Source organism: Balaenoptera physalus (genome assembly GCF_965194825.1).
Source record: "Balaenoptera physalus genome assembly, chromosome: 18".
Classification (NCBI taxonomy): Eukaryota; Metazoa; Chordata; class Mammalia; order Artiodactyla; family Balaenopteridae; genus Balaenoptera; species Balaenoptera physalus.
In genome coordinates, this window is record NC_138899.1 from 28,384,333 (window position 1) to 28,506,228 (window position 121,896).

At 37.5% G+C, this 121,896-nt stretch overlaps 1 protein-coding gene across 1 annotated transcript; it reads right to left on the bottom strand.

The window, feature by feature from the left end:
- Positions 1-9,165: 9,165 nt before the first annotated feature.
- On the bottom strand, positions 9,166-121,652 carry LOC309647473 (uncharacterized protein). The gene is made up of 4 exons (XM_082434907.1): positions 121,238-121,652; positions 69,251-69,380; positions 43,338-43,442; positions 9,166-9,918 (listed from the first exon to the last, which is right to left on the bottom strand). The coding sequence occupies exons 1-4, from the start codon at positions 121,338-121,340 to the stop codon at positions 9,888-9,890; spliced, it is 369 nt and encodes a 122-aa protein (XP_082291033.1). The 5' UTR covers positions 121,341-121,652; the 3' UTR covers positions 9,166-9,887.
- Positions 121,653-121,896: the final 244 nt, after the last annotated feature.

The window sequence follows — 121,896 nt, forward strand, 5'->3', positions numbered from 1 at the left end:
AGAGCCGGGGAGGGGAATCATTAGTGCTTGCCTAGAGCTGGGGTAGGAAGATCTGGAGGTGATGGTTCAGGAGTGTGGGATTTTTTCTTAGGGTGATGCAACTGTTCTCAAGTTGATTGTGGTCATGGTGGCACACCTCTGAAAACATTAAAAGCCATGGGTGGATTGTATGATACGTGAATTATATTTCAATACAGATGTTTGTAAAAAGACTAACAGTACTTTTTAGGCATGGGAGGTGACAGTCCCCCCCTCAAATACTCTGAAGTTATTTAGACAGCCAAGGGAAAGAAATATTTTTCAGCCAAAGCAAAAATTGTAAACTTGCCTGGATTTATTCAAATTGTTTGGCAGTGGACCTGTGGGAATTGGGTTCTGGGCTGATGTTCAGCCAGCATTTCTAGTGACCAGTAGCAATGATGTCAGAGTGGCATGTCATTTGTCATGTTTGTCACCGGCTGAAATAAACACTCCTGCCTGTGGGCCATGCACATAACATCTTCCCAAGCAGGCTGTGTTACGAACTCTACGATCCTGTGTATTTTATCACTAATCTCACATTGACCTTATGCTGTGAGCGTCAGGCTACTAAGGAAAGCGAAAGATTTTAGATAAGTGAATCTAATTAGAAACATTTACCTCCATGTCCTTCTGTTTGTTTAAAAAGCTTACAATTTTCAGGTGATGCTCAGTTTTTGATCACGAATTTTGAGTTTGATAACTAGACACTTTCTTTAACTCCTCATTGATTTGCTTCCTCAAAATGGAAACCTCTTGTCTGACTCCTAACTTTGACATGGCTAAGTCAAATGGCCTTGGTGACATTCATTCTAACTTGAATAGGAGTTTTTTCGTAGTCAGTCCCTATTACTTATTTAGCATTGACTGAGGAAAGCCATTCCTCTGCAAAGAAGGTTATATTATGTGACTTTCGGTGTGGCATGGGGAGAATATTTAGGAGGAAAAGGTTGTCAACTTAGCCAAATCATTAACAATCATTCATTCAGTCATCCAACTCACTAATCCAACATGTGCCAGGCACACTGCTCAGCCTTAGGGACATGGCAGTGCCTAAAACAGACATGGTACCCACCCTCAGGAAGTGCACCATCCAGTGGCGTTGCCCCTGTGGTTGACTCAAACTGTCAACCGAGATGCCTGTGTTACAGACCATTGATTCTTTTCCTATGCAGTTTGCATTTCTTTCCCTCAACTAAAGGGAAAGAATATCACAAGTTTTTGTATTCAGAGGAATGTTAATCCTCCTTTCTCTGTATGTCTGTCCAAAAGAGGCTAGAAAAATGAAGTAATGGATTAGAGGTGTTTACACAATCATGACAAATAGCATACATTCTGATGCAAAATTACCAACAGTTTTGCTATCCTTAAGCTTCTGTTATATGTGAAATTGAAATATACTTACAAAACATTTTCCTTATATATCACTTTCAAATTCTCAAAATACTTTTACAGTTTCTCATTACAAAGTAAATTGAATTGTCATATTTAAAAATTATTGACAAGATGTGGTAATTTTTAAAAGAATTCCAGGAAGACAAAAGTTTCGGAGTAATGTGTAGATCACAGCAAAGGAATAGGGAAAAAAATATTTAAGTGAGGTGGAAGGAGGCAAACCTGGATCTTACTGACAGGGTATTAAGATTAATAATGTATGGATTTCTCTTTACATTACACTTCTTAAACTGATTCTTGTGAAAAACAGTATATCAAAAATTATCAATATCACTCTAGAGACATCCAAACTATCAAAAACTGGAGGCGAATAAAAAAACAAAAGGAACACTGTTGTTGGAAGTTCAAGTGGCAGAGGGCACCCCTTGCTCCCTTTCACTCATTATGGACTCACTTTTTAGGAAGAGCTTTGGTGAAGGCCTCCAGGCCCTACTGATGTCACTTCAGATTCTCCTGGAGTTTGTCTCCCTCTCCAGGTTCTGCCTAGTCCCCAGCTTTAAAAGATCTTATGGATTTGTTGCTCTATTTTTTAATATTGAAAAAAATTTTTTTCTTTAATACTATTTTCCATTTTTTAAATCCATGTAATACTTTCCCTCAATTTTTAAAATGTTTATGTAGTACTGAGAAGCATATATAACTCAGTCCAGCTCAACAGAGGCTTATGATATACATGGCCATATTAAGGATTTATTCATCAATTCTAACTTTATTGAGTGCTTTTGTTTTTAAACATGATAGGTGTTGAATTTTGTCCAATGCCTTTCTTGCATCTATGAAGAACAGAAATGCCCGTAAGATTTTTTTAAAATCATAACTCTGTTAATGTGTTAGGTTTTATTAATGGATTTTCTAATACTTAACCACTCTTCAATTCTTAGAATAAATCTTACTTGGTAAGAATGTTTAAGTTTTTAATGCATTGTTGAATTTTATTTGCTAGTAATTGATCTAAGATTTTTACTCAGATAGTAATAGATGGGCTTGGTCTGCAGTTTTCTCTTTTTGGTGAAATCTGTCAAGTTTTGGGAAAAAAATCTTTTACTAACTTTTAGATAAACTTAAAATTTTACCTCTTTTTCCCTGCAATCAAATAATTAAGGAACATTGAGATTATATGATTTTTAAAGTGTACTTTTGAGGATGAAGCAAGTCTTGCATTAAGCCATCAAGGTCACTTGCTTTTTAACTACTTTCCCTTTTATTCTGTGGCAACTGGTCTCTTTAGGCATTCTCTCTACTGGGGTCAATTTGAGTCGCGAGTATTTTTTAATAAAATTATCCATCTTATCTAAGCTTTAAAAGAAGTCTGCCTGGAGTTTTTTATTTAATCATCCTCTAAACAACACTGATCATGGACACAAGTCTTACTCTTAATATTTTAGCAGTACCACCAGGGCTGTGATAATCTCAGCATAGCTGCTATTTTTTTTTTTAATTATTAGTTTTATATTCTTAGCTTTAAAATATCGCACTTTAAATTTTACTACTTTACATATAGCTAAATTTGATTGTAAACTTTACATTAATTGGCAGATTGCCAGCTTACAGCTGGATATGCATTCTACTTCTGAACATTTTTCATTGTAAAGAGATCCTATAAAATACCTGCTAGAAATCTTTTCCACCTTTTTCAATGAAGTGTACTTTGGCATATGAAATGAGAGAAGACTTGGGTAGCCAAACAAAATTTAGCATCTCTCTCTTCTAATTCCAAGTTGCACTGAAACGTTGCTTTCCAGACCTTGATAAGTCTTTGCGACAGTGCCTACAGAGTTTATACTCCCGGTGTTTCTCTCCTCCTTTATGAGTCTCTGAACCTTCATACCTTCATCTCTTTTTCTCTTCCATCTGAAAATGGCCTGCCTTTGTTGTCTACTAGGGAAAGATTCCCAACATTTTCAATTGAAAGTTTCTCTCTCTCTCTTCCATATACCTCAAGTTTCAAACATTTGTTCTAACAAAAGATGCTATATTTATTGAATATTAAAGTTGCATTTTTTTTATACATGCTGTCAGTGTTTTCATGATTGTAGATCTAAGGAAAGACTCCTTTAGGAAAGCTCACAACACATATTACATTTCCATTTCATTTGTTGATATTTTTTAAATGTTCCTTTATAATTTGAAGACTCCAGGTCCAGGGATTCTATACTGGAATCAACATGGTAAAACACCCCCTTTCCAAGTCATCTCAACAAGAGGAACACAGAAACTTGAAGAAGCACTTTCCAGAGGATGTGGAAATAGCATATTTCATTACATAAATAGATTTTTCCTGCACTGGTCTGCCTTATGACCAGACATCTGCTAATTATACCAGAGGGCAAGACTACAAAGGCCAATTTACATTCTGTTTGTGGTGTCCTTGATTTGTTTCTAAGAACCAAAACAAGATAAAGGGTTACAAATGATTTAATTATGAACAGTCACTGCCTTGCCTTCACCCAGCGGGTATCAGGGTCTGTGGCTCCATTTGCCTCGCAGCAAAGTACTGGCCACCCTGGGGAAGACTTTCAAGATTCCCTTAGCACAGACTCAGGATCCCTTTAGCACAGACTCAGGGCTTGGGTCTCTTCCTTAGCCACAGATGGACATTGTGCTCAATATACTGAGAAATAAAATGAAACAAGCTGGTGGACTCCTTTGGATTAACTGCTTCCTCCTTGTGCTATGTCCACTTCTTTGGCCATGTTTAAATAACGACTTCTCTTCTTTGAAGTTCGTTCTTAGTGAGATTATTTTCCTTGCTTATCCAAAGTTCTCTCTCACATTTTGTGTGTGTGTGACTTATACACAGACTTAATTAAAACTCAGTTTTCAAGGGGCAGGGGGTTGCATCCTGGAGCAGGAGCCAGGGGACCTGAACTCTGTTTCTAAATTTGGTTCTTATTGGCTGATTGGCTTTGAACAACCTCTTTTGTTGTCTCATATTCAAAAAATAAGGTTAACAATGGTTATTTTACAGGAATATTGTAATTAATAGTATACACGAAAATATTCATTAAAAAACTAAAAAAAAATATGTGAAGGTAAAATGCAATTATCTTTGTAGCTCTTATTTATTTAAAACTTATATATATGTGCCAGGCACCTTATGTATATTTTAAGCATATTAAAACTTTTAATATTTACCAGTCCTTGAAATAAGTACTATTGTCTTCATTTTATATATAAGAAAATGAAGCACAGAGAGGTTAAATAACTTGCTGAAGGTCACAAAACAGGTCTGTCTACAGAACCTGTGCTCCCTTATATACATACAGTGCCTTGGTCATAGCAGACCCTCAAAAAGGAGAAAAGAGTAATAATTAAACACGGACAATTATATTTAGTGAAAGATACTTATTTAAAAGATTTCAGTATTGTTCTTTGACAAATCCAGCATCCTTGGCCATTAAAATAAGCTCACCAAATTTCCAATTAACAGAGTCTAAATCTTACTAGTTATTTCATATTTATTCTTGGGACACCCCTTGTGGTGCAGTGGATAAGACTCCACGTTCCCAATGCAGGGGGCCCTGGTTCGAACTCTGGTCAGGGAACTAGATCCCACGTGCATGCCGCAACTAAGAGTTCGCATGCCACAACTAAGGAGTCCATGAGCCACAACTAAGGAGCCCACATGCCGCAACTAAGAAGCCCTGGAGCCACAACTAAGGAGCCCACCTGCTGCAACTAAGACCTGGTACAACTAAATAAATAAATAATTTTTTAAATAAAAGACTTTTTAAAAAAAAGTATTTATTTTCAAAATTATTTATGAATGACAGGCAACTGTGAGCTTTTTGTGGATACTTTTTGTAGCTGCACATTTGGCATGCTTTGGTTTTTTGTGGGTTTTTTTTTTTTAGGTTGTGCCCTGCCCCCTTCCCCCCTGTTTCACTATGGATATGAGTGCACATGTATCTCTTTTAGACCTTGTTTTCAATTGTTTTGGGTATATAACCAGAAGCGGAATTTTGCTGGATCAGATGGTAATTCTAATTTTTATTTTTTGAATTTTATTTTATTTTCTATACAGCAGGTTATTAGTTATCTATTTTGTACATATTAGTGTACACATGTCAATCCCAATCTCCCAATTCATCACACCACCACCCCAAGCTGCCCCCCCCCCGCTTTGTTTTCTGGGTTTTTTTTTTTTGGACCTTATTTTTCATTGCAGATTTATTTGGCAATGTACAGTAAATTTTGTAAACTTGCATCAAGTTTATGAATAAAGAAACATTTCAGATTTAAGACAAACAAAAATTTCATGCAAGCAGTCAAGAATACTGATAATTTTTTTAAATCTATATTTATTAGAAAGTTAGTTCATTGGTTATCTCAGAGTTATCTCATGTCTAATGTAAAAACCTTTATTTCTGGGTTACCAAATTTATTTTGAAACCTTTCCCATTTAGGCAGGAGAACACTTTGATTTCCATCTGGTCCCAATTTAAACAATATTATCCCATTCTTACCTCCAAAAAAAGTCTATTAGATATTTCTCTCACATTTTTGGTTGTGTTTGGTGCATCTGAATACTTATAAAACTGGCTTATTGCTTTTTACGTCAACCTTACCTCTTATAGCAATTTAGGACTAGGACACCCTACATCTGCTCATTTGCACTGGTGGTGACGCACACAGCCTGTGGCTTGACCTACTCTGTTTCAATCTTCCCAAGATCATATTTCAGATGCCCCAAGTTCGGACATCTTTCTCTTGTCTTGTTTCATAGACTGGCTGAAACGTTTAACTTGTCCATACAGGCTTTTTGCATTTTCTTATCACTCAGTGAGTGAGACTGAAGGACAGCTTATGGGACAAAGTATACTCTTTTTTTTCAGGCTCGGTTGTGTTTACAGCTAGTAGCACCTGGTGGCATTAGATGGGGGAAGAAAGTGAGGGATCTGTAATCTCCAACTGCCTCCCTCCCCACAATCTTTGATATGGATAATTGATGCTTTTCTATATTGAATGAAAAAAGTGTTATACAGAAATAGCTTTAAGCCCTTCTTTTCAGAAACTGTGGCGCAGTCACTGTGTTTAGGAGGCCTGGAATCTCAGGTTCCCTTTTCCTGACTCCTCTGTCCCCCGGTCTGACAACTCTCCCCTGATTAACAGTGTATGTGGGGAGCTATGAGCATGTTTGGACTTTCCTCATCGTCTTCTTTTATGAGCATCTAAAGTTTGGGCTTATTGAATAAGAGAAAATCTCCTAATTTAACTCAATCTCAATTTTGGTCAATCTTGCCTCTCCTATTTTATACCCATGAAATACTTTTTTCCCATGGTTTTGTTGCTAAAAATTCTGTACAATAATGAGAGCTGTTTAACAGTTTGAATTTTTGTTTAAAGATGGCTTACATGCTATGTAAAATGGTAACTGTCAACTTCAGAGAAACAGGAAATGTTCTACAATGAAGTTGCTCTGGGTGGAGGGTGTTTGCAACCATTCTACTTTTCATCCCCCTTTGGAGAGCAATCCAATCCACGATCTTTAGTTTTCCATTACAAACATGTCCTCAAACCTGCTATTCTCACATGAGGAGCTTAAGGACAACCACTCCCATTGCATTTATTGCAATGCTATTACTCCCAGCAGAAAAGCAAAGTAAACCTTAAAATATGTAAAAATCTCTATAATCCTGGGACCAACTTACTACAATAATCATTGTCTGACAATAATGAAAACCTTTTCTTCCTAACGAAAGAACACTCTGCACATTATCCAGGGGTGGGGCATGGGAAATGGGTCCTGAGGTTAAGTTATCTCTGGTTCCCGGACATCTATAATTCCTTTTCTGACAAGTTCATTTGTAACGTACAATGCACATGGATAAGCTATCGGTCACGTGAACATTTGAAGGAAGACCAAAAAAAAACCTGTTGAATGAAAGATCATTAATCTTTTATAACAAGGTTCCAAAGCATACTCAAAGCATATTTGGTCCTGCTCCCTGAATGTTACATTGAGAACATCTAGTCTTTGGGAGGGAATGAAATATTAAGCCCAGGTCTCCAATAAATAAAATGAAATAGAATGCCATGAACCTCAGCAGACAAATATTTGCATTGAACAGGGTATATACAATACACCATGTATTTCAAAAAGTAACTAGACTGTCCTATTTTTATTTTGTGGAGGAATTACACCAAACTCTATTTCATTGCCTATCCAAGTGCCACAGAACCACTTGCCTGAATAAGAGCAGCTGTGATATTCAGAATGAAAAAGTATAATTAAATATCTCTGCCATTTCCATCTTATCAAAAAATGAGCAGTGTTAATTAAGTTCACAAATTCATACCCATTTCCCATATGAATTTTAATTGAAACAAAGTAAAAGAAACTGGAAAGTCAAAACCACTCTCAAAGACAAGATGTACAATTTCTTGGTCATAAATGGAAAAGAAATACAAAGCAGTAGGTGGGATTTGCTGGTTCCAAAACTGGAAACACGTAGAGACTGCTGACAGTTTTGGCTCTGGTAATAAAAATGAAAAGTGCCACATACAAGATGAGACTATGCCAGAACGCACAGCCTAAAACTTGGAGCTTCAGTGAGTTCTCCCTGCCGTGAGCTGAAGCTCAGAACAGGGGTACTCACAATCTATGTGAACCGATGATGGTTAGAGCTTTTATAAAACTGTATCACTAGAGAAACAAGAGGAAGTGAGTAGGGCCTAGAAATCAGGGCAGAGACTATACCACCCACGAGTCTGGCATCTGGATTTGCACTATTTACAATATCACCGTGAGACAGAGGTCCTAAGACACACTACAGAACATGACAGACTTCCAGTCAAGATGAACCTGGAAACCAATATTCCAAAATTCATGATGAAAACCAATGTAGGAACAACAGCCATGAGAGGAATTCAATCTAATAAAATGGAAAAATAATTGAGCAATATGAAAATCAATTTAAAGTATGTATGTTAAGGATCTTCAAAGAGATATAAGAAGGCGTAAGTCCACTGGACAAAAAGGAAAAATATAGGATAAGAACAAAAAGAACAGAAAATGAAAAATAGTGAAGTAAAAATAGTACAAATAAATAATACAGTAATTGAAATTTTTAAAAACACCAAAAATCTCTACACTGGACCCAGAAATAGAGAAAATTAGTGAACAAGGAAAAAATACTGAGATGTTCTTCCAGGGCATTGCAACAGGATAGAGGTTAAAAATATAAAAGCATAGTTAATAGTGATGGAAAATGGTGTGAGAGGATTCAAACATGTATTCAATGGGACTCCAGAAAAAGAGAATAGAGGGAATAGCAGAAAACACAATATTTAGAGAGCAAGTAGCTAATAATTTTAAACATTTTTATAAAGATATGAGTATTCAGACCATGAATACTGAGTGCCAAGCAGGTCAAATAAAAATAAAGCCATGTTGGGCTTCCCTGGTGGCGCAGGGGTTGAGAATCTGCCTGCCAATGCAGGGCACACGGGTTCGAGCCCTGGTCTGGGAAGATCCCACATGCCGCGGAGCAACTAGGCCCGTGAGCCACAATTACTGAGCCTGCGCGTCTGGAGCCTGTGCTCCGCAACAAGAGAGGCCGCGATAGTGAGAGGCCCGCACACGGCGATGAAGAGTGGCCCCCACTTGCCACAACTAGAGAAAGCCCTCGCACAGAAACGAAGACCCAACACAGCCATAAATAAATAAATAAATTAATTAATTAAAAAAAAAAATAAAGCCATGTTTAAACTCACCATGGTGAAAATGCAAGTTACCAAAGATGAAGAGAGAAATCTCATAAAGTAATAGAGATTGATTACATTCAAAGGTACACCAATCAGATGCAGGTGGATAGGGAACAGGAGGGAGATTCAATTTAGTACCTTGTCTCATACAAGAAGAAGCAAGAGATAGAGAAAAACTTTTGAGTTAGAGAAAGTTATAGTCAAGTATGTATGTGAAAATAGAGTAGAAATATAATCTATAGCTTTCAAATTAGCAAGGGGAAAAAAATTATCAGTCCAATAGAAAGCAGAAAGAAGAGGGGAAACGTCAAACAAAAACAAGCAAAAAAAGAAGACAATGAGAAAAGGGAAAAATTAGAAGGTAGATAGGATTCCAAATAAATGAATAACCACAATAAAAATTGGTGGATTAAATTTTCTGACTAAAAGATATCTGACCAGACTATTAAAAAATGAAAACACTTCTAAAATGAAATGACTCAAAAAGTTAAAGAAAGAGAAAAAAAAGAACACACCTGACAAATACCAAGAAACAAAAATTGAATTATCAATATTAATATCACAGACAGCATCTAGGATATTTCCTTCTAACAATGGAATACTAATTTTCTACATCCAATTATAGATGCTGATTTAATGGTGTTTTCTTCACCACCAATTGACATGTGTGGCTTTGAGATGAACAGTTAATTTCACAGGAGATAAGATTAACTCTTGATGTGCATTTCAGTGGGACTTCTGAAAAAGAAAAGGAACAAAGACATTTATGATGACAGGGATATATAAAAACGATGGTTACAACATTCAAAGTATTTTAAAATTTGATAGAAAATGTCTTTTATATCAGCATAGGTTAGATTTATTTTCTTCATACTGTCAAGCTTTTACTTACTCAATCAAGCTATATATGGGATGTGTGTGTGTTTTAGCAGTAAAGGCTCTGGTTCTTCATTTTTCTGTATCCATGCCCTATTACAAGAGATTTTGTAGTCTGACAAAAGAGGACTATGTGGTTTCACCTCGGACTGTGGGTTCAGTCACATGACTTACAATGGAATGGCATTGGGTGTCATGTGACCAAAGACTTGGAAAGTGCTTGCCTTCTTGAGCTAGCTCTTTTGCACCTTTGCCATCACCTTGAGAAGAACATGTCTAGTTGAGCAGAGTTCAACCACCACATCCACACACAGCCTAGATCAGTTAACCTCTAGCTGAACCCTAGACACAAAAGCCAGCCCAGCTGAGATTAACAGAGCCACTCAGCTGAGCCCATAGATCAGTGAACCTACAAATTTATGAGAATAGATGATGATTGCTTTAAGTCCCTGAGTCTGGGGGGTAGCTGCCTGTGCAGCATTTTTGTGCCAATAGCTAACCAACATACATTGCACTATTTTTTTTATAGATTTTTTTTTTAATTACTAGCATCTTTAATTATTATTTATTTATTTATTTATTTATTTGGCTGTGTTGGGTCTTCGTTTCTGTGCGAGGGCTTCCTCTAGCTGCGGCAAGCAGGGACCACTCTTCATCACGGTGCGCGGGCCTCTCTCTATTGTGGCCTGTCTTGTTGCGGAGCACGGGCTCCAGACGCGCAGGCTCAGTAGTTGTGACTCACGGGCCTAGTTGCTCCGCGGCATGTGGGATCTTCCCAGACCAGGGCTCGAACCCGTGTCCCCTGCATCGGCAGGCAGACTCTCAACCACTGCGCCACCAGGGAAGCCCCCATTGCACTGTTTTCAACAATCTTTTATTCTGCCAAAGCTTTTCACTGATGAGTGCTAATTAGAGGCTCTCAGTCTTTGGTTTCAACCATGATTTAACATCCAAATAGAATTTAACAAAATCAAAACCTGAATCAAGGAACATAAAATTTATAATTTCTGTATTAAAGAAAATGGGATTTATAATTTTCTCTTTCCATAGCATTCAACTCAATACCAGAAAAATAACAACAGAATAAAGCCAAAGGAAGTAGAACCAAAATTATAAAATAAGTGTAGAAGTAAAAGAAATGGAAAGCAAAAAAAAAAGACTATTGAGATGTTAACTAAAAGTTGATTATTTGAATAAATTAATAAAATAAAAACAACTAGCATAACTGATTGAGGGAGAAAAAAGGGAATTCATCAAAAACGTACAGCAAAGAACAGAAGAATATGAATGCAGGTAAAGAAAAATAAATTATTACAATAGGGGTAAGAATGATTCAGTTAGTGGGTTAAGCATTTATTATACAATATTCTCCACCTTCTTATCTTGACATTTACATCCTCCCCCCCCCAAGTAACATCCCTTATGCATCAATGACTGTATATATTCTGATAGTTGTAAAATTTTTATTTGTCAAACATACTCCTAAGATTTAGATCTATAATTCTGATTGCCTCTCACTGGGAAACTATAACTGGGCAACAGTATCTCAAAAGCAACATATTATTCCTTCTCTACTCTTTTTTCCAGCAATCATATCTTGAACTTTCAATCTGAGTTTCAGTCTGGGTTAATGAAATGGCCACCTGCCCAGATACCAACAGATGAAACCTTAATTAACTCCTTCTCTCACTCCCACTCTGCCAACTTGGCAATTTGGTTCTGTAGATTCTTCCATTAGCTATCATCAAGAAAAAATACTTAGTACTTAAGAAACCATATGGCACAAAGTGTGTACTGACAATATAAGAAGTTTCTTAATGATGGCCTAAAATTTCTTCATGTTTTAGTAGATAGACTAGATAGATAGATTTGATATGGTTTTTATTTTGCAAAAATGCATCATTTTGTTTTCAAAGAGATTAATGGTATATTAAAAACTAAACAATGCCAAGTCTATGCCTTACTGACTTAACTTAAAAATTTGCAATTATCCCTGGATAGATTATTCCTAACATTAAATATCCCTCCTATGTTGTCAGGATATGGTAATTGAAAAAGAATATTGAACCACTTTAAACACATTTTGAGAAGCAGTATATTTAAGGAGAAAAAGATTTAATATTGCCCATTTATTAATAGATTTTTTTCTATTCAGAGTCCGTGAATATTATGCTTTAGGTATTAACTTAATAGAGATTACATTTGTGAGGTAATAGAAAAAAATACATATATATATATATCTGCCCCCAGTTCTTGGCATAGAGCTCCTAAAACTCTTGTAATTTCCTAAGTGATAAGAACACTAGGAACATCTTTTGTTCTAATATTTGGTCTTTGATCCTGATTCCTGACACTGAGCTCCCAAATCCCTTGGAATTTCCTGGGTGATAGGAGTGTGTTTTGTTCTAACGAGGAGACTCTTGGTGGGCATCTGGATAGGGGCCTGTCACCAAGAAGACCGAGCCATGATCAGAAGTTTGGAACATTCAACACCTGCTCTCTTCTCCAGATCAGGGCTTAGAAACTGAATTAGTGACTGAGCACATCTATGTGATGAAATACCCATAAAAATCCCCAAGGCATTGGGGAAAAGGGTTCAGAGAGCTTCCAAGTCGGTGAACACGCGGAGCTGTGGAGAGAGCAGCAAGCTCAGAGAGGGCATGGAAGCTTCGTGCCCCTTACCACATCCCTTGCCCTATGAGTCTCTTCCATCTGGCTGGTCCTGACTTAAATCCTTTTATAATAAACCGGTAATCTAGTAAGTAAACTGTTTTCCTGACTTCTGAAGGCAGCTCCAGCAAACTAATCAAAACTGAGGAGGGGGTCAGTGGGAACCTCCAAATCACAGCCAGTTGTCATAAGCCCAGGTGACAACCTTGACTTGCAACCAGTGTCTGATGTAGGTGGGGAGGGGGTGGCAGTCTTGTAGGGCTGAGCCCTTAACCTATGGGATCCGACCTTAAGTGGCAGAATCAAGTTGAACTGTAGGACACATGTTAGGGTTACAGAGAATTGCTTGGTTTGGGAAAACCCCACACACATTTGGTGATCAGAAGTGTCTGAAGTGAAGTGTTCTGGGTGAGTAGCAAAGGAGAGACACACAGACGTTAAGTTTTTTTCTATTCAACATCTTAGTGCTAGGAGACAGACAAATATACAAGCATGTGTATCAATACAATATATCTGGTGAGGGTAAGTGCAATGAACCTAAATGAAAGAGGGTAAGAAGGAGAATTTTGAAGTACTACATATAGGGTGGTTTGGGAGGCCTTTCTCATCAGGAGAGATTTTAAGCAAAGGCTTGAAGGGAGTGAGGGAGCCAGCCATATGTATACTGTAGGATAGAGCATCCCAGATAGTGAGAATAGCAATTGCAAAGGCCCGGCATGTTTGGCTTGTTTGAGGAAAAGCAAGGCAGTCATTGTAACCAAGAAAAAGGAGTAAGGGTACGAGGTAGAAGCTAAGACTGGTCAGACAATGGGTAACAGGTAGGCTGGAATGTCTAGGTTGGTCATGTGACATTGCCTTTTTCACTGAGTTAGAGGGGAAGCTATCCAGAGCTAGATGTAATTATTTAAGGCATGCTGTAGTGAATTATCAGAAGGAAACCAGATCACCAGATATTTAAACACTCTTGGTATTTAGTGTTTCATACATAAATTTAAAATTACATCTATTGACTATAAAAAACTAGAAAAAGTACTTCTACAATGCAAATGTAACTTTCAAAACAACAAACTATTGCAGGTGTTCCTAATGATCTCAAGAAAGTGCTGAAAAAACGTCCTGATTTAGGGTAGCCAGCCTATTAAAGCCACCAAATATTTCTTTCCCAAAAGGAACACGCATTTTATGAGAAAGATAAAAGCTGAACAAAACCATGAATATTTATGAAAAGAAAAATTTTAATGATATAGTGTGTCTATACATTGCCTCACGTTAGAGAAGCTCATATAAATTCAAAATAACACAGTTGGCCATAGTGATCTGCACTGATTGTACAGTAATACTTAAGTTAACCACACAGCAAAGAAGCTGAGTTATCACAATGTAGCCCCAGAGAATGAGCAAGAAGACTTGCATAAAAGTTATATCATAACACAATAATAATACTTTTTACTTAAAAATATAAAATATTTCTCAACATACTTCCCACACATTTCAAATGCTGGTGGATCCAATTCAAAATCAGGTACTGGGAAACTCTACTCTTAAATAATTCTTGAATTGATTTGTTTCTTATCAACCACTTTCTTACCTATTTTATTTCAATAATCTCTTTGACCATCCCTGATCACCCACACTTCACTAGAATTTACTCAGAAGCAATGAAATGTAGTGGTTAGGAGTGAGGGAGCTTAGTTCAAACTGCCCTGGTTTGAATCCCTGCTTTTTCACTTAATAGATGAGTGACCTTAGACAAGTTCCCTAATCATTTATTTGTGAAATGTGGAAAATAATAATATTTCATTCACACTGTGATTTTCAGGATTAACCATAATAATGTATTTAAAGCAAGCAGTCAGTAACTCCATGATGATGATTGCCAAAATGATCTTTGAAAATATGAATCTAGTTTTGCCCCTTCCTTGCTTAAAAAAAATCCTTCAAAGTCCATCCGTCACCAAGAGATGAACAAATCCCAAAGCAGGCAGAGCCCCTCATGATTGACTGGTATCTTCTTTTTGAGCCCCATGTCCGTTGCTCCCCCCTATTAATTACATATTCCAGCCATACTGAACTACAATGATTGTACCTCATCACTCTGTACTACTTTTGGACATAGCACTCCCTCTTTTGGAATACCTTCTCCTCACTCTGCCTTTTCTACATGGCAAACCCAGCTTTAAAAATTTAGCTCAAGATGTTGAATATGGTTGCCCATGCTACATAGTAGGCCTTTTTTTGTTTATATATACGTGTGTGTGTGTGTGTATCTGGGGTTTTTTTGTTTTTGTTTTTTACGTGAATGGCCATTCTGCCAACATATATTTAAACATTTCCAGTAGTTACCTATGGGTGTGTGGAAATTCAGGTGCAAGTTTTCTTACATTTGCTTTTCTGTTTTGGGTACTAAACATGCAACCTTTTTGTAATAATAACTAAAATAAATGTCTAAATATTAAACTTAAAGTCTGTGCATCAGAACATATTTATATTAACAGAAACTAGACATCTGTGGCCAAGAATTAAACAAGGTCAAATAAATTAGCATACACTCATTACTAGATTACTATGTAGTCTATACAAATGTTGTATATTTAAGGGCAGTACCACTCTTAATCCCAGGCAATCCTTGCCTGCACCTCAGTGGGTCAGGTGGGCCGAAGCAGTCTTCCAAACTTCCAAAACCCCAGATACATTCTTCCATACACACACACACACACACACACACACACACATATACAAAAAAGTCCTCCTGTGTAGCACGGAGAACCATATTCAACATCTTGAGCTAAATTTTTAAAACTTCTGCTAGTGCCTGGGAACTACCGAGGCGGCAGTGCCGAACATTTCAAGAACAGCGTGGCCCTCATCCCGTTTCTCACCTTTCAGAAAGCCAAGCTTCAACTCTTAAACCCACACCACTTCGGCTGGGGGTGATCCAGATGCCAGGAGGAGTCCCAGGGCTGTCTCCTCTGGGGTCATCCATAGACCCAGTGTTCTGACCAGATTCCGTGAGGACGACCTAGCTAGGGGATTATCTTTTCCTGACCAGTGCGGTATTTCTTTTAAGTGATTTCTTGAGTTGGAGCCACCGGAATGATGCTGACATGCTGATGTGGGGTCACTCGAAAGAGCTCGGCCCTCCTACACACAGTCACACACTTTTGGAGCTATGTTTAAAGATTGAGGCTATTCATGTTACTGACCAGTCCCGGGCAGATTCTAAAGCGGTGGTGCACGCTCTCCCGTTTGCGGCCAGAAGGATCCGGGTTGGACCGCTCTGGGAAGACAGAAGAGTCTTGTGACATCCAGCTCACCAATCAGAAGCGAGGATTCGACCAGAGTCCGCCCCGCTTCCTCGCTCCGCTAACCCGGGCTCCACTTGAGCCGGCATTAGCCGCGAAGTGTGTTTCTGAGAAGCTGGCGTCATGGCCACCTAGTCCGGCTGGGAGGAGGAGAGAAGCAGCAGCAGTCTGAATTCTTGCAGGGTGAGGCGGCCGGTGGGCGTAAGAACGAGGTTACCCCTGCTGCTATGGATACCGGCAGGACTGGCACCCCTGGTCCTGTTGCCCAGATTTCGCCAGTCTCGAGTGACCCGGCCCCACTGAGCTTCTCAGCAGCACGAAAGCTTCCTCCACCGCAGCCTCCATTTTCATCATCCCTGGGGACACTGACCTGCCCTCTGTAAACGGTGTGCAAGTGAAGAGGCTCTGACCTCGGAGGTAGCCGGGGTTCCCGCTCAGACCTCGGAGGATGGTGGCCCAGAAGGGCCAAAATTGATGCCGTGCACCCGGGAGCAAGGCCGCCACGGGACTCACGAGATGCACTGGCCCAGTCAGCGGACGAACTCAGACCGTGGTTCTGGGGGAAAACGTGCCAAGAAGTAGCCCCACCAGGAAGAGGCTGCCCAGACCCAGAATGCTCCAACGTGCCATCTGCTTCCTAGAGCTTCCAGGACTCAGAGGTCTGAACTTTTGCTGCCATTTACTCCAGAGTCTCGGCCCAGCAGCAGACACCATTCTCAGGCTTCTGTCGAGTCCAGCATCCCGGCCAGGCGCTGCTCTTCACAGCCACGACCCCACACCAGGCTGGATCCTCCTGAGCTGCCACACAGGTAAGAACCGCACTTTGCTGCCGCCGTTTTCCACCCCAGGCCGGCTGGCCTGAGTCCTGCTTCTCCCCCTATACTGACCTTAGGAAGTCTTGTCTTCCGCTGTGCCCTGCCTCCCAGCCGGGTAGTAATGCCATCTGCATTAGTGCCTCCTCATCCTGGTCTCTTGGCACACTCTCCTTTCATTTTGCTGGGCAGTGTGTTGAGAGCATCTCCTCCTTCAGCTCTCTTGGCCTGAGCCCCTCTCCTCTCCCATTGGGTTTTCTGTCCTGAGCGTCTCCCTACTACCATGATGATGATTATTATTTGTTTTTCAGTAATGTGTATCTGCTAATCCCAAACTCCTAATTTATCCCAACCCCCTTTCTTTGGTGACCATAAGTTTGTTTTCTATGTCTGTAAGAATCTGAAAAAGAAATATATTCATATATACATATATATTTGGATCATCTTGCTGTTCACCAGAACGTGAGACAGCATTGTAAATCAACTATACTTCAATAAAATAAAAAATAAAAAGTTTTGGAAGAATCAATATTGTGAAAATGACTATACTACCCAAAGCAATCTACAGATTCAGTGCAATCCCTATCAGATTACCAATGGCATTTTTTACAGAACTAGAACAAAAAAATCTTAAAATTTGTATAGAGACACAAAAGACCCCGAATAGCCAAAGCAGTCTTGAGGGAAAAAAACAGAGCTGGAGGAATCAGACTCCCTGACTTCAGACTATACTACAAAGCTACAGTAATCAAGACAATATGGTACGGGCACAAAAACAGAAATACAGATCAGTGGAACAGGATAGAAAGCCCAGAGATAAACCCACACACCTATGGTCAACTAATCTATGACAAAGGAAGCAAGGATATACAATGGAGAAAAGACAGTCTCTTCAATAAATGGTGCTGGGAAAACTGGACAGCTACATGTAAAAGAATGAAATTAGAACACTCCCTAACACCGTAGACAAAAATACACTCAAAATGAATTAGAGACCTAAATGTAAGACCGGACACTATAAAACTCTTAGAGTAAGTGTAGGAAGAACACTCTTTGACATAAATCACAGCAAGATCCTTTTTGATCCACCTCCTAGAGTAATGGAAATAAAAACAAAAATAAACAAATGGGACCTAATGAAACTTAAAAGCTTTTGCAAAGCAAAGGAAACTACAAACAAGATGAAAAGACAACCCTTAGAATGGGAAAAAATATTTGCAAACGAATCAACGGACAAAGGATTAATCTCCAAAATATATAAACAACTCATGCAGCTCAATATCAAAAAAAACAAACAACCCAATCAAAATATGGGCAGTAGACCTAAATAGACATTTCTCCAAAGAAGACATACAGATGGCCAAGAAGCACATGAAAGCTGCTCAACATCACTAATTATTAGAGAAATGCAAATCAAAACTACAATGAGGTATCACCTCACACCAGTTAGAATGGGCATCATCAGAAAATCTACAAACAACAAATGCTGGAGACGGTGTGGAGCAAAGGGAACCCTCTTGCACTGTTGGTGACAATGTAAATTGATACAGCCACTACGGAGAACAGTATGGAGGTTCCTTAAAAAACTAAAAATAGAATTACCATATGACCCAGCAATCCCACTACTGGGCATGTACCCAGAGAAAACCATAATTCAAAAAGACACATGCACCCCAATGTTCATTGCTGTGCTATTTACAATAGCCAGGTCATGTAAGCAACCTAAATGCCCATCGACAGACGAATGGATAAAGAAGCTGTGGTACATATATACAATGGAATATTACTCAGCCGTAAAGAGGAACGAAATTGGGTTATTTGCAGAGACATGGATGGATCTAGAGACTGTCACACAGAGTGAAGTAAGTCAGAAAGAGAAAAACAAATATCGTAAATTAACTCATATATGTGAGACCTAGAAAATTAGTACAGATGAACTGGTTTGCAGCGCAGAAATAGAGACACAGATGTAGAGAACAAACGTATGGACACCAAGGGGGGAAAGCGGCGGGGCGGGGGTGGTGGTGGTGGTGGTGGTGGTGGTGGTGATGTGATGAATTGGGAGATTGGGATTGACACGTATACACTGATGTGTATAAAATTGATGACTAGTAAGAACCTCCTGTATAAAAAAAAATTTTTTTTAATTTTTAAAAAATTGTTTTTTAAATTTAGCTCAATCTATTACATCCTTTTTCATTGAGGAGCTTTCCCCTGAATAGAGATTCCACCCTACCCCACTCTCTCTACCCCTCTCTGTCTGTCTCTGTCTCTCTGTTTTCTCTCTGGGTCCCCATGGATCTTTGTACGTATCTCTAATTATGACATTTATTTACTTTGATGTTAACTGTTGACTTCTCTGATCCCTTTCACTGTCATCACCACCACCAGAGGGTGACCCTCCGGCCCATGAGGACTTTGTGTTTCTCATTTCTGCATTCTCATTGCCTAGTAGAGAGCCAAGCATACACTACACCCCTGATTATTGTCTGTTGGATGAATTTAGGCTTCAAACACGACTTTTTTTTTGAAGGGAAGTTTCTCCTACAAACTGCTATTAGAACAATTTTAAAGGTGTGTTAAGTTTCACTACCCACTGTGATACCTATGATGATAGAAGCAATAAAACAATGACAAACATACTTATTCTAAGAACTTTGACAAATAATTGGCAGGTTCTATATAGGCCTGTTTTTAAGCAATAACCATTGCTCAAACAAAAGTTGGTAAAAAAAAATTCTTAAACATTGTTATGGTTTTAATGAGAATATAAAAACAAAACATAAATTGACGGACAGAATAATATGCAAAATTAAATGGTATAGCCACGATTACTATTTTTATTGCAGTATACTTAATATATATTATGTGAGTATTAAGACTCTATTCAAAGTTCTCATCGAGCAATCAAAATACAAGTAACAGACATGGAGTGTGCTCTGGGTTGGGACTATGTATAAGTGCATACTCTGACAGATCCCTCTTTTCTTTTAATGTTTTAGGTAAGTGTTCTAGAAAATGTCTTCATTGAATGGGAACGTAACCACAGGCACAGTCTAGACATAAACATCTGCCTTCGTATACAGTTTACAAAATAAAATCTATTCATAGTCCTCAGATAAACAACGTCTCTTCATAAACAATTCTGTCAGCATTTCTTGGAACTCACAGTCTGTCATCATCAAAATTCTCTATATGTTCTGTCTCTCTTCCCGATGTTTCTCTTGACCTTCCTGCTCTGAGGGAGCCCTGGCCGTCCCCAAAGATCCTCTTCCCTGGAAGCCCTCTCCAGCAGAGCTTTTTTCTGCACAGTCTTCTTGTCTTTGGATCTGGAGATGATTAAGTGCATGTCATACTCCTCATTGGCACTTCCAGATGCTTGCCCTTCCTTACTTCCTGAAAAAGCCTCATTTTTGAAGCTCTTGTCATCATATTAGAAGATTGGTCACTGTACTTTTGTTAAACATATCTACAAATCCCAGGGCTATTCATGTCAGTCCTTAAAAGTTTTGTGTGTGTGTGTGTGTGTGTGTGCTTTAAGCAGACGTCTGTCACGCTATCCTATACAATTGTCGTCATTCTTAACGATTTCAATATCTAACTGTTTACCATTTTAAGAGGCTGCCAAAATGTTTTCCAGTATAGTTGTGTTCCAGTTCCTCCACATCCTTGCAAATGCTTGGTATGGTCAACCTCTTTAGATTTTAGTGATTCTTCTAGGTGTGTAGTGGTATGTCATTGTGGTTTTAAGTCGCATTTACTTAATGATTAAAGTTGAGCATCTTTACATGTGTTTATCTATCATCTGTATAGTTTTATGCTTTATGTTTAGTTCATGACTCATATTTAGTTAAGTTTTGTATATGGTGTGAGATATGGATTAAAGTTCTTTCTTTTCTTCCCTCCTTCCTTCCTTCCTTCCTCCCTCTGTCCCTCCCTCCCTTCCTTCCTTCTTTTCTTTCTTGTTTGCACATGAATGTCCAACTGTTATAACGCCACTTGTTAAAGGGATTGTTCTTTCTCCCCTGAGTTGCCTTTGCACCTTCATCAGAATCCATTTTCCATATATGTGTGGGTCTGTTTCTGGACTCTATATCATGTTCTATAGGTCTGTTTTTCTATCTTGATACAATGCTGTCCTGACTTGAGTAGATTTATAACTCTTGAAATCGGGTAGTGTTAGTCCTTCTTTTTCAAAATCATTTAGGCCCTTCTAGATTCTTTGCATTTCCATATTAATTTTTAAATAATTTTGTCAATTTCTACAAAATAGCCTGTTAGGAATTCTATTTGGATTGTATTAAATGTAGAGATCGGTTTAGGGAGAATTAACATTAACCATATTCAGTTTCGGACTCATGACCATGATGTATCTCTGCATTTACTTAGTGACTATCAGTATGAATAGTTTCAGATCTTTCTTCCTCTTAAGTGTTTTCTATTTGTCCCAATCTGTTCTTTGTTCTCTTTTCTCTTTTTCTACCTTCTTTTAGATTAAACATCTTAAATGATTTGATTTATCTTCTCTTGGTTTTTGTTGTTTTAGTGTTTCTTTAGACTATACATTTTTTAGTCTCCAGTTTATCTGTAAGTAATATTATGCCACTGAACATATAAGAAACGTGCAATAGTATTGTCAGTTTTTTCCTTACTGACCTCTGTGCTTTTTACGCATGATGTAAAGCCCATACAACATTGTCATTATCTTGTCTAATCTGTCAATTATCTTTTAAAGAGATTTAAATAATAAGAAAGATTGGATGTATGTTTAACTATGTAGCTCCCATTTCCATTGCTCTTCACTCCTTTGTGTAGAACTACAGATCCTTGTGGTATCATTTTCCTTTTGTCTTAAGAACTCTTCTTTTCTTTATTTTTGTTGTAACTTTATATTGTGATGATCAATGCTTTATTAACTAAATGATACTTTATTGCATAAAGTGCTTATTTACATATATATACATACATATACACACACATACATTATACACACAAATTGTATATTATATACAAATATAGCTGTGTTGAAAATATTGACAGTGATAATACTTTGAAAAACACAAAAGTGTGAAAATCATTCAGTAAAACATTATTTTATGACAGATGCTAATTAATACAATGGAAGTTGGTGGCTTCAATTAAAATAAATGTTAAAAATTGATACTATACTAATATTTTTTAAATGTCAGTTAATATGCTGATGGTTATTCTTTGTTTGAGACATTAATTCAAAGCTTGTGATAATTGATGTCAAGACTTTTTGTAATCTAAAAATTGGTACTTTAGTTCAAAGTCAATTTTTGATGATTTCAATAACTTAAAAATTTTTAGAATGCGGCATTTCTTTTTTTTGAATTTTATTTAATTTATTTTTTGGTACAGCAGGTTCTTATTAGTTATCCATTTTATGCACATCAGTGTATACATGTCAATCCCAATCTCCCAATTCATCACACCACCCCCCCCACCCCCAACTGCTTTCCCCCACTGGTGTCCATACATTTGTTCTCTACATCTGTGTCTCAATTTCTGCCCTGCAAAACAGTTCGTCTGTACCGTTTTTCTAGGTTCCACATATATGCATTAATATACGATATTTGTTTTTCTCTTTCTGACTTACTTCACTCTGTGTAACAGTCTCTGGATCCATCCATGTCTCTACAAATGACCCAATTTCGTTCCTCTTTACGGCTGAGTAATATTCCATTGTATATATGTACCACAGCTTCTTTATCCATTCGTCTGTCGATGGGCATTTCGGTTGCTTCCATGACCTGGCTATTGTAAATAGCACAGCAGTGAACATTGGGGTGCATGTGTCTTTTTGAATTATGGTTTTCTCTGGGTACATGCCCAGTAGTGGGATTGCTGGGTCATATGGTAATTCTATTTTTAGTTTTTTAAGGAACCTCCATACTGTTCTCCATAGTGGCTGTATGAACTTACATTCCCACCAACAGTGCAGGAGGGTTCCCTTTTCTCCACACCGTCTCCAGCATTTGTTGTTTGTAGATTTTCTGATGATGCCCATTCTAACTGGTGTGAGGTGATACCTCATTGTAGTTTTGATTTGCATTTCTCTAATAATTAGTGATGTTGAGCAGCTTTTCATGTGCTTCTTGGCCATCTGTATGTCTTCTTTGGAGAAATGTGTATTTAGGTCTTCTGCCCATTTTTGATTGGGTTGTTTGTTTCTTTAATATTGAGCTGCATGAACTGTTTATATATTTTGGAGATTAATCCTTTGTCCGTTGATTCGTTTGCAAATATTTTCTCCCATTCTGAGGGTTGTTTTTTCGTCTTGTTTATGGTTTCCTTTGCTGTGCAAAAGCTTTGAAGTTTCATTAGGTCCCATTTGTTTATTTTTGTTTTTATTTCCATTACTCTAGGAGGTGGATCAAAAAAGATCTTGCTGTGATTTATGTCAAAGAGTGTTCTTCCTATACTTTCTCTAAGAGTTTTATAGTGTCCGGTCTTACATTTAGGTCTCTAATCCATTTTGAGTTTATTTTTGTCTATGGTGTTAGGGAGTGTTCTAGTTTCATTCTTTTATATGTAGCTGTCCAGTTTTCCCAGCACGACTTATTGAAGAGACTGTCTTTTCTCCATTGTATACCCTTGCTTCCTTTGTCATAGGTTAGTTGACAGTAAGTGTGTGGGTTTATCTCTGGGCTTTCAATCTTGTTCCATTGATATATGTTTCTGTTTTTGTGCCAGTACCATATTGTCTTCATTACTGTAGCTTTGTAGTATAGTCTGAAGTCAGGGAGTCTGATTCCTCCAGCTCTGTTTTTTTCCCTCAAGACTGCTTTGGCTATTCGGGGTCTTTTGTGTCTCCATACAAATTTTAAGATTTTTTGTTCTAGTTCTGCAAAAAATGCCATTGGTAATTTGATAGGGATTGCATTGAATCTGTAGATTGCTTTGGGTAGTATAGTCATTTTCACAATATTGATTCTTCCAATCCAAGAACATGGTATATCTCTCCATCTGTTGGTATCATCTTTAATTTCTTTCATCAGTGTCTTATAGTTTTCTGCATACAGGTCTTTTGTCTCCCTAGGTAGGTTTATTCCTAGGTATTTTATTCTTTTTGTTGCAGTGGTAAATGAGAGTGTTTCCTTAATTTCTCTTTCAAATTTTTCATCATTAGTGTATAGGAATGCAAGAGATTTCTGTGCATTAATTTGTATCCTGCAACTTTACCAAATTCACTGATTAGCTCTAGTAGTTTTCTGGTGGCATTTTTAAGATTCTCTATGTATAGTTTCATGTTATCTGCAAACAGTGACAGTTTTACTTCTTCTTTTCCTATTTGTATTCCTTTTATTTCTTTTTCTTCTCTGATTGCCATGGCTAACACTTCCAAAACTATGTTGAATAATAGTGGTGAGAGTGGACATCCTTGTCTTGTTCCTGATCTTAGAGGAAATGCTTTCAGGTTTTCATCATTGGGAATGATGTTTGCTGTGGGTTTGTCGTATATGGCCTTTATTATGTTGACGTACTTTCCCTCTATGCCCACTTTCTGGAGAGCTTTTATCATAAATGGGTGTGGAATTTTGTCAAAAGCTTTTTCTGCATCTATTGAGATGATCATATGGTTTTTATTCACTAATTTGATAATATGGTGTATCACATTGATTGATTTGCATATATTGAAGAATCCTTGCATCCCTGGAATAAATCCCACTTGATCATGGTGTATGATCCTTTTAATGTGTTGTTGGATTCTTTTTGCTGGTATTTTGTTGAGGATTTTCGCATCTATATTCATCAGTGATATTGGTGTGTAATTTTCTTTTTTTGTAGTATCTTTGTCTGGTTTTGGTGTCAGGGTGATGGTGACCTCATAGAATGAGTTTGGGAGTGTTCCTTCCTCTGCAATTTTTTGGAAAAGTTTGAAAAGGATGGTGTTAGCTCTTCTCTAAATGTTTGATAGAATTCACCTGGGAAGCCATCTGGTCCTGGACTTTTGTTTGTTGGAAGATTTTTAAACACAGTTTCAATTTTATTCCTTGTGATTGGTCTGTTCATATTTTCTATTTTTTCCTGGTTCAGTCTTGGAAGGTTATACCTTTCTAAGAATTTGTCCATTTCTTCCATGTTGTCCATTTTATTGGCATAGAGTAGCTTGTAGTAGTCTCTTAGGACGCTTTGTATTTCTGTGGTGTCTGTTGTAACTTCTCCTGTTTCATTTCTAATTTTATTAATTTGAGTCCTCTCCCTCTTTTTCTTGATGAGTCTGGCTAATGGTTTATCAATTTTGTTTATCTTCTCAAAGAACCAGCTTTTAGTTTTATTGATCTTTGCTATTGTTTTCTTTGTTTCTATTTCATGTACTTCCACTCTGATCTTTATGATTTCTTTCCTTCTGCTAACTTTGGCTTTTGTTTGTTTTTCTTTCTCTAGTTCCTTTAGGTGTAAGGTTAGATTGTTTATTTGAGATTTTTCTTGTTTCTTGAGGTAGGCTTGTATAGCTATAAACTTCCCTCTTAGAACTGCTTATGCTGCATCCCATAGGTTTTGGATCGTTGTGTTTTCATTGTCATTTGTTTCTAGGTATTTTTTGATTTCCTCTTTGATTTCTTCAGTGATCTCTTGGTTATTTAGTAACGTATTGTTTAGCCTCCACGTGTTTGTGTTTTTTACGTTTTTTCCCCTGTAATTCATTTCTACTCTCATAGCATTGTGGTCAGAAAAGATGCTTGATATGATTTCAATTTTCTTAAATTTACTGAGGCTTGATTTGTGACCCAAGATGTGATGTATCCTGGAGAATGTTCCGTGCACACTTGAGAAGAAAGTGTAATCTGCTGTTTTTGGATGGAATGACCTATAAAGATCAATTAAATCTATCTGGTCTATTGTGTCATTTAAAGCTTCTGTTTCCTTATTTATCTTCATTTTGGATGATCTGTCCATTGGTGTAAGTGAGGTGTTAAAGTCCCCCACTATTATTGTGTTACTGTCGATTTCCTGTTTTATAGCTGTTAGCAGTTGCCTTATGTATTGAGGTGCTCCTATGTTGGGTGCATATATATTTATAATTGTTATATCTTCTTCTTGGATTGATCCCTTGATCATTATGTAGTGTCCTTCCTTGTCTCTTGTAACATTCCTTATTTTAAAGTCTATTTTACCTGATATGAGTATTGCTACTCCAGCTTTCTTTTGATTTCAATTTGCATGGAATATCTTTTCCATCCCCTCACTTTCAGTCTGTATGTGTCCCTAGGTCTGAAATGGGTCTCTTGTGGACAGCATATATATGGGTCTTATTTTTGTATCCATTCAGCAAGCTTGCGTCTTTTGGTTGGAGCATTTAATCCATTCACGTTTAAGGTAATTATTGATATGTATGTTCCTATGACCATTTTCTTAATTGTTTTGGGTTTGTTTTTGTAGGTCCTTTTCTTCTCTTGTGTTTCCCACTTAGAGAAGTTCCTTTAACATTTTTTGTAGAGCTGGTTTGGTGGTGCTGAATTCTCTTAGCTTTTCCTTGTCTGTAAAGCTTTTGATTTCTCCATCAAATCTGAATGAGATATTTGCCGGGTAGAGTAATCTTGGTTGTATGTTATTCCCTTTCATCACTTTAAGTATGTCATGCCACTCCCTTCTGGTTTGTAGAGTTTCTGCTGAGAAATCAGCTGTTAATCTTATGGGAGTTCCCTTGTATATTTTTTGTCTTTTTTCCCTTGCTGCTTTCAATAATTTTTCTTTGTCTTTAATTTTTGCCAGTTTGATTACCATGTGTCTCAGCGTGTTTCTCCTTGGATTTATCCTGTATGGGACTCTCTGCGCTTCCTGGACTTGGGTGGCTATTTCCTTTCCCATGTTAGGGACGTTTTCGACTATAATCTCTTCAAATATTTTCTCCGGTCCTTTCTCTCTTCTCCTTCTGGGACCCCCATAATGCGAATATTGTTGTGTTTAATGTTGTCCCAGAAGTCTCTTAGGCTGTCTTCATTTCTTTTTATTCTTTTTTCTTTTTTCTGTTCCACAGCAGTGAATTCCACCATTCTGTCTTCCAGGTCACTTATCCGTTCTTCTGCCTCAGTTATTCTGCTATTGAGTCCTTCTAGTGTAGTTTTCATTTCAGTTATTGTATTGGTCATCTCTGTTTGTTTGTTCTTTAATTCTTTTAGGTCTTTGTTAAACATTTCTTGCATCTTCTTGATCTTTGCCTCCATTCTTTTTCTGAGGTCCTGGATCATCTTCACTATTATTATTCTGAATTCTTTTTCTGGAAGCTTTGCCTATCTCCACTTCATTTAGTTGTTTTTCTGAGGTTTTATCTTGTTCCTTCATCTTGTACATAACCCTCTGCCTTTTCATCTTGTCTATCTTTCTGTGAATGTGGTTTTTGTTCCACAGGCTGCAGGACTGTAGTTCTTCTTGCTTCTGCTGTCTGCCCTCTGGTGGATGAGGCTATCTAAGGGGCTTGTGCAAGTTTCCTGCTAGTGTTGGAGGGTCTCCTGCAGAGGCGGGGGTTGGCTGTGTGTTGTCTTGAGGACAAGGATACTGGCAGCAGAAGTTCTGGGAAGTGCTCCTTGGCGTGAGCCCTCCCAGAGTCCGCCATTAGCTCCACCAAAAAGAGAACTCTTCTTAATATTTATTGTGGTGAGACTCTGTTGGCAGTGAGTTCTCTCACCTTTTTATATCTGAAAAAGAATTTTTTTTTATCTTCATTTTTGAAAATTATTTTGATTTGGTATAGAAATCTAGGCTTACAGGTTTGTTTGTTTTTTTTTTCCTGTCAGTATTTTAATTATTATTCCACTGTCATTGACATTGTTTCTAGCTACAGTGTGCTTATCTTTGTTTCTCTACATGTAATATGTGTGTTTCTCTCTGCCTACTTTTAAGACTTTTCTGTATGACTGCTTTTGAGCAATTTTATTATGATGTGCATTGATGTAGTTTTCTTTATGTTTCTTATGCCTGGGCTTCATTGTGATCCTTTCATCTATAAATTTATAATTATCATCAAGTTTGGGAAACTTTTGGCCATTACTTCTTCAAATATTTTTTCTGTCTCCTGCTCTGTACTCTTCTTAAGGGATTCCAATTATGTGTATATTAAGCCACTTGAAGTTGTCCTATAGTTCACTAAGGCTCTGTTTGTTTTTTTGTTGTTTTGTACTAATTCTCTCTTCTCTCTGGTTTTCATTTTGGATAGTTTATGTTGGTATGTCTTCAAGTTTACTCATATTTTTTTTCCTAGTGTCTAATAGTTATTAATCCCATCCAATATAATTTTTGCTTAACACATATAAGTTTCATCTCTGGAAGTTTGATTTAGGTCCCTTTTATGTCTCTACACAACTTTTTGAACATATGGAACACAGTTATAATAATTGTTTTGAAGTTTTTGTTTGCTAGATCAAGCATCTGTGTCATTTCTGGGTTAGTTTCAACTGATTGATTTATCTCCGCATTATGAATGGAATTTTCCTGCTTTTTTGCATGCCTGGTAAATTTTTTATTTGATTCAGGGCACTTTGAATTTTGCTTTATTGAATGCTGGGCATTTTGTGTACCCAAAAACAGTTATGAGCTCTATCTGGGATCTAATTAGGTTACTTGGAAACAGTTTGATCACTTTGGTCTCATTTTAAAAATTTGTTGGGTAAAACTGAAGCAGTGCTCAGTCTAGGGCTCTTTATTCCGAATCACTGAGGCAAGATTCTTCTCTATACTTTACCAAATGTCCTTTAAATTTTGGGACTTTTCACTTAGCTTAGTGGGACAGACACTATTCTCAGCCCTCTATAAGCGTCAGGCACTGTTACTTCTAATCCTTCTGAGTGGTTCAAGAACTCCAGCCTCCAGTAGTTTCCCCACATGCATAGGCAGAATTCTGCTGAATACTCGAGGGGTTCCTCTGCAGAACTCCAGAGTTCTGTCTGTACAGCTCTCTCCTTTCAGGTTGTCTATCCTGCAGTGTCTAGCTACCTTGGTCACCCAGGACTATCAGTTCCATCTCCTGAACTCAGGGAGCCTGCTGGGTTCTGCTTGGGTTACCCCTCCCTGCACCATAGCTTGGAAACTCTCTCAAGGCAGTAATCTCAGACAACCATAGGATTCACCTTATTTGTTTCTTGTCTCACATATATCAGTGTCCCTTGATATCTGATATCTAGTGTCTTGAAAACCATTGTTTCTTATATTTTGTTCATTTTTTAAAGTTGGTTCAGGTGGGATGTTAAATATAGTCCCTGTTATTCCACCTTGGCTGAAAAGTGGAAGTCTAGTGTTCTCACTAAATTTTTCATTTCAGTTATAACTTTTTCTCCTAGAATACCTATTGGCTAATTTTCAAATAATCCTGATTCTTTTTTTTCTTCATCTTTTCTTATTTCTTGATCACTTTAATATTTGCTCATTAAACATTTCAAACACTCTAATTTTATATTCTAATAAATCATTTATTTGATATTACTAAGGTGCTGTTTCTCTTTTAGCTGTTCCCGTTGACTCCCCTTTATGGTAGCTTCTTTCTTTATGTGTTTTGTAATTTTTAAAAAATTAATCAACTTTATTTTTTAGACTTATAAAAAAAAAATGAGAAGTACAGTGAATTCCCATATGCCTCCTCCCCTGCCCACACACACAGTTTCCCCTGTTATTCACATTATACATATTAGTGTGGTGCATTTGCTATAATTGATTAAAAACAATGTTGTTACATTATTATTAACTAAAATCCATAGTTTACATTAGGGTGCACTCTGTATTACGCAGTTCTATGGATTTTGATAAACGTATAATGTCATATATCCATCATTTCAGTATTACACAGAATAGTTTCACTGTCTTAAAAATCCTCTGGGGCTTCCCTGGTGGCGCAGTGGTTGAGAATCTGCCTGCTAACGTAGGGGACGCGGGTTCGGGCCCTGGTCTGGGAGGATCCCACATGCCGCGGAGCGACTGGGCCCGTGGGCCATGGCTACTGAGCCTGCACGTCTGGAGCCTGTGCCCCGCAACGGGAGGGGCCGCGATAGTGAAAGGCCCGCGCACTGCGATGAAGAGCGGCCCCCGCTTGCCGCAGCTAGAGAGAGCCCTCGCACAAAGCGAAGACCCAACACAGCCAAAAATAAATAAATAAATAAATAAATAAATCCTCTGTGCTCCACCACTCATCACTCCTCCTCCCTCCCCCTGAACCTCTATCACTAATGTTTTACTATCTCTTTTGCACTTGTCTTTTCCAGAATGTTACATTGTTGAAATTATCAATATATACTAGTGCATAGACTTTTCAGTCTGGCCTCTTTCGTTTACAGTATGCTTTTTAAAACTTTTTTGGATTTTTTAAAATTTTACTGAAGTACATGTATTCTTTTAAGATTTCTCCATGTCTCTTAATGGATCAATAGCTCATTTCTTTTCATCACTGAATACTCTATTGTAGAAATGTATCACAGTTTGTTTATCCATTTTGGTTGCTTCCAAGTTTTGGCAATGACAATTCAAGCTGCTATAAACATCTGTATGCAGGTTTTTGTGTGAATATAAGTTTTCAACCCATTTGGGTAAATACCTAGGAATGTCATTGCTGGATCATATGGTATGACTATGTTAAGCTTTGTATGAAACTCCCAAACTGTCTTGCAAAGTTTCTAAACCATTTTGCATTCCCACCAACTATGAATGAGAATCCCTGTTGCTCCACATTCTCCTCATCATTTGGTGTTGTCAATGTTTGGATTTTTGCCAATATAATAGGTGTGTAGTGGTATCTCGTTGTTTTAATTTGCAGTTCCCTAGTGACATATGATATGGAGCATCTCTTCATAGCTATTATATTTGACATCCATGTATTTTCTTTGATGAGGTGCCTATTCAGATCTTTTGCCCATTTTTAATTGCATTAGTTGTTCTCTTAGTGTTGAATTTTAACAGTTCTTTGTATATTTTAGATATGAATACTAATTTTTTATTATAACCTGATGATTTCTATGTAGGGATGCTGTGAGGTCTAGGCTAAACATGTATCACTGTTGACTGGAACTGTGTTTGCTTCGTTTATACTGCATAGGGCACTAGTAATCCCTGGTCACATCAAATTAATTTCTTAGCTTAATGTTATCTAGATATGTCTGTTATAGTAAATTCAAATACTAAACTTGAATGAGGGCAGTCAGTACTTGCAGGTTCTTGGCGAAACTTTTTGTCTTATCCTGAGCTGACGTGGACACTGATACAATATCCCTGCCATTTCTCTATTGCGACAGATGAGCTTTCTGGTCTACCCTGTCACTAAGGATACAACTTTTCAAGACCTTCAACTTTATGCTGGGAACTCAATTTTGATGTCCTTCTTGCTTGAGCTCAAGGCCTTATTTCCTAAGCCCACTGAGCTATTAAAACCCAAACCTCAAGAAGTAACAAAAAAAAACCCCAAACCTCTAAGTAAGGTAAACCTAAAATTTTACCAGGATAACTGCAGCCTCATGTTCAACTTGAGTTATCACTTTTGTTTTCAAACCCTCTTAGTTTTTTGGCTTTGAGAATTTCTCCAACTTCATCCGGAGTTCAGCTATGAAATTCAAAGAATAGTTTTGTTATGTGTATTCTTCATCTCTAGATTTTTTGAGTTTTAAAATTATGTTTGATCTCTATATTGCCAAAAACAGAAGCTCACATTGTTTTTTTCTTTAAAAATATAATTCTCTTATAGGTAAGAAAGATTCTTGTTTAATCTTTTTTTAAATATAGATTTATTTATTTATTTATGACTGTGTTGGGTCTTCATTGCTGCACGCGGTGTTTCTCTAGTTGCGGCGAGTGGGGGCTACTCTTAATTGCGGTGCGCAGGCTTCTTATTGTGGTGGCTTCTCTTGTTGTGGAGCACAGGCTCTAGGTGCATGGCCTTCAGTAGTTGCAGCACGCAGGCTCAGTAGTTGTGGCACATGGGCTCTAGAGTGCAGGCTCAGTAGTTGTGGCACATGGGTTTAGTTGCTCCACGCATGTGGAATCTTCCTGGACCAGAGCTTGGACCCATGTCCCCTGCATTGGCAAGTGGATTCTTAACCACTGCGCCACCAGGGAAGCCCTCACATTGTGTTTTAACAGCATGATTTCAACAAAATCATGTTTGATTTTTTACAAAGCAAATGGCCTATCCAAATATCAGCTGGTTGTCTCTAAGAAGGGATTAATTGGGCTCTATTTAAGACAATAATATTTTTCTTGTTAATCTCTCTTGAGGGTGGGACCTAGATCTGATTTCTCTGTGTATACCTCCACAATCCTTACACAGAGTAGGCATTCAATACAGGTTGGTTGAATACAGATTTTCTAAAATTGAATGATGAAATAAATGAATGATGTGGCTGACCATTCATATAGCTAAGTGTAATATACCCTCATGAAAAGATTCACTTCTAAGCCGAGAGGTTGAATTTTTAGTAATAATTAAAAATGCAGCCTTCAAATACAGCTGAGCATTTCTATTTGGGGAAGGGCTTGTAAGGCTCAGGAACAACGTTATATATTAATTTTCTGGAAAGGATTGGTATACAACTACCATACAGGTGTTTCCTGTTGAGATTCCAAGTTCCCATGCAAGAACTCAGAGGACAGCTGAGAACAAAACTTAGCCCACTTAATTACATTTGCCCAGTATGCTGCATGAAAAGTCATTGACCAAAAATAACATGTTTAAGTAATGTTCAAGTTGAGATACAAACCAGCAGCCGTCCGGAAATTCAAAATTAAATCTGATCTCCACCCTTCACTTGTCTCATTGTGCCCAGGCAGCACCAAGGTCAGAAATTAACTGGAGACACTACAAGACACACAGCCTGCAATATTTCAGCTAAGTGAGGTCACAAGGAAAACTTAGTTAGGCCTTATTAGAGGAGTTTACAGGAGAACATTACTGTGAATATGAAATTAGAAACTTGCCTTGATGGATGTATCACCTACCCAAGGTAGTTTGTTGGGAATAATTTGAAAATGTAAGTGAACATAATTAAGCTTCTGTTTTATGGTGTCTGGTCATTTGTCTCCAGGTGCACTTGTCTCTGTAGATTTGACACTGCAAAGGCCCAAAATACAATGAGACACATTTCAGTCACTCAGTTTTAAGTTACTATTTGGGCATCTGTGAATTAAAAGAGGCCCTTAGAATTGACAGTACAGATGCAATGAACACTTTTATCCATATGTTTTTCTTTGGTAGAACCATAGATGTATGATAAAACTTCAATGGTAATATCACCATGAAAATCAGTTGTATACTGCATGTTCCATATTCCATACCACAGTGAAGCCCTTGGACATGCCTCCCCCCCAAAAAAAGAAGTCACACTCAGCTGGGATTATAAATGCCTACCTGCTTGCTAAAATATGCAGGCGAAAGTATTCTTTTGATTTTAGACTATCCTTTAGGTATTTGTATTTGTACTTTCCTTTTAAGAGTCTCTCTAATTCCAGGACAAACTCATTAATTTCTTTCAATTTTACTAGAGACACTTTTGCTTAGTGTTAATTAAGCTATTTTCTTTAATTAAAGAAAATATATCTTTTTTGAGATTAAGGAAAACAATAAAAGAGAAACGGCTATAGAAAGTCAGATAGTACCAGGAATTTGAGATTTTTCATTTAATGCTTAACCATCTATGGTATACTAATTGAAGAATATAATTTAATTTATACTAAAGATTCCAATCATATGCATCAAGATTGGAACCAAAGATAAATATATCATTAACTTAGAATAGCTAAGATTTCCTCAGTTATAATTTATTTTTGTTTCATTACAGAATTTAAACTAGAAATAAATTATTTTGAATTTAAACTATATTTATTTACATTTAATTACTATATCCCACATTGTTCCAAAAATAGATTTATGGAACTTTTAAAAAGGACATACTACTAATTGATAGTCATAGTTACAATGTGTCTTTCAAAGCGACATTAAACATTTCCAACCCATTCTGCTCCAATTTGCAACTATTCAAGGGTATTGCCACTGCCTATATTTCTTGGTATGGAAAAGGTGAAGCTAACCAGAAAAAAAGTACAGTAAATTAAATAGTCCATTAAGACTGATATTATGTAAGAAAATATGTTTTATCACTCTACAAGATTTTAAAAAATAAATCTAAACTTCTTTTGGCATCAGTCTGTTGTTTTACTTTTTACATTACATGTATGGGTTTGAATTCCTGGATCACTGTGTTTGTTCTTTTCTCATGAGATCTGGGAGAAGGACGCATTATGAGGCTCTGCTGTGTTGCCAGGCACATGGGTTCAGTATTCAGACATTCCAGTTCAGTTCTCCAACTTTTCTATTAAATTTTTGTCAATTGCCTTCTATGCGTCCAAACAGCATACAAGTACATAGTGATAAACTCTACTGAAATGACTATCCCTCACTACCAGGGAATTGCATAAGAACAATTCTGTATTCATCATTTTCAGGCACAAACGAGGAACAAAAGCCCACCCCAAAAGTGACCTGCTGCACAAAATACCTTTTGTTATCAATTTAAGTGGTCTTCTGAATCCTCAAACCACTCATTGATAGATTTTCTTTTTCCCACATACATAATTTATGTCATCTAATTAATTTTTCATAAGTTAAACAACTGTTAATATTAGTTCCTGGCCATCGTGAATGGCAAAAATTAATTTTTTTCTCCAAATCCACTTGAGAGGCAGTCTTTCCTTTCTTCAATACTGTACAGAGCAGAGACTTAAAATCTCTGTAGCCTTCAGTGCAGGAGCAGTCGTCAGGGTCCTTGTGCAGACAAAAGCTTCCACACTGCGAGCAAGTCTTAGCAGAAGATTGCTTAAGGGGAAATCCTAACTCACATGATATATCACTGACCTTTCTCCTCTGTCCTTGTTACACAGAGAACAGAACCCCTCCTCTGTCTCCATTTATAAAGTATCTGACAGTGACTGATAGTTTTATTTTTTCATAGCTGTCATTGCATTAAAATGTGGTTGCTGTTACACGGAGTATTGGAGAACACAGCGCGAGTCTGAAAGGAGCGGGAAGAGATTTACACAAAACCTTCATCTGTTGGGATGCGTTAAAATCCGCTATCTCAAATTATGAATAACTTTTATTTTTATTTTTTTAATTCATCTTTATTGGAGTATAATTGCTTCACAATACTGTGTTAGTTTCTGTTGTACAACAAAGTGAATCCGCCACATGCATACATGTATCCCCATATCCCCTCCCTCTTGAGCCTCCCTCCCACCCTCCCTATCCCACCCCTCTAGGTCATCATGAGTAACTTTTAAACTCGTAATACATAACAAGAATGAGGAACAATCATACACTAAAACAAACAGATATCTGAAATGCAAACTTGGGCTGCTCTGGCCCATAGATGGAAGAGGGAGATTAGACGTGGGACAGCACCAAGAGGCTTGGATGACTTTTCTCTTTACATGTAGGTCAGAGATAGGACTAGAATCCCCAGTTTGGGATCAGATGAGGGGCTAGCATGAAAAAAAGGGCCTGGTCTCAAAAGAGTGGAATAGAAACCCACTCAGTCTTAAAATATGTGATTATAAAGTATAATACAAAAAGACTTCCACTCCCACCTCTTTTTCTAAAGTCACAAAATCCAATTGACGCCCTTTTTATGTCTCTAGAATCTGTCCACTTCTTCCACATCCACAGCCAGTACCCTAGCTTGGCCATCAGTATGTCTTCCTGGATTCCTTCCACCACTGGTAATGGGACAGCCCACCTCCACTTTCCCTACGTACAGCAGGAGTCACCTTCCTACCACACAAACCAAACGTGTTGCTTTCCTGCTTAAAATCCTTTCTTAGCTCCCCATTGCTCCTAGGATGAAGTCTAAAGTTCTTAACAAGGCATGTAAGGTCCATGGCTTATAAGGTACCTGGCTTGTGCTTACAGCTCCAGCTCCAATGCCCTGCACTGTACCTGCAACCCCTGCTGTACTCTCGTCTGGAAAACATCCTGAACTCTGCTTGGCCAGCTGTTCAGCAGCACTGGGGCTCCGACATAGACAGGTTTTTGGAGAGGCTTTCTCACCTCCTCAGTCTGGGTTGGCTGCGTCTGCCATCTGTTTCCTTATCATCCTTTTTGCTCTCTATCTTAGTGTACAGCGCCCTGCATTATAAATGTCACTTAAGTTGCTACTTGTCTGTTTTACTCACTAGACCTAATGTTCTTTGTGGTCAGGGATCGTGTTCACAGTACAGTGCCTGAGCTTTGAACAGCGCCTGACCCATAGTCGGTTCTCATCAAATATGGACGGAGGGGAGGAGGGGACAAAGGAGAGAGTGAGTCTGGCAGACCAGCCTGGAGAAATCAAAACGAAATCATGTTAAGGTGATACCTACCCTTTCAGAGAAGGCTCAATCTATCAGGAAATAAAACCCAAAGGAAAAGCAAATAATAGTATCACATTGTTATTATCAATTCTTATCATTAACATGCTTATCTAATAAAGTATATTTGAATTTATCAGACCATCATACCTCACTTTTCCTGATTCTTAAATTCCTTTTACAATAATATACAATCTTATGCTATATTCAGTATCCTGTAATAAATCATAATGGAAATGAATGTGAAAAAGAATGTATATGTATATATTTGAATGACTTTGCTATATACCTGAAACTAACACAATATTGTAAATCAACTATACTTCAATAAAATAAAGTTTTAAAACATATGTATATAATCTTGTGAATTCTTGTAAAAGTTTTTTAAGTCATTCAATATTTTTGTGTGGTATATGGGAAAGAGGTGGCCTTTAGTAAGAAAACATTTCATTTTAGGTTAGTTTACTATTAAATATTTATTACAGAGTTTATTTATAACCTTTCATAATACCCATTACTGTATAATTAAAGAAAATTATTTTTTACATTTAAGTGAGTTTGCTTATTGATTTACTTTCAATTAATTATGTAAAGAGAAAATATTACCTGTTGACTACAGATTTCGTTTATACTTGTTACATCATGTTTGTTTTGGGGGATCAAGTAATTATTAAAGTGGATGGAAATTTAGCTATGTGTTACGGGGTCAACAACAAATAAAAACTGCTTAATAAACTTGGAAATTCTTTACTTAGAGCTAAAAATTATATCGTTACTATTTTTATAACAAAATAAAGGGGTGCAAAGAGTGATCTGAAAATGACACGTTATAAGTAAAGATATACTTTATTTCTGCAAAATAAAAAGCCAAGTTGCATGTAATTTTTATATGTTTTCTTTTTATAACATGGATTTGAAGTACTAGTGACATCTTGATGTCCTATAAGAGGATTTTGATCAGATATGTGAAACTTTCAGACTATAAAGATCAAAGTTTGCAGAATTGTTACCATTTATTTTTTACACACACACACATACACACACACACTTCTTAGTTTAACACAGTGAAATTTATTTGACACGTAATAGTCCATTGTAGGTGTCCCTGATCAGCCTGCAATCTTCCATGTCGTGATACAGGGGCTCAGGTTGTCTCTACCTTGTGGCCCACCATCCGCTCACGTTCATATTTGTACAGAGAAGAGAACACCAGAATACTGTATCTGGATGATAGTGTACTTATTCTGTGCTTTTAGTAGATTTTGGATACTTCTTAAAATAACGATTTTGAGCAAATGTTAATATTGTTCATCTTACAACAGTCCGGCTTAAGTCAATGATTCTATATCAATACAGACAAGTTGAAGTGCTGTGTGTCAGTTCATCATGTAACTTCCAAGTGTGTGTTGTTTCAGTGAAGGGGAAGAACAGAAGAAAGAACGAGGTCTGTGGCTGCTTGTTTCCACACAGAAGAGAAGAGCTGCTTGGACTCTTAAGACGCAATCTAGTTCCACCTCCTCTGTTTCCGTAAATGAATGACTGAACCATCCTAGGCCTGCACCCTGAAAGCAGGATTCATGCACAGTTATCGTTGCATACCTTGTAGCAGTCTGTCACAGCGCCCAGCATAGCATAGGCATATTAGTTTTCTAAGAGAGAGAGAGAGAGAGGGAGGGAGACAGAGAGAGAGAGAGAGAGAGAGAGAAAAGACACATCAACCAAATGCACTATATGAACATGAGGACCTTGACTCAAACAAACTTTGAAAAAAAAATTCATAAGACAAAGAAATTTGAACACTGATAGGGACATCTGATAACATTAGGAATTAATTATTGTTCACATTTAGGTATAAATTAGTATTCTGTTCAAAATATAAACCCTTGTCTACTGGAGATTCATACTGTAATATTTATGGATGAAATGGCATACTATTTGCTGCAAGAAAATCTAAAGAAGTTGATGAGGTATAGAAGAAACAAAATTGGCAATGAGTTGATAATGGTTAACTGTGAGTCATGGATATATCAGATTTTACTTTACCATTTCCTCTAATTTTGTATCTATTTGAAATTTTCCATAATAATGAAGTCTTCAAACATTCGCTTGTTTCCAATTCCACTGCTCTGCCACCTAGTCAGTGCCACCATCATCTCTTACCTGGGAGGCGTGTGAGGCAGCTTCCTGATGACATTCCCAGCATCCAGTGTTGCCCCCTACAATCTACCCTCCTCATGGCAGCTACAGTGATCATTTAAAACTGGAATCATATCCTGTCTTCTTTACCTTGTTTTCTTTAATAACCTTCCCAAAGCTTCTCATTCAATCGGAATAAAATCTAAACCCCACACTTACAAGGTCCTTTGGAACCTGGACCCCGATGATCTCTTCAAACATCCTGTGCCACTCTCCCTGATACTCTAGCCACCCTGAGGTTCTTTTTTTTTTTTTTTTTTTTATTTATTTACTTATTTTTGGCTGTGTTGGGTCTTCGCTGCTGCGCGCGGGCTCTCTCTAGTTGTGGCGAGTGGGGGCTGTGCTTTGTTGCAGTGCATGGGCTTCTCATTGCAGTGGCTTCTCTTTGTTGCGGAGCACGGGCCCTAGAGTGCATGGGCTTCAGTAGTTGTGGCACATGGGCTCAGTAGTTGTGGCTCGCGGGCTCTAGAGCACAGGCTCAGTAGTTGTGGTGCACGGGGTTAGTTGTTCCGCGGCATGTGGGATTTTCCCGGACCAGGGCTCAAGCCCATGTCCCCTGCATTGGCAGGCAGATTGTTAACCACTGCGCCACCAGGGAAGTCCACCCTGAGGTTTTTTTTGTCCCTCAAATATGTCATGCTTGTCCCCATCTCATGGTCTTTGTCTCAGCAATCCCCTCTGCCTGAAAGGCTCTTTCTGTTGCCCTCTTTCACGCTGACTTCATTTTCTGGTTTTAGGAAGCCTTTCTCACTACCACTGAACAAAAGGAACCATTCCATCATTGCCTATCACATGACCTTGTTTTATTGCTATCACTGTATCACTGACATTTAGGTAGCTAGTTTGTTAATCCATTACCATTTTCATCCACTAAAAAGCTTTATTAGAAGAGGGACTTTTTCAATATGTGTCTAGAACAGCCACTCAACAAATTTTTGAATGAATCAATGAATTAATTTACATAGGATCTAAGTTCCCATTCCAATTCTACATTTGTATGAATCTTGCTTCAATGAGTTATGTAACTAGAAAGATTAAACATGAAAGAGTTAATCTCTCCCACTGTAAGTGAGTGACTTTGGAAATGAACCTCTCCAAGCCTCTATTATTCCTCTGTAAAATGCGGATCCTACTAGGTTGCGAGCACTGCGTAAATTATTATTCCCTCTCTTTCTCATGATGAGCCAAGCCACTGACTCCTTAACTAGTTTGCATATTCGTTCCAGCCCATTCTTCACACTGTAGCCAGGGTTATCATAAGAAAAATTAGATCATGTTATATCAGTACTTGAAAGCCTTCAACAGTTTCCTGTCATTCCTTGAGATACTCTGCTAGGTCCTGTGTGATCTGGCCTCTTTCCACATCCCCAGTCTTCTTTGTGGAATTCTTCCTGATACCTCACTGGCTCTCACATACTCCAAGAACTGTTCTCTGTCCAGAGTACCCATTCTCTCCTCTTTCTCTAGCTCTTTCCACTCATCATTCCAATTGCAACACTTTCTCAGAGCAAGTCAGGGCCCCAGGTCTCCTAGGTGTCCTTTTTTATTGTTAATAGCACTTATCACATCTTTTAATTATATGTATATTTATATTTATTTAGGTTATAGACACCGTATGATTAATATCTGTCTCACCCTTGCTATGAGATTGAGGACCATGTTGTTTTACTCACCATTGTATCCTAATACTATCACAGTACCAGGCACATTCTAGGCTCAATACATATTTATAGAATAAAAGAATGAATGAATAAATGAATCCCTATCCTATGTCCTGGCACATAGTAAGCCCTCATAAAGGAGACTTTCATTGTTATGATGGAGATATGTAATGGTGGTAGTTCTCTTAGCATTAACCAGAAGGATCAGGTGAAGGAGGTCGTACAACCAGATCTTTGGAATTGTCTGTGTCTCATACACCCCTGTTGCAGGCAGAGAACTGGACTGGGGCTTCCCACACACTCACTGTGACCCCTGGTGCTCACACCTCTGGTTTGACAGCCTGATTCTCATTTCCTCTGTCTCTGACCCTGCCGCGGCCATCTAACTCAGCCTGCCTTAGATTTCTTACTGCTCTCACTTCCCGTTTGCTTACTCAGTGTTATACCACATCCTGATTTCTCTGTTTGCACCTCAGCCTGGTAAACCTAAAAATGACTTTTCTCTGATGACCTGCTGGCTTTCTAAGGTTTAAAATGCTGCTCTAAACTCTGACTAAATGAGGTCACTACAGCTCCCTGACATGAATAATATAATGAAGTCATAGAAATGAAATACAATAGTCTCTTTTTGTAAAAACAGAATAGTAGGAATGCTTCCTGATGTCTAACACATTTACTCAATCCTGATATCACATCAGCATGTTTCATAAAAGTATTTTATTCACACCTCTTATTTAGTGCATTAACAACAAAATTTACTGGGCTATTTCCCCACCCCCATTATGTTTGTGTTTAAACTTTATTGTCCCCCATCCACCTTACTAAATGTCCTCTTTTTTAGATTAAACACTTTTTTCAAGGTCATGTTATATTTTATCCTGGCTTCTCAGACATTAACATTGTCACTTAGTTTAGTATTATCTGAAAACTCGATGAGCAAATTCTCAGTTATATTTTCTGTCAGATTTATTCATTGAAATTACCATGAGTTAGATCAGTATGTCTGTTTAAAGTTTTGAAAATATCAGTTATGTGAAATATTTCAAATATTTGAAAATGGGATTGAACGATCTTTCAGTAATATTAAAACATTCCTTCTCTAAAAATATATCTGAGTTTGCATCCCATCAGAGACTTAAATCCAGACTAGATGAAACATAAGAAATATTGTTTAAGGAATATTCTTTCATCACCTGTAAGATTAGGTTAACTGACATACGATGTGCTTTTTATTTTCTTACATCATGATTTTATGATCCTTTATTTACAGGATCTATAGGATTTTCAGTCTGAATACAATTCATTTGTTTGTGTCCAAGTTATTTTCCTATTTAGTACATAGCAGTTTCCATCCTAATGTAGCCTCCTGATTTAACTTTCTTTTTAAATATTATTTAAAAATCTTAACTGTATGAAGGAAAATAGATGTAATATTTTAATGCTGGCTATGTACAGATTCCGCTTGAAATTTATATGGAAAGCACAAGAAAATAGCTTCTTTCACTTCAGAATGGTTGTTATGTCTTTAATAAGAAAACAAGAAATCAAATGGCATCTTGGGATGTTGTGTCTTGAAAACAGTCCGTGTTTTCATGCAAAGAGTCATCTGCTGAGGCACACAGGCAGCTGCGGACCCGTCCCACGGCTGAGAAGAGACTTCCCGAGAATCCTGATGAGGTTGCTGCCTGCAGTCCGTGGGGTAATGGCTGACCTCTGACCCTGTCTGACAGCCAGCACTCTTGTCATCCTGCTGTGCAGCAAGTCAATGAGGCTATAATTACGTTGCAGACAACGGGCTGCAATTATACATTCAAGTCCCAGAGTCTGGAAGGAGGGAGAAGATTGTGGCTGGAAGGGGATGAGGAGAAGTCAAAAAGTCACAAGACAAACCGCTTTTTGATACTTTTTCTCTTAAAAAAGCATGACTGTAATGTGTGCTCCCTGAAGAAGAGGATCAAACCGCAGTGGGGAGCAACCATTCTCTGATTCAAAACACCATGAAAAGATGACTTTTAGCAGATGGATACACCGCAGGTTATATGACTGTCTGATAAATAAGAAGAAGGACAACTATGATTCCCAGAAGTTCCTGTGCAAATGCTGTTTACTGATTCTAATTCGTTTTAATTAAATAAACAAAAATAAATTAAGAAGAAGAAGGGACCAGACTGGGACTGGGAGAGATGTGGCACATAGTCATATTTTTCTTTTTTTTTTAATTTAATTAATTAATTAATTTATTTTTGGCTGCATTGGGTCTTTGTTGCTGCACGTGGGCTTTCTCTAGTTGCGGCGAGCAGGGGCTACTCTTCGTTGTGTGCACGGGCTTCTCATTGCAGTGGCTTCTTGTTGCGGAGCACAGGCTCTAGGTGTGCGGGATTCAGTAGCTGTGGCACGTGGGCTCAGTAGTTGTGGCTCACAGGCTCTAGAGCACAGGCTCAGTAGTTGTGGTGCATGGGCTTAGTTGCTCCGTGGCATGTGGGATCTTCCCGGACCAGGGCTTGAACCCGTGTCCCCTGCATTGGCAGGCGGATTCTTAACCACTGCGCCACCAAGGAAGTCCATATTTTTCTTTTTTTTTTAATGATTTTTTAAATTGAAGTATAGTTAATTTACAATGTTGTGTTAGTTTCAAGTATACAGCAAAGTGACTCAGATAGATAGATAGGTAGATAAATAGATAGGATATTCTCTTTTAGATTCTTTTCCATTATAGGTATTACAAGATATTGAGTATAGTTCCCTGTGCTCTACAGTATGTCCTTGTTGTTTACGTATTTTATATGTGGTAGTGTTTATATGTTAATCCCAAACTCCTAATTTATCTCCCCACATCCCCTTTGGTAACCACAAGTTTGTTTTCTATGTCTGTGAGTCTGTTTCTGTTTTGTAAATAAGTTCATTTGTATCATTTTTTAGATTCCACATATAAGTAATATCATATGATATATGGCACACAGCCATATTTTTCGATATGTTTTTTACCAGATTGACTACTTTGTTTTCTCCATTAAATTTCTATAAAGTCTAGGAACTCTTTATTAGAGCAAGCCACAGTTATTCTGGGCAAATATCTGTAAAGCCCTATTTTCAAATGTGCAAAATATTTTGCACCAGCAAATTAAGTAGGTTGAACAGCATAGAAATACCAATAGAAGTAGGTCTGCCCAGGCTGCCTTTGAGATTATCTGTAACATTATTTGGCATCTTCAGCCCTCTGTATCCAAAGTTATAGACTTACCACATAATTTAGAGTTCTCTTAGGAAGGAGATAATTTGTATTTGTTGATCAAAATTCTGACATTTGCTGTTTTGTGTCTGCTGGAATGCCTCTACGGCTAAATATCCACCTCCTAATGGGGCAGCCCGTGCCATCTTGAAATGGCACCATCAAAAATGTCTTCCTCCTGTTAAAACAAAAAACTGTTTTTGTTATCTTCCGTAGGCCCAAACCCTTTCCTTAGTATACCAGTATCGGGCCACATTCCACTTGGAAGATCTAATATTTAAAGATAGCTATAATGCTATTCTCCCCCACCAAAACATTCCTCATTTATTTTCTCTATGACAGGATTTCAGCCCTTTTAGCAATTTAGCAATGCACACATAGCCATATGCTTTATAGCACCTAGAACTAAAAATTCCAGAGGTGTTCAATGCAATCAGTGGAAGACAGTCTGGCACTGCCCCCTTCATTGTTCTATAAATACTCTTGGGGATTTTTTGGTTTGGTTTTGTTTTTTAATTTATTTTTGGCTGCGTTGGGTCTTCATTGTTGATTGCGGGCTTTCTCTAGTTGTGGTGAACGGGGGCTACTCTTCATTGTGTTGCATGGGCTTCTCATGGTGGTGGCTTCTCTTGTTGCAGAGCATGGGCTCTAGGCGTGTGGGCTTCAGTAGTTGTGGCACGCGGGCTCAGTAGTTGTGGCTCTTGTGGCGCTCAGGCTTAGTTGCTCCACGGCATGTGGGATCTTCCCAAACCAGGGATCGAACCCGTGTCCCCTGCATTGGCAGGCGGATTCTTAACCACTGCGCCACCAGGGAAGTCCCTCTATTAATACTCTTGTGATCACAGAAGTTCTCTGAGCTCCCACATCAAAGCGTTGCCTCTCTTGGAACTGACTATAAACCAAAACCCCAAAGTCTTTTTCACACATGCTCCAGTGTGTGTGGGGGTTTTTTCCACACCATCAAGCCATTAGCTCTGACCAAGTAATTAATTCTGACACTATCTACCTGGAGATAGCCTCAGGTCTCACAGGGTAAGGACTCAGTCCCACAAGACTGCCCCCACTTCTGGCTTCTGACTGGCTGTAAATCAGAGGTTCCCACAACCCCCTCTTCAGTTTGAATTAATTGCTAAAGTGATTCACAGAACTCAGAAAAAACACTACTTACTAGATCACAAGTTTATTGGATATCACTCCAGAACAGCCAGATGGAAAAGATGCATAGGGCAAGGTATGTAAGAAGGGGGTCTATGTCTCCATGCCCTCTCCCAGAAGTCTACTCTCCCAGAATCTCTGCATGTTCACCAGTTGGAAGCTCTACGGACTCCATTCTTTTGAGGTTTTATGAAGGTATCATTACATAGGCATGATTGATTAAATCACTGGCCACTGGCAATTGATTCAATCTCCAACCTCTCTCCCTCCCAGGAATTCAGAATAGGATTGAAAGTTCCAACCCTCTAATCACTTGCTTGGTTCTCCTGGCAACCATCTCGCCCCTCCGTAGGTTACCTAGGAGCTTACCAAAGTTACCTCGTTAACATAACAAAAGATACCTTGATTGCTGTCACTGCTTAAGAAATTCCAAGGGTTTTAGGAGCTCTGTGCCAGGGACAAAAAACAAATATATATTTTTATTATGAATCAGAGTCTCACATATGCTAAGCCACATACATTGTTTCTCTCAGGCGTTCTTACTTTGCTTTCTTGGACCCAAGAGCCAGTAGTTCTTACGTTTATGTTTGTTAAATTGTATCTTGTTCATTTCAACTTCATAATACCAATTTTCAATATCATTCTAGATCCTGATTCTGTCATTCAAAGCCTAAGTGCCCAATAAAATGTTATTAATGGAATAAATCAAGCAAAACTATAAGAAATAAAAATAAATGATTTATAGTTTAATATCAATAAAATGATATGATATTATAATTACATCACTGGGGTATGCCCTCCATATTTCATTCAAGGAGAATAATTCAACTGAACTAAACTAGGCTCTTCCACTAATATTATGTTAATCTGGTAGTAAGGAGTAAGGTCTTGGAGTCAAACAACTTACGTTCATATATTGGCATCCCTTTTTGCTTGTTGAGTAACTTTGGAAAAGTTTACTTACTCCCTAACCTGCAGTTTCCTCATCTGTAAAATCAGAATATATCTCTCGTAGGTTACATTAAATATCACATTAAATATTAAATGAGATAACAGATATATTTAGTACAATGCCTGGCACATAGTAAGTGCTCAGTAAATGATAGCTACAAGATTATTATTACTTGAACAATTTTGAATAAAATTATTCAACTCTTTTCAAATCTATTTAATTGTTTTAAATCTAGTCCATATTTTCCAATCTCTTTCACTAAAATCTCATAAGAAAACTTATCAAATGCTTTGCAAATGCCTCTAAGTGTTTGTCATCTGCCTGTTATATACTCTTGACTATTCAATAAGGTAAGCCCGTGAAAGAGGGACATGAGTTTAGTTGGATGTGACTTCTTCCAAATGTCTTAGGAAATTCATGTGATATCCTAGTAGTTATTCCTTAAATTTTCATAGTCCTTTAAATATCCAGTCAAGATTTTGCCTAGAATGAATGTCAAATTCATATCTTTGAAATAAATAAACTTTGAAGTTTAAGTTAGGTCAGACTTTTTTCTAAATATTTATTCTCACTTATTTTTCTTTAACCAAGAAAACTCACTTATAATGACAGAAAGCAGGAAAGGAAGAGTACATGCAAAATTCTCTAATCATACATGATTCAACTTTCACAAAATTATTTTTCAACCAGATTTCTTCTTCTAGAAACCAGAGTAAATACCCATTATGTATGAATATGCCAACTAGCAGAATTAATTTATAGATTGATTTCAGAGCAATGAATTCATCCCTAGAGGAACAAATTCCAAGACTGAAGGATATTTAATGTTATACACTCAGGTAAACATAGAAATATGTATACTAGTCATCACCAATAAACATCAAAAAATCTGAGGAAATGTTATTGTCATGTACCGGGGAAGGCATTGAGTCAGAAGATCTGGGTTTAGCCACTAACTTTCAGTTAATGTTATTTCATCATGAAGCCTTGTATTTCTCATGTACAAAATGAAATGAAATGTTTGAATAAGATGGAATTGAAACAAATATTAATATTCATGACAAAATGAATAATTATGATGTAATTCCTGAAGCTCTTCCAGCTCCAGAATTTTGTCTTTGATTTTGTGGTTTTCATGAAAAAAAATGACTCAGAACTCATTAAACACAAGTTAGCAGACAACTTTCATCTTGTCTAACATTGATATATCAACGTTAATGCCTGCTTAGCAAACATATCAATGGATAAAGATAGATGATTACAATAACTGTTTGAGAGCAGAGAAAAAGTGAAAAAAAATTGATTTCTTAATTGCAAAGTGTCCCTCCATTAATCTCCATTGCTCTTCTCCAGCAATTCTTTATATTTCAAGAAGTAAAATTCAATACTATCCCCTCTTGCCTTGACCTTGTCTACTTCCCTCCCCTTCCCTATGGCCACTATTTCCACCCCTAGGTGCAGAAAAATCACTATTTATGGAAAACAGTACAGTATGATTCAATGAAGATCAGGATCAAAGTAAAAATGGATGAACTGTCATGACCGTGATTTATTCAACTAAAAAGGAAAGGGGAGGGGGCATTCTGGTTGTTACTGACTGAATCCTCTATGGAAGATAATGGCCTCTTACTCTGAGAGAAAGAAAATCTCATCCATTCAGTTCATCTGACCTATAACAAACTCCAAATAAGGTATCTATGAAAACTTGCAAGGTAGGAAAAGGCCATGAACATTACAGTAGCCTAGAGGGTTCTTTGTTTTTCAGAACCCTTATAAATGTCTGGATTGAAAGTTAAATGAGAACACAGGCTCCCCCTCATGTGTGATTTAATGACATAAACACTTTAGAGCTAGGCTGGCACAAGTCAATTGTACAGTCTACAAATGTAAAGAAACAAGTAAAAAAATATGAAAACAATCCACTGGTATCAAGAATAATTGGGCAAATCACAAAATGGGTGGTGCAGATATACCAAATTTTCATTTAGGCCCCCCTTGTTCATTTAATTAAGCACAGCTTGGGGGAGCACTTACTCTATATTATGCACTGTGCTATGACCTATGAAGAATTGGTAAGATAAGGGCCCTGTCCTTCAAAGCATACAACCAAAGAGCTTAGTGTCTCCTACGGAATACCACTGGCAAAACTGGCACTTACACATTACTATAAATTAGAAAAAGGCTGTTGACTTAGGCAAAGATTTTTTGGTGGCAAGAAACAGAGATTCGCATAGTAAGTTAAGAAAAAGAGTGGAAAATACTATAAAGACTCAGTGTAACCTCTGAGACAGAGCAGTTCTCCAGAATTGAAAATCTAGCTATCTTTTTCCCATTGTCTCTAGTTATCCTGCTTCGTGCTGAAGATCAGTTCTTTCTGCTTATCTCTCAGTTCATGTTGTCCCAAAGTAATTGCCCTATGGCTGCCTTAGCTTCGGCCCCAGAACACTAAGTTTGCATGTCCTTCAATGTCTGGCACGCACAGTTGGCCCAAATTGCTGTGTTCCAACTCCAAAATCAGGGGAGAGAGAGTATAATTGGCCCAGCTGAGCACGTGTTTCCCTATAATCCAGTCATCTGTAGTGAGGGATAGAGTCACATATTTTTAAAATCTGTCTTCAGGGGCACACCCCTATGTGGATGACAGTTCTGGAGGAAATAAGAACTGGACAGGCACCAGAAATTGTCTGAGTATCATGTCTAATCTACAACTTCTAGCAGATATCTTCTTTGATAAATAACTGTTATTATATATGTAGTAGTATGCAGACTCAAGGTAGACTACACAGAATAAATCTAAGGTATAAATTATCTAAAATAAAGTATATTTAATTTCCTCATCATATAATTTTTCAGGCTACAGCTCAAACTTGAAGTCATCTAAAGATGAAATCTCATGCATTATAAGTTACTAATGGAAACAAACTTATTCTGAAAGATTAGATTATATTTAGAAATAAGATTAACAACTGATGAAGCAGATTATAGTGTTTGCATTCGTTTCAAACTCAAAATGTGTTTATGTGTTCTATAACAAAGAGATTTTTTTTTTCTATTCTTGAATGCTTTAATGACATATGCTGACATATTTTGTATCCCTGTGTTGACCTAAAACAAATAGAATGCCAGTTATTTCTCCAGTAAAAATGGGTTTATTCCTTATTCAGCAAGGAATTGCAATTCAGAATCTGCAACCTTGGCGGTCACATGCTTTTTTCCCTGCACAGCAAGGGAAGGAGAATGCTTTTACAGAGGAAAATAAAGTTGGGAGAGCCATCGTAAACAATGATTCCAGGGCTTTTCATTGGGTGAGTCCTTGCCAGTAAAGAAGGGGAGTCTTTCTTCTTCCTGTTGGGCTCTGCTATCGTAGCAGGGCATGAGAGCTTCTGGTTTCCCAACTCTATTTAATTGAGGTTTTTGTTATTAATTTTTTTTTTTAATTTTAATTTATTTATTTATTTATTTATTTATTTATTTATTATTTATGGCTGTGTTGGGTCTTCGTTTCTGTGCGAGGGCTTTCTGCAGTTGCGGCAAGTGGGGGCCACTCCTCATCGCGGTGCGCGGACCTCTCATCATCGCGGCCTCTCTTGTGGCGGAGCACAGGCTCCAGACGCGCACGCTCAGTAGTTGTGGCTCACGGGCCCAGCCGCTCCGCGGCACGCGGGATCCTCCCAGACCAGGGCTCGAACCCATGTCCTCTGCATTAGCAGGCAGACTCTCAACCACTGCGCCACCAGGGAAGCCCTGTTATTAATTTTTTACACATGTAACCACTAATTTGAACATATCTGAATACAGTAGTTATCACAGATTATCATAATATTGTAATAACTTTTGGGGGGGCAATGTATTTACATATCTTTCTCTCACTAGTCAGTAACCTTGAGAATAGTGCCTGTAACCTTTAAAAGCTCCGTGCTTTGTGACCACCTAGAGGGATGGGATAGGGAGGGTGGGAGGGAGACGCAAGAGGGAGGGGATATGGGGATATATGTATACGTATAGCTGATTCACTTTGTTATACAGCAGAAACTAACACACCATTGTAAAGCAATTATACTCCAATAAAGATGTTAAAAAAAAAGAATAAACACCTCCAGGTTAAAAAAATAAATAAATAAAATAAAATAAGCTACTATAGATAATTATGCTGGCTTATATAGACTTGTTCATTTTTTCCAAACTATGTGTTTTTCCTTATTTATCTAAAGGAGAAAGTATCCAGCAACTTCAATCATCCATGATAGCTATGATCCTAAAAGTCAGGGAGAAAAGCACACCTGCCAGTTTTGGTGACACAGAAAGTTAATAAAATACATAAATTCAATGAATTTTGTTTCACTGGAGATGAGTGGAGGTGTTTTCGGTAGCGAGAAGGACCTCAGTCCTTGTCTTCTTTGAAGGAAGAATTCCACAAAGAGACCGAGATTGCAAAGCAGGCACAGAATTTATCAGAAGCACAGTAAGTGTGGGAAAGCACACAAAGAAGCAGTTTATTTTGGCCAGAAGCAGGAGTTACACACTTGGAGAAAAAGAGTGTGGGCATTCTTGTGAGTGAAGAGTGTGTAATAGGGGCAGTTAGGTTGTTAATACGGGGTTAATCTTCTGGGGTTTAGATGAGGGTGACTCCCCTTTTCCTTCCCCTATAATCGTGTCATCTGCAATTCCTTATCTGGGCTTCCACCAAGCTCCTTTTTTGATCTTTCCCATGAACACCTAAGTGAAAACCACAGCGGGGTGTGTGAGGGAGGAGGTCAAAGTGGCAATGCTAATTATATTACAAGGATATTACAATGCGGCCAAGGTTACTAGAGGATAACGCGAGACCCCCTCTGTGCATATGTTGGGCTGGGAAATCTCCTTGACCACAAAAATCACGGAGCTGCGGGGCGGGGTGAGGAGGGCGGTGCTTTGTCTTTCACCCAATCAGAGCTCATAGTCCAACAGTAGTTTATCTCCAAGTCCGCGTGAAACAGGTTGCAGCAGGTCAACCCAAAGCCTATCTCCTACCTCAAAGCGCATGCTCCATAGTTTTCACGTTCAAGAGTTTCTTGCTCAGATGCTACAAAGTTTCTGTTTCACATGCCCTTCCTCAGATGCTACAAAGTTTCTGTTTTAGATGCCATTCCTCCATGCCTCATGACCTCATTAAGTGCAAAACAAGGAGGTGGCTTTGCCTTCTGCCTAATGCATATGCAGGAGACTGTCCTTGGGCCCGGACCTATCTTTCCTGCCTAAGAGGTATTTCTTCCCTGTTCTACTTATTCCACCGTAGTATTATGATTCAAATTATCAGCCTTTTCAGATATTTGAACTGTATTTAAACCTGTTCTGGGTTACAGCCAGGCACTGGGGAAATTAAAAGTGTAAGCAACAGCAATAAAGATGGGGACTTGAGAATCCATATTTAAAAGTTGATTTAGAACATCCAAATTAGATTTTTAAGTGTTAATCAGATTTCACATGTTAAAATAGTTGCTAACAAATAAAAATAGCTTTAATTTTGATATTTTATTCTCCAATATATCATAGCAACTATAAAATTTTAGTGATAAAAATAAATAATTTGAGAGTAGGTTTGTTGTGTAGGCATTTGAGTGAACAACTCACCTGTAAATTAGTTAATGAATAAGAGGCTAGTAACAACTTTCAACAGCAGTAACTTCTCTAAGGAGACAGGTAGTTTTCTTTTTTGAACTAATCCATTCTAAGTTTAGAAACTGGATATGGAAAATAGGAAGAGGAATACCAAGTTAAAGTAATCACTGAATATTTTAATTTTCTCATGTAGCGAACGACATACATTTTGTATTTGCAATACTGTTTACAATCTGATTATGTAGAATTGAGGGAAAAAAGCAAAGAATATAAATAACTAGAATGGAATTTTATTTTGTTCCATTCTTTTATAAGAAAAACACAAATTAAGTTAAGCTGACATCAGGATCATATTAAGAACCCATAGGAGAAGCAATAAATCACACACTATATTCCTTCTCTCCTCTGCCAGCAAAGGACTGTAAAATGACAAGTATTGTTCAAAGGGCATAGAAACCCCAAAAGTGTCTTTTAAATAAAAGACATTAAATTAAAATCAGTAGAGTTTTACTCTACACATTTATTTTTTCCAATATATTTATGAAAATATGGAAATAATACAGGAAAAATGGCTGAAAATGTATCCTTTAGTCTTACTACTTCCTATTGATTATGGTTAATTTTTTGGTGATATCTTTTCAATATGCTTTCTCTGTCTAGTCTTTGGGAAAAAAAGTACTAATTTTAAGGATCTTACATAAAGCATTTTGTGTCCTGCTTTCGTCGTGCTCCATTTTTTTCACTTAACATTATATCATGTGTTTTTCATGCTATTCAAAGGCATCACTTCTAATAGCCACATGTTATTTAAGTGTAGACAAATTTCTTAACTGTGCCTCTATATTTTGACTTACACTTTGTTTCCAATTGTTATTATAAATAATACGTGATGAACATCTTTAGACACAATGTTTTTTCTTTATTTCCTAATGATACGTTCTCAAAAGTGAAATTCCTAGGTCACAGAGATGTTTTAAGTGTTCATGTATTTAAAGTAACTCAGCATAGTAAAATGAACAGACGTCTTAACTGAAATCCAGAGATGTGAGTTCTAATCCCAGCATTTTTTCTAAGTTACTTGGTAACTTTGGTCAAATGAGTTCTTCTGCTGGTCTTGCTTGTAGCTCCTCAGGCAACTTCTGTCAAATAGTGGCTGCATATTCAGTTTCAAAGATGGAATGTCCACAATGGCTTCATTCATGTGCCTGGCACCTTGGCAGGGATAGCTAGGCTTAGGTGGGATACTGGGGCAGCTGGATTTCTTCCTCTCTCTCTGTCTCTCTCTCTCCCTCTCACTCTCTATCTTTTTTGGTCTCTATCTCTATTTCCATACAGACTCAGAGTGCCTTCTTTTCGTATATCCTTCCTATATAGTATCTTCACGAGGTCTCTCCTTCAGAACAATATGACCTGTTACGTGACTGCTCAGGCTTTCGGAAATGCAAACTCATTGTCACTTCTACCCCATTCTATTGGGAAAGCAAGTCACAGGATCAGCCCAGCTTCAATGTGAAGAGGGCAGTACAAGATCTTGAATATTGGGAGGCATGGTTCGTTAGAGGCGATCTTTGGTGAGTAGCTATCACATAGTATGTGACTAGAACGGTGTCTTCCAAGGTCTAGGATATTAATTGTGTGAAGATTGTCATCCATGTACAGCAAGTACTATGACAGTCTACGGGTAGCTTTAGGGACAGTGTGGTGAGTCTCTATTGTCAAAGATGTTCATTTCACCAGCACACTCAATTCTCAACCCTTCTGGGAGGAAAAAGTGCACTCTGTAATTTTCTCCAAATAATTACACTATGTTCTTTGTGTTGGTATGTGTTCTTGTGTTTACATGGCAGCCCTCAGCTGCCCAGAAGATATAAATAGATTGAAGCTCCCCATACCCTACCCTAAAGAGAGTACATGGGAGGAGATTCACCCTGTCTGAAAGTAACTGAGTTCCCTCATGTGGAGTTTAGAGGAAGGTGAATCTCACTGGATTTTACTGATTCTCCACATGATTGGGGAAATCAGAAAGAGATTAACCAAAAATGAGTCCCCAGAGTAATGGAAAATAAAACAGCTTTGCCTAGCCTCTCCTAATAAGATAAAAATCCTTTCAATAGATTAATTTTGTTACTTGATAGCTGAATATATACACTAAATTCAACAGAATTGAGACTGCCAGGCTGTGATAAAACCAAATAACAACAAACAGAAAACAAAGCCAGACTCAATAATATTTTATTAATCCTCAATGCCAAATTACACATGCTTGAGGAGAATATGCTTCTTCTCCCACGCTATGGAAAATGGCAGCATTTCATTAAGTCTATCTCTTAAAACTTAAACATTTGCTCTTTCCCCCACTGCTTAGCAGTGAGAGCTAAAGCGTCTGGAGCATTTTATTTATTTACATGGCATTTGCCTTGACATTTTCCAAGTAATACATAGTAACAGAGACATATGAGAGTTCTGTATCATCCTTTCCCTCAGGGCAAACCAGGCATGCATAGACCTCTAATGCAAAAATCCACTGAGCAGGACAATAAATAACAGGGCATAAAATGGGGAAAATAGTTTCCAGGTACAATCTTTAAAAAATGCAGAAGAGAACACTATTCTACCCAAAGTGAGGTAAGGGCTCTTCAACTTTCACATTTTATAGTAGGTTTTAGCCTCATTAGTGGATCCTTTCCCACTCACCAGGTTGCTTCTAAATCTGATATCACTTTTTTTTTTTTTTTTGGTTTCAAGAAATAGCAATGACTTCTACGGTGCTTTATTAATAAAATGGTACTTGTTCCTAAGTAGTAGCTGAAATATAGAGAGATTTTTAAACAACATAAAAATATGTTTATTCAAGCCATGCTTACTTCCTACTAAGCAATTAAGCATTTATTTATTTATTTATTTATTTATTTATTTATTTATTTATTTATTTTAAATAAATTTATTTTATTTTATTTATTTATTTTTGGCTGTGTTGGGTCTTCATTTCTGTGCGAGGGCTTTCTCTAGTTGCGGCGAGTGGGGGCCACTCTTCATCGCGGTGCGCGGGCCTCTCTCCGTCGCGTCCTGTCTTGTTGTGGAGCACAGGCTCCAAACACTCCCGTCGCGGCCTGTCTTGTTGTGGAGCACAGGTTCCAGACACGAAGGCTCAGCAGTTGTGGCTCACGGGCCCAGTTGCCACGCGGCCTGTGGGATCTTCCCAGACCAGGGCTCGAACCCGTGTCCCCTGCATTGACAGGCAGATTCTCAACCACTGCGCCACCAGGGAAGCCCCAATTAAGCATTTATTCAACAAATTCCTTGTGATTGCCAGCTCTGTGTAAGACACCACACTAGGCCATGGGGTTACATGAGGGAGGAAGATATGCTTTCTTCCTTGAGGAAACTTTAAAGGATGCAATAGACCACTAAGCAGGCTAGAGTCCAAAGAAGTAGCATCTAGTCAATCTAAAGGTTCAGGGAAGGATACTCAGAGATTATATCTAGGCTGAGATAGGAAAGATGCAGAGGAGTTGGTCAAGGAATGGGGAGCGGCGGTTGTATATTAGGATTCTACAGAGAAACAGGACATTATACATATATACATCTTCATGTATATAGAGAGATTTATTATAAGGAGCTGACTCATGTGATTGTAGAGGCTGAAGAGTTCCAAGATCTGAAGTTGGACAGCTGGAGACCCAAGAGCCAATAGTGTAGTTCCCGTCCATGTCTGAGGGCCTGAGAACCAGGAAAGCCGTTCCAGTTAGAAAGCTAGCATGCTCTAGGCCCAACAAGAACTGATATTTCTGTTTGAGTCTAAAAGTAGGAAAAGACTGAGGGTCCATCTCAACCAATCAGGCAGGAGGAGTGGCCTCTTACTTGAAAGAGGGCCAGTGTTTTGGTTCGATTCAGACCTTCGACTGATTGGATGAGGCCCACCCACAGTAGGGAAAGCAGTCTGCTTTACTCAATCGACAAACTCAGATGTTAATCTTACCCACAAACACCCTCCCAGACACACCTAGAATAGTATTTGACCAAATATTTGGGCACGCCATGACCCAGTCAGGTTGACACATAAAATGAACCATCACAGGATACAATGGTAGAGCAAAAAAAAAGGTGGCTGTGGAGGCGCTGGTCCTCAGGGAGGAGGTTTTTAAGCAAAGGAACAGCAAATCTAAAGACCCTGAGGGCCAAGGATGGCATTAGAAGGTCTCTAGACTTGTGGGATTCAGAAGCTAACACTTAACAGTTTATACTTCAGGATGTTCAGTTCTATGCTGAGACTGAGAAAAGAAATCACACATCCTGAAAAAGCCCTATACAGTTTACTCTTGTGCGCATATCCTTCAGCTTTTGTATCCTGTATGTGTAACTTGTGTTTCACCAGCTTTTCCCCCACCTGCTCCTGAAGGGCCTTTAGTTTTCCATAAAGTCCACCCAGTATAGTTATTTCTGAAAGTCCTTAGAGGAGAATGAAACTGTCCACATAGATCGGTGTTCCTCAACCAGGGATGCTTTTGTTCCCCAGGGGACGTTAGGCTACCAGCTAATAAGACATATTTAGTTTTCCCACCTGGAGGAGGTGCTACTAGCTTCTCTCCGGTAGAAACCAGGGATGCTGCTAAATTCTCTTCAATGCATAGGATGCCCCCATCACAGAGAATTATCTAATCCAAAAGATTCAATAGGCAAGTGCTGTCAGCCATCACTGGTACTTCTGGGGTGACCCAACAAGTCTAAACATGGAACCTCTTCTTATCTGATATCCCATGTCTGGGGTTTGTTTGGAGCTGCTCCACCAGAGCCCAGGACTACAGGCTTCCCCTCATTTGCTTTTGGGTGACTTTTACAGAAGAATTTCAGAAACGTTCATCACTGATACTTTATGCCATTGTGGTCTTCTTGCCTCTGACGTCCTCCTGTAGAGTCCATAGCCTTTGCTCGCAGAGGAGCTGCTTGGCCTGATTACCTGCAATTCCCACCAGCAATGTCTCCCAGTGTACACTGTTAAGATGTACAATAATTATTAGCCCTTCAAGGGCATGCATTCCTTAGCAGATTCTGTTCTAAATGTTTTACAGACATTATTTCATTAGGAAAACAGTGAGTGTTACTTATTTTACAAATAAAGCTATTAACACTGATAGAAGTCAAGTAGCTTTCCCAACTTGTACTGCTAATTAAAAAAACCAAAAAAACCAAAAAAAAACTGGAGTTTTAGGTTGGAACCAGTTCTGACCCCTAAACTGTGTTCTCAATCAATGAGCTAAACTGCATGAAACTCAGGTGACCAGACTCCATGGTTGACTGTGGCTTTGCCCTGTGTCCATAGTGAGACCCTTCTCACATTCCCTATTTTCTCACCCTAAAAGAGATCCAGCTTAACAAAACATGAGCAAATAATGCAAGTTTTGGGGAAAATAGGGAAAAAGTTTTCTGTGTAATACTTTAAAATATTTATTTAAACCACATTTGTTCTTTCCTCAAGGCCCCTTTCCAATCCAAGTATCTCTCCGTCTCCTTAACTCTATACCCATCTGCCAACAGACACACAATCCTTATCATTTCTTTTGTTGTACTGAACAATTCAGCTTTCACTCTCAGTTTGGAAACCCCAACAAGTAAAAAAAAAAAGGAAAGGAAAGAAAATCAGAAGTTAGCTGTTCCTTTCCACCTTAAAAAACATGTCATCTATTGTTTCCAAAGACTGCCTCTTGGGAGTTTCTGTGTCAGAACTTTTATGAAAGTCTTCATTCAAAAAAGAAAAAGAAAGAGAGAGAGAGAGAGAGAGAGAAGAGGAAGGAAGGAAGGAAGGGCGGGAGGAAGGGCGGGAGGAAGGGCGGGAGGAAGGAAGAAAATCCCTGCATAGGTTTGAGGGAATAGGGGGAGGTTCTATTGCTAAGAAAATAAAAATTCTCTGTCATTGGTAAGTACATAATTTAACCAGCCTCTGGGTTCGCTTTCAAGATTTGCTTTACTTGAGTGCAAGAGCCTTAAGTAATAATGGTAGTCATATGAGCTACTACTCATTATGTGCCAGGCATCAAGGTAGCTCATTCATTTAATAAAGGGGTTAGCAAACTACAGTCCAGAGGCCAAATCCGGTCCATTGCCTGTCTATGTATGGCGCACAAGCCATACATAAAAATAGCCTTTAAATTTTTAAATAGTTACATTTTAAATGGTATGCAGTTATTTACATACTATCCTCAGTTCTGCCTCTTGGCCAATCCCTGACTTAAATCAACCATTGTGCAAAGTAGAAACTGTCATTATCCCCATTTTATAGATGAGAATACTGAGGCTTAGAGTGGTTAAGTGATTTATCTAAGGGCACAGAAGTGGAAAGTGGCAAATCCAGGATTTCAACTTACATTTTCTCATTCCAAAGCCACCATTTCTAACCACCATAGTATCCAGTGATGTCCCTGTCCCCATGGCCTGGAGCCAAGAGCATGTATATTTTGATAAGGTGAAATATAGTTTGAAGCAAGAGGTGGGTTCTTGCTTCAACTCTGATCGGGCAACCCGCCATCATCCCGGTGCAGCACCACCAATGTGCTCCTCTGGAGGTGCGCACGGTGTGTGCTGCCGGACTCATCAGCATGTCACATAGGGTTCTGCACCCTGCGGAGAGAGAACCCCTTTCTCAGAAAGGTAGAAGAATCAAAGCAGCGCTCCTCGTGCCCTCAGGAGCACAAAGTCTCACAAAGTTCCTACTGAAACAGCCCCACAGCCCTCGCAGGATGCGGACATGACTCCATGAGCATCTGGGTTAGGAGATAAATGGATGAAGCCAAATCTCATGCTGTATTTGTAATTGTCCCTCTTTGCCGAGAGCTAAGGCTTTTTTTTTTTTTTTTAACTGGGTATCTTGTCTGCCTGTGAGAAGTCCTTTCTCAGGAAGTTCTCCAGTCTGTCATGCAACCTCCCCTCACCAGGTCCAGACACAACCACAGCACAGGGCTGGGCTGAAGGAGCTAAGCTTGGACCACTGTTTCCCTATAATGACTAGGGAAACATCAGGGCAATGTGACAAATGAACATGTATATCAAGAGAATATAATGATAGACTCCAGTGCTTTTTTTGTTTTTTTTTTTTGCTTTTTTCCTTTCCCTGTAGAGTTGAATAGAAAAATACATTTCCCACCAGAGGAAGCTCATTACAAAATAAGATTCATCCTCGAATATTCCTTTCTCCATAGTCACAAGGTTGTCCCAAAGAGGTGACCTAAAGTACTGCTCCTGATCTTGACTCTGGACTACCTGAGTTCAAACCCCAGCTCTGTGGCTCTGGAATAATTCAACCGTCTGTTTCCCTCCATGTAAAATGGGGACAGTAATAGTGCCTGCCTTATCCGTCATTGTACTGATCATAAATGTAAAGTGCTCAGAATCATGTACATATGGCACTAACTATGGTATTAAATGCATCCCACCCTCAAATACCTCACAGCTTCAATCTTTCAGGACAAAATAAGGCTTTCCCACAACTTTCACTTAGTGTTCAATTTCCATTATGTTCAATTATGTTTTTCTGAGACAGAAAAGTATACTAGGTTCTGTAAAATATATAGTAATAATCAATATGAGTTCTGAAAGAACATTACTTTAAAGCAAAAGTGTTTTAAAAAGAAATGTTTAGAAAGCATATTATGAAAAGAATCAGCTATTATAATGATATAAAGTTATATGCAATGCACTGTAATTTTTCATCTTTAGAAATTTCAAAGCAAGTTATATTTTGACATAAGCTCAATAAAGATCTCTCTCCTTTCCTCATGCTTTTTTCCAAATAATTATGGATTCTGGCTTCTTTTCTATTAGTGTAATTTTAAATATCAAGGTATAAAACATAAATAAAAAGATTGAGTTTCTTTGTTCTCTGGATTTTTGCTTTAAAGACAGAGAATAAGACTAAAGAGTTACAAGGATAGAATTTCACTTGCTACTACCTGGCTGAGAAAAGCCTGAACGTGCTGGTGTGATCGGGTGGTTCTACGGGCCACCCACTCAAACCAGACTAAAGAGAGCAAGAAGGGAAAGAAAAGAAGGAAAGAGACACTTGTCCTTTTGAGTCCCCCACTATCTACATGTTCTCTCTGTAGCCCTTCTCAATGGGCTAGGTCTTCTTCTTTTTTTTTTAAATTGAAGCATAGTTGATTTACAATGTTGTTGTTAGTTTCTGGTGTACAGCAAAGTGATTCACTTTTATAGATATATGTTCATTATATATTTCATTATATATATATTCATCATATACATATTCATTTTCATATTCTTTTCCATTATAGTTTATTACAAGATATTGAATATAGTTCCCTGTGCTATACAGTAGGTCTTTGTTGCTTATTTTATATATGGTAGTTTGTATCTGCTAATCCCAAACTCCTAGTTTATCCCTCTCCCGCTCTTTCCCCTTTGGTAACCATACGTTTGTTTTCTATGACTGTAAATTTGTTTCTGTTTTACAGATAAGTTCATTTGTATTATCTAGGTCTTCTTTTCCTTTACGTTTCAGCTCTATCTCCTAGCCAACTTAAAGTCCCTCTGTCTTATATTTTAGGACCTGAAGGTCTTATACTCTGAAAGATAAAAATGTTTAAATATAATTATTATAGCTCACTCTTGGAAACAGAGAGCCTTACCCACCCCCCAAATTAATCTCCAGTGGCAGAACTCTGGCGCGTGGCAGGCAGTGGGAAAGCTATTTTAGGGAAGGGGCACCCCTCAGATGACCGTGATGGCTTCCTTGGTCATCTATTCTGGTGAACACTGGGCTGGCTACAACCCCTGGGTTACTGAGAGGATGAAGCAATAGGAGAGAAAAAGAACTTTATTTTTTGCTTACCATACATAACGTGTTTCTTACTCCTCTAATGGGAGGTTTGAGAAGAGGGATGCTTCATCCAGGCAGTGACTGGGGATGAGCCAGAGCAGAGAGGGGGAGTTGATTATTACATAGCATGTATTTAGGTTCATTTTATTGTCAAGAACTTTGCGTCTATTGCATTAAAAAAGAAAAGAGAAACTTGCATCTTTTCTCTGTTTGCAGTTGTTGTATCTGGATAATGGTCATATAATTTTAAACTTATATTAAATTTTCATCTTTAATTTATTTTTCTATTTTATTTAACACAGTCAGATTTTTTTTTTAAATAAATTTACTTATTTATTTACTTTTGGCTGTGTTGGGTCTTCGTTTCTGTGCGAGGGCTCTCTCCAGTTGCGGTGAGCGGGGGCCACTCTTCATCACGGTGCGCAGGCCTCTCACTGTTGTGGCCTCTCCCGTTGCGGAGCACAGGCTCCAGATGCACGGGCTCAGTAGTTGTGGCTCACGGGCTCAGTCGCTCCGCGACATGTGGGATCTTCCCAGACCAGGGCTCGAACCCATGTCCCGTGCGTTGGCAGGCAGATTCTTAACCACTGAGCCACCAGGGAAGCCCCACAGTCAGATTTTTAAAAACAAAATCTGTAACCCATCACGTGCCCTTTCAAGGATTCTGCTTAAGGAAGAATACAAACCTTGATGTATTTTAAAAACTTTACTATACATTAAAATACAGATTTTTTTATAGAAGTATAGTTGCTTTACAATATTATGTCAGTTTATACTGTACAGCAAAGTGAATCAACTATACGTATACATATATCCCCTCTTTTTTGGATTTCCTTCTCATTTAGGTCACCACAGAGCACTGAGTAGAGTTCCCTGTGCTATACAGTAGGTTCTCATTAGTTATCTATTTTATGCATAGTATCAATAGTGTATATATGTTAATCCCAATCTCCCAATTCATCCTACCCCACCCTTTCCCCTTGGTATCCATACATTTGTTCTCTACGTTTGTGTCTCTATTTCTGCTTTGTAAATAAGATCGTCTATACCAATTTTTTCAGATTCCACATATATGCATTAATATACGATATTTGTTTTTCTCTTTCTGACTTACTTCACTCTGTATGATAGTCTCTAGGTCCATCCATGTCTCTACAAATGACCCAATTTCATTCCTTTTTATGGCTAAGTAATATTCCATTGTATATATGTACCACATCTTCTTTATCCATTCCTCTGTTGATGGACATTTAGGTTGCTTCCATGTCCTGGCTATTGTAAATAGTGCTGCAGTGAACATTAGGGTGCATGTGTCTTTTTGAATTATGTTTTTTTTCTGGGTATATGCCCAAGACCTGGCTCCACCCAACTGCCTGCAGGCTCCAGTGCTGAACGCCCCACACTAAACAACAAGCAAGACAGGAACACAAGCTTGCCCATCCACAGACAGGCTGCCTAAAGTCGTACTAAGCCCACAGACACCCCAAAACACACCACTTGATGCAGCCCTGCCCATCAGAAGGACAAGATCCAGCTCCACTCACCAGAACGCAGGCACCAGTCCCACCCACCAGGAAGCCTACACAAGCCACTGGACTAACCTCTCCCACTGGGGGCAGACACCAGAAGCAAGAGGAACTACAACCCTGCAGCCTGCGGAAAGGAGACCTCAAACACAGTAAGTTAGACAAAATGAAAAGACAGAGAAATATGTTGCAGACAAAGGAACAAGATAAAAACCCACAAGATCAAATAAATAAAGAAGAAATAAGCAAGCTACCTGAAAAAGAATTCAGAGTAATGATAGTAAAGATGATCCAAATCTTGGAAACAGAATGGAGAAAATACAAGAAATGTTTAACAAGGACCTAAAAGAACTAAAGAGCAAACAAACAATGAGGAACAACACAATAAATGAAATCAAAAATTCTCTAGAAGGAATCAATAGCAGAATAACTGAGGCAGACGAACAGATATGTGACCTGGAAGATAAAATAGTGGAAATAACTACTGCAGAGCAGAATAAAGAAAAAAGAATGAAAAGATTTGAGGACAGTCTCAGAGACCTCTGGGACAACGTTAAACGCACCAACATTCGAATTATAGGGGTCCCAGAAGAAGAAGAGAAAAAGAAAGGGTTTGAGAAAATATTTGAAGAGATTATAGTCGAAAATTTCCCTAACATGGGAAAGGAAATAGTCAATCAAGTCCAGGAAGCACAGAGAGTCCCATACAGGATAAACCTAAAATATAGATTTGTTTGAAAAGAATATAAAGCTGAAAGTGTGTCTATGATTAACAATGTTTTAGGGGGAAAAAAAAACTTATTTCAAGGCCATTAAACATTAAATACTTTTTTCTTGTAAATTCTTTAGGTACTCAACTTTCCCTCTTAACAAGAGAAATAAAAACAGAAATATTTTGTAAAAACACTGTGACATTATGAACCAAGGCATTCAATAGCCATAGTTAAATAGATAGCTCACAACTTTGACCCTTTTGAGCAAAATAAAGCTTTCAAAAAAATGTTATCTAGCGTCACATTAATTGCATTTTCCCTAAGATACAAAAATATGTGTGGTGTATAAAATACCTCACAATGCTAAATGTGAGCTCTGGGAAGATATTACTTTAAATCAATGTGGCAATCCAGAGTGTGGCTGCAGGACTAGCAACAGCTGGTCACAGCTGAAGATTCCGATCTTCCCAAAGCCAACGCCTGGAGAACTAGGAGGGCAGTCATCAGCAAGAGGGAGGTGTCTCAGAACAAGAGACCCAGCCTGTGTGGTGAGATTTGGGGATGCCGCCAGGACCTTTTTAGGTAGGAGTGAGTTTGGCAATAGCAAGGAGTGATCCTGCAGGTGGAGAGATGTACCAGGAATATTAGTAACAGGATTGGAATCTAATTTCCATAAATGGAAATTATGGTTCCCAGAAGGAGGCCAAAACCTAGTTTCCGATACTGGGTCAAAAAGTAATATTGGATGACAACAAGGATGACCTTGTAACCCAGACCCTCTGAAATTCTTCCTCAACAAGGTTAAGGTAAGTCTTAGAAATATGAGTGGAGTTGGATTGCAAGTAACAATTAGTGGCCTCAGTTACAAGAAGAGGCAGATGTCGTGTTGAAAACTTGTTAAAATCTGATGGTGAAAACTTAGATGAAAGTGTAATTCTAATTATCACTGGGGAATGGGAAAGCTGGTGTTGGGTGGGGAGTTTCTTAGAATGAGCAGAATTGAGATAAGAAAGGAAGGGAGGGAAAGGGCATTCCAGGTGGAATGACTAACATGTTAAGTTGCTGTTGAGGAAGAACAAGTTTCATTACGTGGTTTATAAGGGGTGAGAAGAGAGATGAGTAGAAGGAGCATGGGCCCAAATACTGATAGGCCTGGGGTACCATTTTGAGGAATTTGAGGAAGTTGTACTTGAGGAATGATGAGTAAGCAAAGGGTTGAGAGGAGAAATTTGTGGAATCAGAATGGGCCCAATAATGACATGTTTTGGATGCCATTTTGAGAAACTTAAACTTTATTCTATAGGCACTGGTTGGCATTAAATATTCAAGAGGGGACTAATTGGATTTAACTCTTTTTTGGAAGATAACTTTGGAGATGGTGTGAGGAATTTGCATTCTGCTACAGGCGAGAAATAATAAGCTCTCAAACTAGGGCTGCAGTAGCATGAATTATTTGAAGAAACACGGCTTTTAGAAAATATGCATCATTTGGTGAAAGTTTGAATATGGAGATAAATCAAAACAGTTAAAATTCAGGGAGAAAAACATCTGTTCGCAAATTCTGCCCCAGAATTTCCCAGGTGCTGTGATGTACCACTGAGACTGAGATTAGTAGCTCTTGGGAGGGACTTGAGCATGTCCATGTTGAACAATGGTTTAGGAACAGTAAGTACATACGTCTCTCAGGGTCTGACAAATCACGTAGATAGAAAAGACGTGGGGAGAAATTTCTTGACCTAGCTAGAGGTTACATTGCTGTGTTTTATTTGTGATATTACTGAAATGTTTACTTACTATTTATACACTTTTCTCTATGTATTTTTAGCTTCAGTTAAAGACGTAAAATGGGTAGAGTATTAAATAACAAAATAAGAATTTAAATTAATATTTAATTTAATGTAAGAATGTTAACAATATTTGATTCTATTAATGAAAGGAAAGATATTTATATGGAAAATGGTATCTTATGAATATTTAGAATTCATCTCCTTTTCAAGTATTGTTTGAATATTTTCAAACATTAATTTTATATAAGGCCATCGTGAAACTATCAATAAACTGCCTCTTTAATCCCCTCAAAAAAGAAAATATGAAAAACATATTCTTTCACTTCAATACAAAATGAAACTAGAAGTTAATAACAAAAATAAATGTATAATTTTAAATGGTTTTGTTTTTAAAAATGAAAAGTTAGTGAGTTAAGTATTCAATGCAAGAAGTTGCAAAAGGGAAAACAAAGATATGTTAAGGGGAAGACAGTTATCAGTGAATTTAGAAACAGAAAAAAGAAAAGGAAGAAAGATCTATGTAAATGAAATAGTGTTTTTATAGTTATCTGTTCCTGCATTAACATAAATGGCTTGGCAGAGTTTCACCAAATTAAAAAGTACGTAGTCTCCAAATAATATGCAACACCAAGAATTAACCCTATGTTAAAGTACAGACTTCGGGTGATGATGAGGTGTAAATGTAGGTTCCTCACTTGTAAAAGATGTATAAAAATTTAAAAGCATGTAGTTTACATGGCACTCACAAAATTAAATTGGGTGCCATATTGAGCACTTCACTGTGCCAGGCATTCACTCCTCAGAGCACTTGAGATACAATGGGGTGCAAGAGGCCCATGTGACTACAGATTAGAAAAGAAATGCTTTGAGTATTAAGGTACCATGGAAAGACACAGCAAATAGTGGTGCAGAGAGGCACAAGGGCACTTTTTGGTGGTGATAAAAATGTTCTATATCCTGATTGTGCTGGTGGTTACACAACTGCATACAGTTGTCAAAACTCCTCAAATTTGCACTTAAAATAGGTAAATCTTATTCAATATAAATTGTTCCTCAATAAAACCAATTTTTATGTGTCTACTTAAAAGGATAGTTTCTGTAACAATGGATTTTTTCCTATATGCCAAATAGCTAAATAAATTATGGTATATCTTTTAGTCACTGAAATTTTATCAGCCCAAACTGAGATTTTTTTTTTTTTGAAGAATTTTAGTTGGAAAGGTGAAAAAACAAACAAAATAATGCCTATAAAACATGGTCCCAGTTTTTAGGGAAAAAAGTCAAATATGTATATATAGATGTGTGTGTGTGTGTGTATTTGTATGTGTATGTATACATACATATACACACACACATATATATATATATATATATATATACACACATATTTGAAGGAAGGAAAAACAAAAGCAGCATTAATAGTTCTTGCCCAGTGTGACAGTATGAACGTTGATTATAATTTTTTTTATTTGTTTTTCTATGTCTTTCCAACTTTATATAATGTACTTGTAGTACTATGTTAAGCAGAAATAAATGAACACAATTGTTAAAAAGCTTTTCGAGAACATCTAGATTACAAAATGAAAATAAAATGCGTTAGAATGCTATACAATTCTCTCCACGCACCAGCCCTGACCTTTGGTCTCCCTCTCACTCCCTCAGAAATTGTGTCCCTTCTCTGTTGACTGGACTCTCTCTCAGGCTTCCAAGCCTTCATGTGTACTCTTTGCTTTTGTGGGGAAATGCTTGTTCTCACACCTTATCCATCTCAGGCTTTCCTGTCCCCCTTTAAGAGCCACCTCGAATGTTCCCTCTGTGCTTCCTCCACAGAATTTTCCACTTCCAACTCTTAGCCGCACTGTCACACTACACCAAAGAGGATCATGTGTGCCTTTTTCTGTATTAATTAGAATGGGCCAGGCTGCATGTGATAATAACAAATAACCCCCAAATCTCAGTGGTTCAACACAGCAAAATCTTGCATCTCCCACATGTTTCATGTCCCACGTGAATTTTCAGGAAGCTCTGCTATACAGTCTCTCAGGAACTCAGGATGGAAGTCCACCATCCTGTAGCTGTACCCAGTGGCACAGACAACACCAAAGACCCACAAGTGACCACAATCCAGAAGTGACACGTATCACTACTGCCCACATTTCATGACCTGTAAGGTGACTGGGAACTTTGGGAAAATACACGGTGAGCTTTACTGTCTCTACCACACCCCCATCACTCAATGAGTTCTCAAAAGATAGGGACTGTTCTGTGTTCAACTTTGTATTTCCTGCATAGAATGCAAGGCCTGGCTTTTGGCAGATTAGTAGATGCTTGATAACCCCTTGATGAATGAATATATGAATGAAGGAGTGCTGTGTGGTTTTAAAAACAATGTATAAGGACGTTTAGTGTCCCTGCCTGAGAGAAGCCTAAATCTGGCAAGAAATAGTAAACATTAGCACATAACTAAGCATTGATCTATATGGTACAGAACCCAACTTTAATAGATGGAGATCTACTGATCTATTGATTTAACTGTACACTTCAGAGAGAATAAGTAGAATTTGGACAAAGGGAAAAAGGGACGTTTTGAGGAAGGAGTAATTAAATAGGTAAAGAGAGAAAGGTAACAATGGTCATAGTAAACCTGTGTTTTGTTGGGAAATGACTATGGTATGCTGAATAATGACACCCCCTCCCCCAACAAAGATGTCCATTTTGTAACTCCCAGAATCTGTGAATGTGACCATGAATGGCAAAAGAGACTTTGCAGATGTGCAGATGTGTATAAGTTAAGGATCCTGAGATGGGGAGAGTATCCTGGTTTATACAGATGGGCCCAATGATGTCATCACAAGGGTCCTTGGAAAAGGAGGGCAGGATTTCAGAGTAAGTAGTAGATGGGACGACAGAAGCATGAGTTGGGAGTGACATAAGGAAGGGCCAAGGAACACAGGCAGCCTGTGGAAGCTGAAAAGGCAAAGCAGTGGATCACTCCACAAAGCCTCCAGAAGGAACAATCTGACTTTAGCTTAGTGAGACTGACTTCACAGACTTCTGACCTCCAGAACTGTAAGAAAATAAATCTGCATTGTTCTAAGCTACTAAGTGTGTGGTAATGTGTTATGGCAGCCACGGAAAATTAATTCACTGACCAATCTGGCTAGCTGATACAAGGTTGCTCCAAAAATAGAATTAAATTATATAGGTTGGATTAAGAAAGACCTGTACAAAGAACAAAACCAATGAGAACAGAAAGAAAAATAAGCATTGTGGCACACAAGTTGGCACTGGGTCCTTGGTGCACTCCCAGGTGTTCCTCTATTTAATTCTTCTACCAAGCTGCAGGGAGGGTGGCATCTCCATTTTGTAAATGAAAAGATGGAGGTTCTGAGAGGTTAGGTCACTTACCTAATGATCACATGAGTAATAAGTGGAGGATTCAAGATTTGAACTCAAGTCTGTCTGACTCAAGACAAGATAGAAAACAACAAGACTTTATATTCACATCAGTGTAATATAAATAAATATGGCGTATAAAATTATTTTCTAAGCACTATTTCAACTGATCATTATAATAATCCTGTGAGGGAGTCAGAGCAGGTTTTATTGATTTTGCAGATGATCAAACCAAGATTAAAGTTAATGAGTTGTGCAAGGTCACAGGCTGTAAAGTGGCCAAGCTCAGAGCCACTACTGTAAAGTGAAGGAGATCTGTATGCAGGTGCTAACTGTAACACACTGTGGCTGTAAGATTCTTGTTTCTGGAACAGCCAGCTAGTGTAACTTCTGAGTACAAGGTGATGGCAATTCTTTCAAGGAAGAATTGGTAGGACTTGGTGACAAAGCATAGTACAAAATGCTGGAGAACAGAATAAAGAGATCTCTCAACTGACACAAGAGAGAAGGTATTCTAGTTGAAATACATTTCAGGTATTGATCTTGACCTGACACATAAGAGGCACCTCATGAATATCTGTTGAATCAATTGAAATGTCCATTAAGAAGTTGCATAATCAGAATTTGGGAGGGAGAGGCAGGCTTGACCCATAGTTTTAAGAATCATAAGGATAGAAATGGAAGTTAATGTCATAAAGATGGATGAGCTTTCTGAGAGAGTAGCTATAGAAAAGACAGTCTGCCTCACCAGGTAGCATGATTCCCCGGGTTTGAAAAGTCCTGTGTGTTCTAGAGACCCCCTATTAAAATGTAGAGCAGCTGGTAAGCTGACAGGGCTTTAACCAGTATCAGCCAACACCTCAGAGAGACTTTGCTTCCCACTATAATAGGCTACTTAACAGTGTTAGGGTAGAGAAAGAAGCTTCTGGGAAGTTAGGGTGTGAGTTGTGAAAGAAACCTGAATGAGATGTGAATGTGAAGAAAACAAACCAAAGTAATTTCTCAGTTCTGCCTAGGACAGGCGTGCTCTTAAGTATAAGAATACCAAGTAATTTTATCAGAATTTTTATGATAACTACTATTCTGGTTTATTTTAGTCAGCATTCAGTTCTCCTCAGAGTGTCAACTATATCTTTAAAAAGGAATGACTTCCTTTTTATGGCTTAGTAATATTCCATTGTATATATGTGCCACATCTTCTTTATCCATTCATCCATCGATGGGCGTTTAGGTTGTTTCCATGACCTGGCTACTGTAAATAGTGCTGCAGTGAACATTGTGGTACATGACTCATTTTGAATTATGGTTTTCTCAGGGTATATGCCCAGTAGTGGGATTGCGGGTCATATGGTAGTTCTATTTTTAGTTCTTTAGGGAAACTCCATACTGTTTGTAGAGACATGGATAGACCTAGAGTCTGTCATACAGAGTAAAGTAAGTCAGAAAGAGAAAAACAACATATTAACGCATATATGTGGAATCTAGAAAAATGGTACAGATGAACCTATTTGCAGATCAGGAATAGAGATGCAGACGTAGAAAACGGACGTGTGGACACGGTTGTGGGGGAAGCAGGGGTGGGATGGACTGGGAGATTGGGATGGACATATATACACGACCATGTGTAAAACAGATGGCTAGTGGGAACCTGCTGTGTAGTGCGGGGAGCTCAGCTCGGTGCCCTGTGGTGACCTAGATGGGTGGGATGGGGGGGAGGGTGGGAGGGAGGCCCAAGAGGGAGGGGATACGTTTATATGTGTGGCTGATTCACTTCATTGTACAGCAGAAATTAACATTGGAAAACAATTATACCTCAATTAAAAAAAAAAAAAAAAAAGGAACGAATTCTTTAGCTCTTCAAGATGAACAGAGAATTTGAGTTCCTTCCATCTTGGAAGTGAATTCTGGGTCCAGCCTTGCCTACTGCTTGAAAATAAGAGAAGTCACCATGTGCCCGTTCATGTACCTTGTATACATCACTACAACTCTTGTTACAACCTGTCCTACATGCATGAAGACCATGCTTACTTACAAAGGCCAAGGCTCTGGTTGCACAACTGGTAGGGGTGAAGTCAGGACAAAGGTGTTGAATTCCAAAGTCCCAGGAATCCTCTCCCTGAAGGGTGTGGGCTTTTTATATTTTTTAATAAGTTGAGGTCCAGCTATAAAGAGAAAATGAGAGAAATAAGAGACTAGAATACATTTCTATACCCGCCAGCATCTGCTATCCAGCCTAGCACATCATAGGTGCCTATTTATTTGTTGAATTGAATAGGTAAACTTCTGGGCAACTTCAAGCCCTTCCAAACTCTGCTGTGATAATAACAGATCTACAAAAATGGTTTGGTTAATGAAATCTTGAGCACAAATTCTCATTCTGACAAAATCCACAAATGTATCACTCTGTAGTCCCTTTTGAATCGATTTATAAGAACACCTTGCCCTACAGATTATCTTGCAGCCTCAGTGGAATTTAAGGATTTGGTTATTATTTTTATTTATTTTCTGTAGAGTTCAGAAAATATGTATGTATTTAGTGTGAACAAAATATCTGCTCTTTGCTCTAAGCAGTTACAGCCTCAGCTAGGAAAAGAAAATATATCAGGCCCCAGATACAATACCCACAGGAGTGGCTAAATGTCAGAGGTGCAGGCCTAATTATTATTTATTTATTTTTCTGGCTCCGCTGTGGGAAACTTGGGTCTCAGTTCCTCCGAGTCTCAGAATCACAATCTTCAGGAAGAGATTCAGCCACGCCTCTCGTCCTAATCCCTAACTTAGCTCAGGAAACCAATAAGCTACAAAAGGACACGCCAGGATGTTTTCCTAACCCTCAGTAGAGACTCACAGGCAAGAGTGTTATTCACCCCTGTGTCCCTCCTTACATCCTCCCTGGGGTTAATACATCTGACAAGGTGTCAATATATCCCCAAATATGTTCTTCATTTTAATATAAAAATGATAATACTCTATCCCTGAATCAAAACAGAGATGTTTGAAACTCACTGATGCTGGGAAGGGTATTGTCGACAAAAGAGAAGAAACAAATTTTAAGGAGTCACAGCAGTTGAAAAGTGATTTTCTCTCAGGTAACATTTCTCAAGCAGGAAAAAAAAGGTTTAATTCCTATGCAGAATTCCAAAAAAGAATACAAAAAGAACACTTAAAAGCTTCCTAGCAATGATCTCAAAGCCATAAAAGAGACGTTGTGTACAAGACCCTAGGAAAAGAATAGAATTTATATTTCAATATTCGTCATTTAAAAGAGATGCTGTTTTTAAAATAATGAACCACTGACATTTGAATGTTGGCACAATGTGCTAAAAATGCACTCTGAATATTTGAGAGAAAAAGATGATTGGGAAGGCTACACTTTCCCCTTAATGCAAAAACGTATGTGCTTTTAAAATAAACTTGTATTTTAATTTTTAAAATTTATTTCTAGTTTGTCTAGATTTTGTTTTATGAGTCATTTCACTTTTGCAATATTTTGAAACCCTTCTTTTTAAAAACCAGGTGGTCAACTGTTTTAGAATGAAAAAATTCAAAGGAAAACTTTAAGCTTTAAACCTCAAATCTATAAAGTTCAGTAGACTTTTTTGCAACTCAAAGAGTGTGGCATTATATGATAGTCACCCTTCAAGTTCCTAACTTTAGGAAAACTGTATTATTATGTGATCCTATACGCTATCACACACACACACGCACACACACACACACACACACACAGCCATACACAGTTCCAACTTCTATTATAGTCTATGTATATATATATATGAATATATCCAACTACTCTTACCTGTAATCCAGATTTTCTTTCTGACAAATGTCTTTAATAAAGTCTTGGAAACTATATGTGGTAACAGGGATACTGAGCTGTGATAAAAGTAGTTTTAGTCAGAAGGAAATTACCCAAAATTATTTCTTTCCATTTGCATTACTAACCTGCAAATTTGCTATCTGTCTGTACATGATCAAGAAATCTAATTTTGGTCAGGTGATTATCAACCTGGTGTTAAATCAAAATTGCATATTTGGGAAGGGGGAGAGATGTTACAATTATGTTCAAGAACAATTATAATACAAGCTTTCTATGTATGGACAATCAGATTATACTTTGACCAAGGTTTTGCTTAACAGATTTTTAAAAACATTTCTTTACTTGTTTTTGTGTTCTATTTAAAAGAGAGAGACAGCATGTTGTTTTTATCCAAGATCTCACTGTACAAAGAAGTCAACAACTAACTTGGTCAATTGCTTAGGAAAAGAAATCAATGCAGCAAAGTAACACAAACTTCTATTTTTAGTCACTAGGGGCCACATCCAAAATGTAGACAGAAATAAACATGTAATTAAACATATTGATGTTGCAGTCACAAAATAAATTAAAAATTCCGGGAGGGCTTGGTCCATCTCTCAGTGTGTGTGATCATTTTTAGCAGAGGTACAAATGCTGTTGTATATTTGATGCAGAAGGAGAAACATGTGTTAGTATAATAATAACAGCTTTTCATTTCTCCTTTGTGAGAGAAAAATCTTAAGTGACTTCTCCCTGTTACTTTGGGTAATGAAGCAATCCTGGAATGTTCGGGGGGAGAATATAGCACAACATGTTAAGGAAATGTGGATGGCACTGATGTTCCGTCAGATGCGCTAAAAATAGCTCCGTACTAGGAATTCCTTTTTTATCAAACAACACGGGGGTCAGTTTCTCATCCTATGAACACCGGTGGACTCTGTGGGAAACAGCCTACCCTTTTTATTTTTAAAGCCGATTTTATGCCTTATCTGGAAATCTGAACAAAAAGTCCTGCTAAGTTAGGCGATACACAGCATCTTCTCTACTTGAAATAGAGAATATGGCTGTGATAAGTATGATCTAATATATTTTGAAGAAAACCAAATAGTCACATAGGAAAAGTTTATTTATAGTGTCCTGGAGGAAAGAGGAAATAATTTCAAAACTTAAATAATTTGCGGGAAAAACTAGTCACAAATCTTATCACAGATGATCTAGTAAAAATATTCCCTTTTTCTTGCACAGAGAAGATTATAATCATGACTTAGGTTAAAAGAAAATCGGGAGTTGTATCTGATAAAATAAGATGAAATCTGATAAAACCTGATTTTATCTGACAAAATCTCTAGGGCAGGAAACTGGCTGCCTTATCAATTCTAAATGAAAAAAATGGCTCTCAAGCTGTAGACCATAAAATTAAGCAAAAACATTTTGCATGTGAGAAGAGAATTTCTTAGACTTAGTCCAAAGGCAGATCTATTGTCACTCATAGATTTATCAGTGATGAAATTAGATATACTAGAATCTTTCTCCCACTGGTAACATTTGCAGTCAGCATGAATGGTTTTTGTCAGTGTAGAGTTTCCAACTGCTGGTATAATAGCTTCCTCCTATCAAATGATAGCACAAAACATAGAAAAGTATATTCTTCTTTGTGGGGAAGGGTTTTAATTCTGAAACATAGTTTATAATAATATTCTGAGCGATTACTAAATTTGGTTTTCAAATTGAAAAAGGAATTTATCATTCATTATTATTTAATGAACCTTTCAGAGACTAGAAATACAATTATTCTTCATTGTGGGTCAGTATTTATTTTAAAAATACTAGAAACTGAAGAATAGTAACAATAATTTAATTTCATCATATACTATTATATTCTAGGATCTTTTCTAAGTATTTCCTATTATTAACTCATCAAACCATGACAAAGTAGGTACAATGAGTATTGTCATTTTACAGAAAAGGAAACTGAGGTGACCTGTCCAAGCTTACAGGAAGAGTTCTGTGGCAAAGTCAAGCTTTGGAACCAGAAGGTTTGACTCTAACATCCATGCTCCTAACTATTGTACTGGTTTACCTATGACTTTTTAAAAAGATAATGAATTCCTCATTTTTCTACCTTGCTAGTGAGATCATATATTTGCTGCAAAGCAACAGTTGTCAATTTTCTTCTTCAAAATATTTCAATTGAGTGCATATCCTGTGTTCCTATTCTTTTATTTTATGACTCTGTGTTTTTTAATTGGACATGATTTTAAAAATTGTACTTTCTTTTTTTTTTGGCCACACTGTGCAGCTTGCAGGATCTTAGTTCCCTGACCAGGGATCGAACCCGGGGCCCTGGCAGTGAGAGTGCTGAGTTCTAACCACTGGACCGCCAGGGAATTCCCTAAAAAATTGTATTTTTTTAATCCAAAGAAAAAAAGTTACGGAGTGAATTACTGGGATCACTAATATTTGTATTATTTTCAATTTTTTGTAATGTGGTTGTCTTTCATAATAGGATTTTAAAGGTTGTAAGCCCAGAATTTTGTGCTAAAGAATGAGAAGAAAACTCAACTCCTTGCCATTTCCAGTTTCCACAAGTTTACTTCTTTTTATACCACTCATTCCTGTCCTAATCAGAATTTTTAAAGGACTTTTGATTACAAACGATTCACAAAGGGGACTCCTGCATTTTTCCTATTCCCTGAATAGATAAAGGATTTGTAGGTGGGGACAGACAGGAAAAAATACAGTCTGTGGAATCTTGCCTAGGCTTGCTGATGAGGAGGAGAAAGGGAGCTCTTACAGCTAAAACTAGTAACTGTGGTTTCTCCAAAAATGGAAGAACCTTCTGTCAATAATCACAGTGGGCAAGTATCTAGTTAGACCACCATGGAAGATGGACGTGGGGTAGTAACAAGTTAAATATAGAGACTTGATTTCAGCAGCATTTTGGGTACTTTGTAATCATTAAATTGTGCACAATTCAGCCATCTAAGTTAGAGCATAATCCAGTAAAAATTATACATGTCATTGTTGTCCTTTTCTGCTGCAAATTTGTGTGTGGGGGGGAGAGAGAGGGGAATATGTTTGTGTTACATTATGATGTAAAAAGTGTTGCAAACAGTTCCCATTTTCAATAGATAAGCTATAATTTTTTGGTGTTTGTTATTTAAATTCAGCAGACAATAGCTTTAGTAAGTGTATGAATAGACAGTGCCCTTTAGAGCATGATAGATATGACTAGTAGAGGTTTTTTCTCTCTGAGGCTAATCTGCAGCAACTGCAAAACAAGTTTTTCTGCATTCACTCCATTCGATAAATTTGAAAACATCCCATTCCCTTATTCACTGGTGCATGTCCCAAACTGTTGATACCAGTTTTGTTATCGTGCCACTTGGAGCAACCTTTCAGGTAGAATAAATGGCGAGGTCCTTAAAGGTACCTGTTTTGCCAGAGTCATGTGCACCCATTACTGGGATGTTCTGCTCATGTTCTGAGTCTCCCTCAAATGCTGGGAGTTTGGATCATGTAGCAAAATGACAGAAGAGCCCACTGTCCACTGTGGCCTTGAACAGACCTGTTCCATTCCCGGTAGTAGAGCATTCTTATTCAAGCCTGAGGGGATGGACCGGCGTCCAGTTGACACCCATCTCCCCCTGTCCTGCCTTGGCAGGGTTTGCAGTACACTAGTGGTTGCAGCCGGGGTTGCTAATTCCACTCCATGGACACCTGTCTCTGGCATACCATGGGAGTTTGATGGCTTTGGCAATTCCAATATGTGCCACAGTTGTTTCTAAGAGGAGAGGACTCTTCATCAACTTAGCAGAAGTGTTATGAAAGGGTGAACGATAGGCGTGTACAGTTATGGTAGCCTCTGTGGGGCATCCAGAGACAAATGATAAAAATGAAGAAAGATAAACCCTATGGTGGAAGTACATGGGAACCTTACTTTGGGATAGTTCACATACATTTTAATGATTCTAACTTTTAAATTTACTTTTCCAAGGCTGTCATTCTTCTCAAGGCTCAAAACTAACACTGAGAAGCAGGATTTGGGGACATTTCTTCAGGAAGCATGTATTAAGCTCTTCTGTGTGACAGGCACTGGAGTAAGGAAGGTAGAAAGACAGCTGCTGTCCAGGAAAGTACAGCCTAGTGAAATGTCAGAAAATTAAACTGACTTCAGGAGAGCAAATTAAGTTTCTCGCTTAACAGCCATGACAATAATGTATGGATAAATTTAATAATCAATAAGGGATATAATTTTAGGTAATTTTTCAAACCCAGCTAGAAGTAGAACATCACTGACCCAATACTGAAATGAAGCCAAAGGCTAACTGCAGAATCACTGATTTTTATTTTTTAATCAGCTAATACTTCAGGGTTACAGCTTTCTGATATTATTAAACAAGAGCCTAATCCTTAAAAACATGCTTTGTCTGAGAGTTAGTATTAGGCATGAATGAAAGGATGTTTTTAAAGAAAAAAATGAGAAATCAAAATATAGATTTATGATATATAATCATATAGATACACACAATCTAGGAATGTGTGTATGAATGTATGTGAGTACATACGCATTCCTTCATCATAAAGACGATGTTAGGGTCTAACAAGATAATAATAGACGAATTCCTAGTTAATATGATTACATTCATTTCTCAGACAACTCATGGAAATACTGTCTTTTAATTTAAAAAACATTATTTATGAATATGTAGATCGTTTTTGACGTTCAATTAAAAAATTACTTTTAGTTGTTAAAAAATAAATAACCATGTTTTACAATAGGCAGGCTTACCTACTCAGGGTTAAAATTCCACACACTTTCGTAAAGTACCACAAGCTCGATTTCTGAAGTTGGTCAGTATCTGGGAAGAAGTCTACTCACTGTCACACAATATGCACATGCAGGAGGGGGCGAGTGGGGGGAGAGTGAGGCTGCTCAAAGCACAGGCCAGGCACACTCATTTCTAGGTTCAGCCATAGGCGACCCCTCTGGGACACTCAGATCCAGTGGGGCAGTGCTCCAGCCCAGGTGAGCCTGCTGCCTCCGCCATAGCTGCCCCCAAAATCTGGCCTGGAAGTGCCCCCAAAGTGCTGTGAAAGCCCTTCTGGAAGTGGGTTGAGCTGGTGTCTGCCAAGCAACAGCTGTCAGGAGATTGGTGGTCTACCTGACTGGGATTTACATGGATCATATCCAAACTTCCCATGAGCATCCAAGGCCAAGGCTTGGTCTGTGCCCTGAAGCGCCCCAGAGGACCCAGAGCCGTGGCAATGACCTCCAGCGTGTGTTGGCGTGCCAGCTGTCATTGTGTGGTCTCCAAGTGGCTTGTGGTCTGATGTGCACAGTTTCACAGAGACTGAAGCCTTTGGGGCTGGAAACAGCTTAGGATCACACTGCAGAACCAGTGCAGGGGTTGCCCACGGCAAGATCTCTTTGTTCATCCCTCAGTTAACCAGGGAAAGAGACATCACTCCCTCTCCTCAAAGCACAGTTTCCATTGGGACCTGATGTGGTAACTCTTGTCCTGCACTTAGCATTTTACATTAAAATTGCTCAGTCCCATATAAAGGACAGCCTTCTGAATGGGAAAAAATATTTTGAAATGATATGACTGATAACGGGTTAATATTCCAACATATATAAACAGTTTATACAACTCAACAGCAAAAAACAAACAAGCCAATTAAAAAATGGGCAGAAGACCTGAATAGACATTTTTTCAAAGAAGACATTCAGATGGCCAACAGGGACATGAAAAGATGCTCGGCATCACTAATCATCAGGGAAATGCAAATCAAAACCACAATGAGATGTCACCTCACACCTGTCAGAATGGCCGTCATCAAAAAGACCACAAATAACAAATGCTGGAGAGGGTGTGGAGAAAAGGGAACCCTCATGCACTGTTGGTGGGAATGTAAATTGGTGCAGCCACTGTGGAGAACAGTATGGAGGTTTCTCAAAAAACTAAAAATAGAACTACCATATGATCCAGCAGTTCCACTCTTGGGTATATATCCAAAAAAATAAAAAAGTAAAAACACTAATTAGAAAAGATACATGCACCCCAAAGTTCATAGAAGCATTATTTACAATAGCCAAGATATGGAAGCAACCTAAGTGTCCATCGACAGATGAATGGAAAAAGAAGATGTGGTATATATACACAATGGAATGCTACTCAGCCATAGAAAAGAATGAAATTTTGCCATGGACTTGGAGGGTATTATGCTTAGTGAAATCAGTCAGACAGAGAAAGACAAATATTGTATGATATCACTTATATAGGGAATCTAAAAAATAAAACAAACAAATATATAGCAAAACAAAAACAGACTGACAGGTATGGAAAACAAAACTAGTGGTTACCAGTCGGGAGAGGGAAGTAAGGAGGGGCAAGATAGGGGTATGGGGTATGGGGTTAAGAGATACAAACTACTATGTATAAAATAGATAAGCAACAAGGTTATATTGTATAGCACAGGGAATTATAGCCATTATTTTGTAATAACTTTTAATGGAGTATAATCTGTAAAAATACTGAATCACTATGCTATACACTTGAAAATAATATAATATTGCAGATCAACTATACTTTAATAAAAAATAAATTTATAAAAAAGGATCCTTGATTGACAGAACGATTCAGATATTGTACTATGAGCTGAATGAGAATGCAGTCAGCCAGTCTCCTGAGGCTACACAGCAGGAACTCAACCATTATACGTGGTCCCAAATGAAACTGAAATGCTTCTGAGAACACAAATTACTTCTGCAGATCCACCACAATAACACCTCCCATTTTGTTAGCCTTTATCTTAGTGCTAAATTAAGAACAACAACAATAATAATAGTAAACACTTATCTAGTATTTATTATGTGCCATGCCCCTTCTAAGAGTTCTCATTTAATCCTCACAGTAACATAATAAGGTGTGGTTTCTTATTGTACCCATTTTATAGATAAGAAAACTGAGGCATGGAGAGGTCAACTAATTTGCCCATATGTGGTAAATGTTGTGCCAGGATAGGTTCTCTTAATCATGTGATTTGCTTGTTCTTATTTATATTTTAATTCTTAATGTGTTTGCTTATCTGCTTTATTTGCCCAGTGCAGATTAGCTGGGGAACTAGGATAACAGTGTTGGGAGTCAGGTGGAGGTAGGTTGTTAGAGACAAGACAGAGAAGTCATATTGAAACACAGGAGGCAAGAAAAAGAAAAGCCAGGACTGTATCACTACACAGTACAGTATACATGCTTGGTTTTTAAAATGACACCATATTTTCAAGATAAGTTTGTTTCATACTAAGTGAAGTAAGCCAGACAAAGACAAATATCATAGGATATCACTTATATGCGGAATCTAAAAAAAATTATACAAATGAACTTATGTACAAAACAGAAACAGACCCAGACATAGAAAACAAATTTATTGTTACCAATGGGGAAATGGGGGGGCGGGGGATAAATTAGGAGTTTGGGATTAACATATGTACACTACCATATATAAAATAGATAACAAACAAGGACCTACTGTATAGGGAATTATATTCAATATTTTGTAATAACCTATAAAGGAAAAGAATCTGAAAAAAATAGATATATACGTATGTATAACTGAATCACTTTTTTGTACACCTGAAACTAACACAACATTGTAAATCAACTAGACTTCAATAAAAAGAGACAGAAAGAAAGATGGAAAGAAAGAGAGAGAGAGAAAGAGGAAGGAAGGAAGGAAGGAAGGAAGGAAGGAAGGAAGGAAAGACGGGAGAAAGTTTGTTTCAATGATATCTTCTAGAAGACAGGGATTTGATTAAAATATCTTAGATAAATTTCCATCCTAAGGGATAAAGATGAAGAAAATAGATAACTGCTTAAACAGGTAAGAAGTGCACTCCCTTCTGGAAACAGAATAAAGACTGTTTATAATCAGTGTCATCTTTTTATATGTAAATTTCCCTAATAGAACATGCTTCAGGGGAGGAACGCAGCTTTCTTATTACTCATGAAGACCTTTTACCACTCTATCACTAAACTAGGAATAAAATAAACTCATAAGCAAATCTTTTTCTTGTTTCTACTTGGTCCTGAGTATTTCCTCTGCTTCTCCACACTTCCTCCCACTTAGCAACTCAGAATCTTTCATACCCGGGTGAACAGAATGAATGAGCAAACTTTGTTTTCACAATGTTGTATTTGAAGAGATCGGCACTCTTTGAACGCGCACGCCAGTATTGGAAAGTTGTCTCTTACATGGTCCAAGCAACTCAGCCTCCTTTTAAAAGTTTTCAGTAGAGCTTTATTCACTGGGCAAGACACGTCATGTCCTCTTGCGTAACGCCCCAAATTTCAAGACCTTTTCCCAAAAGTCCCTTTTTCTATGTCATAGCTCTCATCATTGTCTCTAGGGCATTTATCATAGCAGCATAAGCAAGAAGGCTACGCTCTGGTTCATTCCTAAAATCCCACAGGAAAAGTACAACATCGTTTTTGTTCAGACGACATACAAAAACGCACCTCTCTGAAGTGTTCCCAGGCCCCCTTTTCCTCCACTCCCTCACAGTTAAATTTAAACTCTTTATAGTCTCAGCTTCTATGGCATTTTATTTAAAGTTCTTTTATAGGATTTTAATATTGAATCATGTTAATTTCACTTTATAAATATTCACTAAGGATCTGCTCTGAGCTAGGCAATTAGATATACAATGAATGTGGACCAGACAGGTAAACACCCAAGTGCTCACAAATTACTTTGATCTAGTGGGCTAATCAGACAAATAATGGACAGTGCAACACAGTGAGAAATTTACTATAAAAGAATAAGAGCAGGGAGTGATAGCACCTTGTTTGGAACTGAGCATCCAGAAGAGGAATAAGGACAGATGTGGCTGAAAAATGTTGGGACCTGACTATGAACTCTTGCTTATCTTCCTTCTACCCAAGGAAGACAAGGACAAAGAGGACAGCATTCTTTCCTACTGACAACTAAAGGCAATGCTCAGAATCCTTTGCAACATGGCTCTTTGGTCAGCAGACCCCTGGAGTCCCTTGCTACACTTTCAGGGAGACTTCAAGGTCAAACTATTTTCATAAAAATAAAAAGACATCACTTTCCTTTTCACTGTATTGACATTTACACTGAAAAGGAAACTTCTGGCGCCTTAGCATAAATCAAAGCAGTGGAACCAAACTGTATTGTGATCATTGAATACTTGACCTCCATCATTCACAGAGGGGAAAATGAAAAGCCAATTAACTTAAGAATATCCTTGATGAAGCAGTAAAAGAATTAATTTTATTAAATCTCTGTCTTTGAATTCATGTCTTGAAGACGTCCATGTAATGAAATGGGAAGTACAAATAAAGCACTTCTGCTGCCTACAGAAGTATGATGGTCTCAGAGAAAAGCACTGGTGTGATTGTTTGAGTTGGAAGTTGAACTAGCTGCTTTTTTCATGAAACACCATTTTCACTTGAAAAACATTTAACAGGCAAACTATGGTTATTCAGACTTGGGTATTTGGCAGACATTGTCTCAAAATGAACCAAGTAAGACTGTTACTTGAAGAACAACTGGTAGTATTTGTTGCCTGTAACTGAATTCAAGCTTTCAAGTGAAAATTAGAATTTTGGAAGACTTGCATCTATAACCTTGAGTTAGACAGCATTATAATACTTAAAAGATTTCCTAATGAAATAGTGGTGATATTAACAAATATGATTTTTTAAATGTTATATAATAAAATGCACCAACATTTGGCAAATCTTTAAAGCAGACTAATAAATGATGTTACAGAATCATGCATGGGGAAAGAGCCATTCAAAGAGCAAGATGATCTAACGAATTTAATATAATGAGCAAGAAAAAATCATTGATATGGGTTCAGATTCCACATTGTACCCAGCCTTTAAAAGTTTTGAGTAAAAGAATATCCATAATTATCCAAAAAAAGCTATTAAAATACTCTTCTTTTTTCTAATACATATCTGCATGAGGCCTGATTTTCTTTATTTCAACCAAAACAACATATTTCAACAGATTGAATGCAGAAACAGATATGAGAATTCAGTCATCTTCATTAAACCAGACATGAAAGAGATATACAAAAATGTAAAATACTGCCAATAATGTCTTCTCCCCAAATGTGGTTTTGCTTTGGGAAAAAAATTGTTTGTAAGACGCAATTATTTTATACAAATATGTTATTTATGTTACCATGTAATGGGCTCATTTTACTTTAAATAAATAAATACTTTAAAAAATTATTCTGTGTTAATTCTTAATGCAGCATACACCAGAGATGTAACCCATGCAAACAAAAGCTCTCTGGGGTCCTCAATATTTTCAGAGTGTAAAGGGGTCCTGAGACATAAAAGTTTGAGAACTGGTGCTTTAGTGGTAGTCAATAAACGGTTGTTGTATGAGTTTAGTGATACAAGTAAAGTGATGTTAAACCACCATCTCTGATAGTATATAATACCTTATCATTGAGAAGAGCTCTCACATCAAATCACTTGAGATAGGTCAGGAAACTGAGAGTCAGAGAGGTTAATTAGCTTAAAAAGATAACACTGCTAGTAAAGCATGAGAACTGAGACTAGTTTTGATTCCTCGTTCAAAGCTCCTTCCACTATATCCATTTATCTCTGGTTTAGATTACACATATTTTCAGAACTCTCACGAGCTCAAAATCCTCACTGCTCAACGCTTTGCACTTTTATTTTCTTCCTTTCCTTGTTCTTACATTTGCTTAGATGTCTTGGCTTTGCCAACGTCATTGGGCAACATAACTACCCTTAGATAATGTGTAATATGGACACATATCCTAAATGAAACTAGACTTTATTCCTGTCTACTTAAAAAAAATTCAATGGTATCTTTTATACAAACGAATGGAGCAGAAGTTGTTTATAGTCCTTCTGGAAAACAAAAGGATCCATACTTCCTATATCAGCCTTATAAATAAATAATGGAGCTGGGTTGGTCTCAGTTCCCACCCCAGTGCTTTCCAGATAAATTCCAGATAAATCTCTGTCTTTGAATTCATATTCATTCAGGCCCTTTGTGGCTCCCACCTAGAGGAGGTCACTGGTTGTTAGGTTTATGGCTCCTATTCTTTGTAAATCCCTTAAATTTAGGCCATACTGATCGCACAGGATACCCAGGCTCCTACCTTCTGGGTGAACTTAAACACCAACTTGTATGATATGATTTTATGAGAAGTTTTAATAGTTTTTATTTTATTTGCCACAACTGAAAGTTCAGACATAATATTACCAAGTTATTCTCTTTCACACTATCCTTCACTTTGCTCAGATGTCCTAGTTTGCTTTTACTGTCCCCCTGTGAAGTGATTTAGCTATTTCTGATACTACTTCTCAATATGGTTGCTTTGATTATTCTGATAATCCTTCAATATTCTTCATTTCAAAGTAGTTTCATCTCTTCATTACTTCTATAATCCTTTGTTATTCCCTCTATACTCCTAGTATACAAGAAGCATGTATACGTATAGCTGATTCACTTTGTTATACAGCCGAAACTAACACAACAATGTAAAGCAATTATACTCTAATAAAGATGTTTAAAAAAAAAAGCGTGTATTTATTCAATAAACAAATTCATGAAGGCATGAATGAAGACTCTACTTGATTATATATCATTTGCCTAGATCATCTTTGGACCAATATTATTCAGAATTCCCAAAATACCCATATGTAGAGGTATGAATGGAAATGTTAAAACACTTGATTAATTTACAGTAACATTTTAAAAATCATAAAATATCTAGGAATAAATCTAATGAAAGATGTGTAAGACCCCTACAATGGAAACTATAAAAAATTACTGATAGAAATCAAAGATTTAAGTAAATAATGGGATGTACCGTGTTCATGAGTTGAAAGGCTCCATATTTTTAAAATATTTGTTCTTCCTAAATTGATCTATACATTCATTATAACCCGAACCAAAATCCTAGCAGATATTTTATGGAAATTGATAAGTTAATTCTAAAATGTGTTTAAAAATGTAAAGAGCCATGAATAGCCCTTGACAAAGAAGGTTGCTGTAAGAAGTCAAGCCTTATTATAAAGCTATAGTATTTGAGACAGTGTGATATTGGCTCAAGGATAAATACATAGCCAGTGAAAAAGAAGAGCACACCGAGAAATTGACCCGTAATTAGTACCATCACCTAATTTATGACAAAGGTGACAGTGCAATGCAGTAGGGGAAAATGGTCTCTATAAATAAATGGTTTGGGGTCAGTTGAATACCTATATGGAAGAAGGTCAATCATGACCCCAGCCCCAACCTCACAGAATACACAAAAATTAGTTTTAAATGTTAAGGAGTTCTAAATGTGAAAGGTAAACAATGAAACTGTTAAAAAGAAAATATCAAAATGAAGCTTCATGACCTGAAGCTAAGCAAAAACTACTAAAATGAGATACAAAATGCACTAGCCATAAAAGAAAAAAATTATTACTTAAACTCCTCTATTAAAATTAAGAACTTATGCTTATCAGAACATGATTAACACCTGGGAATTCCCTGGCTGTCCAATGGTTAGGACTCTGTGCTTCCACTGCAGGGGGCACAGGTTCAATCCCTGGTCTGGGAACTAAGATCCCTCAAACCACGCAGTGGGCAAAAAAAAACAAAACAAAACATGATTAACACCTGAAAAGGCTATACACAGAGTGGCATAAGATATTTGCTAGACATATATTCAACAAAGAACTGATTCTCAGGATAAGAACTCCTATGAATCAGTAAGAAAATGGCAGATAGTGAAACTTTAAAATGGTCAAAAGTCTTAGATATTTTACAAATGAGAATATCCAAGTGGTTGATAAACATATAAGAGATATCCAACTTCAGTAATCATCAAGGAAATTCTAATTAAACTATAATTACATATCATTTACATACCCACTAGAATAGCTAAAATGAAAAAGAAAACACTATACTTACTGAGATCACGAAACAACTGGAACCCTGGTATACTGCTGTTAGGGGTACAGATTAGTTCAACCAATTTGGAAAACTGTCAGTATCTACTAAACCTAAATATACTCATATCCAGTGACCTATCATTTACTCCTAAGTGTATAACCCACAGAAATGCTATTATAGACTGAATCATGGCCTCCCATATTCATAAGTTGAAGTCCTAATCACCAATGTGACCGTATTTAGAGATAGGGCCTCTGAGGAAGCAATTACTGTTAAACGCTGTCATAAGGGTGGGACCCTAATCCAATAGGACTGGTGTCCTTATAAGAAGAGGAAGAGACCCCAGAAGTGTCTGCACAGAGGAAAGACCATGTGAGAACATAGCAAGGAAGCAGTTGTCTGCAAGTTAAGGAGAGCGGCCACTGGAGAAACCAAAACCTACTAGCACCTTGATCTTGGACTTCCAATCTCCAGAACTGTGATAAAACTATTTCTGTTGTTTAAGCCACCCATTCCGTGCTATTTTGTTATGGTAGCTCTAGCAGACTAATACAAATATTGATATATTCAGATGTTAAACAAAAAAGACACGTACAAGAATGTTCCTAGCAATACTGTGAAGAATAACCAAAACCTAGAAACAGCCCAGATGTCCATCAAGTGTAGATTTTTTAAATTGTGGTCATGTATACAAGAGAATATAATTAGGCAGTGAAAACCAATAGATTACAGCTAGACACAACAACATGAATGAATCACATAAACATAAAGTTGACTGAAAGAAATCAAATAGAAAAGAATACATCTTGACTGATTCTATTCATAAAAGTTATGACAAATCAGTCAAAATGAATCTGTGGTGTTAAAAATCAGGAGAGTGGATAATCTTGGGAACAGTAACAGGAAGTGAGTGCCAAGGAGCTTTGTGAGATGCTCTTAGTATTCTGCTTCTCAGTCTCTGTGAGTGCTAGTTAAATGGATATGTCTCTTTTGTGAAAAGTCATTGAACTGTACCATTATTTACTCAGTTTTTTGAATGTATGTTATGCTTCAATAACAGCTAGAAAGTGGTAGGTCTCGTATTCAAACTCTGGCTACCTGACTCCAAATCTCTTAATATTCCATTACCTTGTTAAGTGGTTTTATATTCTGATCCTGTCAGTTAGTCTTAGATATCTGTGTTTATTTTCCCATTATCTATACCAACAACTCATATCATTAAAGATCTTCTACAACTTTTCCCCTGACTAAATAGCTCCCTGTAATAACGGTTCTCTTCACTGAAACCCCTCTTATTTTCTTTCAGAACATTTTTGTTCTCAACAATTCAGAGAGCAAGTAGATTCCATTTTCATTGTTTTCTCCCTTGAAACTCAGAAGCAGGAAGGGTTTTGCCCCTCACGAAACGATCTGCCTGCTTAGACTGACTTGAAGTTTCCCATGCTGAGTCATCCTGGGAATGTCGCAAAGCACATGGCTTCAAAAGTTCTCAGAAACTCTTTAAACTTCAGTTCATCAAACACACTCAGATTCTAGCATATAGCAAGACGTACTGCATGGATTTCCCCCTATTGCTTTTAGCTCATAACTTTCCATTTAAATCTTCCAAGTATTTACCCTTTCACCTAACAATTTTCCTTTTGATCAAACCAGTTTTTTTTTCCCATGATGAAGCCGTCCAAGACAAGTTTTTCAAATGTGGCACAAACCACAGGAAAGCCCTATGTCCACAGATTTCCTATTTATTAATTTAAAGTCAGTTAATCCCCAGAAGTGTTCAATTCAGTCTTTATTAGTATATTTTCACTGATTATCAACTGTTAACGGTTCCAATTTCTAAATGTACATTACCTTATGATTAAAAATAATAACTTTATTTTCCCTTGGAAGAAATATAACCAAAAAAGAAAGAAATATAACCAAAATTCTTGGTAAATAAAATCACATATTTGTATCTTTTTTCCCCTTATCTTTTTTTAAAATAATACCTTATGTTTATTTTTTAAAGTTTTTAACTTTTTATTGGAGTATAGTTGATTTACAATGTTGTATTAGTTTCTGCCATACAGCGAAGTGAATTTGTTATACATATACATATATCCACTCTTTTTTAGATTCTTTTCCCATATAGGCCATTACAGAGTATTGAGTAGAGGTCCCTGTGCTATACAGTAGGTCCTTATTAGAGTAGTGTGTATATGTCAGTCCCAATCTTCCAATTTATCCCTCTCCCCATACCCCCTCACTAATTATTAGAGAAATAATTAGAGAACTACAAATCAAACCTACAATGAGGTATCACCTCACACGGTCAGAATGGCCATCATCAAAAAATCTACAAACAATTAATGCTGGAGAGGGGGTGGAGAAAAGGGAACCCTTCTACACTGTTGGTGGGATTGTAAACTGGTACAGCCACTATGGAGAACAGTATGGAGGTTCCTTAAAAAACTAAAAATAGAGCCACCATATGACCCAGCAATCCCACTCCTGGGTATATATCTGGAGAAAACCATAATTCAAAAGGATACATGCACCCCAATGTTCACTGCAGCACTGTTTACAATAACCAAGACATGGACGCAACCTAAATGTCCATCAACAGAGGAATGGATAAAGAAGATGTGGTACATATATACAATGGAATATTACTCAGCCATACAAAAAGAATGAAATAATGCCATCTGCAGCAACATGGCTGGACCTGGAGATTGTCATACTGAGTGAAGTAAGTCAGACAGAGAAACACATATATCATATAATACCGTTTATATGTGGAATCTAAAAAGAGGGTACAAACGAACTTATCTACAAAACAGAAACAGAGTCAGAGATGCAGAAAATAAACTTATGACCCCCTTATCTTCTACTATATTATCGCACTTTACCAGTTCTGTTTGAAAGAAAATTTTCAAACCTCAGAATTTGCTGAGTCAGTTTTTCTACTTCCTTGCCACCTTCCTACTGGTGTTTTTTTGTCAATAGTTACATGTGCCTCTCTGCTACGTTCTCAGAAAAGACATTAATTTCCCCACATCCTCTCTCAGCTTCTGCACAACCTGCTTCCTGCTCCTCTCACCCAACACTGCTGCTGGAAGTTATCCTGGCCCTACTGATCAAAGAAGGAAAGTGAAATCAATCTCTCTCTCTCTTTCTCTCTCTCTCTTTCTCCCATTTACCTTTTAGAAAAACAATTGCATAGGAATTTAGAAAGGCCCAAACATAAGATGTTTTCCAAATTTAACCAAAATTATAAAAGCTACATCTTTTTATTTTTGCCTTGAGGTGCACAGAATAAAGGGATTTTCATGTAGGAAACGTAAATGCATTGTGATGTTTTAAGAAAAAAAAATCAAAATGTAGCTGGGCCAGACATGGTGCAAGTCTTAGATGGGATCCCTCACTCTTGACCATCAGAGACTGTCATCTAGGGTCTCTTATGTCTAGTTCATTCTAAAACACATTCTAACTGACTTCCAAAATTTAGCTTCTTAAACCACTCTTTCTGTTCTGTACCTCATTCCTTATCCCATTTCTCATGACTCTCTTTGCTAGAAATGTCATAGCCCAAATCATCAGGTTGTTTCCTCTTATTTATGTCAGCTAATATCCATTCCCTCAGTGAATCATCAAATATTTATCAAAAATCTACCGTGTACCAGGAACTATTTTAGGTGTTAGGGCTACAGATTTGTACAAGACAGTTAAGAAAGAGTCATACTAATAAGTATATAACATAATAGCAGAAAGCGATAAAGCTGAAAACAAATAAATTGGCATAAGGGAATAGAAAGTTAAGGGGTGGAGAGACTGTCTTAGAAAATGTCCTAGAGAAGTGCTGTCAAAGGAAAAGACATGAGAAGGGAGACTTTAGTGAAGCCAAGGGGGGCGAGACAGTCAAAAATCTTGGGGTAGCACATTGCAGTCTTGGGGAGTAGAGTGTGGTTCAGCAAGAGGGAGGCCCCAAGGAAGGATTAAGTTTGGCAAGTTCAAGGATGGCCGGAGTGGAGTCGGGGGGAGGGGTAGAAAAGGAGGATGCAGAGCTTACCAGGACAGATCATTTAGGTCCCTTTAGGCAGTGGCAAGGAGTTAGGAATTCATTTGGCATTTATCTTCCAAATTATATTTGGAAATATATTTGGACTTCATTCAGTTACTGGAAGACACTGGAAAGTCTTAAGCAGGGAAACAACTTGAACTGACTTGGATATATATTTTGGTCTCCCTGGCTGGGGTGTGGGAAATTGACTGCAGGGGCAGCAAGAGTGCGGGAAGACGCCTCAAGTCACCCCTGTCTCTCCTGGTCACACAGCCTTGGATGTTTCTCAGATGTGGCTCCAACACTACCTCTTAGCAGCTCACTCTCTGGCCACCTTAAATCACAGCCTCCTACCTGACTCGAACCCGAGACTCTGCCATCCTCCTGCTGCTTCAACAGGACACTCCTCGGCAAGTCCCTGCTGCTGGGGACCAATCCACACCTTCACAGACAATTTATACGTACAGGAATATAGTAATGCAGGCTTCTGGTGCTGGTGGAATACAGGCTAAAGCCCCCCCTTTACCCAAAAAATACCACCAGGGCACTGGAATATTCTAGAATTTTTGCTTATTTCTTACATTTGACATTCCCGGTTTTTCAATGAGCCTAGAATTTCAAGCTCGCCGCAGTTTAAACCACCCAAGCTCAATGAGCATGCGTATAAAAACAATTTTGTTTTAGGATCGCTTTTAGAAAAATTTTGAATAAAGCAAATGTTCTGTCCTAAACTTCTACATCAAACAATCTGAATAGTTATACGAACCCACTAGAAAATAGAGACATCATTCTTGAAAAGTCTTGGAATTGTACCTTATCCATAGCTTGGAATGACAGAAACATTCCAATCGATTTTGCACAGGTCAAAGAAAACCACGTTTTTGCAAACATCTTCAAACATCATGTCCCTTACTTATTTACAATGCCAGATATGTGCAGGCTTCTGGTGCTGGTGGAATGCAGCTGACCTCGTCGAAACCTTTCTGGCTGTTCAGTTACACTTTGAAGTTGTTAAAATTTTCCAGAGCAAATATCCCAAATTTCTGATAACACGAGGTACATTATGTACAGCAAATGCACTAGGTTAAAAGAGAGTTAAGCTCTTGGAAACAAGATGGTAGTTTTTAGTCATAAAAACTACCCCCATTATCCCCACTGAATAAATGAAAATTATATAGCAGGGGGAGGGGGAGGCTTTGAAAGCAGGATAAGGTTCCTCATGACTTTCCTTGTGAACTGGGGCCTCAGATCAGCCTGCAATGGACATCAGAGAGATTCACGTTACCCCAGTGGGATAAATAATGAAACACAATGCATAATTGTCAGTAAGTTCTTAGAACCTTCTCAGACCCAGGCTACCATGCAGAATGCATTCCCTCAGGCTCCCTAGGGTCACGAGGGAGGTAACCAAGTGTTGGGATGAGTAAATAGACACGATTGTACCGAACTCCTGTCATTATAACAACCCTCTAGAAAAACTGGAATTCCATTTTGCTCAGCTGCTTTCCCAGCTCTGTTGGGAAAGAATAAATGGTCTTTGCAAACAGAAATCCTGAGCATGTATTTAAATTTAGCTTCTCATCTTACAGTTCAACCATAGACCTGGCTGCAGAATTAACTTTGGAAATAAGTACTCTTTTATTCTCGTTTACCTGAAAATATTCCTGTATTATGAAAAATGCTTAATGAAATGTAGTATTTACAAAAGAGAAGTAGTGACACAGAAGGTCCAGTTACATTACAGTTATAGAACTAGCAGGGACCTGGTACCACAGGGTGGAAATGGACGCTGCTTCGTATGAGACAGGCATCAAACTCTCCAACTTTAGGGACCAGTGAGATTTCACTTCACAATACCAAGGGGTGAAGGAACTCTAAGGATGTCCCAAACTGTGGAAGGGTGAAGGCAGGCTGTTTCCTGTTACTCCTGACTGTTTGTTCAACTACAAGGGCAATCAGGGACTGAAAAAAAATAATGTCATTTCCCAAAGTGCCTAACTTTTTTTGGGAGTGGTTCACAATTTTGCCCGTATAAAACAGTTGACACAGCACCAGCCCAGGAGACATGAGTATGGCCCAGACTTGCCAATGGCCAGCTGAGTATGTGACCAAAGGCCTCGGCTAATTATCCTATTTAAGGTCATTCTCCTGCTCCCCACATCGCCCAGCACACATTCTCTTTATTTCCTTCATGGCACTTAATAAAAGTTTTAATTATTTTTATTTTCTTATTTATTTACTGTCTCTACTACCAATATATAAATTACATAAGGGCACAAAACAAGTGTGTCTTGTTCAACTTTCTATTTCCCGGAACCTAGCACCTGTCTGATACAAAATAAAAATGTAATAAATATCTGTTGAATGAATGAGTCTTTGAATTTATTTTTCTCAACTGTGAATTGGGGGGAATACTATCACCTTCATAAGATTTTTTTTAATATCAAATGAGATTATACATTGAAAGCTTTTTATGAGTAAATGTATAATTAAAATGATCTGTTATTGCTGTTTACTCCACATAAAAGCCTTCTAATTCTAGAGAGAATAACATCTCTCTCTCTCTATCACCAATTTAAAATAGCCTCAGTTTTGCTTAATGTAACAGAGAGTTGTTAAACATAGGTTTCTGGTTAAACTAACCTTCAGGTTGTATCTAAATTACCTAAAAATAGGCAAATAGATGGGAGGAAATTATTTATTTTGTATTTTATGATACAATAGTTAAAGTGTAACACCACTTATAAGGCAATCTGTTATCTGAGTTCAGACACAATTCTTCATTAATTGAAGGAATGAACTTGAACTGTTTATGGTACACTATCTTTTTGTCTCACATTTATAGGAAAATGCATTTGAATTCCATTTTTGTCGGGAGCAGGATGTTAAACTTTAATTCAGTACCTCTTTGGAAAGGAAAGACATTTAAAATACAAACCAGGGTTTTTAAGCCACAGTTGTTAGTGCATGGACTATTTAGAGAATTTCCTAAGTGTCCTGATTAATAAGGCATGTCATCCAAAAAAATCTTTGCTGTCCCTTTGGGAATTCCAGCTATTTAGGGTTACATAATACTACTTCAATACATATGTATCTGACCGTTAGTCAACTGCACAAATGTCACCATTTCAGCTAGTTGTTCTCAGAAACAAGCATAAATATCAGGGATAGAAAAATAATTTTATTGCTGTAACAAACCCAGCCAGATCTATGCTTATCTGTGTTGAAAGACCAATTGCGTAGAAGAAGTTCCAATTTTTATTTTTAGGAGACTATGAGAAAAGCATCCAAAAGGACATCCACGGGACATTTCTTCTGCGTTTTTATTTAAAATAGGCATTTCATTGCTTCCGAATTTAGTCATTTTGTGCATTCTAACTAATATCATTTTGAGAAGTGCTTCTTAGAATTAGTCGTATTTTGTCATTAAAATCTAGTTCAGATCAGTTCCATTCCATTCACAGACACATTGATTAAGCACTTCCTATGTGTTAATTTAAACACTGCTGTGGGACACAGGGCAGCACAAAGAAGCTCACACTGCAGCGAGGAGAAATCTACTCACTTCATGTAGGACAGTATAGTTTGTGCAACAATAGAAGAAGGACAGGATGCTTTTAGGGGGCCAGGGAAGGAGCGCTTCTTCAGCACCAACAGAGCAGGTCGAGGAGAAATTCCTGGGGCAAGTTCACCATCCCTGCATCCTGGAGGGTGAATTCTTACTGAGCCCTAGGTAGTCATTAATCAAGCAATCCCATTACTGTCTCTAGCAAAGCCTTTCTTGATTACATTTTAAGAACGCATTTTTAATACTTAGATCTTTACATTTCCCCTTCTCATGTTTTCCATGTAGCATTCCAGGCACAATATTTCCAACATCTGCAAACCAATAATCGAACTATGCCCTTCTCTCTCCTACCTTTCACAAAAGGGTCTGAAAGACAGAATATGTTTAGGAAGAAACTTTTTTTTTAGGAAGGAAATTTTTGATTTGCCTTTGCTCTTCTGATTGTTACTTAGGTTGCTGGAATCTCTAGGACAAATTCAAAGGATCCTGGAGTTCTGGGCAATAACAGAATTACATTTACTAAGCCTCCATCTGGTTCTCTAGTCATTCCTGTGTCTGTCTTCTTCCCATATTTAACTGTTTCTTCCTTCTGTTCTAAGCTTTGATTACTCTGCTGACACCAAAACTGTAGTGTTCTTGGGCATTTCTTAATTTCCTCAAGAAATAATTAATTTAAATGAAACATGGAGTCTTTGTAATCTAATGTTCATACTTATCCCTAATGCTTACCTTTCACAAAAACTAAGATCAAAATACTTTTGACTCTCCATGTTTTACACAGCTATAGTTAATGGCGGGATGAGACTGCAAAGGAGCAGCCAGCGATTTGGGCTGTGAAATACTGGGTAGTCATCTAGGGATGACCCCAGGAAGACTGTAGAAAAAAATGGTATGCAAACCTTTTTGAGTCTGTGGACATATGCATTTTTTCAGAGGACAGAGCTATAGCTCTCATCCAATTCTCAGAGAGGTCTAAGACAGAGGAAAAAAGGTTAAGAATCGTTTGATTGGAAGTAATGATACTCACATAATTAAAGGTACTTAAATCATTTGTAGAGTGACAATGCTGGTGCATCTCTCACCAAGTTCTCCTTTCTCTTTCAATTCTTATTTATTTTCTCTCTCTGAGTTTAGTCTTTTGTCTCCTGATATTCATAAGAGCCAATCCAGAATCCAAAAAGTTAGGAAATCACCAGGCACAGAGGTAATACCAAATTTGTATGATTTTAAGTCTAATGGAGGATGACAGAAAAGAGACTTGAGTATGGGAGGAGCTGGGTCATCTATGCTCTTCTTCATCTCCCTCGGTCCCTCAGTAATTCAGGATACCTGTGGAGGATCATGATTCTCTCCTTCTAACCTCCACACTCCCCTCCTCTTCCCCAAGAACACACTTTGCCATCCGGGTATTGTGTTTCAGCTGCAATCAACGGGCAACCATTTTGTAAATCCACATCCTACATTACCTCCCACTCAAAGTGCTCGGATCAGATAGGGCAATGAAGTGAGAAGATGGTGGTATTTTGGAAAACACACTTGAACATAAACCTTCACATTTATATGAAGCTCTTCCTTCACAGCTCTCACCTGAGGATGACTCATTGCTCAAAACCATTGTAGAGCATCTTCAGATCTGGCTTAGTCTCACTGGTATAAAGCAAATGTTCTCAGTGTTGGTTGCAGTTTGGAATAAAAGGGAGATTTAAAAACTACCGATGCCAGAATTCCCTGGTGGTCCAGTGGTTAGGACTATGAGCTCTCACTGCCAAGGGCCTGGGTTCGATCCCTGGTCGGAAACTAAGATCCCACAAGCCACATGGCCAGGCCAATAAAAAGAAAAAGTAATTTAAAAAAATAATAAAACATGAAAATTACTGATGCCAATAGCCCAACATGAAGATTCTGATTTAATTGGGCTAAAGCAATGGTTCTTACACTGGGCCATGCATCAAAGTCACCTGAGGATATTTTTAAAGATACATACAACTGTTCCCTAACTCCACACAACTGAATATGAATCTCTGGGAATAAGATCTACACAACTGTAGTCTTCAGAACTTCTCAGGCAATTCTGATATACAATAAGAGGTCGAGATTCACTGCTCTGCATTCACACTTCATCATTTGTTCAAAATATTAACAGCCTAAACCCTCAGAAAGCAGGCATAGAGGGAACTTACCTCAACATAATAAAGGCCATATATGACAAACCCACAGCCAACATCATTCTCAATGGTGAAAAACTGAAACCATTTCCACTAAGATCAGGAACAAGACAAGGTTGCCCACTCTAACCACTATTATTTGACATAGTTTTAGAAGTTTTAGCCACAGCAATCAGAGAAGAAAAAGAAATAAAAGGAATCCAAATCGGAAAAGAAGAAGAAAGCTGTCACTGTTTGCAAATGACATGATACTATACATAGAGAATCCTAAAGACTCTACCAGAAAACTACTAGAGCTAATCCATGAATTTGGTAAAGTAGCAGGATACAAAATTAATGCACAGAAATCTCTTGCATTCCTATACACTACTGATGAAAAATCTGAAAGAGAAATCAAGGAAACACTCCCATTTACCATTACAACAAAAAGAGTAAAATACCTAGGAATAAACCTACCTAAGGAGACAAAAGACCTGTATGCAGAAAACTATAAGACACTGATGAAAGAAATTAAAGATGATACAAACAGATGGCGAGATATACCATGTTCTTGGATTGCAAGAATCAACATTGTGAAAATGACTATACTACCCAAAGCAATCTACAGATTCAATGCAATCCCTATCAAACTATTAATGGCATTTTTCACAGAACTAGAACAAAAAATTTCACAATTTGTATGGAAACACAAAAGACCCTGAATAGGCAAAGTAACCTTGGGAAAGAAAAGCGGAGCTGGAGGAATCAGGTACCCTGACCCCAGGCTATACTACAAAGCTACAGTAATCAAGATGTATGGTACTGGCACAAAAACAGAAATATAGATCAATGGGAGAGGATAGAAAGCCCAGAGATAAACCCACGCACATATGGTCACCTTATCTTTGATAAAGGAGGCAAGAATATACAATGGAGAAAAGACAGCCTATTCAATAAGTGGTGCTGGGAAAACTAAACAGCTACATGTAAAAGAATGAAATTAGAACACTTCCTAACACCATACACAAAAATAAACTCAAAATGGATTAAAGACCTAAATGTAAGGCCAGACACTATAAAACTCTTAGAGGAAAACATAGGCAGAACACTCTATGACATAAATCACAACAAGATCCTTTATGACCCACCTCCTAGAGAAATGGAAATAGAAACAAAAATAAACAAATGGGACCTAATGAAACTTAAAAGTTTTTGCACAGCTTTTAAAGGAAACCATAAACAAGATGAAAAGACAACCCTCAGAATGGGAGAAAATATTTGCAAACGAAGCAACTGACAAAGGATTAATCTCCAAAATATACAAGCAGCTCATACAGCTCAATATCAAAAAAGCAAACAACCCAATCCAAAAATGGGCAGAAGACCTAAACAGACATTTCTCCAAAGAAGATATACAGATTGCCAACAAACACATGAAAGAATGCTCAACATCACTAATCATTAGAAAAATGCAAATCAAAACTACAATGAGGTATCACCTCACACTGGTCAGAATGGCCATCATCAAAAAATCTGTAAACAATAAATGCTGGAGAGTGTGTGGAGAGAAGGGAACCCCTCGGACGCAAGATGGGGGAGATATGGGGATATATGTATATGTATAGCTGATTCACTTTGTTATAAAGCAGAAACTAACACACCATTGTAAAACAATTATACTCCAATAAAGATGTTAAAACAAAAAAAAGATCCACATATAAGTCGACCCATGCAGTTCAAAAAAAAAACAAGACAAAAACAAAAAGACATATGCACCCCAAAGTTCATTGCAGCACTATTTACAATTGCCAGGTCATGGAAGCAGCCTAAATGCCCATTGACAGGTGAATTGTTAAAGAAGATGTGGTGCATATATACAATGGAATATTACTCAGCCATAAAAAGGAACGAAATTGGGTCATTTGTATTGGCATGGATGGATCTAGAGACTGCCATACAGAGTGAAGTAAGTCAGAAAGAGAAAAACAATTATCGTATATTAATGCATATATGTGGAACCTAGAAAAATGGTACAGATGAACCGGTTTGCAGGGCAGAAATAGAGACACAGATGTAGAGAACAAACGTATGGACACCAAGGGGGGAAAGCAGTGGGGTGGTGGTGGTGGTGGGATGAATTGGGAGCTTGGGATTGACATGTATACACTAATATGTATAAAATAGATAACTAATAAGAACCTGCTGTATAAAAAAATAAAATAAAATTCAAAACAAACAAACAGTAATGTCAGTAGTTATATTGCCTTTTGCTTAAACTCAGCCACTACTTGAATTCCACTACCTGACTTTTTCGTTGTCATTTCAACAGTCAATTGCATAAATGTTTACTGAGGGCCTGCACTTACAAGGCAATTTCACTAGTTATAGATGGAAGTTTCTTACCTGTACTTAAGTATTGTGTAAAATAGTGTTTTGGATCCCAAATAGGAGAAACTTAAGCCATTTTCTTGAATTATTCAAAGTTTTTCTGACGTAGCTAGATCTGACTTAACAGGTTTATTAGTTTCTTCATTTCCAATCTTTATTTAAAATGTACCTATGCACCATGAAAAAATTAACTTATTTTATAGCATTAAGTTCCAAAAAATAATAAAAATGCAACTAGATTTTGAAGTAAGCTTAATAAAATTTATCATGACCATTGCTGAATATTAGTATGACAAATGATATATAAAAATAAGGGGAAATAAGTGGGGCTATAGATAGGGGCAGGGTTGGTTTCCTGTTGATTGTTGGGTGCATTTGGGGCTTATTATAATATTTTATCTATTTTTGTATAGGTGTGAAATTCTCCACAATATGAAGTTTAAAAAATACTACACATTAGAAAGGGTTACCATATATTTTTTACTTAATGCCAATTTAAAAGAAAGTCAGAAACAATTTTTTTTCTTTGAATAGATTCTTAAATTTGTCCTCTCCTCTTCATTTTCCTTGTCCCAGCTGCCCTAGTTCAGACATTCATTACCTGGTCCCTGGATTCCTGCAATCAACTCCTACCTAATACCTCTTACCTCAACATCTCCCCAAATTCATCCCTCTTACCATCATCATGCTATTCTTTATGCCATTCCAACATTCATAAACTATTCAAGGCCATTCTGCATGTAAATTCCTCTGTCTTATTTTTAAATGTTTCCTACCCTTTGGCTCAAACTCTTTATTTCACTTCTCTCTAATCTACTAGATTCTAGAAACCAGTCTCTTCATTCATCTAAAGATGCCATGTTCATCCTTGGTGTATATGGACAATACTTCTCCATGTAGTCCGATTCTACAAATCTTTTTAAGATTGATTCATTTCCCTAAATAACTGTTTTATTTTGGGACCTTGAAATAAATAGATTTTGAAAGATATATAACTTTCATAATCTTAAAAAATATACATGTATCTTAAAATACATCTGGTCTTTAAAAACACATATATAATATACATGTTTTTCATCTTAATAAGCCTATGGTGTTTACTTAATTGGACCAACTTGATAGTGTCAATTACAAAGGCGGTGATCGTTTGAATATTCACAATGAAAGTATCGAATAGAATTCTTTGCTTCCTCCAGTCTAGTTTTTGGCTTTAAATCTAAACCAAATTTGAGAAATTCTATCATTTTAAGGTATTACTTAGAGGTAATGTTTTACCTTTTGGTTGGTTCAAAGTATCTCTAAAGATAAACAACCAAATGATAAAGATGATGAAAAATTATATGATGGATGTTCTTCTTTGTTTTTCTTACAGTTTGGAATCCAGTGCCCTTTTGAGATGCCTTTGCCTGCTGTGGACTAAGGCTGACTAGAAACTGGTGAGCCAGCTGACTCCCTAAGCATTTCCTCTGGGGCCATTGTCCCCCATACAATGATTTCCATAAAGCCCTGTTTGGGTTAACCTCAAAGGAATGCTGTTTGCCTGGGGCCAAGACCTCTACAGAACATCCTTGAAAATCAGCAGTGCAGCAGGGGGTACAATATCAATCTACAGAGCAATACAAGGGCCTCTTGATGGGATAAAAACATCTTAGGTCCAAGGCATCATGAGATTAGGGGTAAAATTGGATTTCTACTTTTAAAAAATGCAATCGTATTATCTAATAGAGGGTCTCTGTTCTCATTTAAACATTTTACTTTGCCCAGAATATTTCTACTCTAAAACACTGAATATTATAGTACTTTAATTTCTATCAGGTTAAATTAGATTTTTGCAGACGGACCTTACCACTCTTTTTGGTTTTCTTGAGGTCTTAGCTACTCAAATAAACAAATATCTAGCAAAATTTGTGGACAGCCTTCCCACTGATGTGTGAGTAGTCCACTTTGAAAACCTCTATGTAGTCTTGGAGTGACTTCTACATGCAGTTTAATGACCCTACCGTTCTTAGCCCCTCTTTTGTTTGTAAACTCTTCCTTTAGCGTCCTTGACACTACTCTCCTGGTTCTCCTACCTCTTCGACTTCACAATCCTTTCTCAGTCCACCTATTCATGTTGATTTTTAAAAAATGTAGTCGACACATGCACAACAAACTCTCTCGCTCTGTTCACTTTTAATTACTTTTCTACATCTTCCAGTCACCAGCCTCATTTTCTCCCAACAAGCTCTCTCCTGGTTTCATTCCCTGCAGTGTTCTGTCTGGTCACGTCTGAGATACTCTCTTAGCCTCAACTCCCTTCTCAAAAAAACAACTCTTTCTGGCAAGGATGTGGAGCAAAAGGAACTCTCCTCACTGACTGCTGGTGAAAATGCAAAATGATACAGCCTCTTCAAAGACAGTTTGGCATGAAAATCAACAGGTCAGATCTTGTCAACTTCCTTTCTCACTACCTATAACCGTATTGGCATCTGTTCCCACTCCACCCCCTTATTCCTTCCATCTACATGAAAGAGGGGCCCCTCCTTCTGTCCAAGGTCAGCCTCTCTATCGTACTTTAGGTCCCATCCTCTTTGTCTCCAGTGGCCCTACCCCATCACTCATACTTATTCTTCTAGTATGTCCTTAGTCTCTCCCTCTCTCAACTGGTTTCCCCTCTTAGCATAAACATGTTCAAATTGTTTCCCATCTTAAAGGAAAAAATCTCATCCTTGACCCCATCACTCTTGCACTGATTGGCAAGCTATAAGCATCATTTGGCTGTAGTGGTCAGGACATTCTAATTGCAAGTGAAAGAAAACTCAAACTGAACTGGCTTAGACAAAAAGGGGAATTTACTTACTCCCATAACACAAGAAAGTGGTGAAACACCAAAGTATGAGAAGAGCAGAGATTCGGCCAAGACTCAGGAACAATCAGAGACTCATTTGTTGCCTGGATTCTCTACCTTGGCTCTACATCTCTCTGCATTTGGCTTCATTTTCTCTTAATACAGTTGCACTTTATTCACATTTTAGGACCTCGGGTCCCTGAATTTTACCACACACAGCTTCTATCATCAGGGAGGGTCTAACCTCTATTGTCTGAATCTCACATTAAAATCCCTAGAAAAGGCACGAGTTGACTTAGTTGGTCCCCAGGACTCAACATGGACAAATCACCATGGCAAGGGTAATGTCCAAGGCAGTCAAGAGCCTGCCTCTAGGTCAATCAGCTGAGGTCAGGAAGAGGTCATATGCTACCGTGGCAGCCCTGTGGTAGCCATGTGAAAGGTGGCAATTTCAAGTAGGATAAGAGAAATGCCAGCAGACAGTATCACAGATATCCGCCAGAGGAACCTGCCCTGAAATATAACCTTCCTTCCCACTCAACTGAAACACTTCTGATGAAATATTACCTCTACATTACTAGTTACAATGGAAAACTTTTCTTCCCTTAGCATATAGCAGCTATCATTTACCATTTATCACTGTTGACAGTCCCTCCCCCTTCCCGAAAGTCACTCATCCCTGATTTATGTGAAACCCTCTGGTCCCAGGAACCTCAACTCGGGCAATTCCTCCACTCTGTATATTATAGACTTCCTTTCCTCTGCTTGTTCCTCTTTCCCCAATAGTCCCTGGGACATATAAGCCCTTTGGTTATTGTAATAGCTTCATATTATTTGCTCTGGTTGGATACTTACCTCCCTTAATTTATCTTAATCACTGCTAATAGGGTGAATATTATAGAAATTGGGTCCAAATCTGTGTACTCAGAGAGTTGTTCTCTATAGTTTTTCACATAATACTCAAATTTCTGAGTTCAGCACACTTCATGGTCTGGACCCCGCTTACTGTCTCTTTCCCCCTTTTATTCCTGCCCTTTTTATCATCACTGACTGCAGTTTTTACACCTCTCTCTTCTCTGAGAACAGAACCTCTCTGCTTCTGCTTCTTTTTTAAAGATTTTCTTCTAACTCCCAGTTTTCCTTCAAAATTTAGTTCAACAGGAATGCATTATTCAACATATGATTTTGGGGGGGAAGACTATATTTAAGGCTGAAAATTAAGTTACATCTTTACCTTTTAAAAATCACTACAATCAATCCCAGATGCACCTAGAAAGATTTTAAAATTTTGAAAACAAAGGAAAATGAGAAAATTAAGAGTTTGTTAGTGAATAGTTACATTTATAAATGTAAAGATATATAAAGATTAATTATGTATAAAATTGATTTTTAAAATTTAAAAAGACAATATTTAAAGATTTAATCAAGTAATAGTTTAGATTTTTGTTAGTTCAAACAAAAAATATTAAAAGGCAAATGACAAACTAAAGAAATATATAAAACAGATCTTCTCTCATTATTCACAATATATAAATAGATTTTGAAAATTAAGGCACTATGACCTAGGAGAAAAAAACTTTCAAAAGACATAAATGAACATAGATATTTTTATTTTGAAAATGAAAATAAATAGACCAAAAATTTAATACCAGTTACCACTAAGTGGCTAAGGTAGAGGTGATTTTTAGTTTTTATTTTATTCTGTTCTGTACTCATTTTTCCATAATTAAATTATATTTTACTGATAAAAATATAAATGTAAACTATGCATAAAATTGTTCTGACTGCAGTATTAAAAAATGGTGAAAAATTGGAAAAAACCAATGCCCAAGAAGAGTCAAGGACTAAGTCTTCTCAAAAAGGTTTCCATCACATGCTGGAGTAGGTTCTAACTTCTCAGCGTGGCTAAAAAAGTACTTCCACTTGCATTAATTTTATTTCACCAACTATTTAGCTGTGGTTTTCTTTGTAGTAAAATGTAGAGATGTGACTGCTACAAGTCCTAAGTTTGAATGAAAAAACCAGAGTATCAATATCCTTATAGTAAAGATATCAAGTTCATGTAGACAGGGGCACAACAGCTACTCTAAACCTTCATTTCAGTCTGCATCATTAGACAGTCTTGATAAGCTCCCACTTTAGTGAGAAAATAGAAGCCATCAGGTGTGAACTCCATCAGATTAACTCATTATTTATCATCCATTTGATAATCTCCTTAAAAACCACTATATGAAGGCATGGAGAATTGCAGAAGCAGGTTTTGAGCACCTTACCATGTACAAAGCACTGCCCTCTGCAATGATCCCCAAGCTCCAATAAGAACATGGACTTCAGGGAGCTATCTGGGTGTGCAAAGCCAAGTTAAATCCTATTTTTAGAGCAGAGACTTGAAGCCAAATTTCTTTGACTCTCAAAACCCAAGTATGTTATTCCCACAACACCGTTGACTCTAGCTTTAAAAATTCTATTTGAAACCAAAAGAAATCTAGTTCAATCAAAGGCAAATCTCTCTTCTGCTTTTCTCAAAGATTTTTGTCTAGCACATCAGAGACTTTTGGGAGAATTAGACTAGTTGATCACTGAAAGCAAAACTGAATATGTCTTGCAAGACACCATTAAGTAGTCTTGTTAAGGTTTAGATATTTTTAGGACAAAAGCATTTACGTATTCTCTCACAACCAGTACCCATTCCTTTCTAATGGCTATTAAAAAAGTTAGAAATTCACCAGATGTATTTGATACAGAGATATGTTTTAAAATTTTCTGGAGCTGAAAATGAATTTAATTGACCTTAAAATTTTTGAGGTGGTCATCCAATAGGAAATACAATAATTAAATTAAATTAAATCCATCCCTATTCTTAGATGAATGCAAAGACTGTATAAAATCTATGAAGTTATCATCAGTGTTATTATTACTATACATGTGGTTATTATAATAAAAGCCTCAAATAAATCCCCAGTTTAAATACACATTCTTTACACACATTACACATATTTGTTACACTCAGAGTTGTAAGTGATGTTGAAACTTTAATAAATTTTTTTTTTTAATTTAGAAAAGCTTATTTAGTTATGTTAAGGCTTTTAAAGAATGGTCTTAGATTGTATTCTCCATCCTGTAACCACATAGGACTTGTTTAAACATTTGCTCAAGTAAATGTTCGCTTTAAAGAACCATTTCTCACCCCTGCAAATGTGGAAACAAATCATTTGTATAAACTTGAAACTGCCTAGTGTGATTTTTATGGAAATAACAATGGCAGTTCAACAATGGAGCTGAGGGTGGAGGTGCCGGCAGTTATAAATACATCACTAATAACGTCAGTGTGTTTCCCTTGTCTTCCCCACAGCTATCTCTGGGGAAATAAAAACTCTGCTCCATGCTCACTTGAATTCCTGTCATTGTACTCTACACATTGGTCTCTCTGGTCTCAGGCTTATGACCTGTGGCTGAGGTTATCACTTTGTGTGTCACACACAGCCCCTGACATAGAATTGAAATCAGTGGAGAAGGGATTTTTTTTTTTTTTTTCTTCTTCTATAGGAGAGGCAAATGATTCATGAGCTCAGCAATAAATCAGAGTGAACCAAAACAACTGAACAGCAGGACAAATCTTAGCTGGAAAAACTGGAGGTTTCCAGAGGAAACGATATTAAATATAAACCCTTTCCTATGTGTTGATAACTATATTTGCTTCAAGTTCCTAAACCATTGAAAGTGATGACACATCTAGCTTTACACCATGCCAAGTGGATCATTTCCTTCCTTCTCCCCTCTGCACCACACCCTCCCTCTGCCTAACATTTAAGAAAAAAGCTGAGGACAGCAAACTCTTCAAGATGATACCCTTGAACTTTAGTCTGACTTATCCTGGGAGGTTTTTGCCCTTTTCTTTAGATAACACCTGTTCTAGAGAGAAGCAGGTGTGCAGTTTCTCTGCAGGGCTTCTGAATTTGGTTTCTCTGATGTTTCTACATGGATATAATAGCTCAGATACTTGTGGCTTTTAAGAGAGTCTTATTTTGTAATGATTAGTGCTTCAGACCTGAGTCAGGATTTGTGGCACGGTAAATCTCAGGAGATGACTAATGGTATAAATCGTGGTAAAGCATGACTCTCTTTCTCAGATCGTTCCAACAGCTGTGTCATATCTGAGTCTGTTTCTGATGCCTGCTTTGTCTCCTCAGATTGTGTTTTTTCTTGGCTTTTTGCATGACTCGTAGTAGTTTGTTGAAAGCTAGACATAATGTACCAGCTAATAGGAACTGAGTGAAAAAGGCCTTTAATGTGAGGTTTTCTATTGATCTGCTTTAGAAGTTGGGCTGTGTTTAATATTTGCTGTAGCTGTGGGTTCCAGAGACTTCAAATTCCTGTAGCATCCTTGATTTTTGTCTCCTCTATTGACTTGGTATTTCCTAAGTACTCTTCTTTAGAGAGTCTGAGCTTTGCAGCTTTCAGCTATAACCCACTGTTGTCATATGAGAGCCCAGTTTATGTGGCTTCTGTTCCAGGGAAGCAGGTATTGGCTGCTTCCTCTCTGGATTTGCCTGTCTCTCCAGATTTTGGTGTGATAGTTTGCCCTGTGATTTCAGTTCTCTTATGGGTCCAAGAAAAGGTGTTGGTTTTCAATTTGTTAGGCTTTTTCTTGTTTTAAGGAAGGCAGTAATGACTTCTAAGCTCTTTATAAATGTTCGAGCTGAAAACAGGAGTCCACATTTCTGTCTTAGGAATCAGCAAGTAGGTGTATTTGTTTAATTTGTTTAATCAAAAAGAGCCCAAATGATTGTCCCAAGATCTTCCTGGGGTTTTTCCATTTTTCTTTTGTTTTTAGCAACATCAGGAAGGATCTATATATTTTTAAATCTAAAAATTAAGTCAGTTATACAAAACATAAAACGCACACACACATCAATGAAGCCATCAATCCCTGAGATCCAAGATATCAACACAAGACAGTACTACCACAGCCCCCAGCTCTAATCCAGCAGGCTTCTAAGACAAAGAGCATTGACTTCGCAGTAACCCTAAGGTATTCACTCAGTCATTCAATAGCTGCAACTTCTCCAAGATCTCACACTTGGAAATTTTCCTACCAAATCTCAACCTTCAGTTTACCAACTCCACTTATTTACCCAAGGCAGCTATAGGAAAAGTGGTTTATTCCTGGCTTTTTAAATCCAATCCCACAGCCTAGTAGTTTGGCCAAATTCATCCTAGCTTCTGGGATTGGCTCCCATCCAACTTGCAAGCACCAATCCTCTAAGATCTAGCTTAAGTGGGTGACTTGCTGTTCACTAAAATATGCTTTGGCACCTTTATTCATACTGCTTCCACTGCCTGGGAATACTACTCCTTCCACTCTACCTTTTGAAATTCCGTTCATCTTTTAATTAATGAAAGCAACTTCATTAATCTATCAACTGTATGTGAGTTTCTGTCTTTGAAGAACGCAGCCCTTTATTTATACCTCTATTATGCACTTACCATACTCTCTGCCTTTTATCTAAATTTAGGTTCACCTTCTTTATCTCCTCTGGTAAGTGAGCTCTAATTTCTTTTAAAATGAGACAGATCGTTCCATGAGCTTCACTATTTAGATTCTAAGTGGCCATTTAGCCAGAGTTTGACCATCTCCAATGTTAGGGCTTCACTTTCTCAGGTTTTCTGAAATTTCCTGTGTCTCTCCCAAACTTGTTTCCATGTAAAAGGACTGTATTACAGAAATTTAACAAAGTGCTGGTGGCTGTCTCTTTAGAAAACAATTTTCTTAAAATTTTCTAGAGACTTTCTAGAAAAATCTATTCACTTATTCAAAACTCTAGCATCCTAACTCAGGATAGTGGATATATTTCTGATCACTGAAGTCAAGAAATAAATAAATAATGAAACGTAAAACTCCACGGAGGAGAAACTAAGATAATGAAGGGGAAGTTGAGGCTTCCATAAGGAAAGGTCAAAAATAATTAGAGCTCATAAAATCAGGAATGATAAAGCCTGAGAGGAGGATGAGATTAAAATGTATAAAACCATTAAGTTATTGAATAGAGAAAAAAAAAAAAAACATGGCTGAGTGACTAAATTTTAGAACAATAAAACTAGGGAACATCCTTTAAAGTTTGATTAAAATCAAAAGCAGTACTGTTTATGAAATACTTAAACTGGTAAAACTACATCAATACACCTCCATGAAAACTTAAATAGGCTAAAGAAAAGGAATAGATGAGTTCCATGGATTATAAAGAGAAAAATGAAATCCTTGAGTATGTAAGAAACTTCCATTGTCATGGAAATTACCCGAACAGTAAGACTTCTTTAATGCCATGAGTTTTAACAATAGTCAAGCCTCTACAGAAGATTTAATATGATGAGATATGTATAATCTAATATGTTCAAGTTTGTCTGTATATTAGAGATAATTTAGATAAATCACTGTTTCTCAATTATCATATCTACACAGCAAAATATTGCTCTACAGGACAGGGTTTTGTACATTTTCAGGCAGTTAAATCAAAGAATAGCTTTTGTAAAAGAAAGAGGAATATTTAACTAGAGTGTAAAACTACAATATGTAGCAGTTGCAGAAGTCAGGAATTGATTTCTATTTTAGACTGACCGATGTTGCCTTAAATGGCAGGCAAACCATTTCCAGCAAAAGAAGAACTTTTACCCTAGCAATAACTATTTAAGCAGATTTTTGCAAAAGCGTAATACTCCCTGAACTAATATTATTCATATAATTAGTGTAAAATAATTTAAGAATAATCAAGTCTGTTAGGAAAAAAATTTGTATAATTAGGAGAACAAATAATGTTTCCTTAAATAACAATGTTTCTGAAAACACCTTGATTCTCAATTTCCTTTTTCCACTGATTTCAATTAATAGGAAAAAAACCTTACTGATATTTTTGTTTTTACCTGCATGTTAGATGTGGGTAAACATAGTCATTACTAAGACTGGGTGCATTATTAATTCTTTGTATAGTGATGTCAGTTGGCCTTTATTTGCTGTAAACATTACTGAAAAATTATTCAGATTTTCACCCTTATTAATCAGTGCAATATGATCTAATCAAAGAAAAGGAGAAATATTATGAAAAGCCTGTTTGACTCATCTGAAACATATGTATAACCTAGTGGCTAACAAGTAGGCACTGGACTCAGGTTTCTTGGGGTTTGTTTGTTTGTTTGTTTGTTTAATTTTTATTGGGGTATAGTTGCTTTGCAATACTGTGTTAGTTTATACTGCACAGCAGAGTGAATCAGCTATATGTATACATATATCCCCTCTTTTTTGGATTTCTTTCTCATTTAGGTCACCACAGAGCATTGAGTAGAGTTCCCTGTGCTATACAGTAGGTTCTCATTAGTTATCTACTTTATGCATAGTATCAGTAGTGTATATATGTTAATCCCAATCTCCCACTTCATCCCACCCCACCCCACCCTTGGTATCCGTATGTTTGTTCTCTACATCTGTGTCTCTATTTCTGCTTTGTAAATAAAATCGTCTATACCAATTTTTTCAGATTCCACATATATGCATTAATAAATGATATTTGTTTTTCTCTTTCTGACTTACTTCACTCTGTATGACAGTCTCTAGGTCCACCCATGTCTCTACAAATGACCCAATTTCATTCATTTTTATGGCTGAGTAATATTCCATTGTATATATGTACCACATCTTCTTTATCATTCCTCTGTTGATGGACATTTAGGTTGCTTCCATGTCCTGGCTATTGTAAATAGTGCTGCAGTGAATATTAGGATACATGTGTCTTTTTGAATTATGGTTTTCTCTGGGTATATGCCCAAGAGTCAGATTGCTGGGTCATATGGTAGTTCTATTTTTAGCTTTTTGAGGAATCTCCGTACTGTTCTGCATACTGGCTGTATCAATTTACATTCCCACCAACAATGCATGAGGGTTCCCTTTTCTTCACACCCTCTCCAGTATTTATTATTTGTAGATTTGTACATATGTATAACCTAGTGGCTAAAGAGTAGGCACTGGACTCAGGTTTCTTGGGTTTTTGAAGCCAGCTTTATCTCTGTCCAGCCTTGGGCAAGTTATTTAACCTCCTTTCCCCTGAAATTTCTCATCTGGAATTAGCCATCTCTCAGAGTTGTTGTGAGGATTAAATGAGATAATGCAGAACAACAGAAACAGGGCTTGGTTCATTATAAACACAGTAAACATAAACTAGTATTATTATAGGCTTTTCCTGTTAATATTACCACACAGTAATGAAGCCCCTTATACAATAATCTTAAAATTGTGTCAAATTGTATCATAACATTGACAAAGTCTTTTACTCTTCAGTCTCTTTTCATGGATGTTCATGAAACCACAACTTAATACTTAACTGACCTTATAACTCTGTACTCAAAATGGTATTGTACACAATGATGTTGTATTCCCAGCAAGGATTTTTGCTTTATTTGAGCATGAGTTCAACAAATATTGATTGAGCGTTTATCATGTGCCAAATGGATTCCAGGGTGTAAAACAATTGTCCCTGTCCCTACTGTACGTACTTAGAAGGCTTCCAATAACCAACAACTCTTATCCCTTTAAAAAATTTTTAAACCATGGCTCTTGTTGTGCACTGAATGTTTGTGCCCCCTCACCCCCGAAATTCATATTGAAGTCCCAACCCTCAGTGTGATGGCATTTGGAGATGGAGTCTTTGGTAGGTAATTAGGTTCAGATAAAGTCATGAGGGTGAAGCCCCCATGATGGTATTAGTGCCCTTATAAGAAGAGGAGGAGACACCAGATCTCTCTCCCTCTCTCTCTCTCCTCTCTCCCCCAACCATGTGAGGATTTGGTAAGAAACTAGCCCTCTGCAAGACAAAAAGAAAGCTCTTATCTGAACCCAACCATGCTGGCACCCTGATCTCAGACTTCTAGGCTCCAAACTCTGAAAAATAAATGTCTGTGTTTAAGCCACCTGGCCTATGATATTTTGTTATAGCAGCCTGACCTGACTAAGACATTTCTGTTCCAGCTTTCCTAACCCAGTTCTGGTAACCTGTGCACCCTCATTTAACTGCTTAAGAGAAACATCCTCATCTATAAAATAGAAATGACGTTGCTGGGAGAAAAATGAACTAGCAAATGTGAAAGAATCTTGTGAACATCATGCAAGTATTAGTTATTTGATATAACACTAAAAGAATTTTGACATTATATAAATTAAACATCAACCAATTAAGATAGTGCAATTCAAACAGTTGTGTCTCCTCGTGAACGCTGGTCGTTTCTAGATATTTATTTTCCTCAGAGAGAATAGACAAACCCACCATGGCACCTCTCTCTCCTAAGAAGTTTTTCTTCCAGAAATAGTGAGTGTCTATAGAGGCTGAAAACAAACTAAATTTTCTCCAATGGACTTTTCAATTACCATTACACTGTGCCTCAGGGCTGCGTCTTCAATGTCTTCCTTCCCTGGTCTTCTCTGACTACTCTCCTTCCTCTTGGGCCATCCCTTCTCAGTCTTTTTGTGGGCTGGCTTCAGCACTCACTTCCCATAGCCACCCTGGATGAAAGCATCCAAATTAAATGCTGATAAGTCTCAAACATTTATCTGCATCTAAGATGTGAGCTCCAGACTCACACCTGCAATTTTCACCCAGACATCACACCTGGATATCTCCCAGACATCTTCAATTAAACTAGTCCAAACCTGAACTTACCATCTTTCCCCCCAAAATTCCTGGGCTTCCTCTCTTAATGAATAATGCTAAACATGCACCCAAGCCAGAATTACCTCCAGACTCCTCATTCCCTTCAACTCACATACAGAGAGCACATCTTGTGAGTTCTGAGTCATAAATGACTTCCTCAATTTCCATCCATCTCCTCTCCAAATATTTGAAGCCAAAGTCTCTTCATCTTGCTCAGGGACTGTGATAATTTTAGCCAAAGTGCTTTCTGTGCATCCTCACTTACCCCCTCACATACACACATCCAATCCGTCCTTTACTTGGCTTGGCATGAGATTTTCTGATACTAATATGCTCATGACACCAACTGTGAGTTCACATGCTCCCCAAGTCTAAAAGGTAAACCATAGTCTTCTTAGATTGGTGTATTGGAGCCTCCATGATCCTTCAAATCTCACACTTATTGCCCTGAATGCCCCTCTTCTATTCTCTATTCCAACCATACTGACATTGAAGCTCTCCAGGTACCTTTGGAAATTTTATATCTCTGAGAATTTTATCGAGTCTCCATTTTTCTGAAATTTCCTATCTTTCTTTTCTGCCTGGAACTCAGCTCCATTATGATTGTCCCTATTAAAAAAATTCTCATACTTCTTTCTGTTAGAATTAACCATTCTCCCTTTTCTGCCTTCTCTCTGATGTTTCCCACCTTTATCACATGCCTACCATGAATCTCTTTTATGGCAATAATAACATCTGATCCCCCTCTGTATGTTCAACCTCTGGTGCCTAGCATAGTACCCAGAACCTAGAGGTTAATCAATAAGTGTTTGCTTATTCATTGCTGGAGTAAGTTAATGATGAGATAGCTGTAGTAATGGTGAATATCAACATGAAGTGCATTACATAAGAACATGAGTCTGTACACAATTTTAAGTCCAACATGTTACCGTAATTTAAAAGAATGCCTAACAAAGAGAATCATGTATGTTTGTTGAGTGCTCACATTGTGCAAATCCTTTACCATCATCATCTCATTTAATTTGCACAGCAATTCTTTAAGATAGACATTTTGGGGCACCTAAAATATACAAAGCATTTTTTCTCATTCATGACTTTATTTAATCCTCCCAACAAAGTTGTGATGAAGGTATTATTTTGACAAATATATAAATGATAACATTAAACTCAGAGAGATTAGAAAATTTGCTGAAGGTCATAGAAGTTAAAAGTCCCCAATACATTATTCCAACCTACTTTTCTACCCACCAGAATAAATGTTCCACAAATTAAATTTTGAAGTTTATCTATCCATTGATATCCACGGGTGTTTTGAAATGGGCACAGGAGCTGCTAGCATCTTAAGATCACCACAGAAAAAATATTTCCATAAAAGGACATTTGCAGAACATTTAAAACAGCCCTGTCACCAACACTTCTTAAATATATATAATGCCACTCAAGGGAAATTTGCATGTTTTAATACGTGGCAAAACATCAAAGTTTGCTTCTTTAATGTGATGTATTCTTTAGTTGGTCATGACAGATTTATTACAACTGAATGTTTTCCAGAAGTCATTATGCCTCCTGACTTACTCATTTGCTTTAATCTTGGAGAGATTTGAATTGAACTCTAAATTTGTGTTACTAAAACATTAAAGTTGAGTTCCGCCTACAAAGGGATTAAAAGAAAAACTGCTTTGACCAACACCAATCATTGGAATGATTCACTTAGTATTTTTGGTTTTGATTGTATATATTGTCTTTTTCTATAAGTATGTCAGTGGAAGCTGTGAATAGACCTTGACATGCACTGTCAATATGAGCATGATCAAAACCTTTGGAGAAGAGGGTGGGATTGCAGTCAGATGGACTTAGTCTCAGATTCTCCATCCATCACTTACTTGCTCTATGTCTGTAGGCCCAGACTTACTTTCTCTTTGCATTAGTTTCCTCATTTTGAATGCTGGGAAATACCTACTTCACAGGGTTTTTAAATAAGATTTTAATAAAGTCATACACATTGAGAAATTAAGTAACTGATATGTCATTAAGATTTCACTAAATAAATGAAAACTATTGCTACTAGTATTGTTTTAAATAATAAACCTTGTTAAATAAGTAATAGAGATTGATATTTCTCCTATCTTTTTCACATGTCACTATGTAGATATGTTCTGATAAATTAGATCCAAGATTAGGAAATAGGTGAAACTGTCTATGATGTGCACTTTACTTCAGAGACTTTGAGCATCTTCAATCCCTGGAATCCTTGTTTCATCTGTTCATGTTTGTACCTTCTTCAGCCTTCCTTTCTGAGACGGTGTCAAAAATTCAGGACTTCTGGGGGCTTCCCTGGTGGCGCAGTGGTTGAGAGTCCGCCTGCCAGTGCAGGGGACACGGGTTCGAGCCCTGGTCTGGGAAGATCCCACATGCCGCAGAGCGGCTGGGCCCATGAGCCACAATTGCTGAGCCTGCGCGTCTGGAGCCTGTGCTCCGCAACAAGAGAGGCCGCGATGGCGAGAGGCCGCGCACCGCGATGAAGAGTGGCCCCCCGCTTGCCACAACTGGAGAAAGCCCTCGCACAGAGACGAAGACCCAACACAGCCATAAATAAAATAAATTAAAAAAAAAAAAAAAGATGGCTAGCAGGACATCAGAGCCGAAAATTTAAAAAAAAAAAAAAAAAAAAAAAAAAAAATTCAGGACTTCTGTCTCCACCCTTGGGTCTATTCCTTCCCTGTTCTTAACTGACTCTTTCTTCACATTTTTCTGATAATCTAATCTGCCAAGATACTTATGTCTGTGTTATAAAATTGGAATCTGATATTATTTTGTCTTGTTTTTATCTATACAAACAGAATTGAGTCTTTCAGGAAACAGTTGTATAAAAATTAGTCTGTGAGCTAATGCTTCTTATTAAAGAGAACTTTTATTATATGATTTGACCTACTCTAGCCAATGTATTTAACCAGAGATAACTATTATTAGATGAAAGGATATTTAACTCCTATGTAATAATAACACAGAGACTACTTCACTTCAAGTAGACATAACCAATCATCTTATATTTTCAGAACAGACAAGCCCCATGTGGTCGATTCATTTTTTTCCTTCAGCTCTTAGGAGAGGAATGGGCAGAGAAGATACTGAGAAAGTAGTACAGATTTCCTAAAGATCAGAAACCTGGAAGTGCAAACAAATATCATCTATTTAAATAACTCAGACAGTCCAAGAAGGAAAATAAGCTGCTTAGAGTAGCTAAGGGAAGTAGTCTGAAAGTTTGATGCTAACTTGCTCCAAAGACTTGGCAGCTAAATTCTAATCATGACAAAGATTTGGCTCAAAGACATGTTTCAGGGTGAGTTAATAAACAAACATCCTGATGGACAGAAAAAAACTAAGATTATGGTTAAGTCTTATTACTAAGCTAGGAATTAGTGACCAAGTTCTAAATACTGCCTACATACTTACTTCTTTAAATATTTGTCTTATAAGATGATATTCTATGCTCTTTATTATTTTCTCCGTTCAGATTTTTAAATGAATTTATTTTTCAATTTTATAAGCAGAAGACAATTTACCGTTGTATTTTGTATCTGCGAAAAATCACACACCTTGTATTGTGGGTCACAAAACCTGTACAGTGTGTGTACTGAGAATTCAGAATAAAATTCTAAGATGATAAGGAAAATTTCCACCAGAAAATTACTTAATATAACCCTTTGTAGGAATTTTCACAAGAGTTCCCTGACAGTGGAATTCTCAACATCTCACACGCAGACCAGAATTTTCCAAATGTCATTTATATGCTGAAATTTTGTGACAGGTCAGGTCTCTGAACCCTCATCACACCCTAAGTATAGCTACCCACTCTTCAAGGTGGGCCCTGGTCAAAGGCACCAAATTTGTGATTAGACAAAGTTTTCCACCACAAGTGAAAAGGAAAGATACAGATAGAACCTTCAAAATCAAAAAATCCAAAGGAAAATTTTCAAATATAGGACCTAACAAAGAAGTTGTCAAACACAAGGATATTTGGCATCACGTAAACTGATTATCTTGGACATGAACTGACATTTTTCATCAGCATATTTTAGTGAGTAATCAGAGGATACACAGAATTCAGGCCTGCAAGAAATTCTCATTTAACTCAACATGTACCCAAATTCCATAGCCAACAGTAAGAGATAACTTGCAAGCTAGGTTTTCCCAGATAAGAAATGATTACTCCAAATGACATGGCATATACTCTAACCTAGAACAGGTAGAGAGAAAAAGATGTGAAAGGAAATAGGAAGTAGTATTCAAAGAAGTAGTATTCAATGAAGAACACTTGCATAAATATTTACAGTCTGAAGAGACATTCAGAATGTTGTGGGGTTTTTTTTATATATATATAAATGAATGGATGAGTGAAATGAATGCATGAATTGTATTCAATTCAACAAGAATTTTATTAGGAATTTAAGCATCAAGGAAAAGAATTATTATATGGAGGAAAAGTTATGAATAAAAAGTGTAGCAAACCATTCCTCCCTCAGATATTAGATGTATTTTAAAAACTAGTAACCAAGCACCATAGCCACTGCACTGCCTGCTGGCCCCTGCCCCCAATCAGGGCAACCCAGCATCAAAGCAAAAAATAAAAACATCTTAAGAAAATGTTTTCCCAAATAACAAAGTAACCTGAGCATTCGTTTCTAAAGAGCAAAGTCAGTGTCTCATGACAGAAGTTTCCCTAAATCCTTGTAAAGCAAATTCTTTTCTGGTAATAGATATATTGCTATTGTTTACTAAATGTCTCTTCCCCTTCACCCACTTCAGCATCACTGGCCAGTTAACGTGGTCCTGTAAGCCAGCTGAAGATGTTTACCCAAAGTACCTTGGTTTTCTATGTATCCAATAAACACTTAGCTGTAAATAGGTGGATTTTTCTGAATGTAACCACATACCTCCTTAATGAGAAAAACATTAATATATAATGTATTTTCACTGTTTACTATAATTTGGACTTCAGTTTACATTTGACTGTAAACAATCTAATTTCTATTAGCATGTCAGTTATGTGTATGTCTATGTTACACACACATACAGATACACAAATGAGTATATATGTTGTAAATATTTATATATGGCTATGTAAAAAATAACTCACTTTACAAAAAGGGGTTGCTTTTCTTTGAATCTAAATCAGAATCACTTCAATTTTATAAACAATAGTCTACAACAGTGTTTCTAACCCTTTCGAATATGATATTAATACTTACAATGTTAATATATGTCTTAAACACTTCCTCCATATGACAGCAATTTTGCTTCTCATATCTGTGGATTGAGACCACACATAATGACATAGAACTGCCATGGATTCAATGGTTTTTAAAAGTGGTCTCTCATTCTTTGAATACAATTATATATTTTTTGAAATCAAAGTTAATTCAGGTATTCATTCAATAAGTACTTACTAACTGTATTAGTTATCTATTTCTACGTAACAAATTACCCCAAAGTTTAATAGCTTAAAATATCAAACATTTATTATAGCAAATAGTCTCTGAGACCAAGAATCTAGGAGTGGTACAGCTAGACAGTTATGGCCCAGGGATTTCATCAGCCTGTAGTCAAGCTGTTGACTGGGAAGTTAGTCATCTGAAGCTCGACTAAGTTTATGAGATCCACTCCCAAGCTCTGGCTCATGGCTGTTAATAGACCTCAGCTTCTCATTAGCTACTGGCCAGAGCCTTCAGTTTTTCTATAGGAAGAGCATCTCTACATGAATGCTTGTAACATGACAACTGGCTTTCCTCAGATCAAGTGAGGATTGAGACAAGAATATGTATGTGTGTGTGTGTGTGTGTGTGTGAACACAGAGAGAGCGAAAGAGACATAGAAGAGAGAGAAGACAGAAGATGCAAGGTCTTTTATAACCTAAACTTGGAAGTCACATACTATGACTTCTGTCACATTCTATTGATAACACAGATCAACACATCAACCCTGGTACAATGTAGGAAAGGACTGCACACAGATTTAACACCAGGAAGCAGAGATCATGGTGGACCATCTTAGAGACTGGCTGCCACAGTAACTAACTGCGTACTAATTAAAATATATTCTAAACAAATACTTCTAAAACCAAAATATAAGAGTCCTTCATAAGCTTTCTACATACTTCACACCCCCAATATAAATATTATAAATGATTTGTTGTCTATAGTTTTAAATTTTTCTTTATGTTTTTACATATATGCATGTATGTGCATGTGTGCATGCATATGTGTGCATATAATTCATAAAAATATTCAGGAGCTATACATTCTGTTCTGAAGCAGACTCTTCCATACAGCAATCTATTGTGAACATCTTTCCATATAGATCTATTGATACTTTATTCAATCATCAATGACTAAACAGTATTTCCTACTATGGATGTAATAAAATTATGTTGTAACCAATTTTTTAATGGTTGCATGTAAGTTGCTTCTAATTTTTTCTCCACTGCAGTTTACTTCAATAAATTTTTGCATTACATTAATCACAATAGCATTCACATACATTTGAAATAGAAAATCAGAAAATTCAAGTAATATTTTTTCCAAAAGAAAAAAATTCTAGCATTCCATGAAGGGTTTTTTTCAGTTAAGTTTTAGAGACATTAGCCATATATTTCTATGTTTCCAACCTCTGATACACACCTAAGCATATTTGTTCAAAACCTACCCTGTTTGTATGTATGCACGTGGCCCCTGATCTCAAAGGACCTACAATCCTTGGTGATGGTAGTGATGGTGGTGGTGATGACTTGGTGGTGTTGGTGATGGTGGTGGTGATAAGGGTGTGGTGATGGTGATTATGATGGTGGCAGTATTAGAAGTGGAGAAAATTGTTGGCTACATTGAGGCAGACAAGCAAACAACAATCTCAATATAGTGTAATAATTGTTGTGATAAGAAAGCCCTTAAGAGGCCTAATCTATTGCAGCTTTGGAAAGTCTTCCTCATTAAAAAATTTCGTATTAACAAAGACATGAAGGAGGTAGGTTAGCCAGGTCATCTGAGTCAGCCATCATTCATTGAAAAACTAATTTCTGTTTCCGATCCTCCTACTATCAGTTCACACACACAAATTCATTCTTCAGTTCCCTAATATTTGACAGAGATAAGCACCTCCTCTCTGCCACCAGGAAAGAGATATGCTGATGGCTAACCATCTTTAAATTTTGGTAATGTATTCACTTACCAGTATTCACTGAAAACCTACCATGTGTCTGTCACTGTTTAGGCACAGTGAACATGGTAATGAATAAGAAAGAAAAAGTTCTTGTCTTTGTAGGCTTATATTCTAGTGGAGTGAGATAGACAACTGTCAAACAGAAAAGTGTACAATCTGTCAGAATAAGAGGGGGCAAGTCATAGAATAGAATTTACTTTTGTATCAGTCATAACTATTTTTGACTACTGTGCTTCCTGAAAGATGCTCTACTGAACATAATTTGGCAAAAAGAGGAATTTTTTCATGTTCCACTATTTTAACCCTAAGGAAAGGGAAGGTTATGGCTAGACCTCAAAAATAAATAAATAAATAAATAAAACTAGATGGAGGGATTCAAAGTCAGTAGAGCTCCTCCCCACCCTTTTTGGGTAGCTGTGAAATTCTCCTAACTGCGCACTGACCCCTGCCATTTGAGAGACACCACTAACATCTGCTGTGAAAAAATGTTTCCCTGACATACTATAAAACAAAAACAAAAAAACTATGAGAAGGACATTGATAGGACAGTAGGACAGCTTGGGTCTGGTACCTCCCCACCAATCGGCTTTGGCCAGCAAGACTGTCATATGGTACAAACATTGGTCTCATTGCGGGTACAACGCTGCATAATTAAGACAGAGGAAGAAACCTCTATGGGTCAGGAAGCTTCTCCAAGAGTATCATTTATAAGCAGCTTGATTAAAAGTTGTTGTTTAATATAACTTCTTATATAAAATTTGAAAAATTCCTCACCAATATAAGGAAAGGAAGATTTGGGGGCATGACTTTAAACATAAACTCTAATAAAACGGAGCCACTTCGTCAATGGCCTTACAATACTTGAAGTTTCATTTGATTTTAGTGTCAATTATCCATGTAAGTATTTTAGATGTTGTATTAAAAAATAGAAATCTGGCTTTACATAATGGCTTTAGGAAAACAGGCTGGAATTATCTTAGTCAACAACAACATCAAGACATTGGGCAGCAACTATTTAGATGCTGCTTTTCAAAAATAGCATCTGGAGACTGAATTTCTGTTTATCTTTGGCTTGCAAAAATCAGTATTTTGCTGCTAAATATAGGCCTATGTATAATACACATTTAGAGTTTGGGTCTTTACCTTATAAGGTAAAAATAGGTGTAGAAATGTCATAAAATAGATAGTGCTCCAAATTCCACTGGCACCAATAACAAGACCCAGCTGTGCATGTTAAACTCCTCAAAGACTACACTTTAAGCACTGCATGCGTTTAGCCAAGTCTCATTATTTCTGAGAACATCTCAGAACTGCTAAAAGTTCTATTTTGGCACATAACAGATGTATCAATAAATGCTGGATTTTTCTAAATAGCGTTCTGCATATACTTATGAAAAGTTAGTATGTTACAAACTATCAAAATTTCTGACATGATTTTGGTCTCAGATCTGCACTGATGGATAGTACATGTCCACCAACATGGAAATTTCTACCCGAAACCATTTCTCCATCACAATGCTATTGTCTTCCAGAGAACAAACAGCCAAAGAAAGTAGAAATCATTTATGCTAACTTGTGGTGCCATGTTACAGATGTTTAATAATATTAAATATAAAATGTTAAAGTATTCTGAAGTAAAAATTAGAACTGACAGCCCAATGAACCAGTTATTTATACACTCCTCTCCAAAAGTAGCTTACTGGAGCACACTTCTTATATGAAAGTACATATTAAGAACTTACTGGAATAAACAAGGCAACTGAATCTATGTAGCTCTAACTCTGTAAGTGATGCAAAATCAGCATCTATATAACTAATTTTCACAGTTTTCAGTTTTCTTGGCCGGTTTTCAAGTGGTTATCATTGAATTGGTCATAAAGACAATGGCCATGTCTTTGAAGACCAGTTAAACTATCACTGAGATGGTCAGACTTGCTCACTTCTGGTCATCATATAGTTGACCATCAAAAGAAAGCAATTCAGCACAACAACCAGGGATTGCATAAACTCAGCTGTCAATCAATCATACATGTGTCAATTCTGTTAGAAGCAAGCCTCGCCAGAGAGACTCCATCATGCAGTGTCCCCACCTTAATACTTACCTTCAAGCAACCAGAAAATGTATTAATAATAAAAATGATCTCTGATATTTCTAGATGGTCAGTTTATCCCAAGCACTATTCTAAATGCTTTACAAACTGTAGAATTTAAATTTTACAGTGGAGTCACTATTCTTATTCTCCCTTTTACCCAGGAGATACATCGAGGTAAAATGATTCACGTAAGGCTTTTCAGCTAGGTAAATAACCAGGATTCAGAGTTGCCAAGGTCCATGCTCTTTTATCTTTTCCAGGCTACCTCCCTTGTAAGGGGACATGAGTCTCTCCTTTTTCTAATCCAGAGGTTTAAAAAGAAGATTGTTATCAAGAAGGTATTGGAAAATTTGCCTGCCATGTACAAATATGTCTTCAGGTCATTAAGAAACATCTAGCCCATATAAGAATTAAGAGAGTTGATACCTCATGGTTCTAAGATAGATAGATCAATCTCAGCCAAAAAATAATAGCAAATAAACCAAAGAAGGGGAAGTCTTCTAATGTACTTTTTAAAAAATAAAGCCCACCTAAAGAGAACAGGAGCTGTGTTATTAGACCAAGCTGAAGCCAATGTAACATCACTAAGTATCAAAGAATATTCACACATATGTATAGATGAAAGGTACACCTACCATGACCAGATCTTAGATATTTATCTTACCCTTTTCCCCTACATCATATTAGTGACTGTTTAGGGAGATCGAGTCCTGTATATTTTGGTCGTCTCACTCATATGCTCTGAGGATTTCTAATAATCAAAACAATTCATGGTACTAGGCCCACATTTCATTTGCTCATGCAAAACAAACAATCCCTTTGCATGATTATTTCCATTGTCAGTCACTTCCAGAAATCTGTTGTAACAAGCAGCATAGTGACAAGTACAGGAAATGAGTCACTCACCTTTTGACCTTCATCAGTGTCTGCACCTAAAATTTCAACCTGATACATGTTTGAATACAACTGAAAATGCTTCAGTCATTATTGCTTTGTATCTTCTGCTAATGGCCTGGGCTTCAAGTAAATTTGATACTTACAGAAATTAATTTAACAGTTGGGGATTGGAAGATGAATATTGTTAAATTAAGCATTAGAAATATTTTAGTTCTTCTTAAATAATTTGGTGAAAATGTTACCAAGACAATGACATTTTGCCTTTGCTTCTTATCCCTCGAGCAAATTCAGCTTATCCATAGAGTAAAGGTAAGGATCGCATTGTTCTCAGACTTGATCTCTAGACTTCCAAGAAGCTGTATTATGTCTGGAATTCCAAGGGAAGGGGCCATTTTTGTTTTTCAGGCAAATCCATTTGCATTTGTATATTTCAGATTGAATAACTTAAATACGTGTTTTTAGAGCTAGTTTTAAGCCAAACACATTGTTGATGCCTTCAGTGGTAAACCTTTTCAGGAAAAGACATTCCTTTTGGAAACAAAGCTCCTTAAAATATCATGTACTTTAGCTAATTTTACACCAGAAAACACTGTCATGAAAAAAATATATAAAATATTTGGTAACAATACCACCCTGTGGTAAACAAAAGGGATGAAATATTTCCTCAGAATATTTCTTGGTGGTAAAGATCAGGACGTTTTGTTCTTGACATAAGACAGTGGTTAACATTACAGCTTTGAAAATATGATGATATATTATAGTCATATATAATATTAAATCCACACACACACATATATATATATAATAAAAGTGGTATTTTATTTACCTCCCAAATTTTATAAGACAAAAGATTAATTTAACTGTTGTCTTCTTGCTTGCATATAAAAGATTGAATATACCTGAGTAACAATAACCTTTTTCTACAAATACTTGACTCCCTCACAAGGTATGGATTATTCATTGTGAATATCTAGATGGATGGATGGATGGATAGAGGGATGAATGGATGGATAGATGGATAAAGTTAGAAGAAAAGAAATTGTGAAAGTCTAAAGATGTTATAGCTCTTACTCAGGATAAATTTTATCCAAAGCACCGCAGTGATAATAATCATTTACCTACTTTTTCAACTACCTTGGAATTGGAAAAATATCATGAAAACATTTCTATGAAGTTCCTGATTGTCTATTTCACCTAAATTCCACGGCTAGTCTCTTACCAAATGGTCAAAAAGGGGAAATTTGTCTTGAGCACTCCCACCCTTGTTAACTCTTGACCTAGTTTCTAGACACAGACTTCCCCAATCCTCACATCCCCCCAGATGGGTCTGTTAATACCCTTCTTGTGCAATTTCAGGCCTGCCCAGTTTCTACACGAATCCAGAACAAGTTCTGAGTCCAACAATACAGTTCAAGAGTCCAACCCTCAACCTACCTCAACTTGAAAATCTCTGAACTTACTCAAGCTCCCAGATCAAGGACCTGAGGGCTCAGTGCTCCCAAAGTGATCATTGAATCTCTGACTTCTACCACCAGGAATAGAGAACTATGCAATTAAGAACAACATTTCTTATGAATGAAATAATGCCATTAGCAGCAACATGGATGGACCTAGAGATGATCACACTAAGTGAAGTAAGTCAGAAAGAGAAAGACGAATACCGTATATCATTTACATGTGGAATCTAAAATACGACACAAATGAACATATCTACAAAACAAAAACAGACTTAAAGATTTAGAGAACAGACTTGTGGTTGCCAAGGGGGAGAGGGTGTGGGGGAGGGAAGGACTGGGAGTTTGGGATTAGAAGATGCAAACTATTACATATAGGATGGATAAATAACAAGGTCCTACTGTATAGCACAGGGAACTATATTCAATATCTTGTGATAAACCATAATGGAGGATTGGTTCAAGATGGCGGAGTAGAGGGACGTGTGCTCGCTCCCTCCTGCGAGAGCACAGGAATCACAACTAACTGCTGAACAATCATTGACAGAAAGACACTAGAACTCACCAAAAAAGATATGCCACATCCAAAGACAAAGGAGAAACCCCTATGAGATGGTAGGAGGGGCGCAATCACAATAAAATCAAATCCCATAACCACTGGGTGGGTGACTCACAAACTGGAGAACAATTATACCACAGAAGTCCACCCACTGGAGTGAAGGTTCTGAGCCCCATGTCAGTCTTCCTAACCTGGGGGTCTGGCAACGGGAGGAGGAATTCCCAGAGAATCAGACTTTGAAGGCCAGCGGGATTTGATTGCAGGACTTCGACAGGACTGGGGGAAACAGAGACTCCACTCTTGGAAGGCACACACAAACTGGTGTGTTCATCACGACCCAGGGGTAAGGAGCAGTGACCCCATAGGAGACTGAAGCAGACCTACCTGCTAGTGTTGGAGGGTCTCCTGCAGAGGCGGGGGGTGGCTCTGGCTCACTGCAGGGACAAGGACACTGGCAGCAGAAGTTCTGGGAAGTACACCTTGGCATGAGCGCTCCTGGAGTCCACCATTAGCCCCACCAAAGAGACTGTAGCCTCCAGTGCTGAGTTGCCTCAGGCCAAACAACCAACAGGGAGGGAACAAAGCCACACCCATCAGCAGATAGGCGGACTAAGTTTTACTGAGCTCTGCCCACCAGAGCAACACCACGCTCTACCCACTACCAGTCCCTCCCATCAGGAAACTTGCAAAAGCCTCTTAGATAGCCTCATCCACCAAAGGGCAGAGAGCAGAAGCAAGAACTACAATCCTGCAGCCTGTGGAATGAAAACCACATTCACAGAAAGACAGAAAAAATAAAAAGGCAGAGGGCTATGTACCAGATGAAGGAACAAGGTAAAACCCCAGAAAAACAATTAAATCAAGTGGAGATAGGAAACCTTCCAGAAAAAGAACTCAGAATAATGATAGTGAAGATGATCCAGGACCTCGGAAAAAGAATGGAGGCAAAGATTGAGAAGATGCAAGAAATGTTTAACAGAGACCTAGAAGAATTAAAGAACAAACAAACAATACAATAACTGAACTGAAAAATACACTAGAAG

Bases quoted from the DNA above. Each gene is read 5' to 3' on its own strand.
- LOC309647473 (XM_082434907.1), bottom strand. From the start codon at position 121,340: ATGCCAAGGTGTACTTCCCAGAACTTCTGCTGCCAGTGTCCTTGTCCC. The intron at 43,443-69,250 runs GTAAGTAAGCAT...TTGTTTTAACAG, and splicing joins CAACCAGAGCCTTGGCCTTT to GAGGAAGACATTTTTGATGG. The intron at 9,919-43,337 runs GTCAGAATTTTG...TTTCTTTTTCAG, and splicing joins GCAGACACAAAACAGCAAAT to AAGTCCCACTGAAATGCACA.